At 53.0% G+C, this 105,727-nt stretch overlaps 35 protein-coding genes across 35 annotated transcripts; 19 read left to right on the top strand and 16 right to left on the bottom strand.

The window, feature by feature from the left end:
- Positions 1 to 1,475: 1,475 nt before the first annotated feature.
- Positions 1,476 to 2,113, bottom strand: KD926_001262 (putative RNA-directed DNA polymerase from transposon X-element; the record flags this gene model as incomplete). The annotated part of the gene is made up of 2 exons (XM_053104956.1): positions 1,476 to 1,946; positions 2,111 to 2,113. The coding sequence occupies 2 exons, from the start codon at positions 2,111 to 2,113 to the stop codon at positions 1,476 to 1,478; spliced, it is 474 nt and encodes a 157-aa protein (XP_052951855.1).
- Positions 2,114 to 5,528: 3,415 nt separating this feature from the next.
- On the bottom strand, positions 5,529 to 6,746 carry KD926_001261 (putative mitochondrial carrier protein (Pet8); the record flags this gene model as incomplete). Its single annotated transcript, XM_053104955.1, has 3 exons — positions 5,529 to 6,434; positions 6,497 to 6,573; positions 6,638 to 6,746. 3 exons carry the CDS (start codon positions 6,744 to 6,746, stop codon positions 5,529 to 5,531), a joined length of 1,092 nt encoding a protein of 363 aa, XP_052951854.1.
- A 2,126-nt stretch (positions 6,747 to 8,872) lies between these two features.
- Positions 8,873 to 9,820, top strand: KD926_001260 (SANT/Myb-like DNA-binding domain-containing protein; the record flags this gene model as incomplete). The annotated part of the gene is made up of 1 exon (XM_053104954.1): positions 8,873 to 9,820. One exon carries the CDS (start codon positions 8,873 to 8,875, stop codon positions 9,818 to 9,820), a length of 948 nt encoding a protein of 315 aa, XP_052951853.1.
- Positions 9,821 to 12,015: 2,195 nt separating this feature from the next.
- On the top strand, positions 12,016 to 13,116 carry KD926_001259 (S8/S53 family peptidase; the record flags this gene model as incomplete). Its single annotated transcript, XM_053104952.1, has 4 exons — positions 12,016 to 12,256; positions 12,313 to 12,503; positions 12,554 to 12,737; positions 12,815 to 13,116. 4 exons carry the CDS (start codon positions 12,016 to 12,018, stop codon positions 13,114 to 13,116), a joined length of 918 nt encoding a protein of 305 aa, XP_052951852.1.
- A 563-nt stretch (positions 13,117 to 13,679) lies between these two features.
- Positions 13,680 to 16,355, bottom strand: KD926_001258 (uncharacterized protein; the record flags this gene model as incomplete). The annotated part of the gene is made up of 3 exons (XM_053104951.1): positions 13,680 to 15,361; positions 15,424 to 15,471; positions 15,527 to 16,355. 3 exons carry the CDS (start codon positions 16,353 to 16,355, stop codon positions 13,680 to 13,682), a joined length of 2,559 nt encoding a protein of 852 aa, XP_052951851.1.
- Positions 16,356 to 17,260: 905 nt separating this feature from the next.
- Positions 17,261 to 20,540, top strand: KD926_001257 (reverse transcriptase family protein; the record flags this gene model as incomplete). Its single annotated transcript, XM_053104950.1, has 8 exons — positions 17,261 to 17,264; positions 17,327 to 17,599; positions 17,660 to 17,773; positions 17,859 to 18,065; positions 18,128 to 18,196; positions 18,310 to 18,779; positions 19,123 to 19,371; positions 19,419 to 20,540. The coding sequence occupies 8 exons, from the start codon at positions 17,261 to 17,263 to the stop codon at positions 20,538 to 20,540; spliced, it is 2,508 nt and encodes an 835-aa protein (XP_052951850.1).
- Positions 20,541 to 20,570: 30 nt separating this feature from the next.
- KD926_001256 (uncharacterized protein) lies at positions 20,571 to 21,419 on the top strand (the record flags this gene model as incomplete). The annotated part of the gene is made up of 2 exons (XM_053104949.1): positions 20,571 to 20,588; positions 20,646 to 21,419. 2 exons carry the CDS (start codon positions 20,571 to 20,573, stop codon positions 21,417 to 21,419), a joined length of 792 nt encoding a protein of 263 aa, XP_052951849.1.
- Positions 21,420 to 21,452: 33 nt separating this feature from the next.
- On the top strand, positions 21,453 to 22,238 carry KD926_001255 (uncharacterized protein; the record flags this gene model as incomplete). The annotated part of the gene is made up of 1 exon (XM_053104948.1): positions 21,453 to 22,238. One exon carries the CDS (start codon positions 21,453 to 21,455, stop codon positions 22,236 to 22,238), a length of 786 nt encoding a protein of 261 aa, XP_052951848.1.
- Positions 22,239 to 23,226: 988 nt separating this feature from the next.
- Positions 23,227 to 26,612, top strand: KD926_001254 (uncharacterized protein; the record flags this gene model as incomplete). The annotated part of the gene is made up of 5 exons (XM_053104947.1): positions 23,227 to 23,494; positions 23,581 to 24,583; positions 24,916 to 25,013; positions 25,091 to 26,001; positions 26,088 to 26,612. 5 exons carry the CDS (start codon positions 23,227 to 23,229, stop codon positions 26,610 to 26,612), a joined length of 2,805 nt encoding a protein of 934 aa, XP_052951847.1.
- Positions 26,613 to 27,536: 924 nt separating this feature from the next.
- Positions 27,537 to 28,805, bottom strand: KD926_001253 (TLC domain-containing protein; the record flags this gene model as incomplete). The annotated part of the gene is made up of 2 exons (XM_053104946.1): positions 27,537 to 28,262; positions 28,326 to 28,805. The coding sequence occupies 2 exons, from the start codon at positions 28,803 to 28,805 to the stop codon at positions 27,537 to 27,539; spliced, it is 1,206 nt and encodes a 401-aa protein (XP_052951846.1).
- Positions 28,806 to 29,512: 707 nt separating this feature from the next.
- On the bottom strand, positions 29,513 to 35,959 carry KD926_001252 (uncharacterized protein; the record flags this gene model as incomplete). Its single annotated transcript, XM_053104945.1, has 1 exon — positions 29,513 to 35,959. The coding sequence occupies one exon, from the start codon at positions 35,957 to 35,959 to the stop codon at positions 29,513 to 29,515; it is 6,447 nt and encodes a 2,148-aa protein (XP_052951845.1).
- An 870-nt stretch (positions 35,960 to 36,829) lies between these two features.
- KD926_001251 (60S ribosomal eL27 domain-containing protein) lies at positions 36,830 to 37,775 on the top strand (the record flags this gene model as incomplete). The annotated part of the gene is made up of 3 exons (XM_053104944.1): positions 36,830 to 36,857; positions 37,098 to 37,153; positions 37,392 to 37,775. 3 exons carry the CDS (start codon positions 36,830 to 36,832, stop codon positions 37,773 to 37,775), a joined length of 468 nt encoding a protein of 155 aa, XP_052951844.1.
- Positions 37,776 to 40,600: 2,825 nt separating this feature from the next.
- Positions 40,601 to 41,205, top strand: KD926_001250 (putative pathogenesis associated protein Cap20; the record flags this gene model as incomplete). The annotated part of the gene is made up of 2 exons (XM_053104943.1): positions 40,601 to 40,651; positions 40,714 to 41,205. 2 exons carry the CDS (start codon positions 40,601 to 40,603, stop codon positions 41,203 to 41,205), a joined length of 543 nt encoding a protein of 180 aa, XP_052951843.1.
- Positions 41,206 to 41,874: 669 nt separating this feature from the next.
- Positions 41,875 to 43,044, top strand: KD926_001249 (MAGE domain-containing protein; the record flags this gene model as incomplete). Its single annotated transcript, XM_053104940.1, has 3 exons — positions 41,875 to 41,901; positions 41,970 to 42,342; positions 42,425 to 43,044. 3 exons carry the CDS (start codon positions 41,875 to 41,877, stop codon positions 43,042 to 43,044), a joined length of 1,020 nt encoding a protein of 339 aa, XP_052951842.1.
- A 751-nt stretch (positions 43,045 to 43,795) lies between these two features.
- On the bottom strand, positions 43,796 to 44,462 carry KD926_001248 (ankyrin repeat-containing protein ANK1; the record flags this gene model as incomplete). Its single annotated transcript, XM_053104939.1, has 3 exons — positions 43,796 to 44,121; positions 44,218 to 44,395; positions 44,451 to 44,462. 3 exons carry the CDS (start codon positions 44,460 to 44,462, stop codon positions 43,796 to 43,798), a joined length of 516 nt encoding a protein of 171 aa, XP_052951841.1.
- A 250-nt stretch (positions 44,463 to 44,712) lies between these two features.
- KD926_001247 (DNA-directed RNA polymerase III core subunit RPC11) lies at positions 44,713 to 45,746 on the top strand (the record flags this gene model as incomplete). Its single annotated transcript, XM_053104938.1, has 5 exons — positions 44,713 to 44,727; positions 44,801 to 44,977; positions 45,193 to 45,242; positions 45,306 to 45,532; positions 45,592 to 45,746. 5 exons carry the CDS (start codon positions 44,713 to 44,715, stop codon positions 45,744 to 45,746), a joined length of 624 nt encoding a protein of 207 aa, XP_052951840.1.
- A 1,508-nt stretch (positions 45,747 to 47,254) lies between these two features.
- KD926_001246 (translation elongation factor EF-1 alpha) lies at positions 47,255 to 48,876 on the top strand (the record flags this gene model as incomplete). The annotated part of the gene is made up of 4 exons (XM_053104937.1): positions 47,255 to 47,259; positions 47,347 to 47,476; positions 47,574 to 48,729; positions 48,785 to 48,876. The coding sequence occupies 4 exons, from the start codon at positions 47,255 to 47,257 to the stop codon at positions 48,874 to 48,876; spliced, it is 1,383 nt and encodes a 460-aa protein (XP_052951839.1).
- Positions 48,877 to 49,857: 981 nt separating this feature from the next.
- KD926_001245 (lanthionine synthetase C family protein) lies at positions 49,858 to 51,664 on the top strand (the record flags this gene model as incomplete). Its single annotated transcript, XM_053104936.1, has 4 exons — positions 49,858 to 50,035; positions 50,178 to 50,730; positions 50,790 to 50,803; positions 50,856 to 51,664. The coding sequence occupies 4 exons, from the start codon at positions 49,858 to 49,860 to the stop codon at positions 51,662 to 51,664; spliced, it is 1,554 nt and encodes a 517-aa protein (XP_052951838.1).
- Positions 51,665 to 51,890: 226 nt separating this feature from the next.
- Positions 51,891 to 52,727, bottom strand: KD926_001244 (uncharacterized protein; the record flags this gene model as incomplete). The annotated part of the gene is made up of 1 exon (XM_053104935.1): positions 51,891 to 52,727. One exon carries the CDS (start codon positions 52,725 to 52,727, stop codon positions 51,891 to 51,893), a length of 837 nt encoding a protein of 278 aa, XP_052951837.1.
- A 976-nt stretch (positions 52,728 to 53,703) lies between these two features.
- On the top strand, positions 53,704 to 56,136 carry KD926_001243 (uncharacterized protein; the record flags this gene model as incomplete). Its single annotated transcript, XM_053104934.1, has 1 exon — positions 53,704 to 56,136. One exon carries the CDS (start codon positions 53,704 to 53,706, stop codon positions 56,134 to 56,136), a length of 2,433 nt encoding a protein of 810 aa, XP_052951836.1.
- A 636-nt stretch (positions 56,137 to 56,772) lies between these two features.
- On the bottom strand, positions 56,773 to 57,999 carry KD926_001242 (40S ribosomal eS26 domain-containing protein; the record flags this gene model as incomplete). The annotated part of the gene is made up of 6 exons (XM_053104933.1): positions 56,773 to 56,878; positions 56,976 to 57,078; positions 57,336 to 57,463; positions 57,653 to 57,689; positions 57,743 to 57,885; positions 57,950 to 57,999. The coding sequence occupies 6 exons, from the start codon at positions 57,997 to 57,999 to the stop codon at positions 56,773 to 56,775; spliced, it is 567 nt and encodes a 188-aa protein (XP_052951835.1).
- A 228-nt stretch (positions 58,000 to 58,227) lies between these two features.
- KD926_001241 (nuclear import receptor PSE1) lies at positions 58,228 to 65,092 on the top strand (the record flags this gene model as incomplete). Its single annotated transcript, XM_053104932.1, has 9 exons — positions 58,228 to 58,449; positions 58,736 to 59,609; positions 59,671 to 59,765; positions 59,836 to 60,616; positions 61,383 to 61,657; positions 61,781 to 62,003; positions 62,092 to 62,699; positions 62,762 to 64,827; positions 64,885 to 65,092. 9 exons carry the CDS (start codon positions 58,228 to 58,230, stop codon positions 65,090 to 65,092), a joined length of 5,352 nt encoding a protein of 1,783 aa, XP_052951834.1.
- A 327-nt stretch (positions 65,093 to 65,419) lies between these two features.
- On the bottom strand, positions 65,420 to 66,846 carry KD926_001240 (iron-containing alcohol dehydrogenase; the record flags this gene model as incomplete). Its single annotated transcript, XM_053104931.1, has 3 exons — positions 65,420 to 65,794; positions 65,900 to 66,412; positions 66,505 to 66,846. The coding sequence occupies 3 exons, from the start codon at positions 66,844 to 66,846 to the stop codon at positions 65,420 to 65,422; spliced, it is 1,230 nt and encodes a 409-aa protein (XP_052951833.1).
- Positions 66,847 to 67,289: 443 nt separating this feature from the next.
- On the bottom strand, positions 67,290 to 69,090 carry KD926_001239 (uncharacterized protein; the record flags this gene model as incomplete). The annotated part of the gene is made up of 8 exons (XM_053104929.1): positions 67,290 to 67,448; positions 67,509 to 67,694; positions 67,754 to 67,967; positions 68,027 to 68,193; positions 68,252 to 68,530; positions 68,597 to 68,621; positions 68,699 to 68,780; positions 68,871 to 69,090. The coding sequence occupies 8 exons, from the start codon at positions 69,088 to 69,090 to the stop codon at positions 67,290 to 67,292; spliced, it is 1,332 nt and encodes a 443-aa protein (XP_052951832.1).
- Positions 69,091 to 69,550: 460 nt separating this feature from the next.
- rpp1 (ribosomal protein P1) lies at positions 69,551 to 70,281 on the top strand (the record flags this gene model as incomplete). The annotated part of the gene is made up of 4 exons (XM_053104928.1): positions 69,551 to 69,619; positions 69,847 to 69,924; positions 70,035 to 70,164; positions 70,235 to 70,281. 4 exons carry the CDS (start codon positions 69,551 to 69,553, stop codon positions 70,279 to 70,281), a joined length of 324 nt encoding a protein of 107 aa, XP_052951831.1.
- A 758-nt stretch (positions 70,282 to 71,039) lies between these two features.
- Positions 71,040 to 72,406, bottom strand: KD926_001237 (PQ-loop repeat-containing protein; the record flags this gene model as incomplete). The annotated part of the gene is made up of 4 exons (XM_053104927.1): positions 71,040 to 71,186; positions 71,260 to 71,440; positions 71,585 to 72,174; positions 72,284 to 72,406. 4 exons carry the CDS (start codon positions 72,404 to 72,406, stop codon positions 71,040 to 71,042), a joined length of 1,041 nt encoding a protein of 346 aa, XP_052951830.1.
- Positions 72,407 to 72,979: 573 nt separating this feature from the next.
- KD926_001236 (transcriptional repressor TCF25 family protein) lies at positions 72,980 to 75,199 on the bottom strand (the record flags this gene model as incomplete). The annotated part of the gene is made up of 1 exon (XM_053104926.1): positions 72,980 to 75,199. One exon carries the CDS (start codon positions 75,197 to 75,199, stop codon positions 72,980 to 72,982), a length of 2,220 nt encoding a protein of 739 aa, XP_052951829.1.
- Positions 75,200 to 75,528: 329 nt separating this feature from the next.
- ptcF (type 2C protein phosphatase ptcF) lies at positions 75,529 to 77,456 on the top strand (the record flags this gene model as incomplete). The annotated part of the gene is made up of 3 exons (XM_053104925.1): positions 75,529 to 76,217; positions 76,269 to 77,285; positions 77,345 to 77,456. 3 exons carry the CDS (start codon positions 75,529 to 75,531, stop codon positions 77,454 to 77,456), a joined length of 1,818 nt encoding a protein of 605 aa, XP_052951828.1.
- Positions 77,457 to 78,780: 1,324 nt separating this feature from the next.
- On the top strand, positions 78,781 to 79,947 carry KD926_001234 (uncharacterized protein; the record flags this gene model as incomplete). The annotated part of the gene is made up of 1 exon (XM_053104924.1): positions 78,781 to 79,947. One exon carries the CDS (start codon positions 78,781 to 78,783, stop codon positions 79,945 to 79,947), a length of 1,167 nt encoding a protein of 388 aa, XP_052951827.1.
- Positions 79,948 to 80,169: 222 nt separating this feature from the next.
- Positions 80,170 to 81,174, bottom strand: KD926_001233 (putative mitochondrial export translocase Oxa2; the record flags this gene model as incomplete). The annotated part of the gene is made up of 1 exon (XM_053104923.1): positions 80,170 to 81,174. One exon carries the CDS (start codon positions 81,172 to 81,174, stop codon positions 80,170 to 80,172), a length of 1,005 nt encoding a protein of 334 aa, XP_052951826.1.
- A 414-nt stretch (positions 81,175 to 81,588) lies between these two features.
- Positions 81,589 to 83,427, top strand: KD926_001232 (alpha-1,2-mannosyltransferase ALG11; the record flags this gene model as incomplete). Its single annotated transcript, XM_053104922.1, has 3 exons — positions 81,589 to 81,935; positions 82,036 to 82,171; positions 82,246 to 83,427. The coding sequence occupies 3 exons, from the start codon at positions 81,589 to 81,591 to the stop codon at positions 83,425 to 83,427; spliced, it is 1,665 nt and encodes a 554-aa protein (XP_052951825.1).
- Positions 83,428 to 84,421: 994 nt separating this feature from the next.
- Positions 84,422 to 86,792, bottom strand: crzA (putative C2H2 transcription factor Crz1; the record flags this gene model as incomplete). The annotated part of the gene is made up of 2 exons (XM_053104921.1): positions 84,422 to 85,422; positions 85,478 to 86,792. The coding sequence occupies 2 exons, from the start codon at positions 86,790 to 86,792 to the stop codon at positions 84,422 to 84,424; spliced, it is 2,316 nt and encodes a 771-aa protein (XP_052951824.1).
- Positions 86,793 to 88,700: 1,908 nt separating this feature from the next.
- KD926_001230 (arabinogalactan endo-1,4-beta-galactosidase) lies at positions 88,701 to 89,811 on the bottom strand (the record flags this gene model as incomplete). Its single annotated transcript, XM_053104920.1, has 2 exons — positions 88,701 to 89,429; positions 89,488 to 89,811. 2 exons carry the CDS (start codon positions 89,809 to 89,811, stop codon positions 88,701 to 88,703), a joined length of 1,053 nt encoding a protein of 350 aa, XP_052951823.1.
- Positions 89,812 to 91,121: 1,310 nt separating this feature from the next.
- KD926_001229 (putative serine/threonine protein kinase) lies at positions 91,122 to 94,812 on the bottom strand (the record flags this gene model as incomplete). The annotated part of the gene is made up of 2 exons (XM_053104918.1): positions 91,122 to 94,056; positions 94,109 to 94,812. The coding sequence occupies 2 exons, from the start codon at positions 94,810 to 94,812 to the stop codon at positions 91,122 to 91,124; spliced, it is 3,639 nt and encodes a 1,212-aa protein (XP_052951822.1).
- Positions 94,813 to 102,511: 7,699 nt separating this feature from the next.
- On the top strand, positions 102,512 to 105,415 carry KD926_001228 (uncharacterized protein; the record flags this gene model as incomplete). Its single annotated transcript, XM_053104917.1, has 1 exon — positions 102,512 to 105,415. One exon carries the CDS (start codon positions 102,512 to 102,514, stop codon positions 105,413 to 105,415), a length of 2,904 nt encoding a protein of 967 aa, XP_052951821.1.
- Positions 105,416 to 105,727: the final 312 nt, after the last annotated feature.

Genomic DNA, 105,727 nt, shown 5'->3' with positions numbered 1-105,727 from the left:
CTACTACTACTACTACTACTACTACTACTACTACTACTACTACTACTACTACTACTACTACTACTACTACTACTACTCTAACCTTCCAAACGTCAAAAAATCTAGATCTGTTAATGCCCTGCCTGTTCTGCTTGTAAGAGAGAGAAATATACCGTAAATAATATACTAGATTCGGTAGCGTCACGCCAAACTTAATAATTTATTCTAGTGTTATTTTTATGCTATCAAAGACTCTCCCTCCCAGTCCTATAATTATTAAAAAAATTAATATGTAAAAGGGCTTATTTTACGTATTTTATAACTCTCTAATCTAAAACTCTAATAAGCATTTTATATTTTTTGTATTGACATATTGTTTCCCTTTTTTTTATTGCTTTTAATATTCCTATACGCGACTCTCGCAAAGAGACTATTAGCATCTAGACTGAATCTAAGTGTGACGAACGGCTACGCTGGCGATAAGGAATCGCGGAAATGTAGGATATGCATTCAACGAAGAAACTAAGCTAGGTTGTAAAGCTAGTCCCGATCGGGTAGTTAGGTCATAGGGTATCGCGAAGGTCTTCGGAGGCAGGTCACAGTCCGTGACAATATTTGTATTCATTCTGGAAGAAACTTCGCCCCCTCCCCACCCCCCAGGTGACTCATTTATGACGTAGGGGGCAAACAAGGCAATCAATAGTCAACTTTAAATGCTCCCTGGCAGCAGCTAGCCTGTACATTGTTTCTCTCTTACTTCGTTTGTTTAATTATTTCCCGTATCTCATATGTCTCGGAATGGATTCACAACAGAGTAAGAGACCCCATCATAATGTAAGTTTCACCTTTCAGCAGCTCTACTATAGCCTTATTAATCCGTTCATTCTTTAGCCACTGACAGAAGATGAGAGACATCTGTTACGTATCTATGGAAGGTTACCTCATGGTGGAGGTTTGCTTGGACAGCAGTCTAAGGTGTGTTACATAACCTTGCCACTCAGGAACACTATCTGATGGTTAGAAGAAGCGGGCGTAATTCGACTCGGGAGATTTTGCTGTTTCTTCAGCCGATCGCGTGACTGATAATGGAAAAGTCAAGACTGGCACCGCCCATCCTCAACGACAAAGTATTTCGCAACCATATGCCCCTGTTCCTAACACTAGTAACATCAATAAAGATGCCAATAAAGACATTCGTGCCGAAAGCAGCCCGGAAGAAGCAGCTAAGAGTCCACTTCGCTTGCAACAAGATACCTATGAATGTCAGAGAGATATTGAGAAAGATAATAGTCCTGGCTAAAAAATATCGAACATCTCCCATAACCCAGTTATATTTCATCAGCACAAGTTTGGTATGATGATGGTACCTAAGTTGACAGGATAAAGTTTGTTTAGTATTGCCGTCGTTAATTTTGGTGTTTATGAGAACGTAGTATTTCGTCAAAAGAAAATAAAAGCTTTGATTAGATAGTAAACCGCACTGCAATTTGCTCATATTAGAAGAAATTCCAAATTGTTTCCTTTGCGCTATGAGAAATGGCAATCTGGTTGACAACTTCACAAAGTAACCAATTTTGCCCCAGGATGTGGCAGAGTCGTTCTCGGTTTGTGAGTTCCCAGTTCCACCTTTCGGGAAAGGTGCGCTCGCGGGTTAACAGAATCAGGGTTGTCTCGAGGGGAATGTGGTCTGAATCATGGTCTAAGTCTTCCTGTGGAAGGCAGCGGATGAGACTATCTTGAAGCCTGGTCGTGGCTAGGGAGAGGTCGATCGTCGATTCTGCACCTCGGGCTCGGTAAGTGACTGTCCCTGCTTCATAGAGGACAGCGAGATCGTATTCCTCAATCAACCGAAGTGTTTCTTCTGCCTCCAGGTCTGCTCTTTCCGTCGTCAAGCCGCCCCAGTGCGGGTGATGCAGGTTGATGTCTCCCACGACGATCTGCTCTACTTGCCGCCATTGCCCCCATCGCTAAGTGGAGCACGGGAAGAGCACTGTTTCCACGCGTGCGATGTGAACGCACGCGCAAAGCCATGATTTTTAAATCACCACGGTCGTGCGTGAGCTAAGTTCAACCCCTTGTTGACAGGCCACCTTTCGTGACCTACAACCTTCAACCCAGTTCACGTGCTTACCATTGCGGTAAATGGTGAGCGGCAAGTGGTGCAACGCAAGCTATCCAGTGTACTAGGCAGACGTTATTCGCCCCGGAGCTGTTGTTCCGTTCCGTCTTGGTATGATCTTGGTTGGCAGGTGTACCAAAAAAAATCTAGGTAAATGCGAAGGGTGCGCAGATTATACTGCTCACAAGAGGGGTTTCAGTGGGTTTCCTTCAGAGAGCACGCTTCGATTTGTTCTGGACATGGTCAGGAGGCTAGTCAATCGTCACAACTGGACATCAGAGGAGCAAAGTATATTCTGTTGCGAAGGCTCTAAATAATCGTGACAAATAAAGTACGCTCTAATGAAACAGCCACCAATCCAACGATATCTCCACTAATTAAGTTTAGAGAGATAAACATGTAAATGAAATGGACAAGGGCCTCCAGCATTAGACAAGAACAACCGACGCTCATGTTCGAAGGCCATGGGCATCCTCAGCATGCCTCCGCAAGTGCATCTCGTGCAGGAGGGACAGCTCGCAAAAATTACATTTGCGGTCCATCAAATGTGATGATTTGAAATGCCTCTTCACTCCATTATAGTCAGAGTATGCCTTAGGACATTGGAAACATGTGAATGTTTGCTCTGCATTCGGGATCTCTTTTCTGCCAGAGGTATGTTCCTTCTCTCACGACGCAATCAGTGATGCATCAGCCTTTATCTTGCGAGCTGGCGGAGATGGAACTACATCGTCATTGTCGGACGGCGCAGAGCGCTTCGGTCGTCCCCGAAGGGGCCCACCCTCCTGAGTCGTCACCTCATTGACTCTCATCTAGTCCATGCGCACGACGGGATCAGCTGTAACTGGGAGGCCTGTCACAATGGCCCTAGGTTCACCGAAGTCACCGAACTTTTGGCCCACACTGCTAGGGTGTACGCATATGATGTCAATATTAAACTGTGTCATCTCCCAAAAAGGCTACAGCTTACTTGTAGCGATATTTCATCTGCCAAAAGCAGAGACGTATCTTTGGAATCAGAGAATCGGCAAGGTATCAAAACCCCCGCCTCCTCTGTCGAAGTTGAGATGGCAGTTATTGACCCACGCTTGATGAAACCCCACCCTATCGCTATCACGAAGCCTTCACCATGTTGGTCAGGCACTGAAACCTCCGCCTCTTCCGTTGGCTCCGAGGCGACAAATATCGACCTATGCTTAACAGATATTCCAGCGAGGCGACTATTGAAGGGAGATAGAAAAGCGACAGATTCTGGCCCGAAAACTCAATCAGAACATGCAACTCGCTCATCTCAAAACCATGCCCCCCTAGAAGAGCAGCCTAGGAAAAGGCGCGAAAAGGGGCGATCAAGAAGATCCAAAATTTCCATCACAAAGTCCACGCTACGTCGATCAAAGAGATTGCAACACCAGTGATTGGCCGAGTTGTGGTTGCGGTTGCGTATTAAATTCTGTGTTTTAATTTGATAGCCAACTATTTTGGTTTTCCAGATCGGAAAGGAACGGTGCAAAGAGAATTGCTGGTTTTCTATACTCACAGCTACCGTTGATTCTCAATTAATTGATAAGTGTACTATTACTTTGATCTGATTAAATCAACTGGTTCTGAAGATACAAAGGACCCCCTATTTGTGAGTTCAACGAAGGCTAGTGGAGAAACGAGGTGGTGAAATAGAAATTAGAATTCAAAATTATTGAAATCTAAACATGAGACCGCAGAAAGTGGTTGTCTTCTGAAGTCGTGTTGATTGAAAGGATTGGTCGAGCCCCCCCCGGGGACCCCAGATCTCTGGCAAGAAGATCAGCTGTAGGAGCGGTTTCATTCCATTTTCCGTCCGGCATTCTTTTTACGGTTGAAAGTCATCTGTAGCCAGCAGGACTGAGACGGCCAGTAGAACTTTATTGAGTTGTTTCAGTCTAGCTCAAAAACGGTGTCGAAGGTTCCATTCCTCTATAGATGACGCCATTGTGGAAGATTGTGGCAGAAATATGTGGGTCTACCGAAGAAGTGATTATTCAACTGAGTTATATGATCATATTCAAATGAATGAAGGTCTTGATTCTTTCTAACTACACGATAAAGAAGCCGATATTTATGCAATTTCAGGGGCTTCACGATCGTCATAAATGAGCGGAATTACATGATTTATCGTCATAAATCAATACGGTTGCATGATCGGTCAAGCAAGGCGATCTCCCGCGGCCACAAAGATCTAACTCCACATGACTTTGTTTCGGGCACGAACCGAGTGGTAATACCCGCGACACCGTTTCTGGACCAAACTGAAACAATTCGATTAAGTTCTCCTCTCGGTCCTGCTGACCCTCTCAGGAGTCTCTATTCCTGTGGGAGACTAGTCCTGCGTGAGACTCGTGAGTTTGCCGCCTAGTTAGGCCTCGCGATAGCCGTCAATGATCACATTACCAGCGAGGGGTTTTTGCCATTGGATATAGCTAGTCCATTGGATATAGCAAGTCGTGGGCGAAACGCGCACGGTAGAGCGGACTTCCCCATATATTGCCGCTGGGAATTTAGGTTGGGGAGCGTTACGCCGACGAGCGCTCGCAAAGTGACCACGCCAACCTGGAAATATAATTTAGAGTTTTTGTATGATTGGAAGCCATTTTGCGACTTTACGCATTATCATTTTCTATTGGCTCGGCCCAGCGAACGCTAAAGCAATCTGTAACGCGAACCCTAGCGGTATCTTCATCGCATTGGGTCCCATCCGTCACTTGGATAGCGAGCCGCCGCTGAACCGCCCCCATTCTGCGTCCCTGCCCAAGTGATAGTACTTTCGATCGGAGTGAGAAGCCAATAACCTTGAAATACACGATATCCTTAGTCATCCACATGGCTTGCCTGCCTCCTATTTAAGTACATTCCCTCGCGGATTGACTGACTCCTCTGATCCCTCCACTGACCTACCCTTCTTCTTCTACATGGCAAATGTCTTGCCCAGAACAGACCAAGAAGCAGGGCTGATAATAAAAAAGGAAAATGATGGGGAGAAAACGGTGGGGGACCGAGTACCCCTTAAGCGAAGCAGTGCGCTCTCCTTTCCTTCCACCTAACAGATAAGAAGTGTGAGCTAGACTGACAGTTTTTTGATGACCAGGGGTGGACTTCGAAGACGATGAGTCGACAGAAGATGGCTCTGAGTACAACCGATCGGATGAGGCCGAGGAAGAAGGATGATGGACGGAAAATGATTGCGAAGATGAGAGTGAAGATTTCGATCACGAACAGGAAATTGAGGAACACGAGTATGCCACCTAATCTCCTGAGACCCGTTGTTTTCCAAGAATATTTGGCATTGAACGTGAGTGGGGTATCTCGATGCTACTATAATACAGGTTTGAGAGGAGATGGAAGAAGTATGGTACATGCGACGTGAAATATCAGGACAGCATCGCTTCAATAGACCAGGCTAGGCACCATTCAGGAAAAGCTTCGTTCCCTCATAGCAGCCGATATACATCGCACTGCCAACCGTCGCCGTCAAACAAGTCAATCGAGAACCACGGAAGAAACCCGCAATACCCTCTCTGAGCAAAACTTCCTGAGCAACCGCAACTGCCCCAAGTCGAGCCGAAAAGGTCGCCCCAGAAGACGCACCCCTCATCTTCGAGTTCACAATAGAGAGCCGAGATACCTGAACATCACTGCCAACCGCGAGCCTCATCCGTGTCTTGACAACATCAATAGGAACAAAGAACCAAGAAGAACACCCACCTGCAAGTCCAGCACTAAGCACAGTAGTCTGCATCTGCAGCGAAGCAGAACCCTCATACGTCTCATTCAACGACTCCTTAATGGACTCATACAGACAAAACGTCAAGCAGATACTGGGTAATTGCCCTGCAACCAAAACCCAGTACCCAGCCCAAAGAGCAGAAGGCTGCCTATAAAACTGCTTCAAGGTCTGCATCGAAGCGGACGGCCCACTAGACGGCGTTCGAGGCTTACGAGCAATCTGCGCATTCTGCTTCAGGACCTCGGCGGGATTCATCAATGCGCACGCAACGAGTTCTGCAGCTGCACTGCTGACAGTGTGCAGGATTGGACGCGGTACGTCTTGGAGGTAGCCTGCGACTTGAGCTCTTTCAAAGGCTGTCTTTGAAGCATCGTATGTTGCGAAGAATGCGGCTGAGGAAGGGATACCGGCGAATAGTGTTGGGCCGAATCCTTGGTACAGGCCTGTGAATAAGGAGCGTCTTAAGGCGCCGTTGCTATGTTTGTAGACAGTGCTGTAGTCTTTTGATTGTATTCGTGTTATCATCGTGTCCATTGGGTGTATCGCGATCTCGCTGCTTAATGCGGCGATTGCTGCTGCCTGTTTCGTTCAATATCTTAGCTTGAATAAATTCGAGGGTAAAAAAAGGTGATTGGGCTTACTGCGACCACGTCTAGTCCATATTCTGTTAACATATTCGACGACTCACGAATACCAAGATATCCTTTGCGCATCGAGACTGAAGGTTTAAGAAAGATGTTGGTTGTGGCAACATTTCTGAAGGGCGTCGGCTTGCGATTTACTGCCGTGCTCGGCCTCCGCGGGCCCCGACCGATTCCATTCCACGGGAGGCTCTGCATTCACATCATGAACAATGATGTCGGTCTCGCATACTCGTGGAGACTGAGTCATGCTGAGAACTAGATGGCTAAAATATGTCTGCAATACTTGTTGATGGAGAATCTGGTGCGTGATGATGAGACTTTGCTCGAGTACCCAAGATTTCTTGGACTATTCAACAGTGTATTGATCAGATCACGTGAGGGAAATGGATCTAACTACCTATACCCTGTTGGTCTAGGTGCGGTTTATGAGTTGCAAGTGTGCTGAGAGTAATGGTTCTGTGCGCCGCGTTCCTGGCATCGTTCAGTGTTCAGTGGCTGCTCGTAGAGAATGATTATCAAATCTGAAACGTTCTTGCCTCTACTGCCACAATGACTCATACTCGATTGCACTCACCCCCGCCCTATGTTTTATTCTCGATGTCGTCTGTCTTATAATATTCGGTACGCACAATCCCGCGATGCGTTTGGGCTTGCATGTCACAGACTGTGACCTGCCTCCGAAGACGTTCCTTCGCGATACCCTATGACCTAACCACCCGATCGGGACTAGCTTCACAACCTAGCTTAGTTTCTTCGTTGAATGCATATCCTACATTTTCGCGATTTCTTATCGCCAGCGTAGCCGTTCGTTACAGCGTCATACAAATACGCCCAGTAGCGAATTTCGCGATAACCGTATCATATCCGACTCTAGTGTCAGATTACTATTGCAGTCTCGCAGCTGTTTGTCGCGCGTCTTGACCAGGATGTCTGAAACATCGGAAAAGAAGACTTTCAGAGTATTACACGAGTCGATAGACCAGACCTTACGCAGAAAGAGATTTTACCCAGAATGGCCTGAGATAGAAGAAGTTTGGGCAGAAAACATTTTCTCAAAATCAGTAGTAAATAGATACGAAAGAAGATTGCTTCTTACCCGGGCCTAAAGATATGAAATGCGGGTTAATCGCATTCAAAGAATTCAGACAGGATACCAGGAAGGAAAGAATATGGATAGCGGATGAGTTAGGCATAACTCCTTCAGTATTCGATGACACAGTTAGCGGGGCGCTGGAAACGGCCCTCATTGCACCGTCCGGCTGCCGCCCTCCAACGCCTGCCGTTGGTGGGCATCTCACTGTCCATTGTAGTATAGCGCTGACCGCTTTGGGGATCGCGTTGCCCTCTCGCCGCTTTTGCGGATTGCCCCTGCCGCCCCAAACACATCCACTGCATCTATATAACTCTGTCCTCTCTCCCTCGAACGACCACGCACTTTCTCTTCCCTTTTCCCTCTTCCCTCTCCCGTCCTGCCTCGCCCGGTGCACTGCGCCCTTCCAACGATGCCGCGTTACCCGTCCACTGCCTTTTTCCAGTTTGGCGCCGTCCACTCCCCTTCCTTCGCCCCCTTCAGCTACGGCGTCGCCGGCCGGTCATCTGGATGATTGAGACTTTGAGACCTGTTTACCGTCGCCTTATTGGCTTGTGAGCTATCCACTTCACCCCCTGATGCTGTACTGCTGCTGATTACTGTAGTCATGGGGCCTTTCAATAGTAAATTCCGCCAGCTGATCGGCACTCTGGAGTTTTTGGCTGTTGCTTCTGGCATGCCACCCCATTTGCGCTTTCTGTCGAGAACTCCTTGATCCTCAACCGTCCTTCTGCGATCTCCCATATCGAATAGCTCGATTTGCTTCTTCAGCCGGGCCCCAAATGGTCCATATAGGAAAGACAACCTCCTGGTTATCCAGCTACCAGGTCTAACTTGCGGCGTGCGAGTGACGCCTGGGTGAACCAGGTTGCGCCCCTCCCCTCCACGGCCGTCTTCGACCCCACCAGGATCGATTCTTTTTGCATATCTTTGCCTTGCTTACCAGCCAATGGCAAAATTGCCGCATCCCTTTCATTTCAGCATGTTTGGCATGCGAGGCTTGGAGCTGTAACGCCCAGATACAATTGGTGCAGGACACCGGATCCCGGCCTTCAGGCAGCCCTCGCAGGACCCTGCCACTTCCCAAGCATAATCTCCCTGCGCGGCCACCAGCCGAAGTTTGTGTGCCTACCAATGCGGGCACTCAGCCGTGTCCACTATCCTCAAGCTCCCAATTCCAACCACGGGAAATAGCTACATCCAAACCGCATACATATACCGAGACCCCTAAGCACAGCACAACATCTCCAGACAATTTGGCGCCTATTGTCTCAGAACCGGCTATGATTTCTCGCTATGATCTTCAAGACAGCACCGATATCCCAATCAAGCCGCCCCCCTTCCGGGGAGATTTTGCAGAGGATGGTCTATCGTCTCCAAGTATATCCAGCTCCGATGACTATCTGGAAGGTTTCTTGAGGCCTGCAGATGCACAGGACGACATTCCCATTGACCTGGTAATCCTGGCCAGCCACGGGTCTTGGGAGGATATGGACCTCCAGCTATCAGTCCCACAAGTCGCCGATAGCCTCATCAATTCCGAGACGATTTGTCCTTATCCTGACCCTCCGCCTGTTCCTCACAACCCAATTGGTCATTCTCGAGATCCCAGCGAAGGGGCTAGTGGCCAGAATGACAGCCCTCCGCCAAGTGACCACCCTCATATCCCTGACAGTCAACAACTGCGCCCCTCCTCCCAACAAGACACCGGCCCCGACGAATCCTACTCTAACAGCTCCCGTGGAAATCACCACGTCAGTGGAAAATCCACTGGTACCAAGCGAAAGACACAACAATTAGATGAGGGCGCTCGGAAACGGTCTCGAGCTCGCTCCACATTGCCCTCCAAGGAGAACTCCTTCACTGCCCTTCGTTCTCATTTTGTATCTCTACCACTCGACGAGCGTTTGCAGTTTCTCTCTTGGCTATTTGAAGGCGCTTTGTCACGTTGCATGTCAGACTGTGAACAAGGAGATGCATGGTCAACCAGTCACTCGACTCTCCCTGGTGCGATTGAACAAGCACGGCGAGGTAGCACAGAGGTCCAAGGAAGCTCAAGGAAGCGTACAGAATGGTCTCCGGAAGAGTCGGACCTTCTGCTGAAGCTGCGAAAAGACGAGAAACGGCCATGGGCAGAGGTCACGAGGTTATTCTCGGAGGAATATCCAGGAAGAAGTTCAGGCGCGATCCAGGTATACTGGAGTACGACCCTTAGCAAGAAAGAGGATTAATGTTTCGCGGGAAAGTATATACCACATTTCGGACTGGTTTACAGACTACAACATGCAACCGTCCTCCCCCAGGAGCCTAGCACGGACCCGTGCTCCACCACTCTGGCTCAACCGGCGACCCCAGCATGAGGAGCAGCCTAGGTTAACACCATTACCCAGCTGTGTACTTCGTTCTCGAGCGGAAAAATGGTCAAATTGACTGCCTGTCACTCTTGATACTCTGTTGTGTCTTGGAAGGTCCCCCTCAGCTTTCTCAGAGCCAGTGCCATTGAAAGACTCCGCGACACCAATTTCGTGTCCTGCAGATACAGACCCCTGTGTGACCGCGCCCACACCCGAACAAGCAGGCAATGCCTCTGGCAGCCCACCCGCGCGGGGTGATTCCCAGCAAGAATCAGCCAAGCAAGAGTCGCCCATCACAGGAGCAGGTCACTCAAACAGTATTTACCCTCGACACTGCGGAAAGGATATGGAGCCACATCAGTCACCTGATCTGGGTAAACATCCTGCTCCGAGGCGATCAGTGTCCCAGAGTAACGATGCGAGGGAGTTGATTAGAAGTTGATGGGAAAAGTCGAGGTGGCGCAGACAACTTGCTTGCCACTAATGCTGGGGCGCAGTCCCCCAGCCTGAGAGGATCGCTGCAAGCGGCAGTTCCGGGTTGAAATACCACAAGAGTCTGGGGAAAGATCTTGGGAGATAATCTATCCGTAGTTAAAGAGGAAAATGAGGACCTGTAAATTCCCTCTTGTGGTTTTGCTGTTTTCGGGCTAGCCACCCAATACGCCGTATGGTCATCACCGCCCGTCAGCTCCTCAAGAACCATCCTTGCTGTTCTGACCTCCCAATCCCTTCTTTTCCCAAAATCCCCTCCCATATTCTGCACCCACGCGATCGCGATCCGTCGTCTCAATTACTCCAAAGACTCCCGCCCCTTTCGCCCCCCTTCGCCCTCTTTTTCTTGTCAGAAATTGCGCCAGCGCCCTTTTTCCATCACCTCCCTTTCCAGATTCTCTGCCCCGTCAGTTTGGACTAGATACTTACTGTCTTCTGATTATTGTCAGTACTCTCCTTCTTTCTTGTAGTATGGAGCTCCCTCTCCGCGCCTGTATTAAGTCTCTTTCGGGTCTCCTTCCTGTTATGTACGTGTGGAGTATACATACTAAATTCCTGTTACTCTTGGTGAAGATGATCAGGAGAGTATCTTTTAAAGCGACTCTAATTTGCATGTACCTTCAGGACATCCAACAGGCAGACAAGAAAGGCCCGTGTTATGTGGGTAAAAGTGAAGTTGTCATTTCTAAACTACAATCTGTATAGCCATCTTATAGCCCTATTTAGTTACACCTGTGCATTCCTGATCCCTTCCTTGATCTCCCTGTAGTGATGCCAGTGACCTTTGGAATGACATTTGGAGTGGTAGGCCAAGTCTAGGCCAGCAAGGGTCTGTAGATTAGTGAGTCAGAATCCTCCACCTCTCCGGTTGACAATATTATTCCAACAATAACTTTGATTTCCCCACTTGCAGATAATGGAAGCGGCCCGTAGTAGGCTCTGAGCACATGATTATCAAGTAATATAGTAGCTCCAAACTGAACAGTGACTGAGGACTTGTCCAAGTCGCTGAGCGTAATGGGTTGTATGATAGACCAATCATTTGTGACTCGAAAAAAACCTGGTGCATCTCCGCACATACCCTGTTTATTTCTGATCTGAGCACTCGTGCTTGATGGCTACTGGCCGATGGAAAAACGCCTCACAAATCATCCTAGCATTGCGGGCTGCTCTCTGGTGTACCCACTGTACTGGCCCAAAGGGGGCTAGTAAGTGGGAACGCTGTGCGGTCAACTGAGTCCACATGCGGCTCAAAGGTTGTGGAGCATATTTCCAGATGCTATTTCTAAAATTGAAGAAGCGGGGACTGCGCTTCTTACGCCCAGTCGATAAAGTTTAATCGAACACTGATTTGGCAGCGGATTCATTTCCTTGAACCAGGAAATATGCTATTTCGTCCTCGAAACTAAGAACCGACCCTGGACGAACATGGATGCAGTGTGCTCGAAGTCACTGCATGCTGCTACGACCAAGAAGACCCACCGTAATCTGCTAACTACCCCGGACTGGACTCTCAGCACAGCCTCGGGCCTGACTCCCCCCCTACGGATCAATATAAACATGGATCTGCGGTTGCTGCGATGGTGGTCGGTAATCGACTTGGCGTGTGTCCAACGTGCACTTTGGTCGTGGTCACCACCCAGCAACCGACCAGGGAAGTGGGAGACTGGTTCAATTATCCCAACGAAAAGATCATTGCGCAACTTATCGACGTCCAGGATGATGTCAAGAACAAGAACCGGCAGGGCAAGGCGACTATCAACATGAGTTTTACCTACAAGCCCAATAAGAACCCGCACCATACCTTTTTCCGGGTTTTCCGTGAATAATTTCATCCGAGCTCTCCTTCGAATTATGGTGCTGATCAACGATATCAGGAGCCCTCCTACAGAAGCTGAAGGAGCAAAACGTCGTCATCGTCGCGTCGGCCGGCAACCACGCGCTGGAGCCGGAAGGCGTCCCTGTGATAAGATATCCCCCCAAGTTCGCAGACCCTAACGATCAGTATGGCGGCCTTCCTAATATGATCGTGGTTGCGGCATCGGAGAGCTTTGCAAGGGATACTACTGTGATCCGCACCCGGAGATTCCTTATCCCCCGGATTACTATGATCCCAAGGACCCGAAGAACCCTCATGGCCAGCCCCCGGCGCCTCCTAAGCCAACATCGACGACGACCGGCAGCCCCCCAACAAAGACGCCAGAGCCCCCCGAAGGAACATTCCCATTAGACCTCTGTGTTGGCTCCACCGTGACGCCCTCCGGGCAACTCCCCGTCTACTCCTATAGCGCCTATGGGGCGGGTAAGTGACCATCCTCTCCTCTCCCCTCTCCCCTAACCTCATTTTTTTTTATAGACGAGCTAACTCTCCCCCTCCAGGCGCCCACTGCTACGGTATCTTCATCGTCGACGGCAATATTGGCTCCTCCCCAGACATCTGCGACGCGCCTAATAACAACTTCGCTCTCGATCAATGCGGCACCGACATGATCTTTGTCAATGAAGGGCCGGAATTCTTCGACGGCTGCGGCTACCAAATCGAGATTGCGGGCAAGAAATACACCCCGCGCAAGCTGGACCCCCAGGACGAGGATAACCCGTGCTCGGGGCACTGTGACCTGTCGTTCATTACGGGGCTTTTGTTGTATGAGAATTTATCTGTTCCTGATTGTGAGGCATAGGTTCGTTGGTTGGGGAAGATGGAGATAGTTAACTAGATATATACAATAAGTAAGGCTATATATATTGTGTCATATATGGCTGGATTTGCAGGGAAAATCATGTACAGGTTAGATGTTGAAGGAATGTAAGATAGCATAGTCAGTCAAGGCCTTCTTATTATATATTCCGTTGTTCTTTTGCCCTAGTGATATATATATATTCTACTAGCTCACAGTCCCCTCAATAGCTCATAACATGTCTTACAGCGAGTCTTCGTAAAAGTTCCTCATCTTTATTAACTTTAATTATCGATAAGAAGGAGTGATCTGAGAGACGATCAGGAATAATCATCTCATCTATCTAGTTCAGCAAGTAGTCTTGAACTTTCAAGGAGGATTCTTTACGGAGAAGGTCTCTAGCCCTTCAAACGAGTAACCTTTCGGAGCTAGACTGAAGGAGGCGGGTCTTTAAGCGGTAAGCTTGAGAGGGTAGTTGTGACGGGATCTTGAGGGACCTATAGCCTAAAGAGAGTGATTTTTACGGGTATATAGGCCTCAATGATAGCCTAGAGATAGGGGTAAAATCATAGTAAATGGTCCAGTAAAGTGTGGACCCGGCTCTCAGCCATGACGCGGACGCCGATGCAGCGTTCCCTCTCTACCTCCACGACCAGTCCCTCCCCAGTGGAAAGATCAGTCTCTGGTGGGGCGTTGTCTGCACTCCTCTCAGTTGCAGCTGAAGTCAAGCGCCTCGACACCTCGTCAATCGGGTTCACCCCCGGTGAGAATTCCATCGATGACGGGGTACTGGGTGGGCTCGGTCTAGTCAAAGCTGAAACCAAATCCCTGTCTACCTCCTCGAGCCGTTTCTCCCACGTGGCAATATGAGTCTCTGGCACGGTTTCGCGTAGGAAGTCGGTCAGCCCGCCGACCACCTCGACTAAACTAGAGACGGGGGCCGGTCTTTGTTGTTCTTGTTGTTGTTGTTGCTTCGGGGCAGTCTCTGGAGAGGGTCGACGGATTCTGATGAAAGAGTATTGTAAGAAGGCGCCGTCGTCGCTGAATCGGCCACGGCGGTCTCGTCGATCCATAAGAACCACCCAGCTCCCGGGGGGGATCTCCCTGCGTCGGACTCGGGACGGGTCGTCGGGGGCTAGCTCGTCGTCGAAAAATCCAGCGGGGATTGGCCTGACACCCAATTGATCTGGCCATGACTGGAGCGGCGGTGGCCGCGGCGGTGGCCCCCGGGGCGGCGACGGGGGGTCGTTGTTGTTGTTGTTGTCGTCCTCGTCGATGGAAGCGAGTGACGAGAACGCCCCATGATATGCAACTCGCAAGATGGCCTTGTCGGGATCCGAATCCGGACCTAAGGACCGGAGGTATACCAGAAATCGGACAGCGAAGCTCTCGGCGTTTAACCCAGTATTATCCATGGAGTAGTAGCCGCTGTACCAGGGACGAGCAGGGTGGACGACGTGGTGGTCTGCAGCTGCGTCTCGGACATCTTCGCGCTGGGGGCTGACAAATGTGAACAGGTGGATCATGGGAAAGACTTGAGCGCCCGAGGTGAAGCTAGAACCCAAATTCGTCGTCGAGGATATTGCTCGAAATTCGCGGCCGCGTAAACCGTTTAACAAAGCGGAGGTCGAATGGATGGTTCTCAGCCGGAGCGACTCCAAGTCTTCTCCTGATTCCCTCGGCCACAGCCGCAGCAGCTGCGAGCAGAGATGAGCGGAGGCATCGTCGCTGTTCCGGTCTGGCTGCTGCAAGAAGCAGAGCTGTTGAAGGGCCGTGGACTGTGCCAGGGCCGCGGCGAGATCACCAAGGTCTGATTCTCCATCTTCCTCATCTCCCACCAGCTGGAACAGATTGACGCAGAGGCTGAGTGCAGACGCACCTTGAAGTTCATCCGATGCAATGGCGGCCGCGATCACGCGAGGCGGCAGGTTTCCAAACATCACCCAGTTAAGGTGACGGCATCTAGCGTATGCCACGCGCAGCACATGACTGGAGATCTGGGAGGAGCCGAGCCTCTCTGGCACCTCTTCGAGCCGCTGCCGCAGCTGCTCGCGGAACTGGGCAAGTACTTGAAGGTTGGCGAGCGCTTCTTTCTCGAGGGGACCGGAGGCGGGCTCCTGGGTGAGAACAAGCAGATCATCAATGGTGCGGACCATGCCTACGGGGTCATTTTGCGGCGGTTGGTCTACTATGGTGTAGCCTACCATATCAGGCGGGGATTGGGTGGCGATCTTTGAATGTCTGAAGTCTGTTGGAGAGATTAGCAAATGTGATCGATATGGGTTCACCTGGAATAGCGCCAGAGATCACCTTCTAAAGATGTTCGAGCCGGATCCTCCAGCTCTGGTGGCCAGATATCTACCATTATTCCCCCTGTCAGCACCTGCAAAATCGTCCGGGTGAACAGACGTACAATCCAAGGCTACCGCATCAGCCAGCGGCCTCTCCTCTAGTTTGAGGATGCAAGGCGCCTCTTCCAGGCCCGACCAGTAGTAATACTTCGATACCCACTGCGAGATTGACAACAGCTCTCGAGGCCGCGGGCTCACGAGTACAACATCGGGCTCCTTTTCCGGCTGAGGGTCTTCGACGGGATCCCAGCCGATCATCTCGCCGCGGTATTCAACCTCAGCCATGTAGTTCATGGGAAACGCAACGATGCCGTACTTGACGCCGCTGGCGAGGTCGGAGATGTCGAGAATAACCAGGCCATACTCAGTGCAGTCGGCCCGGAACAGCGTCGATAGCGGCTGGAACTGGACGTCGCCGGGGCGGGTGCGGTTGTCGCGAGTATCGCGCAACAACGCCAGCAAAACACACGTCGCGGTGAAGGGAAACTTGCTGGGCGCATCATCCCGCCACGGCAGCGGGGGTTGTTGTTGCCCTGGCTCCCGCCGCTTGTACCAGGGCACGAACGGGGGCTGCGCGGTGTCGGGCACGCTGGGCCGCTCATGAATCGGAGGCTCGTGGCCCTGAGACCGACGATACCAGTCCTCCGCGAGCGCCCTCTCGGCCTCCAGCGGCGCGCGGTTCGCGGGATCCGAGAGGATTTCGGTCAGCGCAAGGATGTCGGTCACCATACAGTGCACTCGTCCCCAGGATATCTGTGAGTTGTATTCGTCGTGGTGCTGGTGGTAGGCCACGGCCAGGGAGCGGCTGGCGCCGCCGGGACCGACATTGGCGACGACGGCGAAGAGGAAAGAGCGAGGGGTTCTGGAGTAGAGAGTCGTGTATCCCAGCATAATAATTGTATTCCTTGAGCAGCTGGGGGGGATATAAGAAAGAGAAAAAGCCAGCAAAAGAGGGGCTGGCCTTGGCCAAGAGAACTGTTAGTGAGTTCCCGAACAGGCTTAGAATGTAGAGATTTCATACTTATCTACCTCTAGTAGACCTGTGTTGGTTTCAACTGGTAACTTAACTTTGATCAGCCAGAATAGACCATAAGCTAAGCCTCAGAGATCGTCGGTCTCAAATTGCTAGCTAATCGCTGTTCCCCTTGCAGCAACGGATCACCACGGCAAACATGCATATGACACCTAGTTATCGGCATGGCTGGTCACCCTCCTTCTGATGGGAATAAATAGATCTGGTAAACCTACAAAGTCCAGGCTGTAAAAGCCACCAGAGCCAAATCTCCCGATGGAAACTCTCAAGTTTCTGCTAATCTCCTGCCTGGTGGTTGTTGGGGCTCATTGCGAATCACTCTTGCCCCCCAGCCAAGATCCATTCTATCGCCCCCCAACACAAACCAGAATCACCACCTGGAAGCACCCTAGCCATTAGGAACGCTCCATATCCCTTCACACAACCGTTAACAGAGTTTGTTTCGGCCGCATACCAAATCTTATACCGGACCACCGATTCATTCGGACACCCAACCGCCGCTGTCACCACCATTCTAATTCCGCACAACCCTAACGACAAGATCTTCACGTACCTGGCAGTAAACCTAGCGCCATATGTTGACTGCTCACAATCCTATGTCCTGGCCGAGGGTGTTCAGGGTGACAAGCTGGATTCGAGTATCTTCACCTCTCACGACACATTATCCTTCCCTTCAATCTTCGGCAGAACCGGAAAGCCCTGGATAAAAAGGCTTGGGAGCACCTGTGGAATCTCTTTCCAGACACCAAAGCCGTGTCATTCGATGGGTACTTTTTGGTGTTTACTCTCGGCTCCCTGCCTGAAAAGCCGTGGCCGATTACCGTTGCAGGTGTCCAGCCATACTTCACTACCGACCTAAATGACGACGGACCAATCCCCCCAATCAAGCGCGCAAGTAAAATAGTACGCCGCATCTTCGTTGAAGAAAATCTTACCAACGTTCTGCCAGCTAAGATTGATGCAGCCTTTGAGCTCGTTATCAACTACTTCTCAAGCTCCAACATTTCCGTTACAGAAATTCAATATTGGAATAATTTCTTTATCATTGTCCTTGATAACGAGGATGTTAATATGGCTGAGGTTCCCAGTGCAATTGGACGTTGTGCGTGTTTTTACCTGTATGAAAAGTAGATAGGCCGTCCTCATTCGGCTAAAATTCCAGCCCAACGAATCTGCGACCCAACTGAGGGCGTCGTGGATAATAGCAAATATGAAATTTTGCGTCCTGGTGTAATGCTCAGTTCCGACAAGCACCCAGTCAATGGAATGGAATTGCGTACGACTTCGGGTGTGCTCGTCGAAGACGGGATAGGCGAAAGATACCTGACTGTCGCGTCGCACGGTTTTTCAGACGACGATAGGGTCTTCCACCCATCCACAGGAGGCACGGATATTGGCCAGGTTATCATGGAAATCTTATACACTCTCCAACTACGAGGCCTCTGAACAGACCCCTTCGTGGATGAGTTACTACGAACGAAGGAGGCACGGCAACCAGGGCAGCAGCAGCTTGAAGCTTCCCCTCTCCGATGCCTCCTCCCACGGGAAACTATGCCACGCCTTCGTCCGTACCGACCCCCCGTGGACCAACCGCCCTAAATACCCTACGCATCCCGTTATTTACACCAAGAACGGAATCCCGTTCCGGCCTACAAAACCCGAAGAGCCCTAACAGAGGGTATCTCGCCTACGTGGGCCCGTAAGTTCAGGAAGCAGTATGGGGCGGCGCAAGCGGGCTCGATTCAGCACCAAGCAAAGGCGGAATACTTCGAATACCGGCTCGACCACGCCTCCGGGGGCCTTAGCGCCCAGGGACCCCCGGGCCCAAACGCAAGCGAAACACTGCGGATCCTGCAGTACAACATCGCAAGGGCCTACAGTGGCAGCTTCTCTACCTGAAGCAACAAATCGTGTCGATATATATATCCACGCGAGGCCCTGCGGGAAACTGGCCTGGTCATGGCCCTACCGACCTCCTCGTGTTCATTCATAACGTTTACAACCACCCAGGGCCTTCGAATGCCGGCATCCACGAGCTCCGGGAGGCCTTTCAGGCTGCTGAGTCGACCCTGCGGCCCCTAGAGGCAACTGCGGCCGCCGGGGGCCACCACCACGTCGTGATAGGGGACTTCAACCTCCACGACCAGGAGTGGTCAGGCCCTACTCACCCTAGGCCTCACCTCAACCGGGCCAAGGTCAACGAATTCAAGGAGCTCATGGAGGAGATCCCCCTTGCTATCCTGACCCCTCCAGGCTCGTCACCAGGCCTGCCCGGCCATCCCGTGAGCACGACGAGCCCGAGGTGGCAGAGGCAGTCCACGTGGGGACCACGATCGATCTCTGCTTGAGCACCTGGGGCCTGGAGGAGCAGGTGCCTCAGATAGGGGTGGATGAAGCGATAGCGGGCGATTCTGACCACAAGCCTATATCAACACCTGCCTCGTGGCCAAACAGCAACGCCCACGGCGCAACTGGGCGTCCATGGACCTCGCTAAGCTCGCCCGAGCCACCAACGAGCTGCTGCCCCCTCGGCCCTTCGGGTCCCTGACCAAGGACCACCTCGATGACGCCATTCACGAAACGATCAAGGCCATCCAGTAGGGAATCGACCAGTCAACCCCTTAGCTGCGTCTCTGCGAACATTCGAAGCCCGGATTCACCCCCGAAGCGCGCGAAACGCAGCGACTGAGCAATCAGCTCAAGCGTGAAATACTGGGCCTGCAGCGCAGCTGTCACCCAGTGCCGGAAGACCTCTATATGAGGCGCCTGCAGGCCCTGCGAGCCGGGAAGAAGGCCATGAAGCGCATTCGAGCCACTACGTACCGCAAGCACGTGGAATCGATCAGTGGCAGTCAGGATAAGCTCTGGCGCCTAGTCAGGGCCGCTAAAGGGGGCGGGGGCATGCAGGCCTATACCCCGAGCACTTCAGGGAGGCGCGTACGATCGCCCTGCGCAAGCCCGGGAAGCCCGACTACCCGATCCCGAAAGCGTACCGGCCTATCGCGCTACTCAATACCCTCGGAAAGGCCCTGGAGAGCGTCCTCGCTACGAGGCTCAGCTATCTGGCTGAAACCTACAACCTCCTACCCATTAACCACTTAGGGGGCCGCGGCACCGAAGCAGCCCTCCACACAGTGGTCAAAGTCATCCAATCGGCCTGGAAGCAGGGCAAGATGGTCTCCATTCTCTACCTCGATATCTCGGGGGCCTTTGATAACGTCTCGCATCCCCGATTGCTTCACAACCTGCGCAAAAGGGGCGTGCCCCTCGAGATCGTTAACTGGATCGCCTCGTTCCTATCCAACCGCTATACGACCCTCGTCCTCCCCGAATACACCAGCCCCAGGGCCCCCGTCAACACCGGGATTCCACAGGGCTCGCCCCTATCGCCTATCCTCTATATATTCTACAAAGTGGACATGATGGTGGGCAAGCACACGGTGAATATCAGCTATATCGACGACACTACCATCATTGCGATAGGGGACTCGGAGGCCGAGAACTGCGCTACCCTGGAACGGGAGTTCCGGGTCACCTCTGTCCCATGGTCAGAGACCCACGCCTCGGTCTTTGCACCCGATAAATTTCAAGTGGTCCACCACCACTGCCCGGTCAGGCCTCGCACCACGAAGAGGAGGCGTTCTTTAGCCTCTACCCCGGCCCCCATTCCCGCAGCGCGGCGTCCAAATCGCAGTACGCGGCCACGAACGGCCCCCAGGGAAGTGCAATCCGATGACGAGGAGGCCGACCCTGACTGGGCCTCGCAGTCGAGCTCGTCCTGGTCCTCAGCAGCATCCTCAGGGCCTAGGCGCCCCGAATACCCGGTGCCGCCACCGAAGCTGGAGACCCCTACCTCGCTCGATCTAGGCAACGGCCAGGTGGTCAAGGCTTCAAGGTCGGCCAAGCTGCTCGGGGTTCAACTGGACGAGAACCTCACCTTCGGGTCCCATATCGAACAGGTGGAAGCCCGACCCTCCAAGGCCCTGCAAGCGATCAATGCCTTAGGAGGCAGCAACTGGGGCATCTCCACGAAGGAGAGGTGACATATATATCTCGCATACGTGGTCCCGGTCATGACCTACGCAACTTCGGTGTGGAACCTCCCGAAGGCCCGTGGCCGAACCTAGGTAGTCAACAAGCACCTCAAGGTGCTCACCGAGTTCCAACGCCGCGCAGGGAAGGTCATTTCGGGGGGCTTCAAGCTCGTCGGCGCTGACGCCCTCAACGCTGAGCTGCACCTACTGCCCCTCTATCTTCAACTGCAGCAAGCCCAGCTCCAGGCCCTGACCCGATTGGCCTCCTCGCCCCTATACGACCAACTGCTGAGCCATCGAACAACCCCTCCGAGTCAGGGCCCCCTAGCCAGCCCCCTCCTGGCCACTGCTATCGAGCACGCTGCGGCCACCTTCATGGAAGAGGCGCAGATTGACGTGCTGGCCATGGAGACACGCATCCCCTACCCCGTGGCCCCCTGGTGGGACCCCCCGAAGGTCTGTATCGAGCCTTCGAAGAATTTGGCTATCACCCACCACGAGATCCACGCCATTGCCTTCCCCAACCGAACGAGGCTTTATAACGACGGCTCAGGGATCGAGAGGATCCCCGGGAGCGGCGCCCTGAAACATATCGGCGCTGCAGCGGTCTCGGTAGACCACGGGTTCACCACGGCCTACATGGGGACGGAGCGTGAATGCACTATCCCTGCAGCCGAGCTTGCGGGCATTATCTTAGCCCTGCGGCTGGCTATGGACCACCCACTGCTCTGCGGGCCCCTGGAGGTCTACACTGATAACCAAGGGGCCCTCAGGAACTTGATATCTCCCGGCATGGGCTCCGGGCAGTACCTGGTGCGGGAGATCATTGATTTACTTGCCGAGAGGCGCCAGGCGTACGGGGACTCCGAGGAGGTGGCATTCTACTAGATCCCCGCACACCTAGAGGTGCCAGGCAATGAAATGGCTGACGAGGCTGCTAAGAAGGCCACGGGGTGGAGGGAATCGGGCCCTCCAACCCCCCCTGCGGCCCGCCTCGACCTCGGCCACAACACCCACCTACGCTCCGCAGTAGGGGCATGGGTCAAGCGTCATATCAAGGAGGAATGGAAGAACAACTGGCAGCATGCGGACCATGGCGGCTTTCTACGGCAGTGGCTCCCGGAGCTTGACCCGCAAAGCAAGGCCTTGGTGCGGTATAGCGGGCTGACGACCCCGGAGGCAAGCGCCTTGTTTCAAGCCCGTACGGGCAAGATCGGCTTCAACCACCTCTTAGCCACGATCAAGCGCTCCAAAACAGCGCTTTGCCCCTGCGAGCAAGACCGTGAGACGATCACCCACGTCCTGCTTCACTGCACCCGCTACGATGCTCTGCGGCGCCAGCTCTGGGGGTCTGACTATACCAGCCACCCCCAGCACACCCGGGACGCCCTGACCGACCCCAAATACGCCCCCCGAACGGCCAAGTTCCTCCTAGCCACGGGCCGCCTACCCTACCTCAGGGAGATGGTCCCTATGAGGGTCACGGAGGACGGGGAGGCGGTCGAGGTGCGTGAAGAAAGGGTCAGCGGGGCGGAGGCCCTACCGGAGGAGGACTACGAGGGACGTGGAGGCACAATGGAAACAGGGCCGCCACTGGGCGGGGCGGAGCGAAACCCCGGCGCAGGGGACAGCAGTATGGGCCCCGATGAAGCGGTGATTCGGGGTATTGGTCATAGGCGCGCCCCAGGGGAGCAGCTGAACCCCTAATCCTGATGACCTGACCACTGAATATTTCCACACTGCTGTATCCAAACCTATGAGATCGCGGCGAGCTGGCGGTATGCTTAGGGACTCTTTAAAAACGATGTTGGTGTTGCAGAGGGCTATTACGGGCTTGATCAGGCGGGATACGAGGGCTACGATGGTGAACAAGGTGGCCGGCGGAGGCTACGGGTGATATTGGGACCTTTACTGGCCACCTTTACGTGGGCGACGGTTGAATATATATATCTGCGCGATCAGGCCTTTAGTGGTCAACTGGGGCTTCAATAACTCTATAGGATAACTTAGCGTATCATGCTGCCACCGTAAACTCCAGCGTGGCCCCGTACGGGTGCCGAAATGGAGGATAATGGAATGAATCAATCAATCAATCAATCGACTAGTTGTGTCACCGGACGCTGTTGGGTTCGTAGCAGGTGAGCTCGCCCCAACGGAGTATGGCACTACATATAATAGGTTGGATAATGGAATCCCGTAAGGATTCTATTTTGGTCTTTTAACTTATATAAGAGAGTAGACTATCCACTGCCTCTCTTATAAATAAAGTTCAATTACTTACGATAGAGAAGGGTCGCTAGTGAGTGCGTTTGGCCCAAATTTGTATATATGGCGGGTTGGAAAATAGGATCTTATGGAACTTTATATTAGTCTTTTTAGTGCCTATGATAAAAGGACTTGGCCATTTTTTATGCGATTTTATGCGATTTTATGCGATTTTATGCGATTTTTTCTGGTTGCGGACTGGCCGCTATCGCTTGCCGTAGATAATCTCCCACGCTGGTTGGCCCGCCAAGCCGGGCGGTGAGCGCGGCAGCTCCAGCAGTGACGATTCGGCGTCCTCCATCTGCCTTGTCATCACCTCTTCCAGCTCATTCCGCCGCCATTCCTCGACCACTGCCATCCCATCCTGCTCGCAATCTCTTTGAGAAGATACCTGCACGCATCCTAGTACCTCACATATACCCATACAGCTATGGCGCCCTCCTCGATAACCGCTCAGCGGGTCGAGGAAGCTCGGACTCTCTCCAAGACCAACCCTTCCAAGGCTGAGAGTACCTTCAAAGAGATCCTGGCCCAAGGGCCTGGGTCGACGGAAGCTTCCTCTCGTGATTATGAGAATGCTCTGGTTGGGCTGGGAGAGCTGTACAGAGATGGAAAGAAACCCCAGGAGATCGCGGACCTCATCAAGACCAGCCGGGACTCGTTCTCGTCATTCGCCAAAGCCAAGACTGCAAAGCTAGGTAGGTTGAATTGAAAATGGGCGGACAAACTCGCCCGTGGGACAAATGGAATCTGAACTGACTCTTTTGCTTTTCTCCTCAAAAAGTCCGCCAGCTGCTGGACTTGTTCAGCGAGATCCCCAACACGCTCGATATCCAGACCTCCGTCATCCAATCTTGCATCGACTGGGCCATTGCCGAACGCCGGTCTTTCCTTCGTCAGAACCTCCAGACCCGTCTGGTAGCCATTTACATGCAGAAACAATCCTACTACGATGCTCTCAACCTGATCGGACCCCTCCTCCGCGAGCTGAAGCGATTGGATGATAAGCTCATGCTGGTCGAAGTGCAGCTGCTGGAGTCGCGGGTGTATCATGCCCTGGGCAACCAGGCCAAGGCGCGTGCGGCCTTGACGGCTTCCCGGACATCGGCCGCGTCCGTCTACACACCTCCCAATCTGCAAGCCGGCCTGGACATGCAAAGTGGTATGCTGCACGCGGAGGACAAGGACTTTAACACCTCGTACTCTTACTTCATCGAGGCCCTAGAGGGCTACAGCTCGTTGGACGAGGGCGAGAAGGCGACCGCGACTCTTCAGTACATGCTGCTCTGTAAGATTATGTTGAACTTGGTGGACGACGTGACGAGCCTGCTGGGCTCCAAGCAGGCCCAGAAGTATGCCAGCCCGCGGCTCGAGGCCATGAAGGCCGTGGCGCGTGCTCACGCCAACCGGTCGCTGGAAGAGTACGAGAAGGCTCTCTCGGACTACCGGTTTGAGCTGGGCAGCGATGCGTTCATTCGCAACCACCTCCGCCGACTCTACGATGCCATGTTGGAGCAGAACCTGGTCAAGGTGATCGAGCCCTTCAGCCGAGTGGAGTTGGACCACATCTCCAAGATGGTCGGGCTGGACACGCAGCAGGTGGAGCGCAAACTTTCCCAGATGATTCTGGACAAGGTGATCATCGGTGTGCTAGATCAAGGCTCGGGATGTCTGATCGTCTACGACGAGACGGAGCGAGACCAGGCCTACGACGCTGCCTTGGATACCGTGGCCAAGCTGAGCAACGTGGTGGAGGAACTGTACACAAATCAGGCCTCGCTGTTGGAGTGAGTGGAGGGGGGAAGAGATGATGGCCGAGAAATGATATAGTATTTATTGCAGACATGAAATCGGAATAATTGGACCGCAGCAGGCAGGCTCCGCAGTGTAGTGTAATGTACGGAGTAGAAAGAGTACCTAAGAAGGAGAGCAAGTGACGGTTACCCAAACGGGACTAGCGCCCATCGCGGCAAAAGAATCGCGACGCCGCGAAAGAAACGACCTCCTTCCGACCCATCGGAAGCTCCTGTTCCATCGTGCACCCCCACACCGTCTTTGTCCCAACTCCTAATCAATCCGATCCGATCCCTTGTGGGTTCTGTCCCTGCTAAGTCACGAGCACCATGAATGCCCCAATGCCGCCCAGCTACGGCCGTGGCTTCCCGCAGGCCGCCCAACGTTCTCCTGCCACGCCTCGTCGCGGACCTCCAGGACCAGGTCGGTTCTTCGGCCCCCCTTGATCCGTCGTGCCCTTTTCCTCTCACGCTAACCTCCAATTTCTTTCCTCTGCCCAGGCCCTGCAATGCCGGTTCCCATGGCTCAACATCCCGTCCCCCCTCAGTATCTGCCTCCACAGCGCAACATGGCACACCCCAACGACACCGCTCTCCGTCGCAGCCGCAAGCCCACGGATAAGAACATCCCCGACGGCATTGAAGATGTGATTGTTGGCGAGGGTGTGCAGCAGTACAAGAGCCTGCGCGACCTGGAGAAACGGCTGGATGCCGCCATCGTTCGCAAGAGATTAGACATCCAGGACTCGATCAGCAAGACCGTCAAGAAATACCGCACCATGCGCATCTGGATCTCGAATACGGTTGAGTCTCAGCCCTGGCAGGACGCCAGCGGGCAGAACGGCTCGGCGCCCGGCAGTAACCCCGGCTCGGGACGGTACAAGGTCCGCATCGAGGGACGCCTGCTGGACGACGACAGTGACCCCACGGCAGCGGAGGACAGTGACGACGAGGGCGCCGCGGATGAATCGAATGGGGATGCTATGGAGCAGGATTCTTCGGAGGCCAAGAAATCCGGCGCCAAGCAGCAAAAGCAGCGCTTCTCACATTTCTTCAAGACCATCTCCGTGGACTTCGACAAGGCCTCCACGGTCAACCCGGAGGAGGTTAAACCCGTCAGCTGGATCAAGCCTCAGCTGCCTCCCAACGCCGTCTCGCTTCCCCCCTCGGCGGACTTCGATTCACTGCAGTTTTCTCGCGCCTCTCAGGAAAACTTGAACATCACCATCAGCCTGGTCCATGATGAGGTGCCGGAACGATACAAGCTGAGCAAGGAGCTGGCGGAGGTCCTCGACGTGGAAGAAGAGACTCGCAGTGGCATCGTACTTGGCATTTGGGATTATATCCGCGCCATGGGTCTCCAGGAAGATGAGGAGAAGCGCCTCGTCCGCTGTGATCACCGTTTACGATCGGTTCGTTTCCCCTTCCTTCCCTTTTGTTCCAGTCTCCCGGTTGCTTGCATCCATGCTAACAATGTTTGTTTCCCTCCGTCATACAGATCTTCGGTAGAGACCAGATGTTCTTCCCACAGATCCCCGAGAGCATCGGACCTCACACCAGCCCTATCGACCCCGTCAAACTGCCCTACACCATTCGCGTCGACGAAGAGTTCCACAAGAACCCCACCGCCACCGTCTACGACATCCAAGTGGCCGTGGAAGACCCTCTTCGCGCCAAGATGCTGGCCCTGACGAAAAACCACCAATACTCCTTGTCCATGCAGAAGATCACCTCTCTGGACGACCAAGTCGCCCTCATCATCCAGACCTTGACGCATTCCCGCGCCAGATATTCCTTCTACACCGCCCTCAGCAAAGACCCGGCTAACTTCGTGCGTCGCTGGATGAACTCCCAGCGTCGTGACCTCGAGACCATTCTCGGTGAGGCGACGCGAGGCGGCGGCGAAGACGGTAGCGGACCGGAGTTCCGTCGTGGAGGCGCCGACGGCGCTTGGGATACCCCTGCGGCTCACGAAGCTGTACGATACATGCTTGCGAAACCGGAGGCCGCGATGGGACGGTGATCTTTCTTACTCAAGCTGTGTTGGTGTTTGATATTCTTTTTTGGGTGATAATTTCCTCGGATATGGGAGGGAAAAATCTGTTGGGCTTGGAAGAGGCGCTTATGTGGTGTTTGGATTTGGAGTGTTACTTTTTTCCTCTTAAATATTCGATTGTTTTTCCTATCCCCCTTCTTTTTCTTTTACTCTGTCTGGACTCTGGAGTGATGTCACTCCAGTATAAATGTCATTTATGATACTCTTGATCGATATATCCCAGTAGAGGTAAATTTATGTAGATGTAGAGGACCATGTAATCTTGTTCAGGTTTCTAGTAATCTTGAGGCTGTCCCGACGAAGGAGAAAGAGAAAATCAAAGGAAGCCACAGACTCCATAGTCCAATCTAGTCGCGAGGATAGAAAAAAAGTATTCGTTCACGCTGGGGAACAAGACAGCCGGATCCATCATATGATAAACGACAACCTTTTGCTAGACCCTTCGACGCAAAGAAAGCTAACAGGCATGACGGAAATTGACGAGAAGGCATCAAGGCATCAAAGCATCAAAACATCAAGGCATCAAGCAGCGTTATATAACGTAGATAGAAAGATGACGAGAATAAATAGATGGATAAATAAATATAAAGAGACCAGCCCGAGTTCAACGACATCGTGATTTTCAAAAACAACAACTCCTCATCTTTCCTCATCTTCCAGAAGATATAAATGGATAAAAACTATGAATAAAGCAGTGGATTATGGGTAAAAAGGGAAAAAAAAAAAAATTTGAGTCCTGGTCAACAGAAGCATGTATTTAGGATTAGATATAATGCTTCGGATTTCGTTGGCACGTTTGAGCACTATTGTGCGGTTATTCGACTTGGGAGTCCCGGTCTCGTGCTGTCTGTGCAGGATGCAAAGATCAATCACGGTTGGAGTAAATCGGCCTTAAGACGCAGAGGCTACGTCGGCTTTCCTCCTGCGCAGTTCATCCGTGATACCGGTATCCACGGCCGAGGCGATCTTCTCGTTGATCTCATCGCCATGGAATAAACTCCCTTCCTCCTGCTCCAGCTTGGCGGCGGCGTCGAGAACGACCTTCTGCGCGATATCTTCCTTCAGCTGAGCGACTTTCTCTTCCTCTTTCGTTGCGGCAGGCGGCGGCTGAGCCGAGTCCGAGGGGCCACGGAACCGCTTCATGACAGTCTCAATCATCTTCGAGAACCAGTAGTAGTTCAGCGAGTTGAGGACCACGTTGGAGATGACGTACGTCAAGACCAACCAGGTGGGGACCCCGCCGGCGGTGTGAGAGGCGTAGCGGGAGAGTTCCGTGCCAGCACTCCGACAGACCTCGTCGAGCTCGTGGCAGTGGGCCGTGGGGTCGCGGAGGCCGAAGACCTGCGAGGAGATGTCGACGGGGAACCCGGGACTAGAGCTGGAGGTATCCCAGGTTTGCTTGAGGGCGTACCACATGTCTCGGTAGACGAGGACGGATTGCCAGGTGCCCCAGACGAGACGACAGCTGAAGAACATGAAGAGAAGCATCATGCCATTGTACCATTGGAGGTTGCTGCCGGTCATGTTGAGCTTGTCCAAGAACCAGTGGATATTGAGGAAGGGGCTGGAGAGCTCGTAGAGAATGAACACGGGCGAGTAGAAGTTGACAAACGGTCTCTAGAGTGGTAGATCGGGAAGTTAGCGCCGAGTGCTTCGCTATTGGGGAGACGTGGAACGTACGTATCCAAAGCTGAAAACCCACAAGGCACTGACAGCATGGAAGAGCATGCCGATTCCAAACATCCGGACGTAGATCAAGCTAATGATCAAGTCGTAGACAAAGTATCCCGCCGCGAAAGCTTGCACCATGGCACACACCCCTGTGTATCCATAGATGCGTTCACCGGTGTTCATCGACTTCCGCTCCTCGTCAGAAAACATAGCCCAGAGGGCCAGTGCATTGATGAAGGTGCTCTGCACCAACGACACAACATGCACATCCCAGTTCAGCTTCGTCCGTCGGTTGAGCTTGGGATAGTGTCGCGGAAAGAGGATCGGAGAGAGCAACGGAGAAAGGACGAAATGAATGAGCCCGTATGCCACGAAGGAGAACAGGACCTCGTGAATATGATCCGATAAGGCGGGGACGTTATAATAGATCGCCCAGGGGTCGACAGCGTCTCGCAGCCATCCCGGAGGAGGCGGCAATGGGTCCAACATGCCGACCGCTCTTCCGACGGGGAGGTTCGAGAAGGAGGTACGGTACTCCTAGTAGTAGATAGCTAACCCAGGGGCAAAGCTAGGATAGCGATGCCTCCAGGAAAGGGAGGAAGGAGAGGAAGGTCCAGAAAAGTCGGGTGGAGACTTAGACGGACTCAAGGCCAGCCATAGTGGAGCAGGGGGGAGGAGGAGTTAAGAAGAAGCGAGGAGAGTTCCGAGTGAGGGAAAGAGGGAGGGAGACAAGGCAAGGCCGCCTGAATAATGAAGCGCCGAGGCTTGCTCGCGTGCCGGCTGATGCCTGATTCGTGGGGCTGCGACAGTTGGGGTTCCGTTGGGGAGGCTGATCCGGCACGTGATCCTCCCCGGGATCATCTGACCCGCCGGGGGTTCCTGACGTCCTCAGGCTACAATATCAGGTGGAATGGAAGGATGGAAGACTATCATTATTCATGCAATTCACTGGGACTCTGTACATAGGAAATTGAACCGTAAAATTAAGTTGCAAACAAAGGAAATCACAAAAGAAAATGAACTGCAACGCCCACATAACTCGGGTGCCCGGCTCAAAAAAAAAGAATAAAACATATCAACATGCTAGAAAGGAACAGAAGTGGTATAAAAATATCACAGGGAAGAATTGACGTCAGATTGCTGCTGCACACGATCGTCTCGGGTCGTAAACGTGACGGAGGGTATCATTTCGGTGTTTATCCCACGGCACTCGTGATCTCTGGGCCGAGTCCGCTGTCGCTGTGCTGGCCGTAGAGTACCATCTTGGATGCCTCAGCGTCCAAGTCTTCCACATCGCGGTCATGCGAGGGCTCGTCTCCCTTGGTCGTCTGAGCATCGTCATCCTCCTCCTCCTCCTCCTCCTCCTCCTCCTCTTCTGCACCCGGCTCCTCGTTCTCATCTTTTTCCTTATGCCGTTCCGCTCCAGCTCCCCCGGGGGTAGAGCTAGCGGTACTCACTCGTCGATCAGTGGAGACAACGCTGCCGGTTCCATACACCATGCTGTCCGTGTAGGTTCCGGTGTAGCTGGTCCTTCGCTCCGTACCTGTGTCGCTTTCATCACCGCTCTGGTTTTCTTCCTCCTCCGGGAAAACTTCGTTCTCCTTGTTTGCTACCGAGCTCCGGCCGCCCCATGACGCTTTGCGCTGTGAGAAGTTGGACTTGACAGAGTGGCTTCGCTTAAGGCTAGCAAAGCCGCTGTTGCCGCTGGCTTGACGGTCTGAAACACCCCGGTTACCCGTTACGTGACTCAGACTCAGAATCCGCCTTTCTTTGCTGGCGTTAGACGGGGCCACAGAGCTACCCTGTGAAGGAGTTTGCCCTCGTTTCTTCAGGGCTAACCCAACGCTGCTGCCGAGAATACTGCGGTTGTCTTTGGCGGTGCTGGCATTGCTAGCGGCACTAGGTCCTCGCGCCCGAGAACCGCGAGCCTTCTTCATGTTCAAGCCCGGGATGTTGTTGGGGCGGCTGAGCAGCACACTGCGGGCATGATCGAGAACACCTTCCAGAATGCGCTTCTCCAAACTGTCTGCACGGTCTTCCATGACCTGCATTTCTTCTTGACGAAGCTCAAGTGCCATCTCCAGACCAGAAACCTCCTTGTTCAGCTTGGTGTTCTGCTTGACAAGGTCCTCCTTTTCGGATTTCAGGTTGCTGATCATCTTCAATAGCGACTCCTTCTCTTCATTGAGAGTAACGATCTCAGCTTCGACTTGGTCTCGCTGGGCGTTCCGCCGTTCAAGCGCAACCGCAGCTTCCTCGGCCTCCTTGCGTCTCCGTTCGGTGTCTTCAGCGACCATCGCCGACTGGGCCGTGAACATCTCGTTCATCTTGCGAGATGTCTCCATGATGTCTTTGTGCATTTCGTCCAATTTCATCATCTGCGTGACCGACTGCTCAGTGTTGGTAGCGTGTCCGATGAGGGTATCGAGTTTGTCATGTACGGGCCCATTGGTGCCCGTAGTGTGACTGAGCAGCTCATTGAGTTTGTCGTACATCTCGCTATTGGTACTTGTAGTCTGGCTTAGGAGCTGGTCGAGTTTCTCATGCACTTGATCATTTGTGACACGCTCGACGAGAACGTTGAGCGCTTCGTGCACCTTCTCATTCTTGGCATGGTTGAGGATGCTGTTCAACTTCTCATGTACTTGGCTGTCGTCGTATTTTTCCGGTTCAGGCGGCGGTAGCGCGGGAAGGAGCTGCGGGATCGTGGAAGGCAGAGTGGAGAGGTCCATTTTGAGGTCTTCAGCAGACTTCTGAGAGTGGTCGTAATGCTGACCAACAATGGAAAGAATCTCTTGAATGGACTCCAAGACCTGGGGGTGGAACTCATGCAACTTGCTTTCTACACGGTCAGTCGCGGCAGCGGCTCTCTCAATGTCGGACCGAGCTTGCTCCTGCCGTGACTTGACCTCATTTTGCATTTCCTCCATCTTGCTGTACGACGTATCGACTTTCTCGAAGAAGGTTTTGGTATCGACACTCATGCGCTCGCAGGCCTCGTTGACAGTGTTGCCCATCGAGCCGATGACGAGCTTGATATCTTCTGCCAGCGCTTTGGTGCTAGTGGCCACTTCGAGGCTGGCTTCGTCGCGTTGAGCAGAGTCCGAGAACTTCGTGTCCATGGCACTTTGAGCTTCGTCGTACTTGCCGATAACTTCGCCAAGCTTCTCATCGATCTTGGTACCCAGTTCGACAATGATAGCAGCCCTAGTCTCGTCGTGTTTCACCACAGCTGCAGCGTCGCGTTCTTCCTTCTCCAGCTTTTCCGCGTCCTGTTCGCCGCGCGCGCGCTCGAACTCCCGATTGATTAGTTCCGTGAGTTCGTTGACATTTTCAACCGTCGTGAAGCTTTCTGCAGAGGCTGCCAGCCCCTCCAGGAGTTGTTTCAGCTCCGAAAGACCTTCGTTGCTGCCATCGAGCTTGGTCTTCAATTCGTCTCCCAGACCCTCAACGACCGCCCGAGCCTCGTCAACCTTCTCAGCCAGACCAGCGTGCTCCACCTTCCGTGCTTCAAAGCCTTGGGCCGTCATTTCGTTCTCGGCTTCCGTCTTTTCCCTGAATTCAGCAACAAGGGCAGAGAGGTCTTGGAAATCGGTCTTAGTCGGTAGAGTCTCGACATCAGGAAGCTTAAGCTCGTCCACCTGTGTCTTGACTTCAAAGATCATCGCTTCGACCGTCTGCAGGTCGGCCTTGACCAACTTTTCACTGTCGGTTTCCTCCTCAGTCCCCTTACCCTTCAATTCGTCGAGGGCAATCCACATATCCTTCATCAGGGTCTCGAGGGTTCCGATCTCAGCCTTTGTTGGGCCTTCGGCTTCCAACCGAGTACCCATCTCAGAGATAGCCTCCTTGGTTTCCCTGACCATGGCCTCCAAGCTTCCGAGCTGCTCGGCCCGTGCTATTTCATCCGGGGCAGGGAACGTCATTTCGTCAAGTTGAGACTTTGTGTTGCGGAGCAAGGTCTCAATAGCATCCGTGTCCTCCTTCTTGGCTGTCGTCTCGTCTGCAGGGCTGTCGCGAGCTACAATTCCTGAGATGGAACCTTGAAGCTCGTGGAGGCCTGCCAGAACATCATCGAGGTGCTCCTTCTTCAGAGCATCTGCAGATGGCTCAGCCGCCCGCGGGGTTGACTCGATAGCCTCGACTTTGACTTGAAGCTGGGAAATCAGTTCCTTAAGCCCCTCAATGTCGGCGCTTGTGTTCGGTTCGTTGGCAAGCATCAGCTCCCCTCCCCTTGTTGTCTCGTTCTCTTCGGAACCCTTCGGTGACTCGCGCAGAGTTTCGACGTCTGCCTTCAAACTGCTGAGGCCTTCTTTTAAGGTTTCGAGGAGCTCTAAATGGTCCGAGGCAGCTGGTCTTTCGATGAGTTTGGCCAAGTCTTCCCGAATGTTACCGACTCCATCTTGGAAAATGTCAACAAGCTCGTTTGTGGAAAAGACGTTTTCGCCGCCTTCTTTAGGGGCCTCTCTTTCAGTGTGTAAAGTTTCAAGGCTTTGACGAAGCGCGGCAATGATATCGTCCTTGTCGGATTTCGGCTCCTCTGCAGGGACAAGACTCATGTTCATCGATTGACGGAGACTTTCGAATTCCTGCTTGATAAGTCCGGCAATATCTTCGGTGCTGTCACTTTTCTCGGTGCTCTCAGTCTTCTGGCTTTCAGAAATATCGCGGATGGCGTCAAGGATTTCGTCTTTCTCGGCGGATACGTTGCTTCGGATAAGCATATTGCTAAGACTGGTTCGCAGATGTTCGAATTCCTTTTCCAACGCATCAAGAAGCTCCGGGGTGTCAGGGTTGCCACCAGAGCTATGGGAGAGAGCGGTTTCTGTAATGGTCTTCTCCATGTCGGCCTGCAGTAATCGAAAGCCTTCTTTCACCGTATCCATGATCTCATGTTTCCCCGCCGCTTCTGAAGCGGCAGCGGCATAAGACTCAACTTCCTGACGCACGACAGCGATTCCATCTTTGATTGCGTCCAGAACCTGGGAATTGTCCTGCTCATTAGACATCGAACGTTGCTGTGTCTCTTCTTTCATTGCCTCCAGCTGCTCCTGAAGGCGTCCGAGCATTTCGTCGCCGAGAGTATTACTGGTAGAGGCATGTGCTTCTTGAAGTCCAGCCGAGATGGCTTCCATGAGATCGTCCTTGTTCAGCTCGATTTCTCTGATCATAGAGTTCTGGTTCTCCATGCCTTCTGCAATGGCATTCAGGATATCTTCGCGCGAGATAGAATCCTGGGCGTTGGTGCTGACTGCAGATTGTTGGGCGGCAAATGCGTCGTTGACCACATTGCTTACATCTTCCTTTGTGATGTGAGGAGTCTCCATTTCTTTTGCCGCCGTAAAGTGTGCTTCAATTCCATCGGACACCGCGCTGAGGATCTCATCCCTGCCTAGGCCGGAGTCGAGCGTTTCCCTGGTGAGCGTACTTTGTGTGGTAACTGATTCGGTGACTGCCTGCAGTATTTCATCCCGAAAAGTTTGCAGATGCTCAGGTTCGACAGAGCGGGGTGCGGGCTGGTTGCTTTCGAAGCATTCGCGAATCGTTTGCGCGATTTCGTCCTGGGTGATGCTGGGTGTTATCGATTCGGTCACTGCGTGCAGTATCTCATCCCGAATAGCATGCAGATGCTCAGGCTCGACAGACCGAGGAGCGGGCTGGCCGTTTTCGAAGCATTCCCGAATCGTTTGTGCGATTTCATCCTTCGTGATACTGGGAGGGGGTGTAAAGTCCTGCATTCCCGCTTGTACGGCTGCCAGAACTTGGTCGTACGTGACTGCGTGCTCGTCCTTCGGCTGATATTCCTTCAGGCCTTCTGCAAGGCATTCCAGGATTTCGTCACGCTCCAGTCCGAAATTTTGTAATTCGATCTCGGGCTTGTAAGTTTCCCAACACTCTCGGATCGTCTCGAGAATGTCGTCCTTCTGCATGTCGTTTCCTTGGGGCGCATTCCGCAGCTGTGACCAATCGAGGTCCTCGACCGCGCCTTTGATAATCGAGTAGATTGCCGAACTGTCCATCGCAGCGCGGAATTCTGATAGAGCAGAGGAGTGACGCTGGTTCTCGGCGAGTATAGATGCGAGCTGCTCCTTTAGGTCGTTAAGGCAATCGTCAACTATCGCGGCGATTTCCTCCTGTCCAGGAGGGCTGTTCGGCCCGCCTTCCAGAGCTCGGGGCCCTTGGGCCTCTTCAAATTGGCGGGCGAGATTTCTGCCCATTCCCAGAACCTCTCCGCGGAGTTCTCGCACCAGGGCTTTCACTTCATTGGTGAGACCTCCTCCCTCAATGACGCTGCTTCTCACTCTTTTCATGATAGCCAGCATGTCTTCCTGGTTTTCGGTGGGTATCAAAGAACGACCTCTAAAATTGGATCCTTCCATGTTGTCCATGTCGGGTACAAAGCCCTGCTCCGCATCGAAAGATCTCGACTGGGTGCCGGTGAAGTCAGAGTGCGAGCGTGGCGGCATCTGACTGTCATCGAAATTGAGTCGGGTTGGTACCAGTGCCTTATGTCCCGCATCCTCTTTCACAACGTTAAGGATTTCTTCGAGCATCTCCATGACATGGCTGTCAACATGACCACCAGACGCCTCAGCCCCAGATTCCTCGGATGGGGGTCTGGCTTTCAGTTCCTCCGCCAGCTCCACGAGCTTATCCTGACCTTCTTTCGTGGCCATTTCTCGTAGGACTTTCTCCAGTAGAGCAATGCTGGCAGAGCCGTCAGAAATCGGTGCCGGGGAGCCACACATCTCACGCTCCATTGCTGTAGCGAAAGGGTTAGGGCTTTGCATGCGGGGGGCTGAGAAACTTTTCTTCGAGTTCGGAGAACTATCCGGGTCCCTGTTGTTAATATCTTTATCAGATCCCAGGAGAGTGCTGAAATCCCACCTTATGGCAGCATCACTATCTAGAAACTTTTCAGACAAGCTGGAGGATAGATCGCGAAGACTCTTTCGAATGTCTTCGTCTCGGGCGTTCGTTGCGGCTTTGAGGCTGACCAGGTCTGTGGCGTTATCTTTGCTTCGACGGCTCAGCTGCGCCATCTCCCGTTGCAGATTACTCGCGATATCCGTGAGACTAAGAATCTGGGTCGATAGAGAGTTGAGACTAGAGGGGTTGGAGTCACTGGCCACCACAAACGGGTCGGAGTCATCGCTCTTGACAGGCGGGTGCACGTCTCTTTCACTCGGCAACTGCATATTCTGCAAGGCCAGCATAGTCGCCGAAGGAGGAGTGCTTTCGCCGAGAATAGGCTTCGAGAGGTAGTGGTTCGAGATGAGGAGATTGGGGAGATCGCGATCCGAGTCTTGGTTCTCCTGATCCTCGCTAGACTTCGTCGGGCTCTTTTCCTGTGGCTTGGCATTTGGATCTAGTGTCGACGCTTTCAGCGGCCTTTCTGGGGATCTGCTTTCGAGATAATTCAAAAACTCGGACCGAGGGTCATTGTTCTGGAACGACTGCATTCGCTTGTGGAATTGGCCCTTGATCAAGGACTTCTCGGGCGACGATGGCTTCGGCATCGGATTGGTTGTGTACGGGCTGGGTGCGTTTTCGCGCATCTTCTCCGCGAAGTTAGCCGCCACGGCTTGGATGCCCGGGGAGACATTGCCCTTCGTGGCAGGACTGGTGGAACCGGGATTCATTGGCAATGGCGGAGGCGCCCGTTCAGGGTCTGAACTGTCCCACCTTCGTTTCCACGGTTTGAAAGTCAGTCTAAAATAATCCATCGTTGAAAGGTTGAACAGAGAAACATGAAGAAGAAGAGAAAACCCTCGTGGTGGGAGGCGACAGTCGACACCTACATGGGCACTGATTGGCGTCTTAGAACAAGCTCCCGATCTTGGGAACCTTCGCGCGTATGCGATGGCATATTAAGACCTAGTCTTAGGGTGGAGGTACTGTCGTCAATCTTTCAAGAGACGAAATGGGTTGTGTTGTTGGAATGTGCGTCGGAATGTTCGTCAATTAAAGTCGTAAAGGCATATCAATTCATCAAAACAAAAACAGAGAAAACAACGACCAGAGCTGTAGATTTAGTCGGGGGGATGGCGCAAGGGTAGTAAACAAAACACAGAGAAATAAAAATGACGTGAAAACCGTAAAGAAGCAGAAAAAAAGGACAGAACTATACGCTTGCTAGCAAAAGATGGATGCCGGGCAAGGGCAACCAAGGGCTCACAACAATGCGACGGAGATGGGGCAAGGCAGGCAGGAAGGAAGGAGGAAAAGGCGGTTGAACTCCGGAGTAGATTATCATTCAAATAAGTAGCACGGACAGATCAAGAAAACATCAGAGTGGAGATCCACGCCGCAAGGCACGGTAGCTCATGGGGCGTCAATTGCAACCCGGCCCAATCTCCGACGTACACATCAAGGCAACTCTCATAGCAACCGACGCTGCGTTGGTTGTCCGGTAAACAGACATCACCTGGGCGGTGAGTGTCTCTGCCCGGGGTCGCGTTTCTCCGCCATCTCGGGCGCTAGGCTGTATGGGGGAACTCTCCCCTTTGGGTATGGTCACTACCCGCCGCTGGACAGTCGGTAAGTCGACCAATGAGAGCGGGGCACACAAAGCCGCTTGCCCTGATCCCGTGTCGTTGTGCACTCGAAAGCGAAAAAAAGAACTGAACCTTCTCCTCGACCGAAGCACATCGACAACCACCCCATCGACCTGCCGCTCCCCGGGACTTTCACAATGAAGTGTTAGTTGTTCGCCGCTACATCTCGATTCTACGGAATTTTTTTCTCTTGCGATTTGATACTGACGGAATGTTGTTATAGTCATGAAAGTGGGCCGTGTGGCCATCATCACCCGTGGCCGTTACGCCGGTAAGAAGGTACGACTCACAAGAGAACCCGCTTGATTTTATCCCCGGCGAGATAGAAAGAATGGAGGGAAAGCGATTACAACCGATCGAGAAAGAAACGAATTCGAGAATGAGCGATTATCGATATCAACCGCAAGACCAGAAACAGGTGGAAGGAGCCTGGGAGGAAGAATACAAGATGCAGAATGCGGATGGACTCAAGAATAGGTGGAACGTGTGCTGACCAGGGTCTTCTCGGAATCTACAGGTTGTGATCATCAACCCCAACGACACCGGCTCCAAGGCGCACCCCTTCGCCTACGCCATCGTTGCCGGTATCGAGCGTTACCCTCTCAAGGTCACCCGCCGCATGGGGAAGAAGACCGTTGAGAAGCGCAGCAAGGTCAAGCCTTTCATCAAGGTCGTCAACTACAACCACCTGATGCCCACCCGTTACACTCTCGAGCTTGAGGGTCTCAAGGGTGCCGTCTCTGCCGACACCTTCAAGGAAGTCTCGCAGCGTGAGGACGCCAAGAAGACCGTCAAGAAGGCTCTTGAGGACCGCTACACCAGCGGCAAGAACCGCTGGTTCTTCACTCCTCTTCGTACGTACCCGTTCCGGGCGTTAATCGATCGCGGACTTCAGGGCTAACTTTTTCGCAGGTTTCTAAACGGGGTAATTTTGGGCGTTATGTCGTTTTGAGCGCGCAAGGTCTTAGATGCGGCAAAGGGAATAAAAAGGCATCGAGCACTTCGGTTCAGGAGCATGGGATGACCGGAAAACGTATACCATCGCTGGAGGAAGGATTGGGGATGTATCGATGTACAAGTCCAGGACTTGGGCCATTTTTCTTTTTTTAATGAAGGAGGCCACTCAGAACTGGCAACCTCGAAATGAAATGGAAATATGAACAAATTCAAAATCTTTCTTTGTGTCTTCTAACCACTCGCCGTCACGTTGCCCGTCTGGGCTCACATCATTGCCGCGTCGATGGCTGCCAGCGCAGTGCCACATCCTCGATCCCAACTACACTCATTTCAACTTAATCGGAGCGCGAGTCATTCAAGCCCACGTTTCGTCCAGTCGCATGGAGTGGGATGGTCTCGAATGGCGCCTGGACTGCACTGGTCCCAGAGGCACGTCTCTTGGCGCTACCGTCCCCGCATCACGCAGTTTCCCATCTCCGCATCCAACGCCCATCTCGGAAGCATGAAACAGGATAGCCGAATGGCAGGGAGGGGTACAGGCGGACTCTCAGTCATGGCCTTTTATGGCCCTCGTACTCGCCAACGTCAACGGCGCTTCCAGCCATCACGGACCGGCCTATGGCTTATGCATGCGAAATGGGCGTAGACGGCACGGAGCGGCTCGCCTTCAACAAGATTCAGTTGTAGAACCAGCCCTGGAACGGCGTCGTATTCGTCGGCCTTTGACGTACATGAGCTACTGCGACTGCTGCATTGCCAGTCTTTGTCAGTCTTTCCCCCTAGAAACCCCCTCCGTCCGCCGAATCAGATCATGTATTTCCGCCCCTGTTGGTTCCAGGCATATAAAGATCGTCGCCATGTCGGCGTTTGTATGTACGAGTGGGTGGCATAATGATTTGGATTGGGTTTATGCTCGCATTGGATGCAGTTGCTCGCGAGGCTCCTTCCTCGGTGGAACGAAAGTGCATATCCATGTCGCAATATATGTTCCACATGTATCCGGAGCTCCGGACCACTTGTACAGCTCATCCATTACACAACCGGGTTAAAACAGGCGTTAGCAGAAATTAGTGTGCATATTGTGATACCGTTTAGATAACTAATCATGGATGCGATTCAGGGATTTTCTCGACAGCGGGATTGCGAATGGGCAAATAACTGTGGATACCGAAAGCACATCAGACTGAACAAGGAGCGGCTCGACGAGAAGAAATAGACAGAACGCCGACAAAAGTACGAGGCACGCAGGAGAGCCTCTGGGGTTCTGGAAGAGGAATCTGCCCTCTTCATGGGAATAGTAACCCGAGGGGAAGAAGAGGGGAAAACGCTCAGGCCAAAGAAAAAAAGGCTCAACGCGAGCTGCAGGCGAAGGATCTACCGGGGGGGAACCGTCGAACCTGTCGAGTGTCAAAGAGTCAAGACGCCACCGGACGAGGTCCAGGCTTCTTTGTTGAATTTAGTGTCTCCTATCTAGTCCGAGTTTCATAGCTGGAGAGCGACAGGGAAGGGGAGAGTCCGCCGGTCCCAGTTGGCGCCCAGCGATAAGAACGAATTGACCCAAGCGGAGGAGGGACCTTGAGGTTGCAGTCCCGTTGATTGGGATTGTACGGTAGCAACGAGGAATTACCCGTTTAGGACTGGATTTTTTATTTATTTAGAGAAAGTAAAAAGAGATGGTGAAAGTAGACAGACAACTGAATATACAATGTAGGCAAAAATCAAACTAAAAATTAAATTAAATTAAATCCGTTAAAAAAAAGAACACCGAAAATGACAGGCGGTTTGGAGACCCGCAATCACATGCCATCAGCCCACCATTCGTTGCGATTCCGAAATCATCTTTCTCTAATTCATACTTCAGCCTCCTTCGCCACTGGCAACGCCGTCCAGCCTCGTACTGATCGGACCTGGTGCGATGCTAGCGTCGACTTATACTCAGATGAACCTCAGATCTGATCACCAAGAAAAATGAAAATATCCATTTTTACAATAAAAAAAAATTTAATAATAATAAAAAGAGCAGCCAAAGCATCAAACAACTCGGTGATACTTATCTGCTCGGGAAGTGATTCCCAAACGACCAGGCCCCGGCGTGGCCGAATCATTGGGCAGGGAGACAAGGAGGACCGAACGCAACGTCCCCTCCAGCTTCGCTAGATGCAGATTTTCGGGGACGAATGGGACGAATGGGACGAATTGCCGTCGGTTCTTGGGTCGACTATCTCTCTGGCCGGAGTTCCAGGCCCCCGATGAGATGATAATGATGATTATGATATGATATGATCCCGCTAGTAGCCCTGGTAGCTCTGGGAGCACTCGTAGTACTGGAGGATACCTCTGCGATGCAGGCAGACGGCCCGCTATCACATGCGTGCCAACGCTGGCGTCAGAAACGCAGTGGCTCTCCAGAAGCACCGTTGGCTGCATCTTATTTATCGGAACATCCCTGTCTGCCTTCTTCTGTTCTTCTTCCCTCTTCTTTCCCCCTTTTTTGTCTCGCGACTCGTTGCTTTTATCGCTACTATATTAATATCTCACATGTCTGCTGCTCTCACCATCGTCCACAGCGAACTTTTTTTTTTTCTAACTTCTCCTCGAGCTTGAACTTTAGTTGCTTCTGATCAAACATCCCCCTCATGTAGGTCTTTCTTTTCTTCTTCTTTTTCTTCTTCTTCTCCCCCCTCCATCTATACCTTCTCGATCCAATTCATTCGGCCCAATCTAACGTACTTTCCTTAGAACCACATGCCGCACGCTAAACAAGACGAAATGGGCGACACTTCGGTTAACGGCGAACAGCCTCACTCTTACTTCTTCGACGTAAGCTCCGCTGGACATCCTTCCGAACCCTGGTGTAACGGCTGACATTTCCTTCTACGTAGCACCTGGCGTCGTACCCTGTGGTTTCCGACTCAATCATCGTGCTCAAGAGCAACAAGATCGGCGCAAAGTACCTGGAAATTGCCGATCAAGGATACATCCGTCTCGCCAAACCGCTCCTTCCTTACCTATCCAAACCCTACGGTTTTGTCGCTCCCTACGTTGCTCGTGTCGACTCGCTCGGTGACAAGAGTTTGACCAAGATTGACTCGACGTTCCCCTTCATCACGCAGGACACGGAGACCCTCAAGACGACGATCCAGGATGGCGCATATTACCCGGTGCGCTTGGCCAGCGATGTGAAGGTACATCTCTTCGACCTGTACGGCTCCGAGTACAAGAAATGTGGCGGTGATGGACCTCTGGCGAGCGGCAAGGCCCTGATCACCACCGGTCTGGTGTTGAGCCAGGAGTCGCTGGACTACCTAAGCTCTCTGCTACAGAAGAAAAAGGCGCAGGTCAAGGATGCCGTCAATGACCAGACTGATGGCTAGACGCCCGTCAGTCATTCGGGCGCAGCCTCAAATTTCCAGGGCGGGTAGTATTGTGGGTGCTGTGTTTTTGTCTCTAGAAAGTTATGGTTCTGGCCGGCCCTTCTCCTTTGATCGTTCACTTTTTTTTCCTTATCATTTTTTCAAGCCATGAGAAAGCAGGGGTGTTTTGATTTTCACAAGCTTATTGGCGTTCCAAGGTAGCTCTCTGTTCGGAATTCTCAATTGATGATTTGCCAGGCATTATCCCGGGTGTGTAAGGTAGCAGTAATGATCCCAAGTTGCTTAATTCTTACTTGCTTCAGGCCCTCCCTGAACGCTGTCAATTGACATGTGAGTTGTTTCACTCCTGCAGGGGTCACCCAAGCCAAGCAGAAGAAACCTGGAAATGATATCTTTTTGATTAAATTCCGCCCCCGTCGACTGATGCCTGCAGATTTGACATGTGATTCTGCCCTTGGCAAAACATGTGATTTCCCAATCTGGCTAAATCACGTTGGGCCAGTCCACTTTTGACCGGCGCGTCAAGCGCGTCAATCAATTCATTTTGAGATAGATCGGTCTTCTGTCTTTTAACGTCGATTAAACTATCCTTGCGGCTATCGTCATCGACCCTATAGATTCAACACGCTGCTCTAATATATTCTCTCATCCTCCTTCAAATATCCCAAGATGCCTCTTATTCGCAAACGTCGAGCAGTACGTCCCTCCCACCTCTCCCCGACAAGACCACAAAGAAATGTCACTAACTCTGATCGCCGACTCAGGAACCAGAGCCTGCCAGCGAAGACTCTAGCTCCGCCGAACCAGATACCCAGGTCTCGACCGCAAATGCTCGCCGTCGCAGGCGCACAGAGATTGCCTCGCCCGAGAGCGACGACGAGGAGGATGAAGACGACGCGTGTGCGCCGAGCAGCACGGACGTGATGGTCAAGAAATTGGTGCGCTTAGCGCTGGCAAGCGAATACTCTCGACTACCGATCCGAAGAACGGACATTAGCGCCAAGGTCCTGGGGGAGCAGGGATCGAGACAGTTCAAGACGGTGTTCAATGAGGCACAGGAGGCTCTACGGACGACGTTCGGGATGCAGTTGACCGAGCTGCCGGGGAAGGAGAAGGTGTCCATTCAACAGCGACGAGGTGCGCACTCTTCCTGCTTTCCCGCGTTTTGATTTAATCAAGTGATTATGCGCCGTCGTTTTTATTGACTCCTTCAATCCAGCGGCCCAAAAAGTCGAACGTCCCTCGTCGACAAACAAGTCCTGGATCCTGACTAGTACGCTCCCTGCCGCTTATCGGAAGCCGGAAGTCTTGCCCCCCACCAAAGCGCCTATGGAGGGTATCTACACCGGAATATATTCTTTCATTATCTCCCTGGTTCTACTCAATGGGGGCTCTCTCCCCGAGCAGAAGCTCGACCGGTACCTGAGACGGACGAATGCCGAGACGTACACGCCCATCGACCGCACAGACCGGCTTTTGCAGCGCCTCTGCAAAGAAGGTTATCTCCTGCGAGTTCGCGAGATGGACGGCGGCGAAGAAGTGATTGAGTACATGGTCGGCCCGCGGGGCAAGATGGAGGTTGGGGTGCAGGGCGCGGCCGGTCTGGTGCGCCAGGTGTATGGTCGCCCGGATCCTGAAGAGGAGGACATAACTCCCGCCGAAAGGGCACGGACGGAGGAGTTCGAGCTCCGATTAGCAAGGAGTCTTGGGCTCCGGCAACCTTCGCGGCGAGTGGACGAAGACCGGGCTGACGAGGCAAACACGCCGCAACGGGGACAAACGCAACGACAGTCTCAGCGACAGGCGGCGGAATCCGAAGAGGAGGAAGATAGTGATTGATCTGCTGGCCGATATGTTGTATTTAGACGTGTTTTATTGATACCCTTGTTAACTAGCATTTATTGTGTCTTGGATGACCGATGAAGATTGCTGTATAAACTACACACTATCTCCTACTAGAAACCAGAGGTAAGTTAGTGCCTACTTTAGCAAAACTTTGTAAGTTCAGAACATGGTGGGTCTAGAGTATTTAGGTAGGCTATGTTTAGACAGCGGTCAGTAAAAGCTATACATAAACACAACATAAAGTTGGTTTTCTAACTCTTGGGGCTAACGAGTGTGAGTTTTTATGTATTGAGATGTTTTCATACTAAGCAATATGCCTAGGGCATGCCTTGACTTTCTCGTGAACACTGGCGAAATATATATCTTTACGCTGGAATAAGACCCGGAGATATATGTTTACTATTCAATTAACGTGATTGACCGGATTTCCCTACATGATTTCAACGCAAAATAAATAATGTGACGCAGCAATCTCAAGAATATATAGCCAAGGATGTATTGCCTATGCTACAGTACATACAGCCAGGAACTCGCACCTGATATCAACATAATATCAACGCCCGAAATATGATTCAACCAATCCATTGAATGTTATGTATAGCGAAAGAGAAAGGAAAGAAAAATGGCCATTCATCACGGTCGTATATCTATGGGTGGAGAGGACAAGGAAGTAGACGGACGGAAAGAAGAACAAGAAGACGTGACACGAGATGACTGACATCAACGGTCTCCGTATTCTTTTTGTTTACTCGCTGTCACTGGCACTGCCATGAGCAGAGCCGTTGTCCGTGCCTTCTCTCAGACCCTCGGCGAGGACGTATTCAGCCCGCTGTAGGGCCGACTTGATCTCCTGGTTGTTGTACACAAGGTCGGCGGGCTTCTGTCCGTGCTTGTTTCGGACCCGCGGGTCGCATCCGGCTTCGCACATCATATTGATCATTTCCAGGCCTAGTTCGGAGTCCTTCTCGTTGGCGAAGCGCACGGCGACGTGGAGAGGGGTGTCTTTATCGAGGCGAGTGAGAGGGTCACATTCGAAATATTGGATGTCGAAGAGAGAATCCATGGTGTCGTCTGCGATAACGGCCAGTTAGCTCCGGGTCCCTTCGCCGATCGATTCCGCCAAGTAGGCGTAAAATAATTGTGATACTTGGAACTTGCAAGACTTACAGCTTCCGTATGTCGCACAGATGTGCAGGGCGTGGTTCCCTAACGGGTCCGTCACGCCGTTGAAGAACCCCGCCACTTGTTCGTTTGATTTCCCCTCCAAGCCGTCGAGGACTTGTTCGATCAGATGGGGCTGGTCCCGCCGACACGCTTCCACCACCAGCTCACGAGGAGAGGCACCCTAACCGATCAATTCCGGGTTCCGGAGCCAAACAACGGAGTAGAGCAAGACTTACATCGTCCGCCATGGTTGCTGTTTAAACAAAGAGAGTCGCTAGAGGAGCAAGGATCGAGATCGCTCTGAAATCGACGCTAGAAGCTGAATAGATGCAAGATAGTATCAAACAGTTATCGGAATGTATGGGTCTGGTTCGGGTCGAAGAGGTAGTTGGTGGTCAGGAGACGGTGTGTGTTATGGCGGGAATACCGGAAACCACGGGCTATTGAAATAGGAGGTAAGTAAACGTAGGCCTGAATGATAACAGAGGACAAGCGCCCATGATCGAAAACCCGGTAACCGCGTATACGTACCAGCCTGTCAAAAGGGGGGGGAGATTAGCAGCTCGTCGTTGGTCTGACCTCCCAGGGGTTCAATAACGGCTTTGCCTTCTACCTATTATTAGGAACGGGCAGTATCGACCCCCGCTGCCAGTCGGAGAACCGCACGGCTCCCGCTCGGAAGGTCAGTTGTCCCGTTCCGCCTCGCCTGCCCCGCGTCCAATGGTCGGAAGCCGCGCGGGAGGGCGGTAGGGCGGTAAAGGCGGTGAGGCCGATTTTCTCTCCGCCAACTGCGTGTGGCGTCTTTGATAAGGGCAGGAATGAGAGACGCATGCACCCTTGCTGCACGACAGTAGAAGCAAGCACAGATGGTCTTCCCGTCACTTCATGCGAGTGATGTGTGATATATGAACTGTTGCTATTCCATACCTGACTAACAAGCTTTGTTGCGCTCTGCTATTGACGGACTGTACTATCCAGTTACTACAACCTTTTCAAGCAGAAGCAGAAATAAAAAATGCCTTTGACTTGTGAGTCTTTGCGGAAAACACCCAATCCATACCCTTCGCTTCAACATGGAACCGCTAACGCAGATTGATCGATTGGATAGTCTGTCCCAACTGCAGCAATGCGCTGACCATCTCGCGAGGGGAAGCGACGTCGAGACACCCTCTCGGAGCTAACCGATTCGAATGCCGCACCTGCCCTTATCAATACGTTCTCGAACAGAGCTGGTATGAGAAAACGCCCATGAAGCAGAAAGAAGTGGAGGATGTCTTCGGAGGCAAGGAGGAGTTTGCAAATGCAGATAGCATAGGCAGTAAGTTATCTGAGGTTCTCGACGTGTCTGGGAAGCATGGACTGACTCCTCCCTTACAGCGCAATGCCCCGCAGAAAACTGCAATGGCGACCGTGCATACTTTTTCCAGCTGCAGATTCGAAGTGCCGATGAACCTATGACTACATTCTTGAAGGTGGGTGCTTCCTACAGTCTAGCTCATGCGGGTAGGCTTTGCATTGACCGCATGTACTGATTGATTATTGCGAACAGTGTACGTCGTGCGGTGCCCGATGGAGAGAAAACTGAGACCCTCGTGTTTGGAAACTATACTGCGGCTCTATAACGGTGATTGAGGGACAACCATCAAGAGCCATGGTGGGAAAAAATAAATATACAAATTTCTGGATCGGAGGAGCTGCTCGTAAAGCGTGTCGGGTTTTGGGTGTGATTTACACGGAGCTTAGAGATACCCCTCAATTGTTATAATCAACATTATTATTATGATAAGTCTTATGCCTATTGCCTACTCCGTATAGTATCTAGATCCAGGTGGCTACGTAGTCCGTACGGAGTTACTAACTAGCTAGTAGAAAGTCAGATCAAGCGTCAGATTTTTTTCTGTTAGTGGCGGCAGATAATCATCAATTTTGGATTGGGTGAACAACCGTGGTAAGCGTGTGCGTCTGGACCGGAGAAAAACTTTTTTTTTTTTTTTTTTTTGCCTCCCGGATAGGTATGCGTATCATGGCGGGAAGAGCCAGGGAAAGAAAAGAAAAAGACACATCCCACCTTGCCAGAACCTGGATAGTAAGCGCCCATCCAGCCTTTTCTTTTGTTTTGTTATGTTTTATTTCTATTTTGTTTTCAGTTTTTAATATTTTTTCTCGCCCCTTTTATTTGGTGAGTCTTTTCTTTCGTGTTTCGCCTTTTTATCTGAGGATTATTATTATTATTATTATCTTATTGTTTACTACGGTGTACGTAGAAAAGTCAACTACGGAGCACGTTGACCTCATACCTCGAAAAAAAAAAAAAATCCCACATGTGGATCTAGCGGGCGCATGCCACCGCTGCTTTGGCAAAATTAATTTGACCGTCAACGGACAAATAAAAAAAGCTCGCAGCCGCGGGGTTCTGTTGCAAACAAGGCCAACATCCGTAGAATGCTCGAAACTAAACAGCCCACCTCTGCGTTGATGCCCAGTATTCCAGTCCAAAATCCACTCGGACGAAGGACCAGGCAAGAAAAATTTTTTCATTGAACTCCGTAAGGTGGCCGTAGTGGGGTAGGAGGTCGACGCACCGAGCGAGATGGACCCAAGGACCCAAGAAAAAAAAAAAGTAGGATCACCAGCGCAACAAAGGCAGAATCGCCCGACTCCGCCGTGAAGATTCTGCGCTGGTCCCGCAGTGCATGGTGGGGCATTACCCCTCCATGTCCAATGATAAGGGCCCCTCGCCAAGGGTTTGAGCCCGCCCGCTAACTTAGTCAGCAAACTGCTCGCTTGCCCCTCCATATAAGGATTTCCCCTCCTCCCCTCCCACAGACTTTTTCCTCTTCCCTCCCCGTCCGCTTCAGTACGTATATCATCCCCCTCCCAGCTTGGGTTTTCTCTCTCCTCCTTCTTTCTTCATTCATCCTCTTCTAACTTACCTCTTTGCTCAGTACCTCTACGCGACAAGCCGTAGTATCTGAGCAAGTTTCCAGAACTCTTCTAGTATCTTACAAAGAACTACAAAAGTTCAGCACAACCAGCCAAAATGGGGTAAGTTCCATCATCCCGACGAAGGCTCTGTCTATCGGACCAGTCGAGAAGATCATCAGACTAACGATTTCTTTTTTCTCTCAACAGTAAGGAGGACAAGACTCACATCAACATCGTCGTTATCGGCCACGTCGATTCCGGCAAGTCGACCACCACTGGTCACTTGATCTACAAGTGCGGTGGTATTGACCAGCGTACCATCGAGAAGTTCGAGAAGGTACGAAACACTTCACTCCTCTTTGGGGACTCACTTCAAGCCTTAGCGGGTGTCACCTCCACTTCACATCATGCATACTAACTGCTCTGCCTTATAGGAAGCCGCCGAGCTCGGAAAGGGTTCCTTCAAGTACGCTTGGGTTCTTGACAAGCTGAAGTCCGAGCGTGAGCGTGGTATCACCATTGACATTGCCCTCTGGAAGTTCCAGACCGCCAAGTATGAGGTCACTGTCATCGATGCCCCCGGTCACCGTGATTTCATCAAGAACATGATCACTGGTACCTCCCAGGCCGATTGCGCTATCCTCATCATTGCCTCCGGTACTGGTGAGTTCGAGGCTGGTATCTCCAAGGATGGCCAGACCCGTGAGCACGCTCTGCTTGCTTTCACCCTCGGTGTCAAGCAGCTCATCGTTGCCCTCAACAAGATGGACACCTGCAAGTGGGCTGAGGACCGTTACAACGAAATCGTGAAGGAGACCTCCAGCTTCATCAAGAAGGTCGGCTACAACCCCAAGGCCGTTCCCTTCGTCCCCATCTCCGGTTTCAACGGTGACAACATGCTCGAGCCCTCCCCCAACTGCCCCTGGTACAAGGGTTGGGAGAAGGAAGGCAAGTCCGGCAAGGTCGCCGGTAAGACCCTCCTTGAGGCTATCGACGCCATCGAGCCCCCCGTCCGTCCTTCCAACAAGCCCCTCCGTCTTCCCCTCCAGGATGTCTACAAGATCTCTGGTATTGGAACTGTGCCCGTTGGCCGTGTCGAGACCGGTGTTATCTCCCCCGGCATGGTCGTCACCTTCGCTCCTGCCAACGTCACCACTGAAGTCAAGTCCGTTGAGATGCACCACCAGCAGCTCAAGGAGGGTGTCCCCGGTGACAACGTTGGTTTCAACGTCAAGAACGTTTCCGTCAAGGAAGTCCGCCGTGGAAACGTCGCCTCCGACTCCAAGAACGACCCCGCCGCCGGCGCTGCCAACTTCACCGCCCAGGTCATCGTCCTTAACCACCCCGGTCAGGTCGGCGCTGGATACGCTCCCGTCCTTGATTGCCACACTGCCCACATTGCTTGCAAGTTCGCTGAGCTGCTTGAGAAGATTGACCGCCGTACCGGAAAGTCCGTCGAGTCCTCTCCCAAGTTCATCAAGTCTGGTGATGCTGCCATCGTCAAGATGATTCCCTCCAAGCCCATGTGTGTTGAGGCTTTCACTGAGTACCCCCCTCTCGGTCGTTTCGCCGTCCGTGACATGCGTCAGAGTAAGTTGACTATTCAGCCTCCCACCATAACATTTTTACTAATATATTCCTCTAGCCGTCGCTGTCGGTGTCATCAAGGCTGTCGAGAAGGCCACCGCCTCTTCCGGCAAGGTCACCAAGGCCGCCCAGAAGGCCGGCAAGAAATAAATTATTTACGAAAGTTGATAATAAAAGACCGGAATGGAATTAGATATGAGTATGTAGAACACCTGCATACACGAAATGAATTTCTGATTGCTTTCATGCAACTTCTTACTCTTGTCCTTCACTTGTAAACTTGTAAACCTTTCCTGCAGCTGAGTAGTAGAGTTCTCCATCCTATGTTCTTGAAATCCTTGGTGAAGTCCTATTTTAACAACCTTGGTGTTTCCTGATTCCGTGCGGGTTTCAGCCCACACTGTAAACTCATATTTCAGTGGCCATCGCACTCAACCCCAGAGCCCCTAGGTCCACCAAGGCCAACCTTCTCATATCCCATGGAAGAGCATAATCTCAAGAGGAAAGATATCTTGAGAAGGTCTATTCTCTATCCTGGCCTGCTGGAGGAGTTCAGGATACCCAAGTCTGTTACCCCGCCATCATTAATTCAACCAAGTAGAAGTCGTGGAATAACTTCGCAATATATCATGCCGGTGTCAAAAGATGAATCTGTCTTGGAAGTTTCTGAGATTTTGTCTAGAATTTCCATCAACGAAGCTAGTTGTCAGCAGATCTTGGTTGATATATATAGTTTCTCGGGTATTACCTCGGTAAGTAGCTGTCCATAATATCTGCTGCCCCTTTGTTTTAACATTGTAGGCAACGGGCCAGATACGAGACAGACAAACAGAAAGAAGCCATACGTAACTTAAAATATACGCTCAGCCAGAGGCAATTGCCGGTTTTCTACGTAACATCAAGATCAGTCGGTTCTCATGATGATGTCACTATGAACAGTATTCACTATACCCATGGTCTCTAGCCTGAGGCACGAATATAATATCCCCATTGCTCTTTTGGCCCCTAATTGTAAAAAAGGCGGCGATCGGGCCGCCAACGATTTTCTTTTTATTCTCAAGTTCCAACAGTCCTTGATTTCATTTGCACCGTGGATCTTGACGGGGGTATTCTAGAACAAACCTTGCCATCATGAGTCGGCCTCAGTTTTACGCGAATACCCTCGAGCCTGTCGATATCACCCCAGAGAAGCTACAGAAAACGCTCGAGGACTTACTTGTGGCCGTACGGCGGGGTGTTGATGTGATCCAGAAGGAAAGCCCCCCTTCAGAGGACTGGGGCAGCTCTGGTCTGTATACAGGGCCTGCAGGTATGTTCTGACGCGTTAGCCTCTGATGGCAGGTGGGGGTGGCATGGATTTGGTGGTCGAGTGTGATAGAGCTGCAGATGCTTTTTGAATGTTCCTTATATGTACATACTAAAGCGTTTCTCTGCTAACGCACATGTCCAAGGAATCGCCCTCGCTTTCCTTCGACTCGATCGACAACGTGCATCGCTGGGAGTGCAAGACGAATCGCCGACTGATTTTTGTGGAATCGCCCAAGAGAGAATCCCATCCCAAGGACCGAAAGTCAAACTCCAACCGGGAAGGTTATCGCCCGTCGGCTCGTCTTCTCCGCTAACGGCGGTTGTCATGCGCATCTTAACGGCAGGTTCCTATGGTCACAAAGTTAATGTGGATGATGTCGAGCTTCTACAAGATGCGGTCAATGTTGCCCTTCAGAATGGTCCTATTGTTCCTCATGGAGGGCGGATGATGGGTGGAGACGAGGTTTTGTTTGGTAGGGCTGGGTTGCTATGGGCGATCTTGAATATTCGAGAGCATGACTTCGATGGCCAGAAAACGGCTTACCTGCAGCCTGTCTTTGACGCTGTTCCTAGCCTTATCGATGCGATAGTTGACGCCGGAAGACAGGGCCGGAAAGAACACATTGAGAAGCATGGCAGCGAGGGAGCTCTTCCGCTGATGTGGACGTGGATGGAAGGCCACTACGGCTTGGGACTGTAAGTGGCCGGAGATACAGCGCTCGACGTAGGAAGTACTAATGCGGTGAATAATCTAGGGTTCATGGACTGAGTATGTACATTCGCAATTGCACGGGAAAAGGATGGAACTAATTCTCCCATAGCTGGTATTCTCGCCGTCCTTCTTGCCTGCAGGGCATCGGAGCTGAACGATGGCATCTCACGGGATTACCTCTCCTGGCTGGCTGGCACCGTCACCGGTGTATGTGAACTATGCATTGCGAACGGCGGCCACCTTCCTACGGCCATACCCTCTCGCCATTCCTCATCTCATCGACCCTCTCATTTTGTCCAGATCTGCCATGGCGCTCCTGGAGTATTGCTTCTCATGGCCTGCGCAAGGAGAAACACATACTTGGTTTCCAACTTCTGGGAGCCTACATGGGACGAGGCCATCCGGCTGGCGAGCGAGAGAACCTGGGAGGAAGGCCTACTTTCGAAGGGTGGAGGCATCTGTCACGGAATCGCCGGGAATGCATGGCCGTGGCTGCTTCTGCACGACAGTTTCGAATATGATATCGACACGATGCACATCGCAAAGCGCAACTACGTAGACCGGACTCGGATGACGGACAACAAGTCCACTGAGCATGAACTGACCGGCGACTATTTCTTGTCGCGAGCGTTAGCCTTCTTGCTCCACTCGCGCGAGACACCCCCTTATGACATGTCTTCCGATATTTATCGGCTTCCCGACCATCCGTTCTCCTTGACGGAAGGGTTGGCGGGCACCGTTTGTGCCTGGGCGGATGCCTGCGTTGCCATCCAGGCGAGACTACGAAAGATAGAAATGACAGCGCAGGGGCCTTGCTCGGAGGTTGATCTCAAGCGAGATTCAGTCTTTCAAGGGCTCGAGAGTCGCCAACTAGGGTTCCCAACCCTCGCTTATCATAGACCTACTGGTTTGATCTAGAACAGGTGGGATAAAAGAAGGCGATTAGAAAGAAATCGGGAGGACAAATGGGAGGGGGATATAGTCAAATTTTCACGCTCAGCTCGCTAGGAAATATGGGATATATACATGCTATGCATCAGACATTGGCAACATTGAAAGAAAAAAGAAACGAACGTAGTCCCAAGCGCCTGGCCTAGAATCCAATCACTGCCCCAAAAGAGTTGGTTTCAAGGAGCAGCTGACTTCAGTATAAAGTAAACCCTGTTCGATACATTGGCGGATGACCTGGAATTTCCGTTCGATATTCGATGCGTTTTGGCATGAAGTTGCCCGATGGTGCCTCCACAGCAACCCTCCAGCGACGCCAGCAATGATTCGTCTGGTGATGCGGATCGCCGCAGAAGGTGCAGCGCGCCCCGGTCGGTTTGGAAGAGGGATTCTGCTGCGCTCGCGGTTCTGGCTGACTTTGGCTGCGATTCCTGGCTTTCTGAGGTTCGTTGTTCTGGCGCATCTGGTGGATCACATAGTCGTTGATTTCCTCCTGACTCGGCTTCTTACTGTGTCCCCGAACAGTATGCCGACGACGGGGGTATCCACCATCACGGCTCATCTGCTGCACCACGAAGGCATTGATGTCGTCCTGAGTGACATCCTCCTCTGGCACAGTGGGGATGTTGGATGGAGGTGGTGGTGGCCCGGGTGGGAGCGGTTCAGCAGGCAAAACCTTTCGGGTTTCAAGTCGCCCTCCCGCCCCTCGGATGACCTTCTCGTGATCGATGGCTAGCTTCGCGAGCTCCTGAAACGTCATCCTATGCTCGGGGTTCGGGGCGTTGATTCGGTTATCCCGCAGCATCGCCGTGGCCCAGTCGTCCCATTCGGGCCGCACTTTTAGCTTTGTCAGAAACAAAGTGTTGATCTGAGAGTCGGGAATATCGAAGTCATCATCGATCTGAGTGAGACCCTCCCGCGTCGCCTGGATAAGCGCAATAAAATCGGCTACCGAATCGGATTGGGCAGAATCGAAGTCAACAAACTCGCTGATTTGATGGATCATACGCATATTCCGCTGCCAGGCATCCATTTTCGGCAACTGGTCAAGGCGACTCGGGGACAGGGAAACAAGAGGCCTTGAGGGTGGTTTGGGCCTGGCAAAAAGAGGGGGGGCTCTAAAGAGAGGAGATTCTGACCGTCAGCTTTGGGCAATTGGTTTGTTTGCTGCATGCGAGGCGTGACGTCATGTGAGAGCCCTGGGCCTTATGTAATGCGACTGTAGATCTAAGTTAGTTAAGTTACTCCCCACTGTAGTTATGTACTCCTTATCGCCATCTACATACAATCCAATTCCTAGGAGATAGTTATTAGAGGACTCACATTTTGATTTCCTCTGTTATTAAATTCCAAGAACCTACCTATCAAATCCCTCTACCAGCTCTTGAATCCCTCGCCTTCCGTGCCATGTGGTTGACACGCCACAGCCTATGAGCGTCCGCTGGGAACACGAGTAGTGGCAGTGCTAAGTCGATCCTGGTGATGATGGACGTCTTGGGGGCCATTTTCTTAGCTCAACCGAGTCCGCTTCCCGTCAAGGACGACCATCTCTGCCACTACTTGTTTAGTTGCAGAGCTTCTCGGGACGTGACGTCGTTTGAAGCTAGAAAGGCACTTTCGGTCGCTAATCTTACGCTGTCATGCTGCCCTACGGTAATTCTTGTTAATTCTCCACTTCATTCGACATAGAAAAAAAAAGATGGATATTGTGCCTCCCTCGTATGAGTCGGCAACGACGAGAGATGCATGGTCTATTATTGCTCGCTATATCCCGTCCAGTGACTTATGTGCGGCTGCCCTGGTATGTCAGAGATGGCATGGACTCTTCATGCCTTTTCTTTGGGGGGATCCTGCCTCTCATTTCGGGACCGATAATGATGCTGTATATGGTAAGAGTTGACTCAAAAGATTCATTCGATCCCGTGTCTTTTACTAATAAACAACTCTGAACCACAGTCGCTCTTACGAGATTTAGGAGGACGTTGAAGTATGCAAGACTTGTAGTGCGCATGCTAACGCACACCCTTCACCTTCCACCGGCTCTGTCTGAAATATACGGAGGCCCACGACCCGAGTGGCTGAAGGAGGTCCTCCATTATCTCCCCAACCTACAGTCACTGATTGTATCTAAACTACCTTTCTTCGATCACAACGCAATGATGGCCTTGAAAGGTACTACTCGGAATGAACAACAAGCCGATACCGCTGTTTCCAATGCATATAGCGTCCGTTTATTGCTTGCGGACCGGGAGCCCAACACGACGTCACAGGGCCTTGCGGAAGCACTGCTGAGATTCTCAGAACTGGTGTACCTCGATTTATCATATACCACGCCGGCCCGAGATCGTATGGTCTTATCCTCGTTATCTCAATTGGAACATCTCCAGGTGTTAAAATTACGAGGTATAGGTCTGAAGGATACCGATACGGAATTCCTAGCCAATGCTGTTGGGTTGCGAGCCCGATTCTTAGACTTGCGCGAGAACATGCTGACTGACATGGCCGTGCGATCTTTGTTGCAAGCCTCATTCCTAACCTCGGGCGACGCTGCGATCGATTCTAGTGCAGGAGTGACAAATACGGGGACAATTTGTGCTTTCCCTCAGTTGACTCCATCGTTCTCGAACTCCAAGTGGCTGAGCTCCTCCGCCTTAGATGAACAGTTTATGAAAGCATTGACGCAGCCCCTGACGGGCCGCTCGTGGGTTGAGGGCCTATCACACAGTGGCATCACGCACCTCTATATAGCGGACAACCAGATTACGGTGGAAGGCGCTGCAAGTCTCCTAGCTTCGTCTAGGCTGCATGTGCTCGACGTGGGTACGGTCGATACCGTGGAATCTCTCACTCGAGGGCCGAGTTCCATACCTTCACAGCCCCACGAAGGTCCCCAGGAACTTCCTGGAGCCGAAAAACTGATACCGATTCTTGGATCTGCCGCTCGAGAAAATCTGACGTATCTGAGAGCACACCATGCCATCTGCACAAATAACAACCCGTACAAAGAGTCTGTTTCGCTGAACAACCTTTTGCCCGAACTCCCAGCCGAAACTGAGACCGACACCGCGGAACAACAAGCGGATGTAGAGCTGGATGCTGCAAATGAGATTCATGAACTCCCCGCTCAAGAGGCCCCAATATTTGAGCTCGAAGGGTCTCCGCTTCCACCATCATCGGAGAGACCCGTAAATGGGCCTAGCCAGCCAAATATCTATGAAGACGAACCATTACCTTTGCGTCGACGCGGTTCGATCTTTGCCCCAGAAATCATCGAGGACGGACCATCTCCCGGAGTTGCTCGTGGCCTTTCATTATCGACTGTTTCGGACTCAGAAACCAGTCCGGAGCAGGCCGGGGCAATTCCTCAATGTACTTCGCCTGTATCAATGGATGACCCTCGAGGCCAAATGATTCAAGAGCTACTCTCTAAGAGACCCAAAAACCAATCGCTCCCGCGACGTGATCACAAAGACAACAGCTTTCCATACCTGCATCCCTCTCATGTTCCTCATCTCGAGACGCTGGTTCTGACCGATGTCCCATCCCACGTGCCTGCAAATTCTCCCTACCTAAAATCTCTGATCCGATTCATTACCGCATGTTCTAATGAGGCGCTGCTGGCCACTCTTCAAGCAGGCTCTGATTACTCGCTCCCTCCAGGGCGGGATCGGGTGAAGGCCGAGCAGGAACGATCCCGGTCACTCTTTGCTTTACGACGACTGGTGCTTGAGATTTCCCCTACAGAGAAACTGACTGGCCCTGCCAGACTGACTGCGTGGAAACCCGCAAGCTACCACAACGGGACGTCCAAGTCGACCACAGGGGACCGGGACCTCGAAAATTTGTGGACAGCATCGATGGATGATTTCAGCTTCTTCGACGAGACTGAATGTGGTATTCCTGAGAACGACCCGGGCAAGTACTTCCCGATGGCAGCCCTCAATGAGAAGGTTACTTTGATGCCCGAAGATGACTCGGGGGACTCCACCTCCATATCCTCCTCACCAGGCCTGCTTCATCGCAACTCCTCGCTGCCGAAGCACATGCGACCCGATGTCACTAGCAGGGACATGGCTGCTAATGGCACACATCCACCACAAGTTGAGGAGCCAGAAGTGGACCTGGTCGCCGAACTGGCCGCCTTCCGACGGGCAAAGAAGGTGGAATATGAAGAAGTGGTACGGCGGGATCGGAAACGGCGCAGCACTGTAGGGTCTGCGTCACTGCTCTCGCCTTCGACATCATCGATTCGATCCGTATCTCCATCACCAAGTATCAGGTTCACCGGAGTGGTCTCGACGGCTCAGCTGTCCATGGCCCAATTCGTGAAAGGGCATTGGAAAGGAGAAGTGAAGATCGTGCGAAACGCCGCGCCCAAGGGACGGAGCGGCGTGGTGGATATGTATGGGAATTATTTCGAGAAGGGGTATCTGTATCCTTGACGAGCAAGATGGACATAAGAGTTCTTCTTCTGTACCCCTGAACTATTTCCTGTATGGAATAGCGTATTATGGATGTGCTACACTCAATTAGATCGAGGATAGATCCCAGCAATGGATGACTAGAAATTCAGGCCTAATGGTGTGGGCCTAAGTACTCCGCACAGGGCAAGATGATGTAGTGGAAATGCTACGAGGCGGGGTCGATTGTTGAATCCATAGTTTTGTCATTTTCTTTTTCAATCGTAAACTTGGCGAGGAAGTTTTGTTTGTCGCCAGAGTCATCCGTCATGGTACATACATAGGCCTCGGGATAGGGCAAGTGGTAAGAAACCAGTCCGCCGGGACCGAGTCCACCAGACCGTCCCGAGTCCTCCACGGTGGAAGATACTCATTATCATTTTTCATAGCGTGGGCAAACCGATCTTTAAAATGTCTTGTTTCGTTTTAATATCGTCTCCTGCCCACGGACGACCCGTCATGCAAGCCTTCAACCCCGAAACTGAAACCCGTTCATTCCATTTGAACCAAGTAAGAAAGTTTGTTCAAGTTCTTAACAAAAAGGAAAGGAAACGAAAAGAAGCCACACAGAAGCCTTTTAAAAAATCATTCCATTTTTCTTCTCTGTTTTAACCTTCCTTACAAAGCCTTGTTGGCCTGAGGGGGAGCCAGCTTCTTGCCGTCCTTGTTGTACCTGATACGGGGAGGGGGGGCACGGTTGCGGCGGCCTTCCCGGGAACGGACACTGTAAAGCACAAACCGTCAGCTTTTGTTTATCTTGTGTGATCTTCCCAAAGAAAGTTGTGGGAGGAATTTGCAGGGAGCCGGGAGGTGATGCGTACCGAACAATCTTGCCGTGGATAGCGCAGGAGACGCAGTACTGCAGCTTCAGGTACATCTTGGGGACGGCATAGTCAGTGAAGACGGAGGCGTCGGAAATATCACCTGCAGGATAGGAAAGAATCCGAAAGTCAGCCCGATTTTGCTCTGGAATTCGCAATGCCCATCGGAAGGCGTCCACGCGGTGCGGCTGTGAAATTCCATTGATTCCATGAAGTCGTCTAGTCGTCATTTCCTGTTCCTCATTCATCTCCTCAATCTTCCTCTCTCTGTGGTTGATTGGACTCCAGCTCTTTTCGGAACAACAGCGCGCGCGATGGACGGTGGGATTCAATCAATTGCAGGAATAGGCTCGAACGTACGGATGGCAGCGGACTCAACCATGTTGCGGATGGTGAATCTCTTGATGGCCTTGTCCTTGGGGACGCAGCGAGCGCAGTTGGAGCAGCGCACGGGCTTAACGTGGCCGCGGCCATTCTTGTTACGACCGCTGTAGAGAAAGAAGCACACCAGTTAGTTCTTCATGTTCCCATTTAAGAAAAAAAAAAATCGCGGCCATCTCAAATCCGTGGCCATGTAAATATCGGCCTCTTTCTTGTGGTTCATAGTTCCGTTGGCGTGGTCGATATTGGTAGAACATGGACGGACGGCATGAAATGGGGAAGGGGTCGGTCCTTACTTGTTAGCCCTCTTCTTGACCATCTTGACGGATTTCTCTGTGGCGAAGGGTTAGAGATGTTCAGTCCGGGAGAAGAGGGAAGGCGCGTACTTGGCTTGTCGGGGTTGGTTGTCGGGAGGCAGGAGACTCTCGTGATAGAGTTGTGTCGGGTTTCAAGGTTGTGTGCGGCTAAGCGAGCCCTGAGGGTCACGGTCACGGGATGTGACGGTCTGGATGCCTTGACACCTGAACACCTGAGTGCCTGGCATTAGTCAGTTGATGCCTGACAGCCTCAGGCTACCTTGATCGGGGCCTTACGGGACTCCTGTACCAATACGGGTATTGTGTTTACCTGACGGTGGTCCCATTTGGGATTCTCGTGACCGCAAGCCAATAGTTCGCGCCCCGAACCCCTGTCTGTCCGTCTTCTGATATCGTTCGATCTTTGGAGTCATTGCCGTCCGTCCTTCTCTTCTTCTTCCTCTTCCTCGCTCTTTCTCTCTCGTCTCTCTCTTCCCTTTGTTGTCATCCCTTCTTTCCCCCCCTTCATTTCCTCTCATTGGATCCCTGCCCCTCCCCTTCTCCAGTTTGGTGACATGTCGGCGACAGGTACTTACAGGGGAACCACCAGCCACAAGACTGTCGGTCGAGGCAGGCTGCCCGACTTCGAGAACGGTCCGCAATCCCACATCCCTCGTCCTCGTCCGGACAGTTCTTCCACAATCCAAACACCCCATACCCCCTCCAGCGATATTGGAAGTTCCACCATGAGTGCCGCCAGTAGCCGGCAGCGACAGAACCAGTCGAAGCGCGATGAGGTATGCCATCTTCCTTGCTTGTTTGTCTCTGCCCAACCTCGGATGCCTTCTTTTACCGCCAGTTCGTTTGATGCGGCGTTACTTTGACTTTTTGAATTTTTTTTGCTCGCACTTTTGTCTCTTTGGTGTTTTATTTTATTTTTTTTTACCCTCAAAATCGTCTTGTTTCAATTCGATTTTCTATGCAATTTTCCAATCCCCTCTGCTGTTCATGTCTCCGTGACAAACCACCATGTGATTCCAAAGTTTTGAAACCACACGGATCGACTCTAATGCATTGTACCAGGCGATTCGTCGAAAATTGGAGGCCGACCTCAACAAAAAGAGGCAGAATCCCGCCCGTGCCAGTCGCTCTCGAAAGGCCCCTCCCGGTACCGTGCTGGCCTTGAAACCGAGTCAGGCCCTTCAGATCAAGCCCAACACCACCATCGCCGAAGCCGCTCAGTTGATGGCCGCAAAGCGGGAGGACTGCGTGCTGGTGACCGACGATGATGATCGAATTGCCGGTATCTTCACCGCGAAGGATCTCGCTTTCCGCGTGGTGGGAACCGGACAGAAGGCGCGAGAAATCACGGTGGCCGAGATCATGACGAAGAACCCCTTGTGCGCCAGGACGGATACCAGTGCCACGGATGCCCTCGACCTGATGGTGAGGAAAGGATTCAGACATTTGCCGGTCATGGATGAGAACCAGGATATTTCGGGTGTCCTCGATATCACCAAGTGCTTCTACGATGCGATGGAGAAATTGGAGCGCGCCTACAGCTCGTCTCGGAAGCTCTACGACGCCCTGGAAGGTGTGCAGACGGAACTTGGCTCCAGTCAACCCCAGCAGATCATTCAGTATGTGGAAGCCCTGCGATCGAAAATGTCCGGGCCTACTCTGGAGACGGTCCTGGACGGCATGCCCCCGACCACCGTCTCTGTCCGTACCACCGTGAAGGATGCTGCGGCCCTGATGAAGGAGCATCACACCACCGCCCTGCTGGTGCAAGATCAGGGATCCATCACCGGTATCTTCACCAGTAAAGATATCGTGCTCCGTGTCATTGCGCCCGGCATGGACCCCGCTACCTGTAGCGTCGTTCGGGTGATGACACCGCACCCCGACTTTGCTCCCAGCGACATGAGCATCCAGGCTGCGCTCCGCAAGATGCACGGTCCGTATACCCCAATCCAGCTGGAGGAATCATACATGGTGACTAACGTTGATCGATTTAGATGGCCACTACTTGAACTTGCCCGTTATGAACGAGGGTGGAGAAATCGTGGGAATGGTGGATGTGCTGAAGCTCACCTACGCTACCCTAGAACAGGTCAGTATACCAGGGAAGAACCGGACTCTGCCATGGATCCAGCGTGGTCCGCTAACACCGCCTATTCTAGATCAACTCGATGTCAACTCAAGATGATGAAGGTCCCGCCTGGAACAAGTTCTGGCTGTCCATGGATCACGAGTCGGACTCGATGGTCTCGGGAAGCCAGCAGCAAACTCATAACCGGTCAGTGATGAGTCCCGAGTCTCCGAAACGTGGTTATGACGCCCGAGACAGCGTGCTCCCGAACGAGTCCGCCTCCCACCACGGGGGAGATGAGCACTCGGAGTTTATCGAACATCATCATTCTGAGCTTGCCCCGTTCCCCTTCAAGTTCAAGGCACCCAGCGGCCGTGTGCACCGGGTCAACGTTCTCCAGACAGCCGGCGTTGCTGATCTGATCTCTCAAGTCACGGCCAAACTGGGCCAAGAGGTCGAGGCGGTCGGAGGCGCGGCCATTTGCGAGGACGGAAGGTTGAGCAACACGGGTTACGCTTTGAGCTACTTGGACAACGAAGGCGACACTGTCTCGATCACTACCGATCAGGATCTTGCCGACGCCGTGACCCTTGCACGACAATCGCGTCGGGACAAAGTTGATCTCTTCGTCCACGATCCTACGCAACCCCCGATCCCCGTCACCGTGGAGCCGCAGCCAACGCCTGCCAAGCCCGTGGAAGAGAAGATCACCCCCATCTCTGAAGAGCTACCAAGCGAGGAGCCCATCGAGACGAAGCCGCGGTCTCAGAGCTTCCAGTCGCACAACCACCAGGAGGAGCAGTTGATTGCCGGCGTTCCCAATGACCTGCTCCTGCCCGGCGCGATTGTGACACTGGCGGCCGTCATTGCAGGTGTGTTTGTGCTCAGTCGGGCCACTGCACGGTAAATAAGGAGGAGTTTCAAGGTCGAGGATGGGCGGAAGACAGGAAACCTTGTAAAACTTTATTTTTTTTTTCTCTCCCCTCGTGTTTTGTTCATGTCGGTGGACCTTCTCTCGATCCCTTCAGCATTTTCTTCACTATTTTCCTTCTATGTCTTCTCTGTACCCCTCGTAGCGTTTTCTCAACCCGATTCCCTTTGATCGAAAACTTCCTGGTTTTAATATATCCTTTTAGAGAGTTAGAGTATAGGATACCTGATTGTATGCATACTAGCAGACATCCATATATATATCCATCCATCCATCCATCCATCCATCCATCGCTGGTTCTCTCTCGGACCGAGTAGTCGGTAGTAGTCGGTAGTCTGGCTGTTCCTGGGTGCCTGGGTGCCTGAATGCCTGAATGCCTGGGTGCCTGACTTGGCGGGCGCGGCCCAAAGGGGACTAGTGCGGCGGTGCCTCGAAAGGCTGGAAATTTTTGGTTGGACCTTTTGGACTTCAACCCACATCCTTTATTCCCTCTCCCCCTCCCTTCTTCCCAGCACCGCTACTCCGGCTGGGATGCTGTGCCTGCCTACCTCTCTTGTCTGGAATTGATCTCGTCTGTTTCAACCCTCCGACCTCGTGGATTGCCAAGGGTCGTCTTAACTTCCACGTCCCTCTCGACCACCCCCACCAAAACATCTCCTAAAAAATTCCCATTTAACGCCTTACCCCACTTACCACCTCGGACTCAGCGCCGACCTCCCGTGTCTTTTCTTTCCGTTTCACCACTGGGATTCCTGGACCTTTGACCTCCCATCCTTATCGTCAGGACCGAATCGGCGATATGTCGTTGCTACCCCCCGAAATCCACTCGGCGCTCTCGCAGCTCCTGCGCGCGTTGACCACCGCCGATAATACGATCCGTGCTCAGGCCGAAGAACAGTTGAACAATGATTGGATTGTAGCCCGTCCTGACGTGCTCTTAATGGGCCTGGTGGAACAGATTCAGGCTGCAGAGGATCTTGCCGTAAGTGTCCTAGCTTTTCGCTTGAACTTCCAAACAGCAACGTCTTGTCTTTCCCCCGCATTGCATGCCGGGGTACTGGTTGGAGGAGCAGTCTCGTATTGATTGTGTCTTTCTATTCTGCAGACCCGGGCATTCGCCGCAGTATTGTTCAGAAGAATCGCGACCAAGACGCGAAAAGACCCCGTCACAAATGAGGCCCGGGAACTCTTCTCGACTCTTACCACAGACCAGCGCCTGGTCATTCGACAGAAACTGGTGACATGCCTGACCACGGAGTCGGCGACGGACGTGCGAAAGAAGATTGGAGACGCCGTGGCAGAAATCGCGAGACAGTACACCGACAATGGTATGCACAACACCGACCGTCTGCTTTTATGTTCCTTCCCTTCCACCCCGGAAGTTCCTTTTCCGAACTTGATGAGTGACTCCTCTAGGTGACCAATGGCCCGAGCTTCTGGGAGTTCTCTTCCAGGCCAGTCAGTCGCCCGATGCCGGCCTGCGCGAGGCCTCGTTCCGGATCTTCTCGACCACCCCCGGTATCATCGAGAGGCCCCACGAGGATGCCGTTGTGGGCGTCTTCAACAAGGGTTTCAAGGACGACCTTGTCACCGTGCGCATTGCCGCCATGGAGGCCTTCGCTTCCTTTTTCCGCTCCATCTCCAAGAAATCCCAGCCTAAGTTCTACTCCCTCATGCCCGAATTGCTCAACATCCTGCCTCCGTTGAAGGAGTCGTCCGAGAGCGACGAGCTTTCGTCGGCTTTCCTGGCTCTTATTGAGCTGGCCGAAATCTCGCCGAAGATGTTCAAGAGCATGTTCAATAACCTGGTCAAGTTCAGTATCAGCGTCGTTGCTGACAAGGACCTGAGCGACCAGGTCCGACAGAATGCGTTGGAGCTGATGGCCACCTTTGCCGACTACGCCCCGGGCATGTGCAAGAAGGACCCTGAGTTCGCCCGCGACATGGTGACTCAGTGCTTGAGCTTGATGACTGATATTGGCGTCGACGATGACGATGCTTCCGAGTGGAACACGTCGGAGGATGTACGTGATGCCCCCTCAACCGACTAGACTTCTTTCGTACTTGATGCTGACCTTCGAAAAAGCTTGACCTGGAAGAGAGCGATCTCAACCACGTCGCTGGTGAACAGTGCATGGATCGCTTGGCCAACAAACTTGGCGGCCAGGCCGTGCTTCCCCCCACCTTCTCTTGGATCCCTCAGATGATGTCTTCCTCCGCCTGGCGTGATCGTCACGCAGCTCTCATGGCTATCTCCGCTATTTCGGAAGGTTGCCGCGACCTGATGATCGGTGAACTCGACCAGGTGCTGGGCCTGGTTGTGCCCGCATTGCAGGATGCCCACCCTCGCGTCCGCTATGCCGGCTGCAACGCATTGGGCCAGATGAGCACCGATTTCGCTGGTACCATGCAGGAGAAGTACCACGGCATCGTGTTGAACAACATCATCCCCGTGCTGAACAGCGTGGAGCCCCGTGTCCAGGCGCACGCCGCCGCGGCTCTGGTCAACTTCTGCGAAGAGGCCGAGAGACGGGTTCTCGAACCCTACCTCGCCGAGTTGCTACGGCACCTTCTACAGCTCCTACGCAGTGAGCACCGCTATGTGCAAGAACAGGCCCTCTCCACGATCGCCACGATCGCGGACTCTGCGGAGAATGCATTCGACCAGTACTACGACACGCTGATGCCCTTGCTTTTCAACGTGCTGAAGGAGGAGCAGTCCAAGGAATACCGCCTGCTGCGTGCCAAGGCCATGGAGTGCGCGACCCTGATCGCCCTGGCGGTGGGCAAGGAGAAGATGGGCCAAGACGCCCTGAACCTGGTGCAGCTGCTGGGCAACATCCAGCAGAACATTGTCGACGCGGACGACCCGCAGTCGCAATACCTGCTCCACTGCTGGGGCCGTATGTGCCGGGTTCTGGGCCAGGACTTCGTTCCCTACCTTCCCGGCGTCATGCCCCCTCTTCTGTCGGTTGCGGCCGCCAAGGCGGATATTCAGTTGCTTGACGACGAGGACCAGATCGACCAGGTGGAGCAGGATGAGGGCTGGGAGCTGGTGCCTCTAAAGGGCAAGATCATCGGTATCAAGACCAGCGCGCTTGAGGACAAGAACACCGCCATCGAGTTGATCACCATCTACGCGCAGATCCTCGAGGCCGCCTTCGAGCCTTACGTCCTGGAGACGATGGAGAAGATCGCCGTGCCCGGCCTGGCCTTCTTCTTCCATGACCCCGTTCGGGTGTCGTCGGCGAAGCTCATCCCCCAGCTTTTGAACGCCTACCGGAAGGCCTACGGCGAGTCGTCGCCTGGTTTCGCGCAGATGTGGAACAAGGTGGCCGAGAAGATCATCGAGGTGCTCAGCGCCGAGCCCGCGGTCGACACGCTGGCCGAGATGTACCAGTGCTTCTACGAGTCCGTGGAGGTGGTCGGCAAGAACTGCCTCACTCAGCAGCACGTGCAAGCGTTCATCGAGTCGGCCAAGTCGACGTTAGAAGACTACCAGGTGCGCGTGAAGGCGCGACTAGAGGATCGGGCCGACGCCGAAGACGGCGACGAGGAGAACCTCGACTACGAATACGCCGTCGAGGACGACCAGAACTTGCTCAGCGACATGAACAAGGCCTTCCACACCATCTTCAAGAACCAGGGCACGTCATTCCTGCCCGCCTGGGAGACTCTCATGCCGTTTTACGACGCCTTCATCACGAGCCAAGACCCCACGCAACGCCAGTGGGCTCTGTGCATCATGGACGACGTGCTGGAATTTTGCGGATCCGAGTCGTGGAAGTACAAGGACCACATCATGCAGCCGCTGGCCGCTGGACTGCGGGACCAGAACGCGGCCAACCGCCAGGCCGCTGCGTACGGAGTGGGAGTTGCTGCGCAGAAGGGTGGCGAGGCCTGGAGTGACTTCGTGGCCGCTAGTATCCCCAGCCTGCTGCAGGTCACCCAGATCAACCAGGCGCGGTCAGAGGAGCATGTTTATGCGACGGAGAATGCCGCCGCCAGTATCGCCAAGATCTTGCACTTCAACAGCAGCAAGGTGCAGAACGCCAATGAGGTCGTGGCCAGCTGGATCGCCACTCTGCCCATCACTTTCGACGAAGAGGCCGCTCCTTACGCCTACTCCTTCTTAGCTCAACTGATTGACCAGTAAGTTTTCTCTCTTTCCATCCTACCGACCGTTCACTAACGCTTTGACTGCAATAGGCAACATCCGGTGGTGATGTCGAATGCCGACAAGGTGTTCGGGTATATCGTGCAAGCCCTGGAGAACGAGACTTTGCAGGGGCAGACGGCCGGACGAGTGGCCGCCTCGGCCAAGCAGCTGGTGACCAGCACGGGGCTGAATGCCGATCAGATCCTGGCGGGTGTGAACCCCGACAACCAGGCGGCGGTGCGGAGTTATTTCCAGTAGAGACGGCGCAGCAACAGAGGAAATTGGTTTATTAACAAAGGCGTGATATGGGAACGAGTGGGTGCCGGCTCTATTTGTCTACGTGAATTATGGTTGTTTCTAATGTCCCATTTGATTTCCCCCCTGAATCTATAGCGTGTGCCCCCCGTTGGTCGGTGATTGTGCACTGCGTAGACCGGATTCTTGTTCTTTTTGCTTTCGCATTTTCTTTTCGGTCCTTCCAGGGAGAGAATATATACAATATATATTCATTTCATAAGCTTCATTTCCTGCATGCGCTACTAAATACTGCTGCTGCTTTGACATTATTACTACCAAAACTTTGAATTAACCCACCACCAAGTTCAAGATGTCCAGCACCTGCTCCTTCTTGGTCAATGGCACGGGATTCGTCTGGCACCAGCGATCATGCAGACTGTTGGCCGCCAGCGAATCGAGCTGATCCGCTCCCACCCCCACGTCTTTCAACGAGCGCGGCATCCCCAGTTCGCGGATCACCACGTCCAACACGTCGGCCAGATCGGCCCGCTGGCCGTCGACGCCGTGTTGCTGCAGGGACCCCGCCACGGTGGAGTCTTCGACCAGGAAACGACGCAGGCGGTCCTGGCGCTCGTTGTTGGCATTTTGCGTGGCGTTGTACTTACACACGGCTGGTAGAAGGATGCAGCTTGTTTCGCCGTGACCGACGCCGAGGGGACCGAGCTGTGGCAAGTAATTAGTATCCGGGTCCTCTTTGTATAAAAGAGGAAGGGTAGTGTGGGGGAGGGAAGAAGGTTGCTCAGAGAGGGAAAGAAAGATTACACCCACCTGATGTCCAATACCATGACTGGCACCCAACTGCACCGCCTCACCACTCGTACAAGCCGCCATAGCATCCACCGACCCCAACTGGCACGACAAGCGGGCCTCCAAATCGTTCGGATCACGCTTACACCGCAAGAGCGACGGCACGAGCAGGCCCAGGGCATGGCGCGCCAGGGCATCGGTCTTCTCGCTCGTCGACGCCGACACGGCTACGTACGTCTCGACGCAGTGGTCGACAGCGCGCACGCCGGTGCTCAACCAGATGCGCTCCGGCGTGGTGGTGGTCAACGCCGGGTCCAGGATGACCAGCTCGGGGCCTTTCAGCGGGGCCTGGAATGAGTGCTTCCGCTTCGAGGCGTCGTCCGTGGCACCGGCGAAGTTCGAGTACTCGCCGGCAGACAGCGACGTCGGGACGGAGATGATGGGGATCTGGGGCGCATGGATATCGAGGCGCTGGTCGGATCCCACGGCGAGGGTGAAGAGGTCGGATGTGGTGGAGACAGAGTTGGCGAGGGCCTGTTTGTTCATGGTCAGTTGTCAGCCATTCCAGTCGGTGTTCCGTATATGTTGATGGATGGAGAAAGGAAGGGAACAGGGAGAAACCATACCAAAGCAATGACCTTCGCCCCATCCGTCAAACTGCCTCCTCCAACGGTGATCAGCAAATCCGCCTGTACGCGGCGCACATCATGCACGATCTCCAACACCTCGGACCACAGGGTATGGCTCTGCATGCCGACGCGGACGCCCACGAGGGTGTCCGGTCCCAGGGCCTGACGCATCCGGTCCAGCACGTCGGTGTTGCGCGCCAGCGACCCTGAGCAAATCACGTAGACCCGCTCGGCATGGAAGGTTTCTCGCACGTGGTGAGCGGCGGCGGCGGGGAAGGGGATGCCGTAGGAGAGGAGGGGCCGCGAACGGTCGGCGAAGGCGGCGCGAACAGTTTCCATTTCGATTTTTTCCTTCTGATTATTTTTTGAGTTTTGTATTAAAAGAAAAGGGAGTGTGATGATGGATGTGATATGGAGAGAGGAAGGATGGGGAAGATATACTCCGGAGTTGATGTGGGAGCAAAGAATGAAATCATCGGCGCTTTTCCATGTGGGGATGTGGGGCTGGTGGAGCGGAGCGGAGAGGAGTGGAATTTCTTGTCCTTGACTTTCCTCGGGGCCTGCATGAAATGATGAAATTCATCTTCAGATCCATTCTTATTAATAAACACCAGAAACGCCGTTCGAGAGGTCAACCCTTCCCGATTCCTAAATCCTGCAGAGAATGCCTCCGTCCTCTTGAATCCCGGTTCCAGGCAGACCATTAAATACATAATTTGAAGAGGAAAGAAAATGAAAACCAAAGAATCATGAGGGAATCATCGTCCAGTTTTTCAAGTAATCTACGAGCCGCCCTCATTCTCATCTACCACGGCCGCACGCAACTCCCAGACAATATCGTAGCATTCCGCCAGCAGCGCGTTGACACTCCCCTGTCCTTCGGGGATGTCACTCCCTACGTAGAATTTGCCGTCGATTCGCATGTTATCGATCGAGTTGAGCTGCGACAGGTTAGCGACCAATGTGGTGGTAGGCCTGGGGAACTCGTTACGAGGACCCACCTTCATACTGTAGGGGTAGAGCTCGCGCGAGTTCGACACGCCGCCGGACTCCTTGACCTCGAGCAAACAGCGGCGCAGAGTCTGTAGTTGGTTGTAAACCGGTAGTAGTGCCTCCGATACGGGCTCCGATGAGATCAGCAGCGCATAGATGTATCCGTAGCTTCTCCGGATCAGGTACAACAGCGTCTAGACGAGTGGGTCAGTTCTCGAGCCATAACCAGGGTCTCAGGGGGAATAATGCCTACCCGCTGTGCATGGATATCTGCCGGCTTCCCTTGTGCGTCCACGAAGTTGCCATTAATGCGCGCCTCGTCAATCCGATCGAGTTTGCGCTGGTAGCCAAAAAGATCTGTCTCACGTAGCGACCACGCCTGCGTCACCGACAAGCGGTCCAACTGGTTGCGAATATCCAGCAGACGCTCGTACTGCTCCTGGAATCGATCGTCGATTTTTCCCTCCCTGAATCGCATTAGTTCAGACAAGTTCTAATAGGGTCTTCAAAATGCATCGTTCCCTACCGTTCGAGGACGATTTCCGACCACCGCCAGCAGCGCTCCATCAAGCTCTTTGGTCCGTCCTGGCTAGCAAGCACAGACCCGTCGGGACCCACGAAATTGCCGTCTTTCATCGTGGCCTCGATCTTCTTCAACTGTTTCCGAAGGCCGTTGACTTCCGTCGCGGAGAACTATAATCCAGTCAATGAACTTCCCGGGTCCGACCCCCAACCAAAGAAAAAGGCATACCTTGGATCGAGTATTGACAGCGGAGGTAGATCGCAGGATGGACACAAGAGTCTCGTGGGTTGACGCAAGGTCGGGACTCAAGGCGGACAGACCGCTCCGCAGCTTCGTCAATAGCCTCTGGCATTTCTCCAAACGTCTCTCCAGGAGGGTGAGGAGCGCCGGTGAATATGCGTCGCGACAGCGTTCAATGGTCTCGTTCATGTTGGCCAGTGTTTTGGTGATCGAGTCCAAGTCTTTCGAGCTATAGAAACCGGCCTCTTCAAGGTGGTCGAGCAATCGCTACAAAGCGTATATATTAGAATCACAAAACAAGATCACCTGCGAAAGGAGCAGAGTCGGACATACTTGAACAGTCGTCGCAAGGGAGTAACTATATTGCCATCGACCCCTCGTTAGCCTCGGATTGGAGAGAATATGCCGCGGGGAGATCGGAGACAGTCCACTTACACTGCGGGAGCTTCGTTGTTTCGCCCCACCGTCAGGAACAGCAGGGAGATCAATTGAAAACAGTCGTCCAAGACGTAGTCCACTAGATAGCCGGAGCCAAAACAGTCGCAGTCAGCCTGGTATCCCGAGCAAAGTTCACGTTCACACGCAAGAGACGCAGTCGGATGCTAACGTCGGTTATGTGACAGCCGGCGGTCTCCTTCCTTCCGCACGGCATTGAGCTTCTCCACTTCCCCAATCACTTCTTCGTATAAGGGAAGTACATCGCGGGATTTGATATAAGAGGACTTGTCCTGTTTGATCAATATAAGGGCATCGCGAGTGTGCAACAACTTGTCGAGAATCGGCTGTTCCTGCGGATCCAGCGGAGCGGAGACGGCGGGGGAATCCATGACGCCGGAGAGGGGGAGGAGGGGAGGAGGAAAAGAGTAGAAATGCCGAGAGGGGGAGAGGAAATAGTAATATATCAGAATGATAGAGCAGGTCTATCCGCAGAGAGGAGGTAGTATACAAGACCCGAGATCCGCAGAAGAACGAAAGAACTGAAAGAACGAAGGAAGGAATCGGCAGCGACGCAAGCGACGGGGCGATCAGGCGATGCCATCATCGAGCAGCGACCGCCCCCGATGCGGCCTAGCGCGCGGTCACGGGAGCCCGTCCGCGCTAAGCCCGATCGGGGAAGCCCTAAGCGAGGTCACGCGGCGCCACACACAACATTCCTTCCGCTCTGGGCGAAGCGGCCAATTGACTCTCCACGACAGAAAAAAAGAACCTCCTCTTCCCTTCTCTTCTCTTAATCTGCATCCCTCTCGACACTCCAGTCCTCAGTCAACCCTCCCCCCGTCGACCATCATGTCTACTGCTGAGCTCGCTTGCTCCTACGCGGCCCTCATCCTCGCCGATGACGGTGTCGAGGTGACCGTACGTATTAACCCTGGATCTGCTTTTCCCCGAAGATATTGGTGGTAGTGGACATACACGAGTTGCGATTTCGAGGAGGACGGTGGAACGCTTTGGGCACTGGTCGCGATGATGCAAGGAATGTGACGGAGGGGTGGTGGAAAGAATCTGCGCACGACATCTGGGAAACACAAGTGGTGCATCTCGAAACATGTCAGGCTAACTGATCATCTTTTGGATTTATACAGGCCGACAAGCTCCAGACTCTCATCGGTGCCGCCAAGGTTCCCGAGATTGAGCCCATCTGGACTTCCATCTTCGCCAAGGTAAATTACATTCCGGAATGATTATTCGACGCACAGAGTGATCGACACGTCGGGCGATATCGAATGACTGGGAAATGCGATCGGCTGCTTACGCTTCTGGATATCTATAGGCTCTTGAGGGCAAGGACATCAAGGAGCTCCTGACCAACATTGGCTCCGCTGGCCCCGCTGCCGCTGCCCCCGCCGCCGGTGGTGCCGCTGCTGCCCCCGCTGAGGCCGCTGAGGAGAAGAAGGAGGAGGGTAAGAAACACCCGTTGGACCCGGGCCTGTGCCGCCGGAGTGATGCAGAGGCTAACACGTTGGTTTACAGAGAAGGAGGAGTCCGACGAGGATATGGGCTTCGGTCTGTTCGACTAAGCGTCCTAATACGTTCGGCTTTTCTGTTTTTCCTTTATTCCTCGTTTCTTTCCTATCGAAATTTCCCCTTCGCTTTCCTTGTACCCGATACTACGCGACTGCATGATGAACCAAAAGGGAAAACTAAAAAGATGAATACACGGACAAGGACATCCGGTGGGACTGGGCGCTGGGCTTGCATGATGGGTTTCGTCGTGACAGAGGTACTGGTCCGGATGACGCTAGGATTCTGGCCCGCAGGAAAATCAGGAATTAGTTGCATACATATCGATGGCCGGAGGCGAGATCCTGTTGGCCGTCTTCGACTCTCTGTATGATATGTTTCGAGTTTTAGCTAGTTTCGAGCTATAAGGTGCCCAGCTCTCATGCCATGTCTGTCATGCGACCATGAACAAAAGGTTTCCGTCTGCATTTTCTGTATCACTATAAAGCTTCCTGGACCGCCTGCTCTTGTTCCGGCACAGCGGTATAATCTATAAAAAAAAAAAAAAAAAAAACACATGTAAGCCAAAGCAACGACGTCACGCCCGTTTCCCAACCGTCCAACTTTTTTCGAGAAGTCACAAAGCTCCAAAAGATCAGGCTCCGAAATCCAATCAACTTTTTTATAATCAAGCGCCAATAAAAAAAAATAAAGCCAGAATCAGGAACAACCGACAAGCTGCGCGCAAATCACGTCCAAACGCGCTAACCTGTTAGCGTGTGGGATTTAACATCAGACAAAAAAAAGGGAAACAAGTCAGCCCCAGCGGATACTGTTATACCACCGCGGCGGTCGAGTCAGCCGCGGCGTAGAGGCGGAATTGCATGAAAATCGCGATGTCTTCGACCATCGTTCCCAGAGACCCAATCAACCAGGGAACATTGGTGATGACATAGTTCCTCTCGGTAGAGTGGCAGAGAATCTAAACACAATTCAACGGTTAGTCTGGAGTCACAGCGGTCACGAATCACCGCAAGTTGTTGGAGGAAGCATACCCCGGCACCGTAGGTCAGGTTTCCCATGAGAGAAAGGATAAAGAACAAGAGAGACAAGCCTATCAAGATCATCGGGTTAGCGAGCTCGTGTTCGGTGTCCTTTGCTTCCTTGCGTCCGTAGCCTGCATAGGTAATCATATCACATACCCTCGCATGATTTGTCACAGTAGTTCTTGTAGATCTGTGGGAGACGCGCACTGTTTTCGTTTATCACCTGAAGTCAGCACTTTATTCCATTTTGTACCTCCTGAGAATGCCAATCCATCCCACGGCACTTTCGCTGCGCGTGCGCCAACGCCATATAAACCCAGGGCCGGTGACTCACCCGAGATAGCAGATCGCGCTGAAGTATCCCACCAGCTGCGCTCCGGCTGCCATATCGACCCCGCCGTGGTTCTCCTGAGGAGCAGGTTTCCAGACCCCCGACTGCCACGCGACCGTCCACCCAGCCATCCCGATCACGCAGATTGCCAACACGCTGCTGATATTCTTGACCCAAGCGTTGCGACCGGTGTCATTCTCCTCGACAATCTTGGCCAGCGTCCCGTCAGCACCGTTGGCCTGTTGCTGCTGCTGCGTCGTCCATGAGCGACGACGTCCCGTCGCATTATCGGGCAGGTTCTCGCTGAAGCGCCGGCCGAGCAAGGGGGTCGTCGGATCGAGGGTCTCGACGGAGGATCGGCGTCGGTTGAGGGTGTAGAGGTTGGCGTTCCGCGCCTTGTAGTACAGACATTGCGTGATGAGCACCCCGTCCGCGATGCAGAAGTACACGGCTATGGCGATGATGACGGGGACCAGCCCGGCCCAGACGCCTCCGATCAGGTTGGCCACGTCGCCGACGAACCAGACGAACAGGAAGAGGAAGGAGATGGCTTCGGCGTTGCCGTTACGGTAGTTCTCGATGAGTTGGGGCACCTAGCAAAGGGAGGGGGGCCATATGTGTCAATAAGGAGGGGGTCTTTTTCTCTCGGCCGGCATTTTCTCCTGCGCAGGCCGAGCGCAGCAACGAGGGTTTCCCACATACCAGCAGAAAGATCCAGCAGGTGAGAGAGATCGAGCCCAGCAGACCCGATGCTGCTTCGCGTGGCGTCAACGGTACCGTCTCTGCGGCCGATGAGCCGCTGACTTGGGTCCAGAGAGCGGACATTGTGAGACGGTTGGATTCAAATGACGCAATTCTCAATTGCTCATGGGATTTTTCGACGGCGACAGCGCAGGTCAGTTACATTCACCAGGATCGATTTTGATGGCACAGACACTTGAAACCGTAGAAGGAGGGGGTTGGCGGTTTTTTCACGGTGGTCTGATAAGAGGAATGAAAGCGAATCATGGAAGAGGATTAGTTAATTAATCAGTTGATTTAGTTCCGTTTAGCTCGTCGCGATGACGGGTGGAGCCGGTCGCTGGGAATGTTTGGCTAAGCGGCAAAAAGGAGACCCAGGTTCTTTTCTTCTGTTCCCTGGGAACCCCATTTCTTTGTCCTTGGGCCTTGGGTCATTGACATCTGCTGTGGCTGCTCTTTGGAGGGTGATGGTTTGCCTTCTATAGATACTCGGCGTACGGAGTAGACTCGAGGGCGGAGTGGGAATTTAGAATGTTCCATGCATCTACGGAGTAATAGACTAGTTCACTAGTTGTTCCCATAGGATCCCCTTTTGGAATTCGATTTAGAACCAAGTACTCTGTACAACATCGCTGATCGGGGTATCCAGAGCTAAAATCAAGCCTCTTCCTCTTCTTCATGCTGTAGCAGCTGGAGCTCGTCTTGCAGCATGTCCAACACCAAGTCACCCAAGGCCACCTGAATGCCTTCGAACATCCTCGGGAGACTGTCTGGTGGGAGGACAGCCAGGGCATCCACATACTCGGTCAGTGGGGAGTAGTCTACCACGTCCCCCCAGTTCCCACGGTCCACTCCATACTGGCGAAGGAAATCTTCTAGATGCAACATGCCAGTGCCAAAGACCCAGTTCTCCAAACGCGGTACATCGTCGGCCGGTGGGTGTTGGTGGGTTGGATGATGTTCTGGGATTTCGTCCGGAGTATCGCCTTCGTCTTCGCCCTCGCCCTCACCCTCACCTCCTCCTTGGAAGGGGAAATGCAGTCCACCATTGTTGAGTTGATCCATGAGATCACGAAGCCATTGGGGCCGGCCAGCCTCCGGCACCCGAGACAGATATGACGGTGTGGGATCGGACTGTTGGCGGAAAGCCTCCGAATCATAGGGGGGCAGGGGGTCGGATGCCGATATCCGCCCGGAGACAAAACGCCCCGGAAGGTGAGTCGTAACGCGAGGAATGTCGGAAACGACGACGTGGCGAGCGATGTCAAGGGTAATCTCCGGCGGCTCCACCGGCTCTTCCTCTTCGCCCAGAGTATCTGCGACCTCTACGATGAGGGAGACAGCCTCTGGCGTATTCCAAAGATCCTTGGCTCGCGCGATGTAGAGCTCCGTGAACAATTCGTGAGCCTCGGTGGGGGGCATCTTGCCCCAAATTCTTTTTGGCATAGGCTGAATATCCAGCTCCTGGGCCAGCTTGCAAAACACCCAGGGGTAACGTGACATGGCACGGCGCAACTGCTCCCGGCATTCCTTGGGCTTGTTGAGTCGGAGGTAGGCCAGCGCCAGGGAGCACTGAATGTTTGGTAGCGATGGCCAATCCTTGCTCAATCGCGTTTGCGTGCAGAGCTCAACGAAGTGGGAATACTCTCGACCCCGAAGAGCCAAACTATCGATCAAAAGCCTGATACAATAAGGATCACTGGCGTTTAGACTCAGCAGTAGCTTCGCCCATTCGTACGCAGTCCGCCAAGTCCCCTTCATTCCCAGATTCGCGATGTAGCGCCAACCAACCAGCCATAGCTCGCGGTTTTCGCCGTGTAAGAAGTCCAACTTTGCCTGGCCTTCCTTGAGACGGGTGTTGAAGGTTGAGTGAGCCGAGCGTCCAATGTTGAAAAGAGCCCGCTCAAGCAGGTCGGCGGAGACTGCGTGATCACCCTGATGCTTGGCAATCTCCGACACCTGAAGAAGGGTTGAGATATGATACGGGTTGTATTGCAATAGGGCGATCATCCTCTGAGGGTCCATCGACTCCACACAGATGTCAAACTGCCGCTGGATATCTTCATACGAAGCATTGTGGACAATCCGGTAGACCGTAGCCCCGGTATCCAACTTCTCGGCCAGCTCCATTCCCAGTCCTCCACTAGGCGCGCGGGGCCACTCGTCCTTGCCCTGCATCAGAACATTCCGCCGTAGTGTGACACCGGCCAAGCTCTGTCCTCGACTAGCAGGACTATATCTGCCCGTGAGCGCCTGTCCAAGATCGATGGTTTCCCGGTTCCGGTCTCTCCTACGACCGGTGCCGGAATCCTGAGGCTGATCGAAATTCTCCAACACCACGTTGCCAAACAACTTGCGCATCTCATTGTTTGCATTGAGAGCCTTGGGTTCAATGGCCAGTAGATCCTCCGGTGTCTTTGCGAATGCAGCGTCGCGTGCGGCCTGTGTCGATGCGGCGCTGGTGTTTGCGGGCGCGGACCTAGGATGATTGGGCTCAACTGCCAGTTCTTTCAATGCTCGATCGATTTCATCCACCTCTGCGCCCTTTGACTTAGCGCCAGCCTGCTCACCCGGCGCAGCTTTCGGCGATGCCTTCTTCTTCTTGTTCTTCTTTTTCTTCTTCTTATAATCGGTGGGTTTCGGGGGAGTGGGCTCGCTTTTCACTGGCTGGGTGACGGGTTCTGGAGCCTCTTCCTCGGAGGCTTGTTCGTCGTCATCGTCATCGTCAGCCGCGTTGAGGAGATCAAAGGCGTTCAACTTTGGCTTTGACGACCGTGCTACCGGTTCATCTTCGCTGGAGTCATGGTCTTCTTGCTCTGCTTGCTGCAACTCTTGGTCGCGCAGCTTTTGCAGCTTGCGAATTGCGCGAGAGGACATTCGGATAGAGGAGGTCGGGGGAAAGAGATAGAGGAGGTCTGCGGGAGAGTAAAAGAGTGAGTAAAACTTCCAGAGACTCCGATCCGCGGGGAATGACGACACAGCCTGGTTAGGCTTAGTGCGGGACGACGGTATTTACCGACCGTACCGTATTATAGTTGTATGGAATGGCGTCACCTGATGTTGGTGTCTGAGTGCCTGGACTCCGCTGATCTCCGCATGAATTCCCCGGAGCGAAGGACGGTCTGCTTCCATCCCTCTTCCTCTCCAGCGTCGCTGGATATCCGCCTCCTCCCCATTTCCTTACCCTCGCGTATTCAGCCGCCTAAATGCGAAGTGCGGCTCTCCAGGCTTTCCGTACGGCTCGTCGTGCACCAGTACGGAAGGTCGTCACTAGGAAACCGTGCGCCGTCTCGTTCTCTAGCAGCCGGCCGTTCGGCCTCCGTCCTTCCTCCGCCGGTAAACATCCACCCTTCATTCCTGCATCCTTGCAGTCCTCCATGCATATTCGAAACTTCTCTATTGCCGTGATCTCGACAGTGGTGGCTTCCGGGGCCTGGTACGCTTATCAAGGCAACACCTCGCAGCCCATCCCGGTAGCAGGCTTGAACGCCACCTCGTCCTCGCAGCTCCGTTCGATTTCGACGTCGACTGCACATGCTGAGGACGTCCCAGAGTCAACCCGCCGAGCGCTTCTTGTCGATAATGATCAATTCTATACCGCAACCCTCTCGGGAGAACAGCCTCTATTTAAACAAACAGACGACTCGGACCGCCGCGTGCTCGAGATGTTGACGCCAGAACAAGCCACCCAGAAGCTGAGGAAGAATGAGGAGTCGTACTTGGTGAACCGTGGCAAGGGCGTTGTCCGGTACGATGTGGTGCAGGTCCCCAGCAACTCGCCCATTGAAGACGACCATGCCGAGAAGGTCGTCGAGGTGCCGTCCACGGTCGCGGCGGCCAAGGAAGGCGATGCCAACAGCGATTGGATGTTCTGGGCTGTGTTTGACGGCCATTCGTAAGTTTTTTTACTCCTGGTGAATGACTTGTCTCACTCAATCTTGCTCAGGGGCTGGACAACTTCGGCGAAGCTGCGCAATGTTCTTATCTCTTACGTGGCCCGTGAATTAAATTCTACCTACAAAGCTGCTGCGACCGACCCTTCTCTGCTGTCTCCCACGTCCAATGCGGTGGATGCTGCCATCAAGCAGGGATTCGTTCGACTAGACAACGATATCGTGCACAACAGCGTCGACAAGGTCCTCAAGTCCAACTCGCGGCGAATGGCGGCGGAGATGCTTGCCCCCGCCCTGTCCGGCTCCTGCGCTCTACTTGCTTTCTACGACTCGCAGTCTAAGGATCTGAAGGTGGCCGTCGCTGGTGATTCCAGAGCGGTTTTGGGCCGTCGTGCTTCCAACGGAAAGTGGTCAGCCACCGCCCTCTCGGAGGATCAGACCGGCGGCACTCCGTCCGAGATGAAGCGCCTGCGGGAGGAACACCCTGGCGAGCCGAATGTCGTGCGCAACGGCCGAATCCTCGGCCAGCTGGAACCCAGCCGTTCCTTTGGCGATGCATTCTACAAGTGGAGCAAAGAGACCCAGGAAAAGATCAAGCGACAGTTCTTCGGACGGACCCCCCACCCTCTTCTGAAAACTCCACCTTACGTTACTGCCGAACCTATCATCACGACCACCAAGGTTGAGCCCAGCAAGGGTGATTTCGTGGTCATCGCTACCGACGGTCTCTGGGAGATGCTGAGCAACGAGGAAGTCGTCGGACTTGTGGGCGAATGGGTCGAGCATCAGAGATCTGGAGCCGCGAACGGTAGTAACAAGAGCTGGCTGCCGAGCTGGTTGGGATTCGAGAACAAGCAGCTCCCCGTGGAAGCGGCGAAGGAGGCGGGCACTGATGGCCAGCGCCGCCCTATCCGTCAGCAACAATACGATATTGCGGGCGCCGCCAGTCGGTTCACCGTCGAGGATAACAATGCCGCCACTCACCTTGTCCGTAACGCCATGGGCGGTAAAGACAAGGACATGGTGTGCGCTCTCTTGACTCTTCCCAGCCCGTACTCCCGCAGATACCGGTAAGTCTTTCCGTTGTCAACACTTGGGGTAAGGAACCAATAGCTAACTATGTGATCAGGGACGATGTAACCGTAGAGGTCATCTTTTTCGGCGACGGTCCTGACAACCGCAGCATCGCGATCAACGAGGAAGCCAGCGCATCGGAGGAAAACGTCAAGGCCAAGCTTTGATAGACAGACAGACACCTACCTTGCCTACCTTACAGCTTTATATCTTTGCCGGCGTTAAGACTGTTTTATTGATCATCTATTTGAAAGGGGCTCTATCGTGCCCTCTTACCATGTTATTTTATGTTCTTTGTTGCATTACCCTATGGTCAAGGATATTTGTTTGGTGAGAGCCGGCGTTTCACTACTAAAGCCCTGGGATGGCACTGTGTTGCATAAATATAACAAGCATGCTTGTTCTTAAAATTGATCATTTGTTGATTCTCTTGTTCGTTTCTCTTCCATCTTGGTAGAGTATGTGTGCCCATTCGTTACTTTGCCCTATCCCTCTAAAACAAACAAGAAAAAGATTGTAGGGTTCATTCACATGTCACGTGAACACGCTCCGCAACTCGCAAGTGAATGTCCTCACGTGGGCCCACGTGGGCCCACGTGAGAATCACTGCCCTGAGAGAGATAAATATTTGTCCAGACTACATTGACTTTCCAATAATACTAGGGATTCTGTGCTATGATAGTACAGTGCTCGAGACTAAACCAAGTAGAGACACCAAATATCCTAGATTTATACAGTACTCTTACAACTTTACACTACACATAGAGGGACAGATATATATACAAGAAGCCATAGAAACCCAAATAAGCCCACACAGTCCACCAGCATATGGGAAACAAAGTAACTGAAGAGAAGTCCAGAGAAAATTGAACCACAGGAAATTAAGAACAGTGCGCTGCTGCTGTATCAGTGAACGCTACCCCAGAGCGCAACGTTGCGTTGGCCTAACCCGTTGGATTAAGTGAAGCAAAAGAAATCGATCGCATCGTACACATCGCTGATCGCATCGTTGTCCAACACAGGAAAGGCCAAAGAAGGTGGAATCCCCCCCCTCCTCATTTTTCTTCTCCTTCCCGCACTCTGCCCCTCCCCTAAGTCTCAGACTGTTTCACTCTGGCCTTCATTATTTCCATACTTCAGCGTACTCTTTTTTTTTTTGTTTTGCATCGAGTTGGGACTCCCAATTGCCTGCCTGCTTCTGTCATCATCCAGAGGGCAGATTCTGTCCCTGTCCTCGTAAACAGGCTGAGGTTTTCTCTCCGACTCTCATTAAGACAAGGTTTCAGTCGCCAAAGATCCCCCAGCATACACCTCATTACGGTGCTTGTCATTCATCTCTCGAGTGAGTCCTCGGTCGACTTCAAGTGAGTGAGTGCCCTTTCTCCCTCCGGAAAAAGTCCGTGTAGTATCCACTGACCGTAATAAGCAAGAGTCTGTTTGGCTCTATTGTCATCTGCGGCTGTTGACGATCGACAGGAGCCGCAGACAACCATGCCGGGTACTCCGTCCCGTCCCTCGGGCAGTCACGGTGACGAAGGCGATCGCAGTGAGAATGCGCCCAGTCGGCCGAGCACTCCAGACGGATCAGCCACCGTGCGAAGAATCCATCTCCCTAGACCGCGTCGCAACCTCTATGGAATCACTGAAGACAACGGCATGATTATCGTCAATGGCGTAGACATCGTGGCCCGTGTAACCAGTTGGCGCGAGGAAGGTCGGACGCAGGAGCAAGTCGAGAACCTGAGTCGCTTCATAGATTGGCTGGTCATCGGCGGCCGAACAACAGAGCATCCGAATTCGATGCCGACGCCGATGCCGAGGCAGAATGAGCGCCCGCCGAGCCCGCCTGACGAGCGAGTTGTCCAGTCGATGTACAACCGTCAGTTGTACGGCTTGCCTCCAGAAGTCTTCCAGCAGGACCCATTCATTCAAACGCGCCAATGGCAGGAGAACTCGGCGGGCGGCAGAAGGAGCCCGTCTCCGACGCCTCGCGAGCGCGAGGAGCGCAGAGCGGAGGAAGTTGCAGTTCTCCCGGTCCACCTGGACAACGAACCGCGCCGCGACACTTGGCCGGTCGGATGGGAGCTCCACCATGATTACTATCTTTGGGCCTGTCGCGGGACCGTCGTCGACATCGCCGAGCATCTTCAGGTGGTCTTTGACTTCAATCCCCCAATTCAAGAATCTTTTGTTGCCGACAGACTGAACGGGGTGAACGCCTTCAGACAACTCACTTATCTGCAAACATATTTCCCGGGCGAGACCCACTCCATGCAGCGAGCTTTGGCGAGAGGCATTATCTATGAGGCTGGCATTGACCATGTGGAGATCCGCGGAGGCTTCCAGGAATTGGAGGTAGAGCAAGAAGATCCCAGCAATTATGAGTACAGAGAGCCCACATGCCCCGGCTTCGGACCGCCCGACTGGGATTGCAGGGACGATGCATATCTGGCTCTGTATCTGGGCCTGTCCCCAAGCACATTCCTCCACGACTACGCATGGCTTTTCCCATACCCGATCTGCCCGGAATTCATCCGTCTGCGCATGGCCCAGATCCCCTATCTAGATCTGAGTTCCTCGGACCTGCAGAGACAAGTGCGGCGACGTAAACGCTTCCTGAGCTGGGCTCCACATCGCGTTACCAATATCAGATCATGACTTGCCACCCCCAAGTGACTTTGCGACCAAGCAGACAAATGATTATGACACATAGCTGGTTATGAAGGTTCGGTTTCTGTATCTCTTTTCATTTGCTTCTTTCTTTCGAATCCAGCTTCTTCATGCTCGATGGAACCATGTCTTTATTTTGTTTCCCCCCTGTCTTTGCCCAGACTGAACTGCATTGAAGAAGACTCAAACACGAAAAGAAGATAAAAAAGGTTATTTCGTCTTCTCAGACCCTTGTTCACCCGGCAATGTGTACGCGATATGCATTTGTCTCCAAGGTTTCAGGGGCTGGTTGAAAATCATGTACTTATCCAGAAGATAGGTTTGCAACGTGGCAGTGTTCGTACTAGTGATCCAATAGAGCATAAGCGCCGCAGGAAATTGATGATAGTAGGACGATAGACCGACGTTCAGCGCGAGGACCTGAATAAACACCCTAAGCCCTTTCACCGACAGCTTCTTCGCCAGTTCCAGCCGCGGCAGGTCCGACAATTCGGAAAGGGCCGGAGCCTTCCAGCCGCTCCGGATGTTGAGAAGGATCGAGAAGGTCATCACGGCCGGCAGAATGCCCGTCGAGTCACCCGCCATCAAGTCCGGAAACCACAGCGCGCCCTCGGTAGCTAGAGAGGGCTCTACGGCCCGTTGCAGAGCGGCACTGGCCTCGGCGGAGGACGACGACTCTAGGAAGGAGAGAAGGTAGGGGACCAACCCGGTCGTACTCCCGGACATGGCTCGAATGCTTTCCATGATGGAGAGCCAGATTGGGATCTGCAGGAAGTTCAAGGGCTTCCAGAACCGAGCGACATTCCAGCGCTTGTGCAAGGCGCGCTGTTTCGTCGCCATGGCCTTTAGCACTTGCACCCTAGCGTCTCCAGGGAGTGCGAGCTGATCGGATGATGATTTGCGCTTTCTCAAGTCCTTCTGGTAGTACTGGCGCCACGAGTGGAGAAGGGGGATCATGTCACGCTCTCTCCGGGCTTGTATCTTGGTGTAGATTTGCAACGGCATGGCGACAGTCGTTCGCACCACCAATGCCGTCAATGGGAGGGATACTGCCCATGGGAGACCGGTGACTGAATGGATAGCATAGATGAAGCCAGACGAGACGCTTAGAGCCTCGGCGATAAAAGGTCTCGACCCGGTAGGATGAAATTGGCGGACTTGTTGCTGGAAAGCAGTCCTCCGCGCTGTGCGGAGTGAGCTATGAAACGATCTCATGATAGTGGCTGTAGGGGGCTTTGCACAGCTCAATGGAACAGTATACTATGAACAAAGAATAGGATGTATATTTAGAGAATGAAAAGATTAAGATATGTAAAAGAATAAGAATGATTTGACACCCACACCAGAGACGCGACAAATACTCCGATCAAGCTCTCCGGCAGCAGCGAATGGAAAACTGCAAATCAACAAGTGTCCACGTGATAGTGCCACGTGATATGATCCATACATACGTACCATACGGAGTACTTACCATACATACCGTTATCGATAACGAGTCACGCCCCCCCAAAGAAGGCGGAAATTCGCCAGGTGGAAAGATTAAGATTGTATTTCTCCGCCGCTTCTTTCGCTGCCTTCCACCATCCGTCGTCTGGACGTTCGGATGTCATTCTACAACTGTGCTCGACCATGATGTTGTTTCTACTGAAATCCCTGATCACCGTCCTCGCCCTCCTGGCCACCTGCGTCCTGGTCCCGCAGCTCCCCTTGGGCCTTCTCCGCTTCGTACTCCGCGGTGTGGGATGGGCCATCCAGAAGCGCACCAAGTCTCGGAGGGAATTGGTCCTCTCGCGGGTCCGTATCGAGGACGAGGAGTTCCAGGCCAAGCGATCCAAGTCGTCGTCCGGCGGCTCGGGGGAGGATGAGGATTGGGAGAAGGTCGATTCCTCCAGCTCCAGCTCTGGGACAGCTGGCCATAAACAAACCGGCCGGGATGAGGACTGGGCTGGGATTATCGGCTTCTTTCACCCCTTTTGGTATGACTGATCCCCGTGGCCTATTTTCCCGTCGCATCGCGTCGTCTCAAAACGAAAAACACCTGTAATAGAGCCACTGCTAACCCTGTTGGCGGAACAGTAACGCAGGCGGAGGCGGAGAACGTGTTCTTTGGGAAGCTGTGAGAGCTACCCAGAAGCGATGGCCTAGAGCTACCTGCGCCATATATACCGGAGACCATGAAATCAACAAGACTGCTATGTTGGAGAGAGTCCAAGTAAGTGGGGGGGTTACCTTGCTACTGCGACGAAAGTTGGTCTCCGTCTCTAACCTACTCGCCTTTTGCCTCAGAGCCGGTTCAACATCCAACTGCACGCCCCGACGGTGGTGTTGATGTATCTCACCACGCGCAAATATGTCCAGAGCAGCATGTATCCCCACATGACCCTGCTCGGTCAATCCCTCGGGTCGCTGGTGGTGGCCTACGATGCCTTTACCCTCCTGGTTCCTGACATCTTTGTCGATACGATGGGTTACGCCTTCACCCTGGCCTTTTCTAAGCTGCTGTTCCCGTCCGTCCCCACCGGCGCGTACGTCCACTATCCCACGATATCCACCGACATGCTGCAATCCCTGGACGACGCCACCGGAATCCAAGGCGTCAACGCCGGGGCTGGCAAGGGCCTGAGGGGCCAGATCAAGCGGAAATACTGGCTCGCATTCGCTCGTCTCTACGGCTGGGTCGGCGGCCACGTGGATGTCGTCATGTGCAATTCCTCGTGGACGTCGGCGCACATCCGCACGATCTGGGGCCCCTCGCGGCGCACCAACGTCTACCGGGACCCTACCGTTGTCTTCCCCCCCACCGCCGTCTCGGAGCTCGAGTCGACTATCGCCGTCAACGCCGAGATTGAGCAACAGCGCAGCCCCGTCATCCTCTACATCGCGCAGTTCCGGCCCGAGAAGAACCACCCGCTCGTCCTGCGCTCGTTTGCCCGCTTCCTCGAAGAGCGCAGCAAGAATCCCGCGTTGGCCGAGCAACCGCAGCCGAAACTGGTCCTCATCGGCTCCGTCCGCCACGCCAGCCCCGACGAAACCCACATCTACAACCTCCGGCTGCTGGCGCACGAGCTGCGCATCCGCGACCACACCGAGTTCCTCTGCGACGCCAGTTGGCCCGCCATCCTGTCGCACCTGGGCACCGCATCCATCGGCGTCAACGCAATGTGGAGCGAGCACTTCGGCATCTGCGTCGTCGAGTACCAAGCCGCCGGCCTGATCAGTGTGGTGCACGACTCCGGCGGCCCGCGCGAGGACATCGTCGTCGACCTGGGCGACGGCGCCACGGGCTTCCGCGCCTCCACCGAGGACGAGTTCGCCGCCGCCTTCGAAGCCGCCCTGGCTCTGCCCGAAGAGGAGAAGGTCGCGATGCGTCTACGAGCCCGCAAATCCGCCCTGCGCTTCACCGAGGAAGAATTCGGAGCCAAGTGGATCGGCGAGATCGGAAAACTGGTCCGGATGCGAGCGCAGTAAGGCTGGTTTTAGAAAACACAAAAAACACACACCATACACGTATTCAGCGAGACATGGTTTTTTTTTTCATTATATCTTTCAAAGAGCTCGGAAAGGGAATTCGTAGACCTTGTACTACAATTGTCAACCTTATCATCAGTTTTTGTAGGTGTAGACTCTAGACTCTGCCGTTATTGCCAGTTTGCGTGAAATAAGCGTTTGTCCCCCCTTAGCCGTTGCGTAGACCCGGTTACTTTTTTAGCAGTCTCAGCTAGATTGGCTTGGTATTTAGACCTATCACTGCGCCGGATTTACAGCAGGTGGGTAATTGGTAGGAACCTATCATTGACCCAAGTAGAGGAGGAATGGGGTCTGGCATTGCGGAACTGTCCTGTTTGTTGCACAGGCTACATCATATCCGGAGCCGCGATCCGATTGAAGAAAGTATTTTTTATATCCAAAAAGACAGGAGCAAGCAAGAAAGCAAAATGTCAAGTTCCAAAAAAAAAAAAAGAGCAAGTTACCCGATCTGGGAACCCCTGCATTAAATAGCAGACGGAATCCCTAGGGTATAGACTCATAGGCACATAACGACGGTCCGCAGCCCTTGCGGACCAAGGGGGAATCAAAACAACTGGTAGGTAGGCAGACGAATAAACAAAATGTTTCGCGATGGTGTTGAACGAAAAAGGGACAAAAAAAAAGATGAAGATAGAACGGTAGATAGATAATGTCAACCCGCCGTGATCTGGGTGCACCAGCCTATATCTCAACGCCAAAAGTCCTCTATTGAATGAACAAAACCCACGACAAAACCGCAACCGACACAAGGTACGGTTTCCAAATGAAACCCTCCCCCAGGTAAGAATATTAGTACCTACCCGGTGGTGGCATAAAAGAAAAGAAGATGAAGCAACAGCGTCCACAACAGACGCAGAAGGTGAAAAGGAAGGGGGAGGAAAGTAAGGAAGGCACAAGAAATCAAAAATCAAACAGCAGCAGAAACGACTCATTGTCATTCTCTCCATTCCGTGTTGGCGTAATTTTCCCCAGAGTTGACCCCCAACATCTGGTTATTGACACCGTACATATTCTCTTGAGGGCTGTACCCCCCACTCATGCCAGAGACACTACTCATAGCCGATTCGTCGTCTTCGAATCCAAACTCGCCACCGGAGCTGGCGTCAAAACTGCTGCGGCCTCCAATATCACTGGGATCGTCCGCCGAAGCCGGGATTTGGTCCCATTGGAGAGTTTGGAGTGCGGGATACTGGGCGAGCAACGCAGCGGGAAGAACGAAACTGCTGGCATGCTGACCATCCATTCCCGACACCATGAGCGGCGGTGGGATCGGCTGCAAGTGACCCGCATGCGATGGCTGCTGCTGGTCAATCATCGAGCGCTCGTGAGACTCTTCATCCAGCAACGACTTGATACAAACGCGACCGGCCTCCGATCGGAAATGGCGGCCCAACGCGTCAGCCCGGGCAAATCGGCGGCCACATCCCCACTGTCCGCCGCGGGACAGCTCTCCCCGGCAGACGAATTTTTTCTCGCCCGAATGCAACCCTTCGTGTCGCTTCCGATCGTGTTGCCGGGCAAAAGCTTTGCCGCAAACGGTGCAGACGAACGGCCGTTCGTCCGTGTGGGTGCGCAGGTGAGACCGTAGATTATAGGCTCGAGTGAAGCGCTTGGGGCAGAGATGACACTGGAACGTGGCGGGATGTTTTTGGACACGCTTCGAGTCATTGGGATTCGCCCCGGGCCGCTGTGGATCGGCAAGGCCGAGGATATAGTTGCGGCTGTCAATGGATGATGTTGACAACCGACGAGATCGCGACGGAGACGGATCGCGCGAGCTGGGGTTGCTTTGCGGTTGGCGGCCCATGGAATCAAAGGGCGACAGCGATCGAGGTGACGACGGAGCCAAAGGCTCCAGGCTACTCGTGGTCGCGGGACTCCGAGAGCGGGAGGCAGGATGGGCGTACGGATCAGACTTACTGCGCACGCGAGAGCCTATTAGTTGAGTTAGCATGATTTGGATGCCAGGAGGAAAGGAAGAGGTCCCTACGCATGGAAGGAGGCGGGCTCAGAGAGTCCAAATCTGCTGTCGGCTTGGACTGAGGGAAAATAGGGTTCCTCGAGGGGGGTGCCAATTCCACGTTGATAGATGGAGGTGCCATTTGGGACGCTTGTCCGATATCCTGGCCCAAAGGTATCCCTTGCGACATGACCGGGCCGTCCGGGCCATTGTTATACACGTCATTGACTGAAGGGGTGGAATACTGCGGATTCTCTATCGGCGGGGAAATATATGGGATATTCGGGATCATCTCTGGTCCCTGCTGGGGCATCAACTGCGGGGAGATATAAGGGCTGTGGGCCGGACTGAAAGCATGCTGTTGATGCTGCTGGTGCTGCTGATGCTCGGACAGCGTAAAGGACTCGATGGCGAGTGCATTCTCGTAGAGTCCGGGATCGTTCTGCGGCGCCAACAGCGGGGAGGGATTGTTGTCGACGGCGTCGAACGTATCATGCTGGGACATATACGGCGAATGGGCGGCGGAGGAAACCTCGGACACCTCGGACGGAGCCCGTCGGTGGCCCTGGAAGGCCGCATTTCCCATGACGGCCTGCCAATCCGCGTGCGAGCCGCCGGTCAGGTAGTTTGCAGATGCGGGGTCCAAGGACGTGTGGCGAGAGTGCTGCGGAGTGTAGAAGGTGCCGGCCGTCGAGCTCAGGGGAGAGATGGGACTCGGAGAGGAGTGGTGCGCATGCTGCTCTTGCGGGGACATCTGCGGAGACGCCGAGGGATGGGGCGACGAGATCTGGCCCACGAGATCGGCGGGGTTTACGCCCTGGCTGACCGGTCGCGGCTGCCCGTGCATCTGGGGGTCCAGCATGAGGGAGGAGTCGTACTCGGGGGCAGTCGTGCTGTTCGGACTGTGGTTCTGGTAGACGGAGAAGTCGAACCCGGCGGGATCGGAGTTCAAGAGGGTGGAGAAGTTCTCCTCGGTCGACTGTTGAGGTTGCGGGTGCTGTTGCAGCGAGATGCCCGAGGACTGATCAAACTGGTTGACCAAGCCCGGTTCGAAGGACTGCGGCAGCTGCAGGCCGTGGGAGAAGGGCTGATCCGGCGGGGCTAAGGACGGCGCGCCAGGCGGGGAAAGATAGCCGCCGGTGCTGTAGGTGTAGGAGTCGGCGCTTGGGGAGGAGGAACTGGGATGGTTGTGGAAAGAGGGCACGGTGACAGAAGGGTCCAAAGTCAGACCAACGGAGGGATGATTGTAAGGCTGCTGTTGAGGATGATGAAGATGAGCGGACGGGCTGACGCTGCGGTTTTTAACTCCCGCCGGAGATTGGCTCGACTCTTCGTGGGAAGCCATCGCGAGTGATCTGTATCCCAGAATAGATACTCCGCGAGGCAGGGCAAAGGGCGTTGGAGTAGAGAGATTGATTGAACGGTCGCGCCAACAAGCAACGGCGGGTGGGGGAGAGCGACAGAAGAGGGCGGTGGAAAGGGAAGACGCTGGAAGTGGGAGGGGCAGTGATTGTGATTGGGAAGATCACAAATAAGATAGATGGGTTGGCAGGGCGCAGGATGCAATTTCAGGCAAGGAATGACTTAATTAAATCAATTAGTGCCAGCCCTAAAAGGGGGAGAAGAAGGACAAGACAACCATCTGCAAGCTGACAGGGAACTCGAAAGGAAGGAAGAAAGAGGAGAGAGGGAGGAGGGAGGAGAGGAAGGGGGAGTCCGGAGTGCACCTTGCGATTCAGCCTCGTGGCGCACGGTATCAGCGATCGGGACCGGGGGAGGGGGAGTGTTTACATTCTCCCCTCCAGGAGTGGATCGGAATTGACTGATGGGAAGTTAACGATGGGTTAGGGGGATGAAGAAGGAGAGATGGATGAAAGTGATAGATATAGAAATGAGGGATGAAAGGAAAGGAAAGGAAAGAAGAAGTTGAAGAGGGAAAGAAGCAGAAGAAGGTAGGTACGGTACGATGTATGTTACGTACAGTCGCTGCCCGGCGGGTGTTCAGGCCAATTCAGGCCGCTCGGGTAGCCCGCGGTATTTCCCTCTATTTCTACTCAGTCATCGCTGCCTTTCTGGATTACTTCTTACTATGTTTATCGCCGTGACTGTCAGAGCCCATCCGTGGAATGCCTCTTGAGAACACAGTCAAATACGAACCAAGGCTTTTGGTTTACCGTCGGTCAGGCCCGGGCTGACATTGACATTACTATTGACTTAACCACTTAGTCTGGTTCAAAAGGGAAATACGAGATCCCCTGGAATACATCTTGTCATCTCCAATTCCCCATACATGCGGCTCTGAGATTCTCGTTGTGACTACTGACTAGTTAGAAGGTTATGACTGATTAAGGATCTCACCCCCGTCTCAGATCCTTTGTATGTAACATTAAACGAGCTTGGGAAGTTGACCTGTCCCCTCGTCAATCAGCTTGCATCGCTGATCTCAATCATTTGGTTAATCTACTCCGTAGTAATTCCAACTGATGAGTAGGGAGAACAAACATCTCGACGAGCTGCTCAGCCGTTCAGCTGTCACACCCTGTGCCTGCAGCGTGCATACATACCCAGGTAGCGTAGCCATCACGAGATCAATTCCATCCATTGGAACCAACGCCCACTGCTCCTAATAATAATAATGCACATGCGGGGATCCCATGTTGATTTAATAATAGAATCGAAGGATTTCCATAATTATCTAGTTACACACAGAGTAGTATTAGATTTAGGTAGGATTTCCTAATTTCTCAACGATGGTTGCCTGGCTGCAGCGTGCCCTAACTCGGTACACGCACTGAGTATGGAGTACTCTGTAGAACCTGGACGTCCCTGGTCGCGATCGAGGCTGAATATCATTGCGATTCCGGGATTAGACTGTCAGCCTGACCCCTTAGTTAATATTCTCCGGTAGGTTCGTGCCCTGATCGGCCGCGTTTCTTGACCGGATTCTGGCAGGCCAAGGGGACTTACCCGTAGCTTCGCTGCACAGCCACCCAGCTGAACTTCGTCCCTTCCATGGCTCGTACTAAGAGTAAGTGCAACAACCCTCGGAAGGAGCCCGGGCAGGTCGAAGCTATTTTTATCATTAAGCTTGATTATCAAGAATCTTAAAATTCTTGAAGTTCGGGCCAAACAGGTTCATTTTAGTTCGAGTTACTCTATTCAGTACGGAGAATGAATATTCCATAATACATCCTAGTTATAATGTTCACAAGTCTTATACATACAAGCCCTCCTTCCCATAAGAACTATTGATCTAGATATCTCCAAACACTGTCACGCTCTCCCGCACCTGGTCGTTGTTATAGTCCACCAGCAGGTTGTCGTCGCAGCTGGATCCCAATCCTGCGTTGTCCACCCACGCGGGTTCCCAGTAGTACAGGCCGGCACCCCCGGTGACACCCGCCACCGTGTCGGCCACTTGCTGCACGAACGTTTTCTGTCCGGCCACGGAGAAGGGGATCGAGGTGAGATCGGACGGGAAGGCCTCTTCCGGGTTGGGGCAGGACTCGGGCCAGTTGGTCTCGACCACCACCACGTCCTTGGAGTAGGTCGACTGCAGGTTGCCCAAACTGGTCTTCAGAGAGGACAGAGTGGCGTCCTCGTTGTAGAAGGGGTAGTACGAGACGCCGATGAGGTCAAAGTCCGACGAGACGAGCGTGTTGGTCCCCAGCACGGTGTCGTAGAAGTACTTCTGGGAGCCCCAGTCCCAGCCGTTGTCGAGGTGGATCAGAATCTTGGGCGTCGTCGCCTGGTTCGAGTCCTTGACGCCCCAGGCGCCCGAGTGCAGCAGCTGCGCGATGTTGTCATAGCTGCTGGTCCCGCCCAGCGGCCACAGCAGGCCGTTACGAATCTCGTTGCCGATCGAGACGATCTCGAGATCGATGTCGTTTTCCGCAAACGTGTTGCACACTTCGAGCGTGTAGTTGTATACCTGCCCGGCGAGCGTGCCGATGTCCGTGGTGGACCAGCCGGAGGGTGCGTCCTAAGATGTCGTCGGTCAGCAGTGACGATCGCACAGGAAAGGAAAGAGATCAACGTACCTGGTTCTGAGGGTCGGCCCATGTGTCGCTGTAGTGCAAGTCCAGATAAATCGACATCCCGGCCGCCTTGACCCGTTTGGCAAGCTCGAGGTTGTAGTCCAGGTCGTAATTGCCGTCGCTGGGGTTCACCCACAGGCGCTGTCGAATCGAATTGACACCATTATCCGCAAGAATTTTCTCCAGTGCCTGCGTCTCGCCATTCAGATTCTTGTAGGCAATTCCGGCCTTTTCTTCCACCAGGAGAGATGAAATATCCGCACCCTTATAGGTGAGGGCGGCGGAGGTGAGAAGGGGAAGGGAGGAGAGAAGGAGCGAGAAAAGCATTTTGACGGAGATCCAGGCTCGAGCCCGAGATATCGATTTAAATAAGAAAAAATGCGACAAGGGAACAGCGCCAGGCTACAGAAGAAGAATAGAAGGGAGAGAAGGGTAGGGAGTACTTCGTCCCTTATTTAATGCGTCCATGGTCAAGACAAGTTTCTCCGAATATACCGCATGGTGTTTTAGCACCAGGCGACGGAGCATGCGGTGTTAACCGGGGATCCATGAGTCTTAATCAATATAGAACGGTGGATCACTCCGTCGACGGTCCTGCATTTGGCACGGAAGAATACCTCATCAGGCAACTTGGTGAGCTCGCCAGGACAAGACACTCGCATCATTGGTGGAGGATCATAGCCTGATACGCCGAACGCGACCCGCCGATCTTAGGGACGGACCTTCGCTGTCGCGCCTCTTGGCTTGTTTCAGCGCTCTCACTGACAATGGACGGAGGTACGATGTCGGAGCAAGTGCTCTGCTCAGGGAACAAATCATATGCGGTCCTGGTGGATCGTCGGATGAACGTTTGTATTCTCTCCTTTCTTCCAAATCCTTGCGGGGCTTCATCTTCACCCTTCATTTCATCCCATGCAGAATGCCAAAATGTCATCATCATCATCATCATCATCATCATCGTCATCAGGCTGGCTCTCCTGTATTGGAGCCAGCCACCAAATATATCCCAATCCCAATTCCAGTCCTCCATGCCAACATTACGTACAAACAATCCCACGCCCCCTCAACCCCCTCCATCCGAATACCACAAACGCAGACAGGAGATATATGGATATATATGTGAACGCAACCGGAGAATCAAAAGAGAAAGAGAAAGAAAAGGAAAAAGAGGAGTCAGAAGGGGGGGAAATGGGGCAAACAAAGCAGATCTCAGCGGCTTTTGAAAACCAGTCCACAAGAAGCCAACAGGCAAAGGAAATGTAGAAACACAGAGGCCGAATATAGACGTGCCACCAATGCGAATATATGTACAAGCAGAGAACCGGTATCTTGGGTCACAGCCAAAATAAACAAAATGAAAGCCTCCGTAGGCTCGCTGTATGCTCGCAAAGCCTGAAAGAGCAGACAAGGAAAGCCCAGTAATAAAAATGATATACATGCAAAAAGCCCAGATCCGGTAGAATAGAAGTCATTGAAATATGAACCATTGCTCCGGTATATCGGGGCAAAAAAGAAAAAAAGAAATTAAAAAGAATTGAGAGGAGAAAAGCCATCCCATGATGGGACCAAGACAGAGGGATCAACCAGCATGAAGAAAGACTGATGACCCTTCTTTTATCTGGCATACCTGGCAAATATTATTGCGAAGTGTGGTTGCGACGAAGAATTGGTTTCTGGGGGGTAGTGGTAGCCTTCCTTTTCCCAATGATGAGACCTTCATCTTCCGAATCATCGTCGAAATCATCTTCATCATCACAATAATATCGAGATTCGTCTTCTTCGATTGGTCGCGGTGGGCTTATGCGCCGTGCTTTGACGGTTTCGCCCGTGCGAAGAATGGAAGGAACTTCGATTCCCGGCTCGCAGTCTTTTTCCTTGGGCAGGCCTTCGCCAAAAAGTGAGGATGCGCCCGAGACAACGGACGGAATGCTGGGGTGCGAAGTACTTTGGGAAATCCCGCTGGTGTAGTCGTCAACCGATGACGAAGAGATCGTCGCAGCGGATGGAGGAGACGTGGTAAGGCCAACGCCAGCGGTAAATTGGTCAGGGGAGGCATTTTCCACCGCATATTCAACGTCCCGGGGTTCACCAGTAATGGCACAAGGCTCACTATTGCTGTGGGAGATCGACTGGCCCTTGCTAGGGACAGGATCGAACTCATTCCTTCTCTGGCGCAAAAGCGTTTCCTTGGTTAGGTACAGCGGTTCACCAGACGCCTTGCCAGGTAGCTGATGCGATCGGTTGCGCCGATGTCCCAGGGCCTCGACACGTAATGACGACGTCTCCTCGTCATGCAACAAGTTGGAATGATGGCCGACTGCAGAGGCAACGCTCAAGGCCAGACTGGGTTCAGAGTGGCGGTCGCCATCAAGAGACACAACCTCTGACATCGGTCTGTCAGGCCGCCGCTCTCCACTCTGAAGGCCTCTTGCAAGTCTGTGACTTGCACCGCCAAACAGACCACTGACATTCGTGGTCCCGGCAGTTTCGACACGTGCTGGGGCCCCGTTTTTTTGAGAGCCAGAAGATCCGGTGACTATATTGGACGGTTTGATCGTTTTCGCAGACTCGGCGGTGGACAGGGTTGACGTTGCGCGTTCCGGAGGGTCCGGTCGCGGAGTTCGCCCGTTGGATTGGATCGTCTCGAATTGTACATCCTGGAAGTAGGATGATTGCTCATCCCGTCCCACAGGACTTGCGCTGACGCTTTGCGAAAGGGGGTGTTCGCCATCTCTAGTCAGGCGTGAAGGCCGAAGAAAATCTTCGTCCTTAAAGCTCCCACGCCGGTTATCCCAAAGGAACTTTCCAATGGAGGTACCACTCGACACAGAAGATTCCACTGAAGGCGCTGCACTAGGTGTGCGCTTCCGATCATCCTTTTCCTTTTCCTTGCCACTACTCCTACCGGTAAGATAATTGGACCATTTGGCAACGTTAGACCGCACCCGTTGGATAAACGGAACCTTGCTGACGGCAGTAGTGACTTCTTCATTGGACACCTCAATCTTGCTTTGATAGCGCGGATCAGTCTCCTCCACCCACGCTCGAGGATTCGGCAAGCCGTTCAAGATCCAGGGATGGTGCTTGATTTCTTTCACCGTGATTCGTTTAATCGGATCCTTGGTGAGCAAACGTTTCAAGAGATCGTAGAGCTCGTCATCGATCTCTTCGTAAACGAGCTCATGCTCCATACGCTTGCTGTCGTCCGCACATTGAGGCCATTGGCTGATGGTATCCGGGTCATCCTCAACAGGCTTTAGGCGTTTGCGCGGAATAAAGACCTCTTTCTTGACGATAGTCTGGAACATGCTATACTCGTCATCCGAGACAAATGGCAAGCGCCCAAAGATCATGCCGTAAAGAGTCACCCCGAGCGACCAGACATCGATAGCACCGGTGATTTGGGGGATATTTCCAATAGTATCCACAAAATCTTCACCCGTATAGCATAGTTCGGGTGCGTAGAACGCGGGAGTTCCGACAGTCTTGGATAGCTCTCGGGCATCATCAAGTTCGGTAGCATCAGTCTCTCCGACCTGCTCTTCTTCCTCGTCCCTGATGGGGCGTCCTAAGTAAGACACGCCGAAATCCGATATTTTTACGCGATGATCCCTAGTGACCAGCAAGTTCGCGGGTTTGATGTCGCGGTGGATGATACCCTGGTAATGGAGGTACTCGAGACCGAGTAGAGAATCCCGGAAGGCATTGCGAGCTTCCGTAAAGGTCAAACAAGGGACGTATGACGTGTCGTCATCATCGGAGAACCACTCGGGCTCGGAGGGCGCGTATCCAAAACTGCTCGACGCGGTGCTAAAGCGCCTATCAGATGTGTAATCGGCATAGGCGCCATACATGCTGCCTTCCACTGCAGCCAAAGCTGATTCATGAGTTGACACGAAGGAGTGCGGTGGCGAGGCCTGAAAGTCTTCTTGGCTCATCATAGAGCGACTGGACGTACGGGCAATCGCCAACTCAGACCCTTCCTCTTCCTCCTCGTCGGATTCGGCACCATGCTCCAAACTCCATGCCGGGATAGGGCCTTGCTGTGCGTATTCTGCCTGCGCTTGACGGCGCTCGCGTGCCTTTTCACGCTGATGACGAAGGTGCTGAGCAGTTCTGATATAATGCAAACTCTCCTCCATGAACGACGGCGAATCGGGAATTCCTGCTTTCTCACGCTCAAGTCGGTTCTTATCGACGTGGACGATTTCTCGTAAGCCTCGACGCCGCCATATGATTTCGCCATTCTCGACGTATTCAAGGACTATATAAACTTTTTGTCGATTTGGGTCGTCGATCACTTCCAATAGACTAACCACATTGGGGTGCCGGGCTTTCTTTAGAATGGCAACCTCTTTCTTGACTTTGTCTTCGGGGTTTCCCAGCTTTCCCAAGCGACGCCTTTTCGAATAACGTTGGACAATTTTGATGGCAACCTTTTGGCGGGTGGCCACATGCCGGCCCAGTTTCACTTTTCCATGCTCGCCACGTCCGAGTTCCTTGAGAATCTCATATTCATTGATCAGTTTGTTCCCGGTCACGAGATCCCGGTCTACCTCTGCAGTGTGGGTTCTATTCTCGTTAGTGGCACTGGGGGAGATTTTATGAAGTGCTGATGACTTACTCTTTGGGGGGTTGAAGGTGTGTTGGGTGAAGGTACGGACTGCTCAGACGACCTTCATCATCGGAGCCGAACGGCGGCGTCGAGCGTGGGCTGCGCACAGAGAAAAGCCCAGGGCTGGTGATAGGGGTATTTCCGGCCGTACGAGAGATCCGCGATGACGGTGCAATCCGGGTAAGGATCTCAGCGCGCGACGGATAGGAGCTCCGGGAACGAAGATGTGGAGGCTGATAGGTAGGATGGACCTGAGATTGGAGAACGGCATAGGACTGATCGGGATAAACTGGGTATTCAGGGGGTTGCGTATCAGACTGGGACAGATGCGATGTTCTCCGGGGCAGAGATGGCCGCCCAAAGATGCCATCCGACCGAGCATCAACCACGACATCTTCATTTAACGCTTGGAGCGAGCTGGAGGATGTCCTGGTGGAGGGTGACCTGGAGGTATTTGAGGAATGATAGACGTGGGAGAACGGATGGCGAAGAGACGCTTGGCCCTCTGCTACATCGGTTGGTAAGGGAAGTTTGGCGGTTGGAGGCCGAGTGACAGCTGGTCTTGCGTCTGAATCTAGTGAAGCCGAAAACAATTGTCCCGACACCTCATTGGACTTATCCGATCCCCGTCTGCGAACATGATTCGGACCATTTAGAATACCGAGAGTAACGGGTTCCTCCAAAGCGGGTACTGAAGGGGGGCGATCAGTCATTTTTATGTCTTAGATAGCCAAACCAACTCGGTACAGGTTGCAATTTAGCATCCTCCTCTTTATCCCGAGTAAGGCTATCCCGTTATATCCTCTTATCGTTATTGCTTCTGATATTTCGTTCGTTTCGAGATCTCTTTTGATTTGTATTGCGGACGGCGCCCGGATGAACCAGCATTACTCCCAGAGTTGAACTCGGCCGAAAACCATGACAACTATTCAGGTTGACCTGGCGGAGGAAAAAACCGTGTGCCCGACAGCGGTGATGACGCGGGAAGACTTCCGGGCAATAGACCTGCTACAGCTCCAGAGTGCAGTCGGAGATCGATTGTCTCGCTCGATAATATGATCTTCGGTCCAGTGTGGACGTATCGGACGAAATCGCAGTCGGATGAGAAGGGAGGTGTGGTTTCGAGCGCGGTTGCGAGAAGGACTGTGCTAAGTATAGAAGCTAGGGAGCGGATGGTAATCGGTACTAATAGGATGGGGCTCCCAGATGAATTGGCGGAGGTCGAAGAGGATATAAAAAATTGATATAGATAAAATAAAATGAATTATGAGACCGTATATCGGAGATTGAAAATATTAAAACTTGAAGAAGGAAAGGAAGTAAAACAATAGGAAAGAAGGAGGTGAAGAGTTGTATGTAAGGCGAGGAAGTAAAAGAGGAAGAGGAAGAAAGAAAGAGGAAGGAGGAAGAAGAAGTGGTTGGTTGGCGGTAAATGTTGGTGAGAGTTACTAGGGGGAAAGGGAAAAAGAAAAAAAAAAAAAGAGAGAGCGAGCGAGAGAGCGAGAGAGGGAGAGAGGATGGATGATGACGACGGTGGTGGTAGTAACCTTAGTTGTGGTAGTAAGAATCTCCCAGGACCAACTGTGGGCGAGAGCAGGCTTTTGTCAGGCGGATGAAAGGAGAGGAAAGGAGGGGGGATCAGTATTAAGAGGAATGAATGTATGGGTGGTGTACGGCCCATACACCCTCAAGTACCGGGGGGTGGTGGGGGGACGCTGGTGGTCTTGTCATCGACAGTAAAGTACAGTAACGGGGAGGACATGAAGGCGGGCAGGTCGAGGCACTGACTGACTTACATATCTTTCCTTCTTTTTTTTTCTCTCTTCTTTTTTTTTACCCTTTCTAAAATAGAAAAGGTAGGTAGTGGAGACCTGGGTTCTGATACATAGTTAAGGAGTAAAAACACATATTGAGTTTGTTAATAGTGATCAAATGAAGGCTATTTTCAATTTGATAACACTCGGAAATCAGTCTCTCTTCTTTTTTAATTTTTTTGGCCTACCTATATTAGGGAGAGATATAGATCTATGCACAGGTCAGGTACATCCCTCGGAGGTACAGTAGGTACTTCGTAGGTAGTTGGAGGGGACGGTATTGTAACGGGAGCGTAAGAGCTCCGTTCCCTGCGATCGGACGAGATGTCCATAACTACCAAATACCAATATGAAAACTAATACATAATCTGGATGGACCGCAGACAAGCCATCTCGGCCGACCATCCGGCAGGTGGGCAAAGGGTTTCTTGGCAGCTGGAAGAGTCTGGGACCCTTTCGCCTTCCAAGCAGAACTCTGATATTGTATTGTATCTGGCTTGGATATTATTCCGTTCCCCATGGGAGAAACTAGAACTTACTAGCGAGCAATACTAGTCGTCTAGTACAGAGTTGGTAGATTTGCGATACTACTAGCCAGGGAGGTACTCCATACCGGCCCCATAATAGCTACCTAGAATCAGTCCTCCGTAAACGGAGCCCTTTAGTTTTCTTTCCATCGGAGTCGGTCGACCTAGACCGAAGCCTTCCCAAACGGCAAGTAGAAGCTTTTTTTGGGGGGGAGGCTAGCATACAATGATCTTTATCGCGGTGCAATAAAAGGACGGTAATACAATAAAATTCATGAAAGAACAGAAAGGGCCATCGCGCCGTGTACGCAGTAGAATTCTCAGGCGAGTGGCGGATTTCTTGTGCCAAGCGCCCTTCACTTGCATCATTACGTAGGGGACTTTTTCTCCGTCCAGTCCATTATCATCGAGTCATGGTTCTTTGCTACATAACCACCGCTAGTAAAGCCTCGTCCTCCCGTCTTTGCCTGTAGCTTATTGTTACCATGGGAGGATCAACGGCAGCTTCGTTACCCACCGGACAACTTTCATGCTGGAACTTATTCCGGTCAGGTATAGATGAAGTTTGGGCATGCTGATAGCCCTTTTACCTGTCCATTTTATCATACACCGCCATCTCACTTACACTATAGTGAAAGATAGAGCGAGACGGGCCGAAACATAACAGGGGGGCAAAGGGAGAAAAAAAAAAGATGATGAAAAGTTAATCCATGACACCTGTCACTCGAGTTCTCAACGACAACGTGAAAGTCACTGATCTGTCTCGATCTCCGGAGTCATGGGTGTTCCGTGGGTCTGCCGTTCATCGCCAACTTAACTTTTTACCCGTCCCTTTGTTTCGACGGTCTAGCCAGTATTTTCGATTTTCGATTTCATCTTTTTCCTCCCTCCCCAAACCCTGATATTCTGAGCATTGACTCCGTACAGATCCTGGTTTACTCTGGAGTCTGGGGTCCGTATTGTCGAACCTCAGCTGGGAACGGATCCGACCAAAATACTTACTTCAAGTAGCAAGAGGTACTTGGACTTGCACTCTGGACTGGTAATTGGTAGGTAATACATATTGGAATTACAGATATCCATGTCAACCAATCGTACGGGCGCAGTTTGTTTTAGTCTCGCGCGATGAGTTTGGACTGGAGGGGTCTGTGTTCTCCTGGTCTCCAACGGGTTTCTCAACCATTGGAACCGGAGAAGCCAGAATGGCCAATGCTCGTTGGCCCCCAAAGGACATGGAACTCTTTCCAGGCCATAGGTAGGGTAGGGAGTAGTGACTTTCTAGCTATTACTCAAATAAGATGGGGGTTTTGGACCTCAATTGATCGGACATGATGTGTTCCCGTCGGCAGGGTTGGGAAAATCGCATTACCTTAGTTTCCCCCACTCCTTTCCCTCTGCGATTTTCTTCCCGTGCTCCCGGCTCTATTGGAAAGTCGCCGAAACTTCCAGTCAACATCCCCATCCCTAATTTCCTCATGCGTAGCAGCCTAATCAATCAACGAGGAGGCATGGGCTAGTGCTGCTGCTACTACTCTACTACCACCACTCTTCGAAGCGAAGAGAACTTCCTATCGGACCGCTGTTTCCATCCGTCCCGTCTTTCCTCTCCCGGACGATGGGTCGACTAAGTCCCTATAGAACTGTCCATTATGCCAGTGTCAGCCTATGGATAGAATTCCCTCCCGTCCGCCAGAGCATGCAAGTGTTTGATTCTATTTAAAATAATGAAAATTGGAAATAAATAAATAGAGCCGAGACCAGAAACATCACGGCCGTCCGGAGCTTTCATGGGTAATCTTCCCGAACGGGACGGGGATGGCCCAGAGAGAAGGGAACAATGAATTTTGAGGATGCTGAGGATGCTCGGATGATCCTACTGGATGTTGCGCATACGACTGGATATTGGCGTGCATCGCGCTTTTCGGCTTGTCCTTCAGGTTCCCTCCCTCGGTGATTGGAGGGTGACGTCATTGGAGCCCAATGTTTTTCCGTATCTTCGAGGTAGCGGTAGTTAAGTCTACCTACCACTCTACCTACCTTAGTACATGGTGACGGTAAATAATCATAATAAGGATCCTGCCGGGATGTCATCCAGTTCTACCGGGAAAAAGGGCAGCGGGCCCGACCAAAGCAGGGAATCTGAGACAAAAGCTGGCCGGGGTAATTATCCAGGTTCTACTAGGTTAGATATCCCAGCCGCTGTCACTAGGGGATCAATAATCAAAGAAAATATAGTTACCTCTGGGTATTATTACTACCTTTTTAGGGTGCCGCCCTAACATTATCCGTACTCCGGAGTAGGTACATACGATCAATCCATGTCAATCTTCCCTGCAGGTTTCATGTTTGATACTCGTCTCTTTTGCCACGGAGGAGCAGACTAGTAGACTGCACTGCGTCCTACAGGAGTACAGGAGTCCTGAGGGACAGGAGATCACAAGTCCACCTTCTCCTCTTCTCATAACCATCCCCAGTTCAGCGTCTTGCATGGCAACCCCGATCCTGACTCGCGGCCATTGGCTCTCCATGCCCGAACCAAGCTTTTTAGCGTCGCCCGGTTGTTCAACCAAGAGCGAAGAACTGCAATTGCACCAGGTGTCCTCGGTCCCAGTACCCCCTGGTCCTTCGTATACCCTCGGGTCTCCTCTCTGGAGGGGGGGAGGCGCGAAGAGATGAGAGAAGAAGAGGCGGGGAGAAGACCGACTGGGGAGAGAGAGCGCAAGATGGAGAGAAAGGAGAAAGGCACGGTCAGAGTCAAACATGGCCACGGACGATGATGTCCCATCGAGACGCTAGATCCAACACAGACTCACCCGCAGCATTCACTAATGAGCAAATTCATCCAGGTTCCCGTCGCACAGCAGCGTCCGTGCCTCGTTAGCCAGTCTAGGCTATAATCTTACTACACTATACTACATTTACCTGCCACAGTTATGGTATCGTACTGGACCACTACACCACTACGGATCCTGACTCTTTCCTATTTGTCTCCTGATGGCAAATCGGGCTCGCAGGGACCCTTGCAGCCTCTCCAGCTCGCTCGCTCTGTCTGTCTCTCTGAGCCGGTCCTGCTGCGGTTCCTCCAACCACCGAGCCCAATCGACCCCCTGGTTGGATACGAGTTCCGCCCCAATCTCTGTCGCTTGGACATACCTTCCGCCGCGCTGATAGGACGATTCCATTCTATACCAGCCACAACTAAGATGGACAATGACTGTTGGTTCGGTCCATGCGCGCTATTTGAACAATAGACCTCGCATAGCATGGCATGACATATCCGCCCAGGATATTGCATTCAGGATACGCGAACACCTCGAAGAAGGTTCTGACTAGTGACCTGATTCGCCTGCGACGTCTGGAGCGCAGTCTTATTCTGCTGTCAGAGGCCATTACACCCTGTTTGACTCTGATGGATATATCAGACCGAGTGGCACTGGTCGTCTCCCCGAAGCCTAACCGGTTGTTCCCGAAGCGGCTGAAGGCGGCAAGGATACCTACAGCCATAAATCATAAGTAACTATACGTTCGCCACTCGGCGTTATCAAATACACGTCGACTTGAGCAGGAGAGGAATCGAGTGGGAAAATTTAATTATCTCCTTGTCTCACATCTTCTCCCCAATAAATTCCCTCTCTCGCTCTCGCTCTCACCCCCACGGAGTATCATCATGACCTTCTTTTTCGAAACAAGCTAGTCATACTATGGGTGACCTTCGAACTCCCTTGTCGTCTCCCGGGGGTCAGGAGGCAGCTGGGGAATGCGGGACCACCCGAGGGGGTGAATCAAAAGGCGATCAAGCGACAGGGAGTGTATCGACCATGGGATAGATGAGGGTATCATCGAGAGGGGACGGTGTAACCCGTCTCAGCCGGGATGGTTTTGGGGGTGAGCCGACGGTGAGTCGACATGATGCTAGTCGTATAATCGGATCTTCTATACCTCTCTCCCTCCCTCTGCTCCGGTGAGATCAGGCCGACAGTAATTAAAAACCTCTTGAATAAACGCCACCGCAGCGCATCCAACCGCATCTCCTCAGCCCTTGTGGATTCACCACGTTCAAACTAAAGTTACTACTAGTCGCTGACAGCTGCGATCGTTAACCCAATGTGGGAAGAGACGGGGCACTGACCCGCAGGCATTAAATCATCATTCATCACATCTTCACCCGTCGGGATCGAAGACATTGACGATGGACACTTAGACACCCTCTGCTCTCTGGTCGGATCAATGAACCCCGCATTCGCCCCACGGGATTCCCCCGTGACTTGAGGGAGGGGGACAAGTCGTGCAACGGCGATATGGAGCTGACTCTTTTCTTTTTCTTTCCCTCCCTCTCCTTTTCTCTCCTTGTCTGTCGAATCATGTTTCGCGGACAGGGAGGTAGAGATATCTCGGTCTCACGGGGAGCGGTCTGGTCTCTGTACGGAGTAACTTTCCTTGGTCTACAAGGAGATGGTGGTGGGACTGGTCCGGAAGGCTAGCATCGCTCAAATGCGCATTGGTAGGGATGAACACGTGCGACTATCGGGGTCTGGTTGCAAATGCCAGGTCTGACGTAGAAGGTCGAGGTGTCGACCGTCGACAGGCTGAGAAGGAGCTGAGAAATGCTTCTGCCATAATCAACCCTAGTAGCTTGGACCTATAGTCCAATGATCAGTGTTGGCTTATGGGTCCGTTTCCAAACGTAATGGCTTTCCTATGTCTCTGATGCCGATTCGAACAGAAGATTGCAATGTTTACTAAGGCAATCGTGCCCTGCGAGACTAGGGCCGCGAAAGAGTGGCCCTAACGAGTCATGATCACGAAAATTGTCGCATGCAATCTCGAAAACCTCGGATGGACAGCGGAACCATCTTGACCTCCTTTCATTTCGATTTCACAGACCTTGGGCCCATTCCTCGAAGAGGTGAAAACAAACAACCCGAACCAGGGATGGCGGAAGCCCAAGAAGACCGAGATTGGAGTATATTGGCAACCAGACGTCATAATTCCCTATCAAGTCTCCCTCTGGATATCTTGGGTAGCAAACAATACTCCGCGTCGAGTTAGAAAGAAAATGAGGCTCAATCTAGGCTTTCTTCAACTCGGGACGGTGCTGCCCAAACCCTTAGTTCTGTGCATAGTGTATCGACTATAGAATATAGGGCTGTCCCGACAAACCGATCCCAAAATGGAGTCGATGGATCCCGAGCAACCAATAGTCCGGAAATTGACAGTCGATTTGAAACATCTCGAAGCATTAGGGTCAAATTAGTTCGGGCAGAGAGAGACGAAGCATGGAATGCATTTCACGATGCCGTGTCTCACCTTCCCCACATGACCTGCAGAATTCCTGAGGAAGTTTGAACATGATAATAAAATGACAGATGCCGATAAGATTACGACTCGAATCTTCGAGGTGACCAAAAAATAAAAATAAAAAAAAACATCAGAATCCAAGCGCATCTTACGCAACCCTTTTCCTTGGTACCGTGGACGAGGCACGAAGAAGATGCACGTTGCCGGTGCAACCAGCCGCCTGTTTACGCATAATTCGTCCAGCCCCTCCATTAAGCCAATGGCGAATGTCATCATGGATCAACGTCGCACCGCCCAGACCATGGGCCATGACGATGGCTTTAATTTATTGTTCTATTCCGATGCATTGATTGATTGATTGATCTTGCACTTCGGCCCCGATCGGCCATGGCTTCGACATGGTCTTGTTGACTGTCGCCTGGCCCATCGCCCCCCACTCTAGCTGCTACTCCGTACTTTCTTCCAACCTGCGACCACGAGCTGCTTCACTTTCTTCTTCAACTCTCTCATATTCCTAGAGATCTTCCCCCTTCCAGGGTCAAGTTGTTCTATCTAAATCTCCCCACTTGACATCGCGTCGAGAAGACGCCCGCCGGGCACGTGGGTCCCTCATCCAGCGCGATTCTCTCTCCATGCCGGCCGAACAAGCCTCGAGACGCCTTTTTTCGAGCTAACGGTTGCAAACTAAGATCGACGGACTTCCTCTAGATGCAGTGGTCTGTCTCAGGACGTCAGAGTGCCCCTCAACTTGGTTGAAACTCCTGTCGTGTCCCATGGATGATCGAATACCCCGAATCAACGGAATGCGCAAACTTGACGGCGTCCATCTGACGTCGACCTTCTTCCTACTCGTCGTGCTGCTTATTAGTCCTGTCATTGCTACTATTCCATACACCCCGTCATACCTTCTATACGACTCGCAGAACAACGCCTCTTTTACCTATCTGTTACGGCCGGGTAGCAACCAAGGCACTGCCGAGTTGCTTTCTCTGAACGTGTCCAGGAACGTCGATGGCTCACATCCACGCTATGAGACCCTCTCGAAGGAGGTCCCGTTCCAAACCGAAAACCAGACATCTTCATTCGTTCCGGTAATCGACCAACACGGCATGATCCAAATCTATACCGGTGATTGCCAGTGCACGCGAGGGAATTCTACGGTATGGCAGTTCACGCCCAGCAGCAGCAGCTCGATTGGAAACGGGACCTGGGAGAGGTACTCGGTAGCTGGAACGAACGATCGAACGCGCTCTAGGATGAGTGGGCCGAACTATCTGTCCGCGGGGTTTGCGTATGCCAACTCCAACGAGAGCGAGAGCGCCATTTACGCCTTTGGTGGAATGTGCCCATTACCAGTCCAATGGGGCCAAACGTGGATGGCCGCTGCGAACTATTCTCAGACCCTAATGGTCCTGAGCCCTTCCGACTCGGACAAGCCTTCCGAATATCAAATCTCGACTGCCGGCGAGCGCGCACCCCCGATCCCGGAAGCCGGGTTTACGATTACCCCCTTACTGCCGGCATATACGTCTACTGCGACGGGGAAGTTGTTGAAACAGCAGGAGTTTCTGCTGATTGGAGGTCATACCCAGAAGGCCTTCATCAATATGTCGCAGCTGGCTCTCTTCTCGCTTCCGCAGAACAGTTGGAGCATTGTCAACATCGACTCGTCGCTCGACTCGGTCAAAACGGACCTTGCGGCTCGCACGGCCCCGGCGATCGAGCCGCGCTCCGGACATACCGCCGTTCTCTCTCCAGATGGTAACAAGGTGATTGTGTTTGGAGGCTGGGTTGGCAATACCGGTGTCCCCGCTCACCCTCAGTTGGCAGTCCTCGAGATCGGAGAAGAGTATGCAAGCTCGAGTGGCTGGAAATGGAGCATCCCATCTAAGAAACACAGCCCACTTGCGGAAGGGACCGGCATCTATGGCCACGGCGTGACGATGCTTCCTGGCGGCGTGATGATGATCGCAGGCGGGTATCGCATATCACAATCGTCCAAAAGATCGGACGCCAGCCCGCAGTTGAACACCCAAGTGCAGCTGTACAACGTCACTTCGGGCGACTGGGTCTCGTCGTATGCAAACCCGAACGTTGTCTCCGGCCCGCCCCCGTCCGATGAGCCCAGCGAGGTGGGCGCGAACACCGACTCCCATTCCCATTCGTCCACCCCCCGAACAATCGGACTCAGTGCAGGACTCGGGGCTGGGATTCCGGCTCTCGCGGGCGCCGCGATCCTGGTCTGGTTCTATTGGCGGAGGCGACGAGTACGCCGCACGCGCGATCAAAGCCTCCGGAAGCTGGCCTTGGAGGCACAACGCGCACACTTCTGGAATCAAGACGATCCTTCCATGGCTAGTAGCGTCCGCCGGCCCTCCACGCGAGAGGCCAATAGGGACTACCCGTGGAACAACAACCCGAGCACCAGCCGGTCATCGAACTGGCAGAATACTGGGGATGCCGTCGCCGAAAGAACGGGACTGCTCATGGACATCCCATCCCCGACCAAGACCTGTCGCTCAGGCCTGAATGCCAGAATGTACCGCCCGCCTGCACCGTACAACGAGTACCGAAGAAGTGACGGAACGGCCGATATTCCCCCGATCGACGAGCGGGAGGAGGACGAGATTCAAGATTCCGAGCGGCGAGCGGTGCGAAACTCGATGGACCCGTTCCTCACCCCCCGAAGCACCATCGTCGGCGAAGAGCAACTCTATCCCCACGGCGTCGTACCGGCATTGACTCCCAGCGCTGGCTTCGAGCGCGACGAGCCCCCCTCTCCGGACAAGAACGACCGCACTTCCTCGAATCTATCGGATTCCTCGACCTCCACCAAATCCGCCCACCAATACCACGGCGTGATCTTCCATAACCCATCCAGTCAACCGAGCAGTGGGCGTGTGTCGCCCGAAAAGCCCGGCTCCTCGTCATCCGGACACACCATCCACAACCGACCCGACAGCGCAACCCTTCCGCAAGAGAAGCGCTATTCCTCCGATTCCTTCTCCACCGCCCATACAACCCTCTCCCAACGCCAGGTCGAAAGCGAGCACCTTCTCCAACAAGAAGGAACGGTTGGAGGAGGTGGTCCCCAAGGCCCCCAAAGCCCCCAATCACCCACCGTGGATCTTTTCCCACGACCCCTTTCCATCTCCAAGCCCCGGACCTCAGACTGGATGGGCAACGTCCGACGCGTGCTCTCCGTCACTCGCAAGCGCCCACCAGCCACCGAGGACTGGAACGACACCTCCCTCGCCTCGGGGGTCGATCGCCGCGGCACGGCGCTCGGAGCAGCTCAGAAACCACTCGAGTCGGGCAGTGCCTCAAGTTTAGCAGCCGCGCCAGTCCCCCGTCGCTCGGTCAGTGCGTCGGCTGAGCTGTTCCGGCGTAAACAGGGCAGTGCCAGGGAGTGGAGCGCCGGCAACCGATCCTCGCGGGAGATGACGTTCCAGACGCCTATTCGCGATGATTTCGCCCTGGATGGACTGCTCGATAACATGATTGAGACCGACAATGATGACGATGGGGACTGGGACGTCGAGGGTGCGATAGAGGGGAGACGCGTCCAGATGACATATACGGTGCCGAAGGAGCGATTGAGGGTCGTCAATGCTACCGCTCGGGATATGGATAACTTCTCCGAGAAATCTATCAGTCGAAGCAACAGTGAAGCGTAAGACGAAGGGAGGCGAAGGGAGGCGAAGGGAGGCGAAGGTATGAAGATATACGATTGTGGCGTTGACAGGGGCTTCGTCCATTTATTCCCTTCACATTTTGATATTTTTGCTGAGTTAGCGTTTTGTGTTGCTTTTCCTGTTTCTCACGTATCATACGCTCGTCACGATGATCGGATTGTATGTTTATATTCCATTCGTTTATGTGGTGATTTGATATCCCCTCTGTGTGTTTAAATAGCTGGGGGGGGGGGGGGGGGGGGGGGGGGGGGGGGGGGGGGGGGGGGGGGGGGGGGGGGGGGGGGGGGGGGGGGG

The sequence above is a fragment of the Aspergillus affinis genome (assembly GCF_023601865.1).
Source record: "Aspergillus affinis strain CMG 70 chromosome Unknown NODE_124_length_105727_cov_84_656186, whole genome shotgun sequence".
NCBI classification, from domain to species: domain Eukaryota; kingdom Fungi; phylum Ascomycota; class Eurotiomycetes; order Eurotiales; family Aspergillaceae; genus Aspergillus; species Aspergillus affinis.
This window is presented reverse-complemented; position numbering and strand designations above follow the sequence as displayed.